Here is a 104,400-nt window from a genome sequence, read left to right as displayed (position 1 = left end):
ACCAACTGGTCTAGACCGTCAAGCACGGTCTAGTATCTGTAAATATCGTTTGCATGGTATGGTCCACGAGGGAGCGTACTCTCATTGAGTCATAATGTCTCCTCACAATCACTAATAAGACCACATAAACCTAACATCTCTCATTTGGCCTTTGAAGGCCTTACATTCTCTCTTCCTCAGTTTCTTTCATCTCCATCTATCTCTCCCAATTACAATCTCTCTCAATATATTAATCATGGCTTTCGTCATCTATCATTTCACAAAAGGACTCATAGAGGCAACACCTATTTCACTTTGTTGATCGGATCTCATCCCGAAAGTGGTCGTAGTTATTCTTTCATATTGCATCACGAATCATGGACCTGCTGTCACATAAGATCATCATGTATCATCATCGCATGGGTTCGTATCATCATGGGCTCAAAGGAGTTCTTCAAACAAGCTGCTTCTTTCTGTAGCCATACAACCAACGCCATACATCTAGGTTCCATGGGTGAACAACATCATAGTTTGTTGTTCCAACTGACCTGTCAAACACTAGGAACTCCCACTGAATATTTATAGTTTTATACGCTTAGAGTTATTATGGAATCGCGGCTGCCTTTTACATACATATCACTGTCATGTTGTCGCAAAAAATCCTCACTGTCTCACAACATACAGGTTGAAAGTGAAGTCGATTAATAAATTTCTTAATCTATATGGCCTCCTTGGTCGCCAAAATAGCCCGCCACGTATTTTGCCTTCAGGATGGAGTGTTTCTTGTGATTTTCAAGAAATTGTACTCCCTCCAAGCATGAACATATATCCAGATGTAGACTTCACATCATCTTGATCATTGAGATAGCTAGCATATGTATATCTGAATATCTAAGGAGCTAAACAAAACGTGGGACTGTAGCAGCTTCCACTCAATTATTGCACATACAATATATACATGCTCAACATTCTTATTCATATATCATGATATAGCATAGCAAGTCTCATGCAATAATTAATTCAATGCTCATTGGTTTTACAATATGCAAAACCTTTATAAACCACAAAAGGTTCTACCACACTAGTCATCTTGATAGTAAATTCATACAAATCAAGTTATCTAATTAACATAACATGTGTGAAAGAAGCCTAGCAAGAAGACCTTTCTACATCATTCTCTATGGTTCAAGCTCTTAGATAATCGAGGATTCTAAATAACTACAAACATGAGTCAAGGCATATGAGTATTTTCAAAACATACTCTTTCAAATTTGTCAGCACATATCACTCAATGTCCATATATTCCACACATATTCATAAAAACAATTAGCCAAAAAATAACCAAAGCATATAAAAAGTTACTGAAACTTTTTTCCCTATATGACCTTACCATGTAATGTGAGATAGATTTCATACCTCAAAACCATGCAGTATGGTACATGAGTTATCTTGATTCATTGCATTTACAATCATTTGGCGATGTTGGAAGAGCGTACAATTAATGTAGAATATATTGGTCTTCACTTTCACATGTCACGATGTGTCCATCTCTTCAGCACTTGGATTCTTCTTTGTATCACACCATGAAGAAAACATTTTCTTCATCCCATCATTTTAAATATCATAAATTTGATTCTCCCACTGATCTTCAGCTTTTATTTTCTACCTCCAAACCTCTCTATGTATCCTTTTATTTCAAAGAAACGAAGATGTTTTTATAGGGATTGTGTTTCTCCTTATTTCTGTTATTCCTAGATCGAACATTTTACATATATAGTGTCATATCTTGCCAACTCTGTATTACCTCTCTTTGAAGTTTTATTATAATAAACTATACGTAAGACAAACTATAAAACCCTTTTTAATGAGCCCTAAAAAGGTCCCCATTCCTGGGAATCTAAAGATGTTCATTAACATGCCACATCTTTTAATTTACTGCATAATAGAACATGAGCATCCCATGATAAAAATATGATATCTCTTAGATCATAAAGAGTTTCTCTCCGAATCCTTTTGAATAATGAAATAGACTTAAAAATATAAAATAGTGTTTAGTTTCATCCCTAAATCACATCATTTAGTGAGTCTACCTTTTAGTGACTTTTACATCACAATGCAATTTTTTTAGCAGAAAATCAAATTGAGCATCTCTCAATAAAAAAATTGTTTTTCTCAAACCTCAAAGAATTTCTTCCTGAAATCTCTTGTATTGAAAACTAGACTCAAAACCAAATTATAACATCATGGTGTGAATCTCAAATAATATATTCCTTCAGAGAAATAAATAAGATGACATACACATCACAAAATAACTCATACTGCAGAATTCTAAGATGAACATTGTCTAGTAAAATTGTATTTTCTCTCTACCCTTGTGAAGTTTTCATTTCAAACGAATTTTGTTCGAAAGTAAATACATAATGATAACACATATATTTCTATATGCCTCATATCACTCTGTTAAGTGGGCGTGATAATTATAGCTATTTAAATCTCAATGAAGAGCACACCATAATTGCAGAAAATTCAGGATGACCTCTCTTCAATCTAAAATTTTTATTCATCTCTTCCTATAGATATTTCTCTCAAATAAATTTCATAAAAAACTAGACTCAGAATGGAAGTCTAAAAACTTAATGTGAGCCATAAAACATTCTGTTAAGAATATAAATAAAATTTTGACTTCTAAGTCATGGAAATATTTTTTGTTGCAGAAAACAACACTTGCGCACCCTTCAATAAATTTATCATATCTTTCAAATCACAAAAAATTAATTCATGAGACTCTTTTTGTTTGAAATTAAACTCAATTTTATGCATCACAAAAAACTTTCAGCAAGAAATAAGGTCATATCATTGGTTGGAATAATCACAGAACTCAATTGACAGTTCCTGGATTTTGTAAGGTCAAAACTGGTACCCTTCATTCATGAGTCCATAACGCTCAATTCACTGAGGATCTCCCATTGAAATTTTGTAAGTAGATCCTACTCTCAGAGACACACAAAATCATTGAGTATGCAATAGAGAAATACATCATTATCTTCTTCATATAACTGCTCCAAAATAGCACAAAATACCGATTTTGCATAGTATCTTTCTCGAGGTGTTGAATATTTAAATAATTCTTAATCGATGTGTATTGCTTGGCCACAAAAATTATTTGCTTTCTCATATCTCATTTCTAAACTTGATCTCAACTCAGTAACGTGAAAAGATATCTAATGGCATATAATATCAACCTTGCTCTAATAGTAATAAAAGAAAGGCTAATGTGATCTTGGAGGGGACATTTTTTTTTTCTCACCCTTTTTCTTTTCTTCTCTTTTGGCAAAGATCACATACAAGTACCCTTATTACAACAACTCTTGCTTCAAAGAAAATAAAAACTTACAAATCCAAGATCTTAAAAACTTTGATGTCACTGAACCAATTTTCTTTAATCAAAGAAAATAACCATAAATTTTATGCTTGAGAATATAATGACTATACACTTAAAATATGCAAGAAAATAAAGAGGATGCCGGAGATTACCTCAATTAGGTTTATTGCACCTCACATCGAGTCACCACCATCCGATGGCATGGGATCGACGGTCTTCGTTCAATCTCAATCAGGAAAGCTAATTCGGCCAAGCTCTTCAATGGAACCCTTATGCTCTCACAAGAGCTTTAGGATCAATCCCCCCTTATGCTCTTACAAGAGCTTTAGGATCAATCCCCAAAATATTGCTTCAAAAAAAAAAAACTCATTCACTATTTTTCCCAACCCTAGGCTTAGATCAAGTTTGAGACAGAGATGTGGTTTATCTCTAAGCTTAAATCATATTAGAGAGATCTGGTTTATCTCTAGGTGGGGCATGCCCTTTTATTGGGCTAAGAGAGAGAAGAGGTATTTGCTAGAGAGGGATGAGAGAAGTAAAAGAGGCGTGCCCCTTATGAAGAGAGAGATGAGAGAGGTGGAGTGTGATTAGAGTGAAGGGAGATTACCTTTTTTTATAGAGAATCGGGTTAGGGTATCCATTGCTTGCCTCACAAGATTGAATCTGAATCGTCGATCAAGGGTGACTTGTGGGGTGAGAGATCTGAGCCATTCATTCCATAGATGAGCCATCAATATTACGGAATGTGCTGAACCATTATCCTCGTTCCTTTGACCATTATCGCATCAATAAAAATTAATCAATAAAATATTACGCTCTATCCAATATATATATATTCATAAGCCTTATAGGCCTTCTAAAATATTTTATTTAAATCTCTTAAAGATAATACATTTGATCAACTCAAACCAATTTGAGATAAACTATCAACAAATCCCATAAAGAGGTGGTGTGCCGCCCAATATAGGGACTCATGGGCCCCACCTTCAAGAATATGATGGGTTCACATGCACAATGAGCCTCCATAAAATTATATATATATTAAATAAATAAAAATTTAGAATATTATTTGAATCTTTAAATCATTAAAAATCAATATCTTTAATTTTATAAACCCATATATTATAAATAAAATATCCAGGGGTTTACAAAAATTCAAATAATAATTCTAAAATAATATATGTCATAAAAGAAATATAATTAAATTAATTTAATGGGAAAATTATCCATATGGTCAAGGTACTAAATCAATAATGGGGCACTCTACCTTCAACGGTAGACTATTGACCACACTTTCTTTATCATGCCGACCCAGCGTTGCCCATGACCTACAGTCTAAGCAAGGGCTCATTAGCGGGTCACTAAAGTCTGGTCGATGAGCCAAGGGGCCGCAATCTTAGTATGTAGATTTCAAGATCTCCTCTAGAGATGAGTCAAGGTTACCTAAACCTGATGCGACTGCAACTCTAAGTCGCATAGGGGTATCTCTCGCACATGCATACGCTTCACCCCTAAAAGGTGGCTTGCTTGTTTTCTCGAATGGTTTATCAATATGCAATCAAAATCTATCCTCTACAATGAAGAAAGATGAAGAGTATTTTAAATAATATCTTTTTTTGTATCTCCTCCATTGAAATCAATTCTCTACTTAGTTAACAGTTCTCAAAGAGTATTATGAATAATATCTTTTTTGTATCTATTCTCCATTGAAATCAATTCTCTACTTAGATAACAGTTCTCAAAAAAGAAATCAATTCTCTATCTACGTCTAGTTGCACTTTTTCTTGTTTTTTGACAATACATGTAGAGATCAGAGATCCATAGTCCACTTTTTCTTGTTTTTTTGACAATACATGGTCACGACTAGTTTCACTTCATACTAAGCTTCTAGTTGATCAGAGAGAGCTCATCACCATCCAATGAAGTCATTCATTCAAACAGACATATTCTGTTTCAAATCCAATGAAGAAAGGATGAAGAGTATTATAAATAATATCTTTTTTGCATCTCTTCTCCATCAAAATCTATTCTCTACAATGAAGAAAAGATGAAGAGTATTTTAAATAATATCTTTTTTTGTATCTCCTCCATTGAAATCAATTCTCTACTTAGTTAACAGTTCTCAAAGAGTATTATGAATAATATCTTTTTTGTATCTATTCTTGAAATCAATTCTCTACTTAGATAATAATTCTCAAAAAAGAAATCAATTCTCTATCTACGTCTAGTTGCACTTTTTCTTGTTTTTTGACAATACATGTAGAGATCAGAGATCCATAGTCCACTTTTTCTTGTTTTTTTGACAATACACGGTTACGACTAGTTTCACTTCATACTAAGCTTCTAGTTGATCAGAGAGAGAAAACAACTCATTGTGAATGTTGATGCTTTCTTATTACTCATTGTGATTTTTAATGCTCTTTCTCTCAAGAACGTAAATATGAGTTCTTCAGAATGAAAATTTTGAAGTGAGGTGCGGACGCAAATCGTAACAATCCATCGAGATGGCAGAGAAAGAACGTGCCCTTCTCACTGCTTGCCACCAAGCCTAGGGCTTTGGCAACTGAAACGGGGTTGCCGTTACTTAAAAGAGAATAAGTAGCTCTGTGGGTTTTATATAAAGAGAGGGGATGTAAAAAGGCAGGTGCTCAATGTGGGTGTGGCAGAAGGATTTCAGGGGAACTCAGAATCTCAAGAAGAGAGTGGTGGATAGAATATTCATGGGAACTCAGAGTCTAGAGAGAGGGGCTTAGGATGTGAGCTGGGGCCTCTCTCCCTGCTGGTTGGAAATGACCATGAAGTAAGCAGATTTGAGATTTAAAGAATTTGCAGAAAATGAACGTTGAGGACTCACGACTTGCATCATTTTAGAACCAGGCGATGACCCGTATAGCCCATCTTGATGGATGTCCATTGGCCCTGAACCGGTTCTGGGATGGCACGTCTTTCGTGGCCGTTTCCCCTTAATCCCCCCCCCCCCCCCCCACCCTCCCTTTACTGTTTCTTTCTTTCTATTTTTTTTTTAATTTTGTTTAATATTTTTCTTACAGTTCCCTTAAATCCCCACCCAAAAACTTATTTATTTTTAAATTTTTTGGATCACCGATCTAGACCCAATCTAGATCGCTGAGCCAATAATTTGACTCATATTTGTTCGTAAATAACTTGCCCCATCAATCGAGAGTTAAAACATATATATGTATATTTGGCCTTTTTACTTTAACTACGGAAAATTATTTCATGCGGGCTGGACCACATTTCTATAATATGCGGTCCCAAGGTATAAAACATCCATTTTAAAGATGACTACAAATATGTGGTCCATTTAAAAACAAATGAAACTAACGGTCCAATGTTTTCTTAATAGAATTATTATTTTAAAATTTTAAAATCTATTAATTTTTTCATATTTATGATCTCCATGTTAGCGATTTCAAAAATAGACTACATGGGCTCATAGAAACTGTGTACCTCTATTATTTCTAGAGCAATTTGAATCCTAGATATGATCAAAATGAGTTCCCCTCCAAAAATGAATCTAGACTATTCATTTTGTGAATTTCAAGATCTTAGCCTTTATTAACTCAAAATCATTTTTTATTTTTTAACGTTGTTCATCTAATGATAATAAAGCAATCCAAGAAAATTGGAAATGAAAATATCCTTCTAAGGCCTAGATCTAAGCATCTCACCAAAATGAACGGCCTATGTTAATTGGGCTAAAAAAATACTTTCTAGAATGTGTTTTCAATTTTTCTTTTTTTGTAATTGTTCATTAAAATGAAAAGAGTGTATGCTTCAAAATTTGGATCAAACAAATGGCCATAAAATGGTTTTTTAATGTTGTTGCATCATAATACTATGCAACGGTTGCATGAACTCATTGCTCTTCTTTCTAATATTGTATAAAAGCTTCTTAACAACATTTACAAAAAACATATCGATAACCCAGATTGGCCACCCTGAATATTGACATTAATTTTGATACATTACTTTTACAGAAGTTTTGATACATTACTTTTTGACATTAATTTTGATGCATTACTTTTACATAAGTTTTGATACTTAATTTGTGATTTTTAGTAAAGAAACGAGGGAGAAAGTGATTTTTGTACTTTGATACTAATTTTGTGGTACCATTTATAATTTTTGTGCTTGGTTCTTCTCTCAAACACACGATACACCTTCCATCTCTAACGTGCACACAAAAACACATTGGACAACTCTCTCATACATACATATACACATACAACTATACAAATAATCCCACACATAATATTTTTTAATTCAGAACGGTTTTCCAAAAATGTTTTGGGTAATTCAATGGGGATGACGAGCCCCTGCCTGTGGTAAATCAGTAGGGATTTGGCCATTACCCTTTGGTGAGAATAGAGTCAAAGACCTTACCATGGAGCTCGATGATACTACCGCCAAATAACAGTTTTCCAAATGGCCATCCAAGTCAACGATTTGAAAGAGGAAATATTTGTCAAAGTTAGGGGAACATGCCTAAATCCCATGCCCCTACTTAATGATAATAATCATCCCTTGAATCTTACTAGTTGATTTTCCATATATAAGAGCCGAATTTTATTGTTTCCCTTGTAGTCCCCAATCCTCGGCGAAATAACGAAAACTTGGCTCAATTTTATAGATATTTCATGAGGAAGAAGTTTATATAGAGCCAAGGCCCTGAACAATCAAATTAGAGACCACCTCAAAATTTTCATTAGAAGATGTTTTGATGCTCAAATATCCTCAAATTTATCATCTCGACATCAAGATGCACGGACATGAGAGAAAATGGATTTCAAGTTTTAGAAATAGTGCATCCTGTAACTTATTTTTGAATTGTCAGTTTTCAAGATTTTCAAGTTTTCATAGATCTGCTCGATCTACACTATTTTGAACCTTTTAATTTTATAATTAAAGATAAAAGAGTAATGATCTAATGCAACGGTTGTATCATATTAAAGATGAAAGAGCAATATATTTTAGGGAAAAGTTTATATAGAGCCTAGGCTCTAAACAATCAAATTAGTGCCTACCTCAAAAATTTCACTAAAAGAGGTTGTTTTGATGCCCAAATATCCTCAAATTGATCATCTCGACATAAAAATGGATGGACTTGAGAAAAAAAAAGATTTCAAGTTTGGAAATAGTGCATTTTGTAACGCATTTTTGGACCATCAATTTTTAAGTTATACAAGTTTTCATAGATTTCCTCATTTTTGAAGTTTTAAATTTTATAATTAAATATGAGTTTTGGAAATAGTGTATTTTGTAACGCATTTTTGGACCATCAATTTTTAAGTTATACAAGTTTTCATAGATTTCCTCATTTTTGAAGATTTAAATTTTATAATTAAAGATGAGTTTTGGACATAGTGCATTTTGTAACGCATTTTTGGACCATCAATTTTTAAGTTATACAAGTTTTCATAGATTTCTTCATTTTTGAAGTTTTAAATTTTATAATTAAAGATGAAATTATATTTTAAGGCTAGTCAAAGATTTCCAGTATTGAAACCACATTTCTTGACACTATTTGAAAGTGGGCTCTAATTTAATTGTTTAGAGCCCCGGTTTTATACAAACCGCACCCTATATTTTAAGGCTATCACAAAATATTTCCAGTATTGGAATAACATTTCTCGACACTATCTGAAGGTGTGCTTTACTTTGATTGTTTAGAGCCTCGACTCTGTACAAACCTTGATTGTTTAGAGCCTCGGCTCTGTACAAACCGCACCCCTTTCATAATAGAAACCCACTTGCATACATTGTTGGGTGCAAAAACATAAATTAAGAAGAAGAAAATAATCTCGCATCGAGGGAGAAGAAAAGTTACAGTAGAGTAAGGCCCTATATAAAATAAGGGCACAGTAGAGTAAGGCCCTATATAAAATAAGGGCTATGAGCATTATGGAATGGCGTGGTCTGCTTATTGTGGTTGTGGTGGGCCCTGTAAATATTCAAATAAATTTTGGAAGAATAGTAATAAAGAATAAAAAAAAAATAAAGAGGTGGGGTGGGCCAAATAATACTCGTTTTAAGAAGTCGGTCTAGACAATTTGTTACAAAATGCATTATTTTTAAACAAACAACTTGATATAAAATGATATTATTTTGTAACTTTGTAACATTATTTTTAAACTACTTATTACAAAATATATTATTTTGTAACTTAAAGTTCTTTTTTTCGAAACACTTTTTTCTATTGGATTTTTGAGGTGCATCTTAGTTCTATGAAGGTTGCAGCCTTGCATAAACATGGGTTATTTGAATGAAGATTAGTCAAGATTTTAAAAATGGGGCGGATTCAACCCAAGAGTTATCAAGACCGTCCCACTTCCTTTAAAATACTAAAAACCGGGCATTTCCTGACAAAACCGGTTCCTTTAAAATACTAAGAACTAGGCAGTTCCCAACAAAACCCACTGATTCTATCAGGAAACAAAACCATCATAACTTCCGAACTGTTTGGTTCCTATGAATTTTTTTTATGGGTGCGGTTTCTATAAGGCTGCAACCTTAAACAATCCAATTAAGACGCACCTCCAAATCTTATCATGACATATAATTTTGATGAGGATTATCTGAAAATCTATTTTCATATCTAATTATAAAATTTTAAACTCCAAAAATGGTTAAAACCAAGTAGATCTCTAAACATATGAAAATCTAAAATGGACGGTTCAGATAATGTGTTGCAAGATGTACTATTTTTGGGACTCAAAATCTCTTTTTTTTTCGTATTCATACATCTCGATGTCAAGATGATTAGGTAGAGGGTTTTTCAACAATAAAACAACGTTTTTCGATGGAGTTTTGAGGTGCATCTTTAATTCTACATTTTAAAGTTGCAACCTTATATAAACCTTTTCTTTTTTTATTTTCTATATTTTTTTAATTCTTTAGAGTTTTTTGCCCCACATGTTTTTGTGGATGGCCCCACACCCAACCCATAAAAAGGAGCAACCGCCAACTAAGTTGAGAAAACTGGCCCTTGCCCTTCTTTTGTAATTATTGGCCTCCCAAAACTTAAGCAGGATTAAGAAAGATTTTTGCTATCAAATGGGTGGAGGAATAATTGGCTCTATTTCTTCTGTCCAAACGGGACCATAATTTTCTTTTCCACAATAAAAGGTGGTGTGCGATGATCAAGTTAAAGAAGCATTTCAAGTGAGATTTCGTGGTCTCAAGTTTGAATGAATTTGTTATAGTGAATTCGCTACTACTACGGTTGCCCAAAATAGTGGATGTTGCACAATGGATCCTTCCCGTTTAAAGAAACGTGTGTTTTTTCGAGTTTAGTGATGGCTTCTTTCCAATCTTTTAAAATCCGAATTGGTCGGGCGAACTGGTCATTTGAAAACTAGTTCGGATCAGCGACCCACCCTATTTTTCGAGTGACCATAGGTTCATAAAGAAAAAAAAAATTGAAAAAAAAAAGTAAAAATAAAATAATAATGAAAGTATAAAGTGTGGGAACTGGATGATGTAGTGGGTCCGGATCACCCAGTGCCTAATAGGATAACTTATTCTTTGACATAAAATGATAAGCCAGCTTATATTGGACCAGTTACCAGTAGTTGCTGGGAGCTGGTTCGTCCTATTTCCCAAACCAGATCCCCAATCCAGATAGGCGGGTTTTCAAACCATGTCGTTCTTTTCGTGCTCCCTCTGTGCAGGTGATAATTGAGAATGAAATTGGCATGCATGTTGCCTAAAATCCTCATTTTGAGTATATAAAACATAGGGATATATGTCAAAATACTTTTCAACCATTTAACATATTTACCCTTTTTCCACCATTCGAACTCATAATTATGTGCATCTTGACAGGCATTTTGAAATTAAATCAAAACATATGGTTAAAATATTAAATAATCAATACCTTATGTATATTTAAATATATTTCCCTAAAATATATTTAAATAGGTTCTAGGAAACCTTCAATAGAATGATAGAATGAGAAGAAAAACAAGGTGTTTCCTAGTAATCACCATTCTCCTTCAACCTTATGTTGTCTAGAGTAGTGAATTTCTTCTTGAGAACTCTCATTACCTCCATTATGTATAGTGAATACTCCTTTGATGGGCAAAGAGGCAGGCACCCAGCAGATGATAAAACAAACGAAATTCCTATCCCCAAGAGGAAACACATGGAGGAGGAGAGAGATTGGGGAAGTAGGAAAGAAGGCATAAGATTTAGGTCTACCAGATGGGTGATTTCCTAGAGACCCAAGTAGAAAACAAATTTTTCTGATAATCTTTTTAAACCTAACACATGGTAAAATAATTTCAACGGTAATTTCCTTTTGTTAGGGAAATGATATTATGTCATCTTGTTATTATAATATAATGCACTTCTAGAAAACCATATGCAGAGCCCAATTACCTAAATTTGGAATCGTACCTATAAATATAGCTATTGTTTGCCATGTATTGCACGAAGCATGTTATGTTTTATTTTTATTTATTTTTGGTGAGAAAAGCATGTTGTGCTTTATATTTTAGAAGATTTCATGACTGAAATTCTGCACAAGTATGGCCATCACGACTAAATTGTTGGCCCAAAAATATTGGATCTTTAAGATTTTCGAAAGTAAATAGAGTTATATTAACATGCAAATTGAATTTTGAACTCAATCAGAAATATCCACAAACATATGACATGCAACTCTTATATAAATACCCATAAAAAGTTGTTGTAAATTATATGGAACTCAAGAGGATGTACAAATATCATTAACTTTGTTAGCCACTTAAGAATCTCAACCAAAAATCAATTGCAACAATTGCGAAAATCTTCTAAGCAATCCCAATAGAATTTTCAACAAGCATGTATCATAAAAAACTATCATAAATCATTCTAACAATTAAGAATCTCAACCAAAAATCAATTGCAACAATTGATAAAATCTTCTAAGCAATCCCAATAAAATTTCCAATAAGCATGTATCATAAAAAACCTATTATAAATCGTTACAACAATATAAGATAATGCTCAATACCTTTTCCCTCACTCATACAATATTTTTCAACCTTCTTGTAGTATTTCTAGATGCAAAAGATGAAAAAAAAAGTCAGAACAAACTCACCAAATTCATATGAATTTGCAGACGTAGTTTGATAGCTTTTCTAAAGAATGTGGTTGAAAATGAGATTTCCAGCAAATCTATCCACACATATGATGACTTTCTTTATCTCGCTAGTGTCCTCCGAAAAGCATCGGACACTCACACAGTGATACATACATCACCAAAAGAAATCTCTATCACATGAAAAGGTGAATAACCATCAATACATCGAATCATGCTATGATCCCATAAGGATCCTCAAACTGTCCAAACTAGCCATTGCAAAGTGGAAAACGATGTCTATACGACATGCCAACTAGAGGTCATGATCAGTGAGTCATGCCAAATACAACTGCCCAATTTGACCATCATAATGCGGATAACATAATCAAAAGACTACTAGTTGGAGGTCATGTTCAACTGTCTAGATATCCAAGCTAGCCATCATAGTGCGGAAACACAGAGTCAAAAGACTACTAGCTAGAAGTCATACTCAATGAGTCATGCCAAGTATAATTGTCCAGTCTAGTCTCACAATGTGGAAAACATAGTTAAACGACTGCTAGTTGGCGGTGATTCGTGATACTTATCTCTTCGAAATATTTTGCCACATACGAACCATTAAATATCTGAAGATATAACCTAACTACACTCGGAGGGCGCTTACACATGCCACACAGGCGTCATCGCCACAAATGCGGATATGTCACACAGACGTCATTACCACAAAGGTGGATATGCCACACAGGCATCATCGCCACAAAGGCGAATATGCCACAAAGGCAAAGGATAATCACATAACATTCTACATGCTCAACAGTTACGCCATTAAAACTATCATAGAAAGTAGAGATGCTTATTTCTTTTAGGATGAATAAATGCCAAAGGGAAAACAACATAACATTATAGAATTAGAAGAAGAAGAAATGAGACAACCTAGTGATTCCTGTGAGAACCCTAGCAATGTTAACCGTATTCCTATTATGGTAGAGCCTAGGAAAAGTACTAATAAAAATAAAAGACCTACTTACTTGGATGACTAAGTATAATGTAGAACTAGATGATGAATCCATAAGCTTTAAAGAGGCCATAAGTTCATTTGATGCATCCAATTGGATGGAGGCAATGCAAGATGAATATAACTCATTAATGAAGATTGGGACATGGACCTTAGTAGACCTATCAGAAGGCTGTAGAGCCATTAGTTGTAAATGGATCTATACTAAGAAACTGAATTCAGATGAAACAATTGATAGGTATAAAGCTTGACTGCTTGCTAGGGGTTTTACCCAAGTAGAAGGGGCAGATTATAAAGAAATTTTCTCCCCTGTTCCTAGAAAGTCATCCATTAGGATTATACTAGCAATAGCAAACTCTTATAACTTCGACATACATCAAATAGATGTAAAGACAACATTCTTCAATAGTGAATTAGAGGAAGAGATTTTTATGAGGCAACCCGAGGGATTCGAATTTAAAGAACAAGAAGGCAAAGTGTACAAGTTAAAGAAATCTCTTTATGGACTTAAAGAATCCTCAAGACCATGGTATTTAAAGTTCGATGAGGCACTAAAGAACTCCGGCTTTAGTGCTGACTATTGTGTATACATCTGAAATAGTGGGGGTAGTCATCTCATTTTAGTGTTATATGCAGATGACATTATCATTACAAGTGGTGATCCTAAGGTTATTAAAGATACCAAAGAGTAATTTTATCTTCACAATTTGTATGAAATACTTAAGAGAACTAGAGCAGGCTCTTGACATGCAAATTACAAGAGATAATAAGAGAAGATTACTAAAAATACTGAAAAAGTTTAGAATAGATGAATCTAAACCAATAGGAACCATATATGAGAAATAATGTAAACTATTCAAGGACATGTGTCCTAAGACTAATAAGGAAAACGCGATTATGGAAAAGATCCCTTATGCACAAGCAGTAGGATCATTAAACTATTTGATGAGCTACACATGCCTTGACATAGTATATGCAGTGGGGGTTGCTAGCCATTATATGAGTAACCCATAAACACTTCTTGAGCTCATGTGGATTACAATGTTCTTAGTGCACCTAGCTTGATTGACCAATTTTTTTGTTTGTAGTCTTTTCATGAAAGTGCATTATTTAATGCTATGTTTTCATGCATTGAATTATGTAATGGCTTTCATATTTTGGATCACTACTAGCCCGTGGTTCATGCTTTACCCCTCTTATCGTGTTGAAAACTATTAGCAATTAGCTATATTTGAGTACAAAAACTAGGAACAGGAAGTACACCCAAGATACATGAAGAGTGTTATTGGTCCATACTAAACAATGGATAATAGAGATGAACCACTCTTCTACTTCGGTCTGTCAGTGTTTGCTAGGGTAACAAAATGACTTGTCCCACTCTACATTCTTAGGTATGGATAGTGGAGATACCATATAGCATACTGCTAATATGATACAAGCACCACAGTACCCAATCTCATAATAAACAGATCTTACTCATCCGATCCCATAATAAAAAGATCTCACTCGTCCATAAAATGAAGTGTCGATATACTGCTAACAAAAGCTTCGTAAAAATGAGGGAAATTACATACGGACCGAATAAAAATTATAGGATTACACCTTGGTTTATATTTTATAAATTTTATGGTGAGGTCTTCTTTTTTTTTGTATTTTTTATTTTTCTCAATTTTACCCTTGTTTTTATGCTTCAACTACCGAACCACTTTGTTTTTTAATTTTTTTACCACTTATGGAACTGAGGGATAAAATATTGAACTGCCCTATTTTTTGGGGTGGTTAAATAATGGCAACTCAGACCACCCAACAGTCTAATATATTCTTCCTATGGAGCGTTATGATATTCCAATAATTAGACTAGTACACTTAAATCAAATAAAGAAAAGAGCCGAAGTATGAGCCATCTCATGTTTCAATTACTAGACGACCCCAAAATTGGGGTTCTAATATCTTATCCATCGGACCATCCCACAAATTCCAAAAGAGAGAGAGAGATTTGTATAAGATGCCCTTATACATTACAAGTAAGACGTGCATCTAAATTTTGCCAGTAGCTTCAGTGTCAAAAACCTTACGTTGTCTTGACAATCCATGATCAACCCTAATCATGAAATAAAATATAAAAAATGGTGCAGATCGAGCACATCTATAAATATTTGAAATTTTTGAAAATAGACCGTCCAGATAATTTGTTATAAAATATATATTTTTTAGGACTTGAAATTCTTTTTTTTTTCATTATATTCCTACATCTTAAAGTTCGGATGATCGATTAGAACGTTTTGGAACTTCGAAATACTCTTGGATTTTTTAGGTACATGAGGTTGCGACCTTGTATAATCTTTTTCCATGTATTATATATCATTAGCTATGATAATTGAATATCTTATTTGAATGAAGATTAGTTGTAAACCATCTTTTGTATTTTGGGAAGGTATACTATGATACATTTGTTAATGTAATAGTCATGATTTGAAAATCGCCAAGTCGGGGTTGAATTTGCCGAATCCGACCTGGGAATCATTTGGACCATCCTGGTTCCCTTAAAATATTGAGAACTGAATGGTTCTCGACAGTTGTTGCAAAGTCCTGGGCATCAAGACCATCACCATGACTGAGCGAGAAGTAGGGTTAGGAGGATGACATCTTATACTAACATGACTCAAACCAAGTGGTAGGCACCCGCCATTAGTAGCAAGATGGTGAAGAAAGGCCACAGGGAGAAGCCTATATAAATAAGGTAAGTGTCAAGAAAAAGAGAGTAGAAAGCCATTGATGGGGTAGATAAAGAAAGGTGGTTGAGAGAGATTTTGGTATAAAGGGAGAGTATAGAGGATAATTGGCGTAGAGAGATTATTTGGGATATGCTAGAGAGAGATTATTTGGGATAAAGCTAGGGAGAGAGAACGTATGGGGTCTTGGCTAAAAGAGAAGGCGATACTTGACTCTCAAACATGGTCGAGAGAACTAAATGACGCAATATTTTCCTAATGGAGAGATTGCATCCTACAATATCCAACCCATTGCTGAATTTTCTAATTTACTGACTTTGGGCCTTTATTTAAATATTTACACATACAGTTTTGAATTACCAAACAAGGTTTGTGTCTTTCAGTATTCAAAATTTTCTAAATTTGTTTACAATGCAATTTCCAAATAAAATTATCCCCAATCTAACACTACAAACTAATTAATTTAAAAGAGTAAAGGAATCGTGGGAGATCAGTCAAATTATGATCTACGGGTTGATCTACCCAGGTGTGCAGATCTTCCCTTGGACCATAGGTAGAACAAGAGAGGAAAATGTATATTGTGTGTAACAAGATAGGAAATTGCACATTATATAATTGTATTACTATTATATATGCAATGAAAGAGCCACCATAAGAAATAAATGTGGGGCACAATTATCTTCTCAAAAGTTCTGTTCTCTCTCTAGAATTCTTTATGGTATCAAAGCAATATCAATCCTCTCAACCCTCCACCTTGAGGCCGTTCCTCTCGAAAGTAAGTCTCTCTCTAGTTTCACCCTTGGTCGTCTTGAGTATTTCCAGTCTTCCATATTTATTAATTTCTAGCTTATTACTTGCATACAGTCTTTCGTATTTATCATCTCTACCTAACATCTTCTTTATCACCATTTCATATGAGATAGGCATTGAATCACCTCTTTCGTATTTTCACATTTCCGTCTTTATTATCTCTACCTATCTCCTAAACTTCGCCTTTCCTTAAACCTTCCTCACGGTCCATCTTAATACCCTTCACTTATATTCATTGTTATCAAAGACTTGCAAAGCAAGTCTTGATTACATGACTTTCAATCTCTTACAAAGCCTATCACCTTTTTTCTTACTCTACCTCTCTCTCTCCAGCAATATTTTGTTTTAATCTTTAGTTTTTTTTTTTTTTTTTCAAAACCCTATGACCTTGCATCTAACGTCCAAGTATCTCCCTTACCGTCCTCATCTCACGTCTCTTAACCTTCACATACAACCTAAATTCACTCTCTCATACCCTCTATCATCAACTACCTCTTATCCTAATGGATGGCTCATCCTCATCAAATAAGTATCCTTATACCTCCACCCTTAATATAGGAAATTTTGTGTCCATTACATTGACACAAAATAATTATCTATTATGGAAAATTCAAATGCTCTCCCTACACCAAGTCAAAAGATTTCATCTCCAGATGGTAAGAATGAAATCGAAAACCCATACTACAAATCATGGCTAAAGTCCGACCGGCTTCTTAAAGCTTGGATTATAACGACGTTATCAGAAGAGTATCTTCGCCTTATTGTTGGCCTCAGACTTATTGTTGGCCTCAGACTCTCAATGAAGAGTACACCATAATTGCAAAAAATTCGGGAAGACCTCTCTTCAATCTAAAATTTTTATTTATCTCTTCCTATAGATATTTCTCTCAAATAAATTTCATAAAAAACTAGACTCAGAATGGAAGTCTAAAAACTTAATGTGAGCCATAAAACATTCTGTTAAGAATATAAATAAAATTTTGACTTCTAAGTCATGGAAATATTTTTTGTTGCAGAAAACAACACTTGCGCACCCTTCAATAAATTTATCATATCTTTCAAATCACAAGGAATTTATTCATGAGACTCTTTTTGTTTGAAATTAAACTCAATTTTATGAGTCACAAAAAACTTTCAGCAAGAAATAAGGTCATATCATTGGTTGGAATAATCACAGAACTCAATTGACAGTTCCTGGATTTTGTAAGGTCAAAACTGGTACCCTTCATTCATGAGTCCATAACGCTCAATTCACAGGGGATCTCCCATTGAAATTTTGTAAGTAGATCCTACTCTCAGAGACACACAAAATCACTGAAGTATGCAATAGAGAAATACATCATTATCTTCTTCATATAACTGCTCCAAAATAGCACAAAATACCCATTCTGCATAGTGTCTTTCTCGAGGTGTTGAATATTTGAATAATTCTTAATCGATGTGTATTGCTTGGCCACAAAAATTATTTGCTTTCTCATATCTCATTTCTAAACTTGATCTCAACTCAGTAATGTGAAAAGATATCTAAGGGCATCTAATATCAACCTTGCTCTAATAGTAATAAAAGAAAGGCTAATGTGATCTTGGAGGGGACATTTTTTTTTTCTCACCCTTTTTCTTTTCTTCTCTTTTGGCAAAGATCACATACAAGTACCCTTATTACAACAACTCTTGCTTCAAAGAAAATAAAAACTTACAAATCCAAGATCTTAAAAACTTTGATGTCACTGAACCAATTTTCTTTAATCAAAGAAAATAACCATAAATTTTATGCTTGAGAATATAATGACTATACACTTAAAATATGCAAGAAACAAAAGAGGATGCCGGAGATTACCTCAATTAGGTTTATTACACCTCACATCGAGTCACCACCATCCGATGGCATGGGATCGACGGTCTTCGTTCAATCTCAATCATGAAAGCTAATTCGGCCAAGCTCTTCAATGGAACCCTTATGCTCTCACAAGAGCTTTAGGATCAATCCCCCCTTATGCTCTTACAAGAGCTTTAGGATCAATCCCCAAAATATTGCTTCAAAAAAAAACGCTCATTCACTATTTTTCCCAACCCTAGGCTTAGATCAAGTTTGAGACAGAGATGTGGTTTATCTCTAAGTTTAAATCATATTAGAGAGATATGGTTTATCTCTAGGTGGGGCATGCCCTTTTATTGGGCTAAGAGAGAGAAGAGGTATTTGCTAGAGAGGGATGAGAGAAGTAAAAGAGGCGTGCCCCTTATGAAGAGAGAGATGAGAGAGGTGGAGTGTGATTAGAGTGAAGGGAGATTACCTTTTTTTATAAAGAATCGGGTTAGGGTATCCATTGCTTGCCTCACAAGATTGAATCTGAATCGTCGATCAAGGGTGACTTGTGGGGTGAGAGATCTGAGCCATTCATTCCATAGATGAGTCATCAATATTACGGAATGTGCTGAACCATTATCCTCGTTCCTTTGACCATTATCGCATCAATAAAAATTAATCAATAAAATATTACGCTCTATCCAATATATATATATTCATAAGCCTTATAGGCCTTCTAAAATATTTTATTTAAATCTCTTAAAGATAATACAATTGATCAACTCAAACCAATTTGAGATAAACTATCAACAAATCCCATAAAGAGGTGGTGTGCCGCCCAATATAGGGACTCATGGGCCCCACCTTCAAGAATATGGTGGGTTCACATGCACAATGAGCCTCCATAAAATTATATATATATAAAAATAAAAAAAAAATTTAGAATATTATTTGAATCTTTAAATCATTAAAAATCAATATCTTTAATTTTATAAACCCATATATTATAAATAAAATATCCAGGTGTTTACAAAAATTCAAATAATAATTCTAAAATAATATATGTCATAAAAGAAATATAATTAAATTAATTTAATGGGAAAATTATCCATATGGTCAAGGTACTAAATCAATAATGGGGCACTCTACCTTCAACGGTAGACTATAGACCACACTTTCTTTATCATGCCGACCCAGCGTTGCTCATGACCTACAGTCTAAGCAAGGGCTCATTAGCGGGTCACTAAAGTCTGGTTGATGAGCCAAGGGGCCGCAATCTTAGTATGTGGATTTCAAGATCTCCTCTAGAGATGAGTCAAGGTTACCTAAACCTGATGCGACTGCAACTCTATGTCGCATAGGAGTATCTCTCGCACATGCATATGCTTCACCCCTAAAAGGTGGCTTGCTTGTTTTCCCGAATGGTTTATCAATATGCAAGCCGTGTGATGGTACATGAATGAGGCTTTGGCTCCCATCTCTGTATACCACCATCACACACAAGGGTCACACAGTCCCTCGGCTCACTCATCCAGGCATATACTCCTACCTCATCAAGGGATGGCTCATTAGAACTCTTTTCGATTAATTCTCTTATACCTAGGTAACATGGGTTTTTTCCAACCGACTGGCTTAGACCGTCAAGCACAGTCCGGTATCTGCAAACATTGTTTGTATGGTATGGTCCATGAAGGACCATACTCCCACTGAGTTTATGATGTCTCCTCACAATCACTCATAAGGCCTTTAAAGGCCACATAAGCCCAACAAGTTATAGAGGTGGCATACCGTCCGAGCTCGAGAACCTATCAGAGCTTGTGAGGTTAGATATGGCAAACTGCGCCCTCTCTGGTTTGATTCCACTAGAGCTTAGAAAGTTGCAGAAGCTCGACACCCTATTTTTGCAGGTTAATGGCCTTTTTTGGTCTGATTATGCTTGAGCTTGGAAGCTTGAAGAGCTGGAAATTCATGGATATGACCAATAACATGCTTGATGAACAAATCCTTGTGGAGTTTTCGGAGCTCAAGAACCTAACCCTATTGAATCTCTTCCAAAATTGGCTTCACGACTCAATTCCTGATTTTGTTGGGGATTTGCGTGAGCTCCAGATCCTTCAGTTGTGGGAGAACATTTTATAGGAAGTGTTCCTCAACAACTTGGAATGAATGGTAATCTCATTCTTTTGGATATCTCATCAAACTAGCTCATTAGTTCAATTCCACCTCACCTCAGCTTTGCTATGGTGGAAAGCTTACCACTCTCATAACCCTGAACAACTTCATGTTCGGTCCGATACCAGAGTCCCCTGGTGAATGTGTTTCTCTGGCTAGAATAGTCCCTTGGTGAATATGTTTCTCTCTCTAGAATTATAATGGGAATGTGTTTCTCTCTCTAAAATTATAATGGGAGAGAATTACTTTATTGTTTTGATCTTGAAAGGTTTTCTCTCTGTCCCAAATCTTATTCAAGTCGAACTCCAAGGTAATTATCTCACTAGAGATTTGTCATATTTAAATAGCACCTCTAAAAATTTATTACAAAGGGTTTGTCTTTTTAAGAATTGTTTGGGCCAGAAAAAAAGGGTCAAAGTAGGTAAAGTTGATCAAGATGGTTAGAATATTACATAGAATGTTTATGCCCCTAATATATATTTGAAACCTTGGGTCCATTGAGAAAAGAAACCTTAAATACAGGGTATAAAGATATTTTCCCTAAAATAAATGAGGCCCATATGTGAAGCAATGTGAGGCTTTATAGCTACACGTGCCAACAACCTACACTTACCATAAAATACATAATATTGCACCTACCCTTTCCATATACATTGATTATAATATACACCTTTCATACTAGCCTCGTAGACAACATACATTGTTGTTCACATATAGATGATGGACATAGCGGATTTTCATACATGAAATATTAAATTGATTTCAATTTACGATATACTAACAAATGGGATTCCAACTCCAAGTTTAAGTGCATGATAAAATTATCATTAGGAAAATTGTTTCATACAGGTTGGACCGCAATTTACAATATGCAGTCCCAAGGTATAAAGCATCCATCAAATCCATCTTAAAGATGGATGCAAAGTGGTGGTCCATCTAAAAACAATTGAAACTAATGGTCTAAATGTTTTCTTGATAAAACTATTATTTTTAATATTTTAAATTTATTTATTTTTTTATATTCATGTTCTTCAGATTAGAGATTACATGTCCTTAAAAATTAAGTCCAAAGCTCCATTTTAAAAATAGATTTTTAAGAGGTGACTCATTTCTACGTGGACTCGTTAAAAGTAGCGAGTTTGAGTGGGGCTACTATTTTTTAACCTCCTCATAGATCCAACTTTTGCTTTTCATCTCAACATTTTTTTATCATCAACGGGCATAAAAACTGTAATACTTTAGGCCCGATTTGGATGTCAAAAAAATAAATATTCACATTGAAAAAAAATGTTATTCTTTTTCCTCCTCAATTGAGAAACATTATCGTTTTATTTTATTATATTGGTAGATTTGTTTGGATGTCTATTAAAATATGAAAAGAAAATTTTATTTGCCAGATATGTCTGTTTGGATGCGTTGCAGTAAATTCCAAATTCATATTTTTTCTTTATTTTTCTCATTACATAAAAAAAAGTTTTGACCAGTGATCTCTATAGAGCAGTCGAAAATGGCAGAAAAATAACTCTAAATATGAAATTTAAAGAAATTGATAAGAAATCCCAAACCCAATTTACACAATTTAAGAACTTAATTATAGTGATTCATCTCTCTCTAGATCTGCAGTTTATTCCTATAAATGTACAAGACAGAGAGAATGAGAAGAACTTAGAAAGCAGGAGCAGGGAGAATTATTAGAGAGAGTAACTTGATGGATGGGAAAAAGAGGTGAGACATCCTTTACAAATCTTCCTCTGCAGATGTTTTGATGTTATAAAACATCTACCTTTGCATACTCAGAAAACCACTCCATTAAATTTAGATAGAGAAACTCTATGTTACATAAAAAAAGTCCACTCTTAAGACCCAAAGAATCACGGTTCCTAGATATATCGAGCCACCCTGAATTTCTAGCGAGAGTAAGAGAATGGAATCTAAGAGTACAACCGCTGTCCAACAACCCTGTCGACACGCCAGAGAGAGCTCTGTGAAAGTAGGGGTGCGGCTTTCTAGAGAGAAAATAATAAATTAGAAAAATAAAAATAACGGTCGGAAACTGGTTACACGATAAAACTCTTTGTTCAATCACCAATCATCTGTTTATAGAAAGGCATTTTCCTTTTAAATAAAACTTAAATAATAATAATAAAAGGGATTGTATACAATGAGACTATTTACCTTTGATACAAAGAGGTCACAATTACTTACAACCATAGGTTAGATGCGTCCCAAAATTTGAGATTTTTTTTTAAAGTTCGAGATTGGTTAATAGAATAAATGCAACCATCAAAGTTTATATCCTATGGTCAAGATTAATTGTGATCACCTTGTACCAAAGATAAATGGTCTCATTGTGTATTTTTCTATAATAAAAAAACCTCACAAAAAATAAACTCTCTTTCTCTCTCTCTCTCCAACAATTTTCTCTCTCCATCTATCACTCTAAACCTTAGGTAAAACCCATCAATTATAGAAAGCTCTTGTCCATCTCAATGCACTTCTTAGTCCATTTCTTTTTTTCTTTTCCCTTTTGTGATGGTTATCAACCCATTAACAAATAACAACCAACTATTATGCACTTTAAATCTCTATAACTAAAGTCTCTTAGGTACTACTATTTTACCCCTTAAGTATCTACCATTAAAAAGACAAGAATAATCATAAAGAAAACAAAAACACTCAACATATTTTCCAAAATTTATAAATTTAAAATTTTAAAATTTTAAAAATAAAAAAACCCTTTTTTTATTTGCATCATAAAAATACCTAAACTTCCGGTTTTGAGTATCGGAAGTTTGATGTACCACCTTTTTCATTTTTGCTTTTGTTGCCAAGTAAAAATTTTCGATTTTAAGAATTTTAAGCTTTATGGAAAAAAAAAATTGAGGCAAGACTTTTGGTGGTGAAGTTTTTTTTGCTCAAGTGAAAACGTCATATTTTGGTAATTATTTGGATTTTGAGAATTCGAAGTTTTTCTTTATTTTTTGAGAAGATTTTTTTAGAGGCAAAATTATTTTGACAATTAAACATTTCGGATTTTGATAATCCAAAGTTTGTATTTAGATGAATTTATTTTTTCAAGTGATTTTAAGAATCCAAAGTTTTTAATTTTTTTGAGTCATATAGAAATATTGTAAAAAGAAACTAAGTTGAAAACTTTGTATTCTCAAAATCCAAAGTTACCGCATTTTGAGAAAATTAAAATTTGCACAAATTAGGTATAAACGTAATATTTCTATCTTGTGGGTTATAAATGTAATATTTTTTGTTGGTATAAATGTAATATTTCTTGCAGGCGATTTTTGTAATACTGAAAACATCTTACTAGGGATTTTGGTAAGGGTGCGGTTTGTGTAGAGCCTATGCTATAAACAATCAAATTGGAGCTTACCTTCAAATAGTATTGAGAAATATGGTTTTAATATGAAAGATCTTTATGATAGCTTTAAAATATATTTTCATATTTATTTATAAAGTTTGAAGCTTAAAAAAATAGCATCGATCGATAGATTTATGAACACTTGAAAATTATAAAAATTGACGATAAAAAAAACCATTACAAAATATATTATTTTTAAAAGTTGAAATTCGTTTTTTTCTTAATTTTCATACATCTTGATGATGTTGAGATGATCAATTTGAAAATATTTGAGCATCAAAACATCTTTTAGCGAGAGTTTTGAGGTAGGCTCAAATATGATTGGTTAGAGCCTCGGCTCTATATAAACTTCGCCCTTTTGGTAATAGTGGAACCGTGGCCCGCTTTCGAACCCAATTCTCTTTCTTTTTTGAACGGACCTTTGAAACCCTATCTCTCTCTCGCGTTCCGCCCGTACCCGTTTTCTCATACGGCAAAACCCTCTTCAACGGCATTGTTCATCTTCCTCACTCGCGTTAAGAAAAAGGTGAACTGTTTTTACGAACCCCGATAACCCTAGTTCCTCTTTTGAGAAGCAGTTAGCAGAGTCCTCGTCCCCCATTGAGAAACAGTTCACAGAGAGCCCTCTCTACGCCCTCTCTCACACTGCTCACACGGATATTTACTAAGAGCTCGAAAAATCTATTGTTGGGGGAATCATCAGTAGGTCGAGCTCCATTGTTCCTGGGCTTTTTCGAGTCACCGACCTCCCACCCTCCACCCTCCATTAATAGGTTTTTTTATTTCTATATACCTAATTCTCTTGCTCGAAAAATTAGGGTTTCTCTGTGCGAAGATCTTCTAAGATCGTGTGATATTGGTTGTTATTCATTTTTTTAGTGGTAAAAATGCTCGATTTGGTTTATCATCTGTGGGAGAAATTCTAGGTTGCCCATAATATGGAATCATAGGGTTTCCTTATTTGTTTGTATTATTCCGTTTTTCTGTGTTTATTTGTTATTCATTTGATTTTGTGGGTTCCTTCTCCATGGTCCTGCTTTTTGTAAAAGTCCCAATTGTAAATTGTCTCTAGGGTTACATCTAACCTTCTTCCATCGATCCCTCTTCACTGCTCTTTCTCTCCCTCTCCCTCTCTCTACCAAGTTTCTTTCTCTCTCTACCAAGTTTCTTTCTCTCTCTACCAGCTTTAACATGTATAGTTCCCTTTCTTAGAGAAATTTCCTTGCCCAGTTCTCTTATTTCATCTCGTTCACTTGCTGCTCACTCGAGGTTGCCTGGTTAATTGCTCTTATCAGAGTTATGATGGAGGTGAATGGATTGCATTCTAGTGAAATTGAGCAAAACAATTGCTTTTCAGTAGGTGAAGGTCTTCGTATCCACAACAGTCTAACAGGCAATAAAGATCTCTTTGTTACTAGGGATGGATCGAAGTTAGGTGAGTGTTCTCGCTGCTAAAGTTCTTGCGGATATCGATTATTTCTCTTGATAATAGTTTTTAATTTATTTACAGGTATTACGTGGTTCAATTGTAACTTCTATCATGTTTTTCTATCAAAATTGAAAAATTAAATAGACTTCTCCCCCCTCCCTTTCCTTTTCATCTGTGTATGCATCAGTGTCTTCCAAAAAACGCTGGGGCACCTAGGCAGCCTGACATAAGGCCGCCGTAAGCGGGAATAAAATAAAAAGTTGTTTTAGGGTCATGCAAAAAAGTAAAAAATATATATAGAGACATATTTTATTCCATAATTCCATGCATTTCAAATTAAAAAATCAAACTTTGAAGTTTAAAGTTCAAACCATGAGGAATTAGAGTATTATACCAATCTAAAAACTAAAATTTTGCACTAACTTTCATTGGTCGATCGCCAAACTTCCACCTTGACATGTTTTTTAATATCAAAATATTCTAAAAAAAAATCTAATCTGAATGGGTGATTTTTATATTCATTTCTCGTAACTTTGAGAAACCAATCTAATTTTTTATCTCTCTAAATATACTCTAATGGGGTTTAGGTTTGTTTGAAATGAACTTAACCACCACTTTTTTTTTTTTTTCATTGTAACTTTTTGATCTTATAATTGGCCCTTGAGGCCACCCAGGCCCCTGGACCGTGCTACTCAATCCGCCTTTTGGAACAATGCTATGCATCGAACTTTGCTTGCCTTATTTCTTTTGATGAATGAATCTTGTTTTGTTGATTTTACTCATAAAAAAAATCTAAAAAAAAAGATATTGTGTCCTTGATAGTTTCTCTTATCTATTTTTCGTTAAAAAGATTCATCTTCTTGTTTAGTTTTTTTTTTTGTGGCTTAATTTTGTCTTTATTTTCCAGTGACATGGTATATTTGTGGCCCAACTGTCTATGATTCATCACACTTAGGGCATGCTAGAACTTATGTTACTTTTGACATCATTCGCCGAATTCTCGAGGTACATGGCTTGATTGTAGTTAACTTCTAGAGAGGTTTCACTAACCATGAAACATGCCATTTTTGATGGGTTTTAGTTTATTTGAAATTGTTAGTTTAGTCTTGCATTGTACTATGCTATTTCTATTAGTGTTCTAAAAGGCGGACAGCCCAGTGCCAAGCCTTGGATGACTGCCTAGGGCTTGCCCCTATCCAGGAGTGGAAATGCTCCTTGTTGAGGGGCATTTTTGGTTTTTTTTTTGAATTAAAAAGGGGATAAGGGTCGGTTTTAGGTTCATTTGAAACCTAAACCCCATTAGAGCAGCCTATTTAGAGAGAGAAAAGCCTCTAAAAAATTAGTTTCTGGGCGTCCGACTTTTCTTTCTAATGGGCCTATTTTACAGATTCCCCATTAGAACCTATTTTATACGGTACAACTTTTCTTTCTATTGGTCTACCTAGGTTCTGGGCGTTTGCCTAAGCGTTGGTCGGCCTGGCCCCCCCGGCCGCCTAGGCATCGCCCAACGCTTTTTGAAACATTGATTTTTATATAGTTTTTCTATATCAGATCTTACATAGCTTATTCTTTGACAGAGGTACTTTGACTATGGTGTGATCTATGTAATGAATGTGACCGATGTTGATGACAAAATTATAAACAAGGCTCGTCGGAATTATTTGTTGGAGAAGTATGTTTCTCAAACATATGAAGTACAGAAGGTTTGAGAGTTTGTTTCATTGAATTTTTGGCAATTAATATTGTTTAATTTGTGTATCATGCTTGATTTATTTATCATCATTGTGTTATATTAAAATTTGCAATGACAGAGCTGTTTAATTTTGCTTCTAATTATGCATTAGCATTCAAGACAACCTTCTCTCACTGTTGTGCTGATGTGATTGGTGTGCTTTTGTTTTCACAATAGGTCATTAGTGACTTGAGGGATGCATTCCAGGAGGAGAAATCATCACAAGACCAAAAGGTTGCTGGTTACTAAACACTTGCAAGAGATAACAATTGCAATTCATTATTATATTTTGGAGGACTTGGGTTATCTCATGTTAGCATATAGGTTGGAACATTATGACTTCATGTACAAATCCAATTCAATCATACCATGCTTCATTTGTTTTGTTAGAATTCCTTTGAGATACTTTGTTTCATATCATCATCATCATCATCCTGCTCGTCCTCCTCCAAGCCTTATCCGTACTATTTGGGATCAACTATCATGAAAAATGTGGCAAAGTTTTACCCTGGCTGCCCTACCTAACACAACCCTCCTCCTTTATCCGGGCTTGGGATTGGCTTGATCGGGTTGGGACGGGCCATGGTGGAGATAGTTTGTTTTATATAAGAGTATCAATGGTCAAAATAGGAATATACAAAGCTTGTTTTTTCTTCTTTAAATTCATGCTACAAAGTGTTTTTTTTGCCCGAGGGGCTTACATAGTTATGACTTGTAACCTTCATTTTTGTTTTGGGAGTTAGACCTACAACTTCTATGAACATTATTTCGTCAACAAAAGTTCTTAGTTGTTTTGACGATGCATTTGCTCTTATACTCTCCAAACATGCCTTCAAAACAGTTTTTTAATGTTCACTAGAGGTATCCTAGAAACATTATTATTGTATAGCCTCAAGGACTTGAGATCATTAATGTCTTGATGGACATTTTATTTCCTAATTAACCATTTTGCTTTTCTTTTTTATGTTTTAGTATTCTCTGTCAGTGTATTGGAACTCTCAATGTTGTATTTTCAAGATGTTAACATTCGCTTGCGGATGACATTGCGTAGCACTTTGGTGTGAAGCATAATGGAACACCTTTTTTTGTTTTGGAGCGGAAGGTACATGGCACACAAACAGAGGATAGCCTACTATTGCATCACTAAAGGTGTGCATTCGGTCAGGCAGGTGAGGAATCTTGGGGCTTTGGGAAGGATCTATGGGATAAGGAAATAGTATTCATAGAGTGGGTTCCTGTTAGTTTGGAGTCAATCTTTATTCTGCACATGTTTTGTAGCAGCTCATGGACAAGGGTACCCTCATCTGTGAAGAAGATTAATTTCATTTTTCATCTCTTTTCAATGGAAGAACCTAACCATAGAAAACCCTGAATTGCACAGGTGACTTTGCAACAATTCGTTGGAAAAATTGTGTCGTCCAAAGCGTCAGAAAGTCATCTATTAAACCCCGAATCTTTGATGGTAATGGCTTTATTGATCATAATATGAATTTCGAGGGTTTATAGGTTTTTCCTTCTATAATTCGGGAATTACAGTTTCAGCTCTTGAAATCTAGGGCCAATCTGGACATCTTTGGATGGAGGTTATCAAGCACAAATACTATTTTGGTGGTGACCTTTGGACCCCTGAATGCAAGACTAGAGGGCATATTTCAGGTTTTTGGAGGTCCGCCCTTCGAAGCCAGAACTCTTTCCTCGAACAAGTTCAATTCTGGCATAAGGAGGGGACAAGGGTCAAATTCTGGATTGATACCTTGTGTGGTCATGCCCCTTTTAAAGAGCAACACTCTAACCTTTTTCTTTTAGCCTTGGATGCTCTGGAGGTGCAAAAGAGGTATGACTGGTTGTCAACCAGTTCAAACTCCATAAATTATAAAGAGTCTAAGCACACGTCTTAACACTAGTTTTGTTGAGGATGACACAAACTCCCGAGGTGTTGTAGGCAGCTTGATGTATGCTATGGCAAACATAGTCTATTCAATTCAGTAGGCTTGATGAGCAGATTCTTGTGTAATCCAGATAGGTAGGCAGTTAAGCGGATATTGACGTACATCGCAGGTACACAGGACCTTTGTTTGTGCTACCAACGACAGGACAGGCGACTTATGCAGCCGTACCATTGGAGATGTAAAGAACAGGAGTACTATGGTTATTAATGTAAAAAAGAGTGAAGGTTATTGTCCAAGTGGGAGCGAAAATTTTAGCGCCTCTGGTTCTGCCAGGACCTGGACGCCTTTATTTAGGAGAGCCCTCTTTGACCATGAGCTCGAAGACTTTAATTCTCTGGCCGCAAGACTTCACACTGTTTTCCTTCATTTGGAGCTGATAGGATAATTTGGGCCCTCAAGCCTCGGGCAAATTCTTAGTCTCCTTTCTTTTGTACAATCATTTCCTACTCTAATCCCTTTGGCCCCAATTTAGCCTTAGCCTCAAAAGCTTGGAATCCCTTCATCCCACCTAGAATACAAGTGCTTGTATGGATTGCACTCCATGAGAGATTGCTAACAGTTGATCAGTTTAAAGAAGAGGAGTACAACTTCCCAACATGTGCGCTTTGTGTTTGGAGGATGAAGAATCTAATAAACATTTACTTCTCCATTGTGAGTTCTCTAGAGCAGAATGGAAAAGAATTTTGTAATTGTTTGAATGGGCACCCCAAGCTCAATCCTCCACTTGTTCCAAGCTAATCTCTTCACACCATGGCCCAAGATAGGTAGATTCCTAAGGAAAGCATCAATCTTAGCAACTATTTGGGTACTATGGATAGAGGGAAACAACAAAATTTTCAAGCTAGAGAGTTCCATGGCTGATCAGTTAGTGGAGAAAATAAAAAACCTAGTGGCTTTCTGGGCTACCAATCACAAGCTATTTAGGAGTTCCTCATTCACTGATTTCCACAGTAACTAGCCCGACCTAATGCAGTGAGCCCAACCAAGAATCTTGAGGGAATTTTTGTGGAGACCTCATGAATAGGGAGCTATTAAGCTCAACTTTGACAGTTGCTCCCTTGGCAACCCAGGACCGTGAGGTATAGGGGGTCTCTTTCGTGTAAGTGATGGCTGTAATTGTTGTCCTTCTCCCGACCTATTGAAGTAGCGGACACCACTCTTGCTAAGGCTCTTACCCTCTTGGAGGGCCTTCGCAAGTTTGTTCCTTCATGGAGTCACGATCTGGTAGTTGAAGGAGACACTAAGAATATCATCTCTTGGGCATCTAATCGCTCATTGTGGCGTTGGTGTCTCGACAACATTTTCGAACAGATATTGCATTTAACCAGGAGTTACAATATTGCTTGGTGCCACGCTTATAGAGAAGCCAATTTAGAGGCTAATTTTTTGGCAAAGGATGGGGCATGTTCCAACTCCCTTTTGGGGAGCTAGTTTTTGTGGCCACCTTATCTCCTCAAGCGCTCTGAATTGTCTATCCATTTTGTACATTTTTTTGACCCTTTTAGGCTTGTATAGAGTGATCCTTGTGGGTCACCATACATCTTGAATTTCTTGTAATCTTTTACTACTTAGTAATGCAATTACAGTGAATTTCTCTCAAAAAAAAAAAAACTAGGGCCTCTGCTTTAAATTCTTGCAGAGGATTAGTTCTTTAGACATTTGGACTAGGGCAAGAAATCTTTGGGGTGTTTTTTTCCCAATAATGTTTTTGAGGATCCTATTAATGGTCAGTTAGGGCTTTTAGTCAGTTAAATTACAGGAAGAAATTAACCAATTGCTTCTATATAATGTCTAGAAGTATCAAAACAATGATTAGTTATGGATATGAGTCCAACCCTCACAGGAAGAAGACGAATGATGATGGTGGGTTTTTGATTAATTTGAGGGCTTCTTTGAGAACATATTTGTCTGTGAGGCTGGACGATGCAATCATCGTTTTGTAAGAAAAAAGCTATTTGCTGCCTTGCCCAGTGTTTCAAAAAGTGCTAGGCAGCACCTAGGCGGTCGGGGGCGTCCAAGCCGCCCAATGCCTAGGCGGGCTCTCAGAACCTGGGCGGCCCAGTAGAAATCTTTTTCTTTTTTTTTTTTGGGTTTTTCTCTCTCTATATTAGGCTCTAATGGTTTTAGGTTTCAAATGAACCTAAAACCCATAATTTTGCACCTTTAGTATTAAAAAAATGATCCAGAAATACTTTCAACCAGGGCCATTTCCACCCTTAGGCTGCGGTTCAGGCGGACGCCTAGGTGGGTTCTCGGGCGCCTAGGGATATCCGCTTCTTTTGGGGGCCTAGGCCTAGGCATTGCGCCTAGGCCCCAAAAACCGCCTAGGTCGCTGCCCAGGTGCTGGGCGGTCCACTTTTTGAAACACTGGTCTTGCCCCTTATTTGCAAATGGACTGTTATTTCATGTTGGCATCTGCGCATGTTGCAAAACGGTTGAATTTCAAAATGCCCTCCAAAGGCTCAAGTGATGGTTTGAAAGGAATCCAAATGCACCCTCGGGGAGTCTTTCATGCTCTCGGGGAGTCTTTCATGCTTGATACAGAACCTGAGTGAAGGATGACTCACAAGCCTAACCTTAAGCCAAGGGATTGCTGTACACTTGTTATCCTAGGGGAATTAGACTGTCAGATCAAATGCAAGACCTCACCTCAAGCTCAGAATTTACCCTCATTAATCTGGTACTAGGGGTTAGGTTAGAAAAAGAAAATCTCGCATTGGGAGTGAGACTGAGTGTTAAGCTTGGAATGTGAGACTTGAAATCAACCTAGGCATTTACCCTCGTTTAGAACCTTGGCGGAAGTAGAGGATTAATCTTATGAACTCAAATCAGTGCTCAGTGGAGAGCACATAGAGATTGACCATGTGGAAAGGGTCCATGGTGGACAAGGTGCGAGCCTGCAATCAATCGAGGCAATGGATGGGTTGTGAACATGCAACCAATCTGTGAGCCTACTCTGACCATGATTATGATGATTTGGATGTTGGAAAACCGGACCAAAAGGTGATTGAAGCTTTCCTCTTTTTATAGATAATGTCCTAAACTTTTCATCACCTCAATGGTCATATGATTCCGTGATTTTAGTGAAGACTTACAAATAAAATTCTGAACAATTCGAAGAGTGACAATCTGGTCCTTTGTATGAGCAGTGCTACCTTACTTCATCTTTGTATGATCATGCTGCAATTTTCAGGACATGTGAGCCCTGTTTCAGGTAGAGGACTCTTAAACCCCTAATCTTCATTTGTGACGATCCAAATATGGTTCTTATCGCTTGTCATCTGTGGCTACCTTGTCTCGGATTCGTGAGGATGCTAGTGGATGGTTTATATCAATGGTTTAAAAACCGGATCGGTGACCCGGATCGGGCTTTTCAAAAACCGATCCGGATCGGCGAATCGGCGATCCGGATCGGAATCGGGTGAATCGGTCAGAATAAAGCTTCAAAAAAATCCGAAAAAATTATTAAAATTCATTATAAATATTGGTTTTTAGGAATTCAATAAAAAATGAGGGTACTCCATTAAGAATTTTCATGTTTTTGAATGAATATGCGAATATTGATATGTTCTTTCCCTGCATGAACCGCCATTCAGCATTTAATTTACAGTATTTCGTGCTCATCCCTACACTGTTGCTGTTGGGACTCGATATGTGAATAATATGGCTGGGATAGGGTGGCCTCAGAATCATCATCTCTCTCGTTTTCTCTTTGAATAATATGGATTAAAAAAAAAAAAAAAGAAATTTTCAAAAAAATCGATAATGGATTAAAAAAAAAATCACAAATTTTCAAAAAATTCTATCATGGATTACAAAAAAAAATTCGATCATGGATTAAACAGAAAAAATCACAAATTTTCAAAAAATTCAATCATGGATTACATAAAATTCGATCATGGATTACATAAAATTCGATCATGGATTACATAAAATTCGATCATGGATTACAAAAAAAAACAAACAAAAAAAACAAAAAATTCAATCGTGGATTACAAAAAAAGAAAAAATTAGTTCGATCATGGATTACAAAAAATTCAATCATGGATTACAAAAAACTCTATCATGGGTTACAAAAAAAGCAAAAAACAAAAAATTCAATCATGGATTAAAAAAAAACAAACAAACATTTCGATCATGGATTACAAAAAAAAAACAAACATTTCGATCATATATTACAAAACATTCGATCATGGATTACAAAAAATTCTATCATGGGTTACAAAAAAAAAAAAAAAACAAAAAAATCGATCATGGATTACAAGAAAAGAAAACAAACATTTCGATCATGGATTACAAAAAATTCTATTATGGGTTACAAAAAACCAAAAAATTCGATCATGGATTACAAAAAAATCTATCATGGATTACCACCAAAAAAAAAAAAAAAAAAAAAAAAAAAAATTCCGTACGGAATCGCTGTTTCACTGTTCGGACTCGCCGATTTCGTACAGTGAATCGGCAATTCACTGTACAAAATCGTCCGGTTCTCTCTAGAACCGGACGATTTCCGATTTTTGGGCGATCCGGTTCCTTTTTCACTATTTTCGAGTCGAACCGGGCGAGTTCGGTTCGACTCGGCGTTTTTTAAAACGTTGGTTTATATAATTGCAATTCTAGAAGCTAACTGTTAACTTTTTGAAAAAGTAAAATTTTGGAATGATATATACTAGTTCACCTGATGAGTTTTGAGAGAATCCATGCCATTATCACATATGGGGGTTGATTCTTTATATTCCGAGGCATAGTTGTGAAATGTAGCATGAAGGTCCTTGAAATGTTTGTGTCCGTTGGGTCTTGTTTGACTCTGTTGTGTTCCATTCAATGGCATTCCTATTAGTGTATATTAAATCTGAATTTGAAGACAAACTTGCATTTGCAATGCACTCAGCACTTGTTACAAATGAACACCTTCACTTAGCAAGGTTCTCAAATTTTGGTCATGTCTAGTTGCATAGATAAACATAGCTTGGGTGACTCAGTGATTTTAAACCTCGAGTGAGAAGGACCTTTAGACCCCATTTAGGATCAAACACGGTTGAAAATGTGACCTGGAATGAAGTTCAATGGGGCATTTGTTTAATGATATGATGAATTTCCTTCTTCTCACCTTTGCAGCTACTGGTTGGAACCCTACGACCTGTCTTTTGGACACTAATGACCGGAAACGCTGTTGACCATCTTCCTATGATGATGAATGATGCTTATGGAGATTTGGCTTTAGGTGTGCCTTGTTGCGTCATGCATTGGAGTCACAATTCAGGAGAAGCCTTGAGAAATGGAAAGCTTTAGATCCCAAACACTCTCTAATACTCATTGAATCTTTGGAGATGCCTTAGGAGTGCTTGTACGCCATATGCAGGGAATTAACCATTCTATCTCTTAGCGGCTCTCTGCAGACTGAGTAGTCTTCACTAGGGATTAGAGGCTTTAGTTCCTTCAATGCAATCCAGGGCTCTCCAGATTGGCAATCTCCCCGAATTCAACTAGTCATCGTAAAAATTAGTCTTTGACCAACTCACTTTCTCACCTCATTCCGAAAGAGTTTTTATAAACATTGAATGTAGGTATCTTTAGCCTTTTGGTCAACTCAAACTATAATAAATGGTTGTTATATTGGCATTGTGGCCTTGGGGATGAAAACTTATTATACGTGAGGGTAAGCTTATGAGCATGAATTGGGAGAATGGGGAGTTGGGATAGCTCATGAGCATAAATTGGGAGAATTGAGAGTTGGGATTTGCGGAATCCAATGAATGCATCTTTAATTTTCATTCGTATTCTTATTCTGCTATTTTTATGTCGTTTGAGCTTACTATCTTTTAGTGCTAGAATTGTCTGATTATCATTACTGCTCTTAGCTCATGAACAAAAAATGTTGTCCTTTCCATATGAATAATCCAGTGGGTATTATTATTCATTTGCCATGTGAATCATAGGTCCAAGGGTCACTCAAGGCGTATGAGGAGGCACCTTCTTCTCGAAGAAAAGATGAGTTATTGAAAGTAAGCTTAAGTCACATTATGTTAACTGTTCATGTACGTGATTCCTTAACTATCATGGTGTCTTCTGATGCAAACAGCCTCTCATATTTGGGCTGAATGCTTGTGGGATAATATTTCATTTATGATGCCATGGTTGGTGAACTTAATGACTAGTGACTTTCAAATATTTTATATTACCTATTAACTATGCTGAAGAAGGCAGTTTTGGCGGCCTAGGCAGGCCCCAGATACCCAGGTGGCCTAAAGTATTGGTTGTCTTTTTTTTTTTGGGGAGAGAGAGAGAGAGAGAGAGAGAGAGAGAGCATAAGGGTCTGTGTATGTGAGTACCTCACATCGAACACTTAGAGGTCATCTTGTTATATGTGAGATACCAACACTTCGAGGTCATCTACTTTTGTGTAGAGAGAGAGGCTTGCATCAAACACTTAGTGTCATCTTGTTTTCTTCTCCTATGTAGAGAGAGAGAGAGAGAGAGAGAGAGAGAGAGAGAGAGAGTCGTATCAAACGCTTGACAGTCTTCTTTGTCTTCTTGTTTTACGTGGAGAGAGATCGTATAGGATATGTGTGTATAAGAGAGAGAGAGGCCTTGCATTGAACACTTGGAAGTTGTCTTATTCTTTTTCTTGTTATATGTATATCGATGGAGAGCATATGGTTTTTTTGTGTGTGTGTGTGAGAGAGAGAGAGAGAGAGAGAGAGAGAGAGAGAGAGAGAGAGGCGCCTCGCATCAAAGCCCTTGGCCGAGGGCCTTTTTTTGTCCAAGGGCTGCATAGGTCCACCTAGGCGTAGGGTGCCTAGGCGGCACCCCAGTACCAAGCTGAATACGCCTTGCTTAGGCCCTATTCGGTTCGTCCATTGGCTATTAAATGTATAATTAATTGCCATGTTCAAACTTCTTCTATTAAATGCAGATTGAACTATTAATATTGTGACATTTTGCTGTGTGTTGAATTACATGCTTTCACATTGATGACATGTTGAATACAAACCAAAGATGGTCTGGATGTTAATGGAATGTCCAAATAAGCAAACCTAGGCACTGTTGCTTTTTTCTTGAGGTACCATAGCTTTGGCGCATGGTGATACTGAAATGGTGAAGTTGTTTGTGATTGTTTATTTTTCTTTTGAAGTTTGCAAATAGATTTATTGCAATTTATTTTCTTTTATTGTTTCTCATGTGACATTCCATTATTCTGGATCTAAATTTGTTGTATTTCTGATTGGCATACCAATTATGAAACCTATTGCTATCCGCTGAATATGTCATTTTTACATATTGACAACATGTTGCATGGAAACCTAAGATGTCTGAGATGGTCTGAAAATGTCCGAAGAAGAAACATTCTTCTTGTGACATGTGAAGTTGTATGTAATGATTTATTTATGAGCTTGTTAAGCCGTTTTATTTTTTCTAGGCATTTCTCTTGTGTCATTTTATTAATGCCTGGTGAAAGAAGACCTGGACCCCACTTCTCTTGGTCAGGTAAACTAAATTGGATAGACTAGTTGTCATGTCTTCTAGTGAGTAAACATGCAAATCTCCTGTTAATTCTCAAAAAGAAAAAAACCTGGAGATTTCCTTTTATGTAAAAAAAACTAAAGTTGGAATCAAAGTCTTCACCAGCATTTATTGAGTGTGTAAATGTGTGTGCCTTCGTGTGATTGTTAAGATGTGACCAAACCAGTTTCTAGAATGGTACGGTGAAGATTAAGGGTTCATTCATGCTGCACTAACCATGGTTTGATGTTTTTGGGGCTGCAATTTTTAAGTGAGGAACCATTTTTGCATGAGTGGTCCCTGTCGGCGCCACTTTAGACCCCAAGTGGAAGTGGAGCACTTAAAAAACATTAATTTTTTTCTAGTAAAAACTGGAAACTCCATTTTCATCGTACTTGCAAGTGTCGGATTTTGTTAGAATGTTAACGGCACATAGATCAAAACATAAGAATGATGACTCCTACTAGGCTTTTAGTGTGTGTGCGCACACAACATGTGTTTGTGCATTAAGTGGATGATGCAGTTCTCACAGTTGCGGAAATTGTTAGCCCCTCACTGGTGAGTTCTGCATTAACTTAGGGGAAATAGGCCATGGGGACAGGAGAGGAAATAGGGTACCATCTTGCATAGAAAAAGGGGTGATCTAGTTATATCCTAAGGGAGCTGCTCGGAGGCATTAAAGTAATTAGGAGATACTTATCCAAAAAAAGTGCTCTTCGGTAGGGCTAGTAAAGGAGGCTCATGGACGATCTTATCAATGCAACGATAAATCATCAAAATTCAGGGGATATGGATATGTGGAAGGGTATCATCCTGATTCTTGACTTGGTTGAAGTACCGCAAGAACCTCTCTCAACTTCGATGCTGGGGGACCCATTCTTTTCTTATAGGATTCTTAGTCTTTGTTAGAAAAAGAGGAAACTTATATGAGCATTTGTTAAGGATTGAAAATTTTAATGGTTGGGTGTCCTTTACCCTTGTCCTTGGCTTTTACATGAATGTGTTAACTTCAAGAAGCAGATAGGTCTCTACAATGCTAGAGAACTGAAAAGAAAATGAACACATTATCATTCCAGGAGTGTTCATCTTTTATATGCAATAATGAATAAAAAATTATTAAAATACTGCTGAGAAGGAGAATTGCCTAAACTATCCTTGAACAATATACAATATGAATAAGAGTATCCTGTACTCTTTAACACTGCCCGATCTTTGGATGGATGAATATTGAGAGTTTTCTCAAGATAAATCTGAACCGCAGGGTGGTGCGCAACTTAGTGAATTAGTCGGCAAGCTCGAGTGGTGAGAAATGTTTCTATGTGGCCCCAACAACATATAAGTTATATGTGACCCCATTTCTTAGCCGGATCTGAATCAAATGGCTACGATTGTTCATACCCCAATGTCACGCCAAAAACTGTTTTAGTTTTCATTTTTTTCTATAAAATATTTGTGGATGAAATTTTGGGAGTCCCATCATAAAATTAGGGCGACCTGGGAAAAATAAAAAATAAATATTTTATGTAAAACTAAATGACCAAAAATGCCCCTGCAATTTTCAGGGGTATTCTGGTAATTATTCATCTCCAAAAATATTTTATTATTATGTTTATCATGTGCGCCCCTCTCCGATCTATGCATGTTCCAAATTTTGCTTTAAATGATTTATAAAATAAAAATTAAAAATAAAAAACTCTGAGCCGTTTGATCAAGATTTGATGGTTAAAAGCCAATTTGTGACATTGTGACTCAAGCCATCTTAGTCATCTACTTAGATTTGATGGCTGAAACTAGGGGTCACATATGCTATGTATGTGGGTAAGGTCACTTATAAAGCGTTCTTGATGAAATATGAGGCAACATGAGAGTGCTAGACTAAGTGATGCCAAATAAAGTAGCAGTTGAGCTTAATATGCTTAGCGTGATCGTGATGGACCAGATTGCTGGCAATGGACCTGGACAGACTTGGTCCTAGCCCGGCCCTGGTCCCTGTGGGGCAGGTTCGAGCCTTGTCTGGCCCTATAGGGCGTTTCAGAACATTTGCATTTGATTTTGAACCCTTTTTCATGTGAATTTTGATGCGAAAGACATTAAGCCATGTGAGGTTACTGAGGGAAAATTGGTGGGAAAACCACAAATAACCAAATATTCTTGTGAAACCATAATCCCTCTGAATATGCGCAGGCAGTGCCCCTTTGGAAGGGTGGGGTTGGGATAATTACATTCTTAAGGGCTAAATGGAAATTTCACACTCTGAAAAGAAGCGATATGCGAATAGCCCAAGATAGTGTTCCTAGGTGGTAGGAGGAAATCCATTCTACGTGATATAAGAGTGACTTTTTAAAAGGGTGCCATTATGGGGGCTGAAGAGAACTTCATTCTCTTTGATGAGATTCACGATGTTTTGAATGTGCCTGCAAAGTGTGAGAAGAGGATGGGCTCTCAAATTTCTAATCATCTCCTCTGATGTCTAATCATAATAATGTCTCCTTCAAGAAATTTGTGAAAACCAATGATTCCTCTGTATATGGGCAAAGAAGGAAATCCATCATTTTAAGTAATACCTTTTGGAATAGTTTTACTTCTGTAAGCGTTAAAAGGAAATTTCACACTCTGAAAAGATGGTAAGGTGGTAAGGACAAATTCACCCGGGGAAGAGTAGCAGCTTTAAAAAAGGTGTCATTGAAGGGCTGTAGAGAACTTTGCGCTCTTTGGTGAGAGTTACAATATTTCTCAATTTCTTTGCGTAAGTGTGTGAAGACCTCTTTGATGTCTAGCCATAATGATGTCTTTGGCCATGGTTTCTTAGAATAAGATTGAGAAAAGTTCTTCCATGGGTGGAAGATCGAAAATTGGATATTGTTTTTTGTAGGGAGCTGATTGGTTTCTTTGAATAGGAAAAAAAAGTGTAGTTTTGCGGTCTTGGATAATGTTGAGTATAATGCTTCTACCTTCACCACATATCTGATCTTCTGAGGCCACTGCTTCATGATACAGGGATTCTGGATCTGATGACATGTTTAAATCTCTTGCCTTGTTTTCATGAATGCATTTAGTTGATTGAGTTGGAATGGTGGTCTGGTTCTTTGTCAGGAAAGTGTTGTTACTGTGGATATGAGGAAAATATATGTGGAGACAAAGGGTCAACTATGAAACATCTTCATTCTAATTTTGTTTATTTATTTACTGGTAAAAAAAATAGCTATCAGAAATCTTTGGTCAGGTGGTTGGCTAGAGTTGTCTGGCCAGTTGGGCATGGCTGTCATCAATGCACCAAATTTTGGTGGACTGCTGTGGGGAAGGCCTATGGTTGATTTTTTTCTCATATACCATCTTTTTGTTGTGTTTTTTTTTTTGGGGGTGGGGGTGTCTTCTTTAAATGCTTTAGATCGTTACCATCTCATATACCATTTATTTTTTTTGGGGACTGACATGTTTGCCAAGTTTGTGCCCCCCCCTCCTTCCTAAAAGGGCGAGGTTGGGGGTTAAGGTTTCTTGAGCAAGGGTTAATGGTGTCTTGTGAATTGGATTCTGAAGCTATCACTACTTGTTTAGTTTTTGACTTGGGAGATCAGCATGTGGAGAAAATGGGAGAGTGCTTCCTTCTTTGGGAATATGTGCCTTAAATTTTATGTGGAGAGAATGGAGAAGTCTTGATAGTTGAGGGTTGTGGTTCTCATTTGAAATTAATGAAAGATTAAACCATTTCAGGATAGTTGAGGAAAGGCCTCCACGTATAATATGAGATTAAGTGCTGAAGAGAATGGGTTGGCGAATGAGAAGGGAGAATGGAAAGGAAGTGGGAAAAGAGATGGGAAAGACATCAATGAATGTTACAGGAAATTGAGGAGTAATATGAACTTTAGACTGGGGGAGATTTGAAATTATAGTCGGGATTCTTAATCCTTTAATCATAGTCTAAGATCCAGCGGAGAAAAATAATATGATGAATCTTAGCGAACTATTCTTAATTTGTTGCCGAGTTAATCTGTGCTTTGTGTATTCATAGTAATTTAGCAAGATTATAACATATTAACATCAGTATATTATTGTAATTGTAGTTGTAAGATGGTATTGACTTTTTCTTGAAGGTCTAAATGCAACGAAGAAGCTGTAATTAGATGTTACCATCTTAATTGATTGGATAAATGTTCAATGTTAGGATGGTATGAGAAGTAACATTGAGTAAATCTACAAAATCATGGATAGTGTTTTTATTAATTTTATGATAAACGAATTTTTTTTGCAAAGTTCTTCCGCAATGGCTTGGAGTGCATCCAGGTATGTTAGGGAGGAAGATGACTCAATTGAACCCTAATACACAAGTTAACTGGTTTTATAGACATTCGCTTTCTTGCGTTCTGGGTTTTGCCCAAAAATATTTAAATAAATATGCTCATGTCAAAATTCTCCTGACTTTGAAAAACTAGGTACTTTCTTGAAATGTCGGGAAAGGTCAGCGAGTCAATCTTTAGCTTGCCATTCTTCTATTACTTGCCTTTTGCTGACAGTTAATAAAAATTGGATGAATATGGTGTCTCAAGAAAAGCTGCCCATGTTGTTTATTATTTATTTATTAGTACGTCACACTTTTTGTTATTTATTGTTTGCCATTATGCTTTTAGATTTTGGAATATAATCTTCTCCTTTTGTCGTACTATAATTAGATAATATTGGACCGGATAGGCATTGATTACTTGGAAGAATTGAATGAAATTTGCTTCTTAGCTTTTGAGAATTTGGTCGTATTGTGCTAGTTGAAGGCAATTTTTATTGCTATCTATCCTTTTCCTTTTGACTGATGCAGTTACTTTTTGTTCTGTTTCTTCCATGGATCTGCCTTGTGATGCTGTCTACTTTTTAATTAATCTGAAAATGAAGTGATTCAAAATCTTAAAATTTCTGTGGTGTTAGTCATTCTTTCCCTTAGGTCTTGTTTAGGCTTTGGGGATGCTAAGGCAATGCTCATCTACTAATGTCATGTTTGCATAGTGACCTAAATGCATGCCACCATGATTATCACTTCGTTCTTTGTTATGATACCCATTTTTCATAGCTGCACATTTTTTTAAATTATCTACAGAAAATTAAGGAGGAGCAAAGCAAGCATCAGAAGATTTGTGATTTAGAGGTTTTGTATAAGGGGAGGGAAGCACAGGCTTGTTCTCTCACCAATAAAGCAGGAGGTGAGTTACTGTTATCTGATGGCATAAGTGATGTTCTTGCGTCTTATTTGGACAGAAAGGAAGGTGCATCCGTGACTGACCTGGCTATTTATCGAGCACATGCCGCTAAGTATGTTTTTCCTTCCATGTGTCTTTGTCCATAATACTAAGTATATAGAACACATTCTCTTAATTAATAGTTTTGTATCAAGCATGTGAATGATGTGTTTTCATCTGTAGTTGACTAGTTGTAAATCATGAATATTTATTTTTTCAACGAGTTGTTGGCTACTTGATTCTTTGTAGCCATTTACACTTCTCTTAGATCGTGTTCTTGGTTACTAGTTTTTCTGAAACAGTAATAGATGGACAATGCTGTTTGCAATGTTGGCTGGAATGTGTTTTTATATGTCGTCATTCCTATGGTCCTCTTGTATTGCAATCCTCCGCTTCGGCATTTATAGAAGCTGGGCACATGGATGACATCGGTTCCTCGTGATTCTTGGGAGGCTGAAGATTCTTATGTTAATTTGTATAAATCAAAATGATTGTTTTTGTACTATGCTGTATCTCACTCGCAATTGAGTTTCTTGAAGGCATGATGAATGTCTATTTAAGGCAGCCTAGAAGACATCTATTTTGTTCTGGAAACCCATGTTTAATTTAGGGATCATTTTATTATTATTATTATTTTTGGTTGGGGGGGGGGTTGAAATCTAAAGCTGACACAATCTGTTCATCACAGTAATAATATCAAAAGCATCTCTCACAATCTGTGTATGGGATTGTACTTGTGATTTTTATGTAATTTGATTCATTAATATGCTTCTGCTTGAACTCTCTTAGATAGTGTTTTCTTGTTGCGTTCAGATATGAGGAGGAATTTTGGGAAGATATGCAGAGTCTTGATGTCGAGCCACCAATGTTCCTAACTCGTGTGACAGAGTAAGATTATGGCTCCATTTGTGCCTATGAGTATGTCTGTTATGGTTCTAATCACAGAACATATTCCTTTTCTCCTTTATTTATTTCTTACTGTTTCTATGAAAGCAGTGTTCCTGTATATTGATGGTTGGTTCATCTATCATTATTGGTCTGTACTCTAAAGCATTGCTTCTATTTGTGCTCCATCTTTTCTGGAGCAACATTACTTAGATATTGAGCTGGAACATTCATGAAGAGATATCCTTATGTAGTTACACATGTTTTTAATTTACTATGACTTTTCTCTGCTACCCATTATATTTGATATCATCTCTACAGGTACATGGATGTCATCAAAGACTATGTACAACGGATAGTGGATCGTGGGTTTGCCTATGAAGCCAATGGAAGCATTTATTTTGACACCAAGGCCTTTCAGTAAGTCCATATTTGCAATACGAACTGATACGTTGTTAACTATTTCAAGTTATTTTCTTTTCCTTTGTGATGAACTTGGCTTCATTCATGTAGTGGAAAAAAGGCCCGCAATGTTGTTTTGTTAGCAACTTTCTTATGAGAGGATATGAATTATTGCTTAAACTGTGGAGTGATCCCCGAGCCTTATTTTGTTTCAGTTATTGCTAATTTAATGCTTTGTGTCAAAATACTTCCTTTATGTTACATTAAAAAAAAAAAAAAAACTTCATGTATGTTTAGTATACAAGTATATGTGATATTTTAGCATTCTCTTTCATTTAGGGAAGCAGGGCATAAATATGGCAAACTTAACCCTTCGGCAGTTGGCAGCCAAGAACTAGCATCTGAAAGTGAATCAAATTTTGATAGTGGAGAGAAAAAAAATAGCTGTGACTTCGCCCTTTGGAAGGTTCTCATTCTTTTGCACTATCTGTGTTCTTTTCTGTTCACGCTTTTCTAATATCTCGAAGGATGCATATGTAAGTGAATACGTTATTTAACAGGCAAGCAAGGATGGTGAACCGTTTTGGGAGTCGCCCTGGGGAAAGGGTCGTCCTGGATGGCATATTGAGTGTTCAGCCATGGCCAGTAATGTGATTGGGAACTACATGGACATACATTCTGGTGGAGTGTAAGTGCTGATGTTTAGGCCTTCACCTACCTTCCGTCCATATTTTATTTTAAATTCTATTCCAAATTTGGATAACATTGATCAGCTTCTTGATTTCTGGTTGATCGATCTGTTAATCGTATTGGCTGACATGAACTTACCTTTTTCGTGGTTAGGTTCTTAACCATGCATTAGAATTTGTGATTGCTAAATTAGGATCCTGAAACACTTCAATCAATTGTAGTTTTGTTGCATTCTCTCTGTGCGAGTAGACTTGAAGGTTTTTCTCTCTTCGCTGACATGAACATACCTTTTTCTTGCTTAGGTTCTTAATCATGCATTAGAATTTGTGATTGCTATTTAGTGAATATTTCAAATATGGGCTTCTTGAGATGACAAACATACCCATTGTCATGCATTGCAAAATATCATCGTTACCTTTTCTAATGACAAAAATGTCCTTATTCATTTTATAGAGAGAGGATTAAGAAAGGGGCAACTAGAGTAATTTTAGCTCTTCACACCCCTTTCTATTTGTAACATAGAAGATTTCACGAGGTGTTAGTGTTACTGTTAGAAAAACCCAAGATTTAAATATAGTGGTATATATGAAACTTTCAGGGGTATTTTGGTCATTTTTATTTTATTGGGAATATTGTTTTTATATTTTTACATGTGCGAGTTTAATAGAGTATTGGACGCCCCAAATTTGGTGTCAAAATATTTTATAGAAAAAAATTAAAAATAAAATAGTGTAGAGACATGTCATTGTAATTGGGGCCTTCTTAGCCCTCCATTCAGAATGGACGGTTGGATTTGGGGAAGTATATAAGTTTTATGTTGTAGAGGAAGCATAGAAAGCTTGCCCCTATGTAATTGTTCTTGGGGCCCTGAACTTTAACTAGATGGAGATTAGTCTTGTATAATTTATTTTTCGATCCCATCAGCTCTTACTCTAGCTCCAACAGACCTATGCTACAGTGTAAGCATAGATTTTCAAGTCATCCTAAGAATTTTTGGCACCAGAATTACATCTTATGATAAAGTTAGATGTGCGCCCTAATTTGATTGTTTAAGGTTGCAACTTTATGCAACCACACCCTTTTTTATTACCTGGATGAAGTGAATATGTGCCAAATCTAAGGTTTCTACAAAACCCTTAGCTCCAACAGACCTATGCTAACACTTTAAGCTCATGGGCTTTATATTATAATGTTTCTCTGTAAATCTTAAGTATTATGGTAGAGCTGACCAACATCTTGATGGAGGGTTGGAATTTTTAAAGAGGTTACTAAAATTGGATCCTTGTTGAGATTTGCATGATGATAGAGAGAGAAAGGAAGGTGAGATGTCTCACCATGGCTGAGCAGTTCAGTGATGAGATCATTGTAGTACTCCAAACCCTTGGGGTTGACGATGCCTCTTCCATCTGCCATTCTGACACCAACTTTTTATTGCATGGGCTTTCTGTTTTCTTTATGCTAAATGCCAAGGAGCGCGGGTAAGTAGTCTTGATGCTTTTCGTTAGTGTGACAAATCAAACTTGCAAGCGCTTTTATATCATTGCATGCATGAAGATCATGGTCTATATTAAGATTGATTCTCCTTGTGTTGAGGTTTATACTTCCAGGAGTGGCTAATACACAAAGCTTGGCAGGCTAATAATGAGGCTGAGGGGTTGGCTCATGAGTCATGAGGGAGTGTGGTGTTCTTCTTCCCTATACACTATTGATATTCAATTGGGGAATGGTTTCCTGCATTTAACCCTCTTAACCACCTTGGCTGCCACTCACTGCCATTCCCCCTCTTTACAACCTCCCTACCAACTTCCAACTTCAAGATTGGTAGTTTTCAACTTTTCTTGACAATCCATCTGAAAATGTGCTCTCTACAAAAGGTATAAAAAATTATGTTTGAACCTCTGCCTGAGGTTTGGGCTCCCATAGGGCCTATGCCTCAGAACACTTGAAGCGTATAGATTTTATGCCTTGGGATGAGGTTTACACTTCAGGAAAAGGTTATTATGTCTTGCTGTGGTTCAATTTGTCCTCACTTATGTGGATTTTTATTTTTATTTTTTCTTTCGTTTCAGGTGTGTGTTGATGTTGGATTGTGCTTCTTTAAACTATGTTGTAAAATTAAGGAAGCACATTAAGTAAATTTTGCGGTGTCTTGGGAATAAAGATTAGCTCTCTGACTGCAGGAGTATTTGTGCATTTTATGTCTTTGCAATGCCTAGGAGAATATTTTTTGTGCTGGTTTGTGGTCCTTACAAAAATATATTCTAATTATTTATATAACTAAGGACGATTTTGCATCGCCTGTATAAGTAGGTGCTTCGTGCTGCCTTATTCCAAATGGGGAAACGCAGCTATTTAGAGTTTTAACCCATCCGTAATAAATCCCATATTTGCGTAGAAATGGTACTAGTTTGCTGTAGCAATTAGTGCCATCTCTGGCCTCTCTTACTATTGGGTGAAATTCTACCATGTTGGTGACCTATACGCATTCCAAACAGGCCCTAAATGTATGTGGTGTCCTTGCAAAACAGTTTTAAGTCCCATGATGACAACAGTTTTATGAGGATTTTTGGCTATTGGTTTAGAGAATCTTGCTTGTGAATGCTTTGTTCTCTTGGCATTGCCTTGTTAGTCTAGTGCCAGATTTCAATGGTTATCTTCATCATGTTAACAAATATGTACCTTTGCCTTTCTTGTTGTACTTTCTTTTTTCTTTCTTCTTCTTTGGTTTTTTTTTTTGGATAGTTAACTGTCATTCATTGCTGTAGTAATGTATTCATCAAGTTGTGCAGATCGTACAAACAAACTGAGACATAATTCTAGTGGCAGGAAAAGAGATGTGATCACGAAAACTGGCATTGTTGACTAAAGGGAGATTGAAATCTACTGGTTCCTAACAAAATGTGAAACAAGAGATATTAATCCCTTTCGATATGCATCCAATTCATACTTCTATGGGAAGTTGGTATCCTAAGGCCTCGTTTGGTTCCTTGGAAACGGGACTCCTGAGAAAATGTGTATCCTGGAATTGGTATCTCCTGGAATTAGTATTTCCTAGAAGATGGGTGTATGCTGTTTGGATAGCATTTGGCAAAGACCTCGAAGATGCATCTTCACTGTTTGGATTGCTTGGAAGATGTATCTATAGGAAATTCAAAAATTTCATTGTATCATTATTTTTAAAAAATAACCATTGTCAATGTTGTGATTATTGTACTTAAGAATTGTTTAGGTCCTTCTTTGCAATGTTTGTCCACGTAAGAAATAAATGGTGGCATTTCAAAATTGGCAAGTTTATCTTCTAATATCTAACAACAGCCAAAATTTGAGGCAAAAATCGAAGCTTCTTTTTTTCAAGAATTCGTAATATAATATCCATACTTGAGAATGTGAGATTCCTTCATTCCAACATTACATTTCACAAAACATGTGCATTCATTATAATAATTAAATAAGAGTATGATGTTGTTTTCTCTCAAAAAAAGTAGTATAATGTTGTTATTATAATAATTATATTATAAATTAAATAATAATATAATATTGTTATTATAATAATTATCATAATTATCATCATCATCCGAGCCTTATCCCAATTACTTGGGTCGGCTAATTATAATAATTATATAATATATTCTATTGCTATTAATATGATATTATAATATTCAAAATATATTATAAATATTTAGTAGTAATATACCATGATATTTATATATTAAGATAATAACATAGTATTATAAAATAATTTTAATGTTCACTATTTCAATAATAAATATTTTAAATAATAATAATAGTAACAACAACCACAATAACAATAGTAGTAGTAATATTTAATAGTAACAATAATAACATTAGGGTCTATGCGTTTAACTTTTGAATTCCAGGAAATGTCAATTCCACCTATTTAGGTGGAATTGACATTTCTTGAAATTTGGCTTAAAATGAGGATACAGGACGCCTTGCGGTGTCAATTCCATCTTTAGAAGGAACCAAACAGGTCACTTTGGGCTGTTTCCATGGAAATGATACTCCCGGAGTCCCCTGGGGAGTCCCATTTCCAAGGAACCTCAAAAAGTAGAATACATTCCGGAAAGGACCACCTTCTAGAAAAACGAGGAGAACCATCGACCAACAAAAGAAAAAGGAATATCCTCAACATACAAATGTATTGAAAAGATAGTAGAGCTTGATAGGAGCACCAAGTCGGAGTGACGACGGGAAACATGCTCTAAGGGAGTAGTATATAAAAGTGAATCTTTTCTTATGGTTTGGGATGTAGAGAGATGAATATGGATGGAGTAAGAGGCTTATGGAAGGAGGATAGCTTTGGCGGTTTGTTGGCTTGACAGATATGGTGAAACTTATCGGGCTTCACACTCTCATCCCAAGAGATCCCAGAGACAATGGTAGAAACAAATGGTTTTTTTTGTTTTTTTTTGGGAGCCCGGGGAGAGGGGGGGGGGGGGGGGGTGTTTGGAGACTGCTACTTATTTGAAAACTACTTGAGGATGTATTTTGATTGAGTACCAACATAAAGAAGAACGAGAACACTGCAGAGTTTTAGAATTTCAAGGTGTTATTTAGTATGATAAAGTTATTTTGGTCGGTCGAAGTTAGCAGGATCCTTTAAGACCAGTGCTTGTAGAGTTGAGACTTGCTTTGGTGACTTTAAGGATGCTCCATCTTACAAGAGAGCCTGAGAGACCAAGATCGCATTCTTGTTTGCCTAATCAAAATCGAACCTCAATCAATATGTAACAAATGTAGATGTTTTAATTGTGTACATGTAGGTAGAATGAAAGAAGGTTGATATCGCGACACGAATTTCCAAAAATGGAGGAGAACAAATATGTATTATCTGGCATTACAGAAGTGGGTAAGAACAAGTAAGTCAAATACATTATCCTCTGAAGTCAATATTACTCTCAAGAAGCTTGAAATCATTGATGAGGAACTTAGCACCCACTTTGATAGAGGTGCTGGAGAACATTGCCAAAGAGTAGCATTTATTTATTTATTTTTATTTGTTTATATTGAGAAAAAAGTATCACTTTGTTGTTGTAGGTAATATATTGTTCAAGCTGTAGTTGTTGGAAACACCGGTAATTCCGAATCATTTTAGGACAAAATCATAGGTGCCCAGATGATTCTTAGTTGGAATCGTCATCTGTACAATGCATATCTCATGCAATGGGATTCCTACCCTTTGGAATTCACGCTCTGATCCAGAAGGAATCCTACCTTGTTGGAATCGATGTACCATCAACTTGGAATTGAGATTCCTAACTTACGGGAATCACACACCAAACCACTTGGAACCAGGCAAGAAATTATTAAGAAACGATTTCTAAAGTATCTGTAAGTAAGAATTCCTTAGTATTGGAATGATGTTTTTTGAATTTGGAATAATGTCTTTGACAACCGTCTCCTCATATTGGATTGATGTATTCAGTATCCTTATCACAGTTCTCCACATGTATTAGAAACATGGTTGACTCTTGACTACCCTTAAGTAAGTGCTATCCTCGAGTTTTTAGATTGAAGAAAGAAAATAAAATTACTTTATTTATTAATAATGTATTTTAAAAAATGACATATTAAATGATGAAACTAGCGACAAACCCTAGTTTTCAGATACACGCGTTGATTAATATTTTTCAAATGATGTTAAAAAATTCCAAGCATTCCACAATATTTTGAGAATCATTTTGATGTTGTGGATCTAGATTCCAGATAACTCTTATCGCTTTTCCTAAAAGTCGAAAGCAAGGTCCATATTAATTGAATCATGGTCTTCTGCACTTATGAATCGCAAAATTTATTGAGGTAGAATCTACATTGCAAAGACATCAGAACGAGATTCAAGAAATGTGGACTCTAATTCTTAATTTCTAAATCAGGATATGTGGTGATTCCTTCATGGAAATGAGGAATCACGATTCTAGTTTGAAATTTCTACCTAGGGTGGACGATTCTGGGTACTATGGATCAAACCATCCAACTAAAGCATAAATAATAAAAAGATGTGTCCCCAATTCATCCATTTGTGAGCCTCCTTGTCACATACAAGATAGATGCTAATGTGTAAATGAAATGAAGGCAAGAAACATTATTTTTATTTGAGATGAGTGCTAGTGGCTTTTGGATTGGTGTGTCTATCCACAAGTTCTGCCAAAATAGTCTTAATATGTTTGTCGCATGTCTCCTCAACCTTAAGCATGCAGCTGGAAGGACTTTTTTTAGTATATCAGATGTGCCTGCGAGTATTTTCTAATCACAAAATATATGTTCCTAGCTAGTCAAGTCCAAAGATTCTCTAAATCTTTTCTGAAGATTTCCCCTAGTACAATCTTTAACTAATTTAGAAATAAATGGGCGTCCCACCTTTGTGGGGCGTAGGGCCCATGTGGTCTCCTCACGTGTGGGGCGGGGCCTTGGCCCTGCATGTGGGTCCCCCAATGCCCTTACAAATTTCTAAAATATGAGGACTACCTTTTCTAGGGATTTTATGCATGAAATAATTTTTAAAATTTCTGAAAAATAGTTAAAAATCACAAGAGCATAAATAAAGTTGAAAACACTGTTTCTGACGTTCTTAAAAATCGAAAATACTCATAAATAACTATAGAATTGGATTGGTAGTGCTCATTATTAAAAAAAACGGACCTCTCGGCGCCTAGGCGGTCCAGAGATGCACCCATGCCTAAGCAACCAAACTGGCCGGTGGTCCCTGGGCAGCCACCTAGGCGGTACGAAACCTGCTTAGGCAACACGGAACCTGCCTAGGCGGCCGCCCAGCGCCCAGCCCTGGACGGCTGCCCAAGGCCTGCGCCCGCCCAGAGGCGGAAAAGTATTTTTTTTTGTTCTTTTTTCTCAAGATATAAAAGTTTAGAACGATGAGTTTTAGGTTCATTTGAAACCTGAACCCACAAGAAACCATTTCAGAGAGAAAGAAACCTCCAAAAAAGTACATTTCATTGGATCGAATCGTCGAAGTGTTTCTCAAAGTTTGGTGTTCGAGCAACCAAAGTAAGTGCATTTTTTAGGTTGCTTGTTTTTTTTTGAGATGTCTTCTTCAGGAGTTAGTCGGAATGGAGATCCGGGTTGGAAATATGGATACAACTTGAATCCAAATGACAAAATTTGCGTCAGATGAAATTTTTGTGAAAAAGATACAAAAGGAGGTATAAACCGGTTTAAGAAACATCTTGCCGGTATTAAGGGGGATGTTGCCCCTTGTAAAAATGTTCCTGAAGCTATCAGAGAGGAGATTAAGCAATTTACAAGTTATGTAAAACAAAAACAAGAACAAAATCCTTATCATAGATCTATTTCTGCTACTCCTAGAAAAAGTGATCCGGGTCGGAAGTATGGGTACAACCCAAAACCAAATGATAAAAATTATATAAGGTGTAATTTTTGTGAAAAAGATACCAATGTAGGTATTAGCCGATTCAAAAAACACCTTGCTAGTGTTAGAGGTAATGTTGCTTCTTGTACAAAGGTTCCTGAAGCAGTTCGGGATAAGCTTAGACATCTTTTGAATTTTGAAGAACCAGGAAAGGATGAAAATAAACCTTGTTCTATGGAAGTATCTTCTCCAGGTTCTAGACTGAGTGGTGATCTGGGTTAGAAGTATGGTTATGACTCGAATCCAAGTGATAAAAATCGTATTAAATATAATTATTATGGAAATGATACTAATGGGGGCATTTACCAGTTTAAAAAACACCTTGTCGGTATTAAGGGGGATGTTGCCCCTTGTAAAAATATTCATGAGGTTACAAAGGAGGAAATTATACAACATTTGAGTTCAGAGAAGCACAAAGAAAATGGTAGAGCAGCCAACACTCCTAGGGCCTCATCTCCACAGGCTAGTAAGAGGAAGGTAGAAGAAGAGGAGGAGGAAGGGGCAGATTCAGAAGAAACAGAGGAGAACGAGCGTTATATTGAAGAGGGAGATGACTTTGATGATGATGCCCTCGACTCTGATGCATAGGATGAGGCTTGCCCTATTGATATTCCTTCTGATGATGTTGATGATGACGACGACGACTGAAGACTCTTGCATCTTGGTGCTGAGTGTTGAGTGTTGAGTCTGTTGACTGTTGTGTTGAGTCATAAGTGTTGACTTTTGTTATCCTGCATATTTTCTAAATTTCGGTTGTGTTGAGTGTTGACTTTTATATCCTAGCTACACTTGTATGGTTTTACAGTTTACTGTTTTAACGATATGGATTATCAAAATTCTTTTCTTAATGTCTATCTTTTTTTTTTTTCAACTTGGAATATGGTATTATATTGGTAATTTGGTATGGTGTTTACTTTTTTTCAAATTTCAACTGGCATCTGGTCAGATTCTGGGCCCCCGCCTAGGCCGCTTAGGCGCTGGGTGGCCTGGACTCCCTAGGCCGCCTAGGACTCGCCTAGCGCTTTTTGATACACTGGTAGTGTTGGGTCAAGAAAAGTGATTCTCATGGCACTCCAATCGTGCTAGAATTTATGATCCACAACTATATTCTCAAACCAACTCAACGGGACCCATGGCCCACTGTCATGTGGGTGGCTCATGATAGGCCTGTGAAAGCTAACTAATAAATAGTGGAACTACTGTCCTAGTATGTGGATTACAAATTACACCTTAAGAGAAAATCCGATGCACATATCACTATAGTACAAGGGGGACTCTCTCTATGCACATGCACACGTTTCCCTCTACAAGATTGCTTCCTATAGTGTGTCTATCGTATATATATGCCGTGTAGGGGTTTGCTGAGGATTTGATACTTGCTCTGACAAGCCCACAACCACATACCGGAATCTGAGTGGTTTCTTGGCCTACAAACATCATCCCTGGGTATCTCCGACCTCAACAAGGGATGACCTTTTAGAAAACCCTCAACATTAGTGCTTATGCCTGGGGGAAAGGGTTTTGGACATGACCTAAGCCATAGACCACCCAAGCCTAGGTCAGTCAATCAACATACAGTCCCATTAAAGTGTATAATTCACTGTATTTATTATTTTTTGCATGTTCTCATGGGCTTTAAAGGCCACAAACCCTAACAGTTGGATCTCATGAACTGTTACCATTTTGCTATGAAGAGTAGTGGTATAGCCCAATAAAAGTACATTTAGCTTATAAGTTGTGACTATTTATGGAACACTTCATCTACTGTTTGTTCTCATTGATAAGCTATGGAGATGAATTCTTCCTTCATTTGACCAAGTAATGGTGGGGATACAGTTTATCTTCTTGTCTTTTATTGATAGTAGACATTGGGAGATTGCACGTAGTGGACAAGTAGTATAATGCATGTAGTATGATGGTATATATTTCACCAAAAGTGCAGCCTTTATTGTTTTTAAAAACCAAAATATTGGAAAATCTAGGTAAGGATTATGCCATGAGTTCCAATTAATGGAGAGTATGCATTTGACTTGTTGTATCCAACACCACTGACCTGAAACTTCTTTATGAATGTCCACCATATCAACTATAGCATTTAATTGCCTATGAGTCTTTTCTCTTGTCAAGAAGCGTTACTTAGCACTACATTTTGTATTTAATCTATCCTTTTGTGGGCAGCACTCTTGGATGATCTCCATTCAACCAACTTGGTCTTTGGTAATTGATTGATCTCATTACACCCATGGTCATCTTGTCCTCCATTGGGCTGAAGTCTACAATTCTGGATCTTCTTCTTAGACCTTCAGCCTTCTAGGCCTCTGCTTTTCCCTTATTTTGTTGTTGTCCTTGGTAGAAATTAGATTAAGGACACCCTCCTGATACAGTTCTGGCCATGCTAAACAGTTGGTTTCTTCCTTGGCTATTGTAGTTCCTATCCAATAAATAATCTTTGGATTTGACCTTGCTAGGGCATCGCACATGGGGCCTGTGCAGTGTCTTCTGAATATCTTTCCTTCTGTATGACCACCAGAAATCGTACCAGCCCTTTAACATCCTAATCTTACCTTCACTGTGCCTCTACAGATGCACTAAATTGCTGCCACCCATATGCTCTGGCCCTGCCAATGATTGCATATACGCTCCTTCCACTTCAGCCCAAATGTCTTCAATGGATTCAAAGGTGGAACCATCTAGCATGATAGGGTATCTCATAAACATTAATCCAATTTGATGATTTTTGGGCTGAATTGTTAGTGGGGAGCTTCAACTTTTTCAACACTAATGAAGCTTGAACCATGTTTCTCAAACACACTCTTCATAACCCTTTGGATCCTAGATGGGATGGTATTGAAGCAACATGTGCCAGTGTTATGGGTACAGACAACCATTGTAATGGTAGTGTTCCACACTTGGGATGCATAGACACTACTAATAAGGGGGTTATCGCTCAGGTAAGATGGCAGTGAACATCCAAACAGAGCTTGACTCTCCATTGCTCATCTGTGATACTTCTTCACAAATCCGAACGAACTGACTTCCTTGTTATGTCTGGGTGGGCCACCTCCTTCCTAATTGCCTCTTGGGTCCCAGCCATCGTACTTCAATGGATGTAGCTATCATCATTCTTTGTTTTTTATTTTTCTTGTTTTTCCCCTTTTGTGATTGGATGGGGTTATTTTGGATGTTAGTTTGTGGAAGAGATTTTGTGGAATAATGTCTTAGTTTTCTTTGTTCAATATCTTGAGCTTTCTGTCCACAAGAGTTATGCAAACATGGCATGTTTAATTTGACTTATGATCTTGGGGTACAATTGGACATGATTTATGACAACATCATTTCTTTGGGCTTAAATAAAACACTTGTATGAGCATAACTTTTTAAAAGCATGGAAAACACTGATATTTTTTTCTATTGTTTGAGACTCATTTTTTTGAATGCCATATAACGTATTTGTTCTGATACATTTGGTCTTGCAGTGATTTGCAGTTTCCTCATCATGATAATGAATTGGCACAAGCTGAGGCATACTATGGCTGCTTCCAGGTATGCATATAGATTTTTCATGGAATTTCATGATGTATTCTTTTTGGATTAAGTTTCGTGGAATACCTGATGTTTTTCTATCCTAGATCCATTTTGGTTTCTGGTATTTCCTGGTCAACCTTATTTTGTTTTTCTTAATATTCATCCTCATGTGGTGCTTGACAGGTTGGTGCTTTAATATTTCAATTTGTTGCACCATATCTAACTCAATATGTAGTGCTGTACAGTAAATTTTGTAGCAGGGTAAAATTTTTTTTTATTAGCTGGAAGTGTTGTGGCTATTTAACTTAAACGAAACTTGGAACTTTATTTGGATAGCAGAATGTGAAGTTTGACAGTTGGCCTTTAGTTCCTTAGACTTGATTTGACTGCAGAGAATAGACATCAAGCAAATATTTTGCAATACGAATTCACTTAATTGAATGAAGAGATTTGAAGACTCTCATATGGATAGTTGTTGTGTGGTGTTAACTTCAGTAATACTGACCTAGTCAATTGTTGAATTTCCAGATATTGTCATTTTTCTTTGATTTCTCACTACATAATAGACATAGTCACTTCAAATGTTTATGGCCATTTTGGCAACAACCGGCATGTACCGATAGAAAATGTTCTGCACTTTTGAGAATAGCTCTGGATGAAAATTTTAATTAGTTATTTATTTTTTAATATCTGCATCTCACTCATGAAAAAGTGCCTTTTTAGTAGGTTGATATGCATGAAATGGAGGTCCAAAAGGCTTTCTCAGGAGACATTTTTTTTCCCCTGTTGATCACATGCTGTGCTGTTCCTAAAACTCAACAAAGACATGTTTTGGAGGCTATTTGACAGTGGTCCTTATTAAATGCCGACGATATATATTATGTAACTCAGGACAGTCATTGGTATCCTTGACCTTTACCTACACCCAGTATTTCCAGTTGAGGAACATCTAAGTGAAATGAACATGAGTGGCATAGAGAATCATTGTCCTAGAGTACTAGGACTGATGTTAATACCACACAACAACTTCTGGACTCATGGTTTTATAGGTTTCTGTAGTTAATGGATTCATACATCAAATATTTTCTTTAATTTGGTTCTTTATACACCAAGGCTAAAGCGGATCCGTCGATACTTCATGTTCTCTCTAAAGATCTCTATGTTAAGACTCTCATATGCTATGCACATGAGGGTCGTTCTCATGGCATTCTGATTCCAACGTTCCTGATAGTTGGCTTTCTTAGGAAACAGCTTTTGTTGCCTTTTGCACCAAGATATCTTAAAATCATTTCCCAAAGTTAAAAATTTCTTTTGCCCACCAGAGTTGACTTCAAACATGTTGCTTAAAGGCGACCGAAATATCAAGCCCACTAAACTTAATGGATTTGATACTACTTGTTGCAGTAGGATTGTCGGGTTCTCTAAATTGCAAGAACAAACATCAACAATCTGGTTTAAGTAACCTGTGAACTAAGACTATAGTTGTGTGCAATCATTCTGGATGAAAATAATGAATCATTCTGGATGGTTTATCACAATTGTGTGATTACATTTAGGGTGAAGCAGCTGGAACCTTTGATCAGTTTACCAGTGTGGAAGAAGTTTACAGATTGTTTTCTTTTTATAATGAGAAGTCACAAACTAATGGGGATCAAATAACTCAGACATAAAGCTGTTGGAGTGTGTAGAATAACATATTTGGCCTTTTTATGATTCTGCCATTCCAAATAGAGTTCTGAACTCTCTACTTGATCTTATTTGTGGAAGTCATTTTCATGAAAACAAAATTCCTGGATATGAAAATCATGGTCGTGTTGCATCATATGTGTTTTGTGCCGGTTTACGTCTCTAATCTTGGAATTCTAATTGCTATTCTGAATGTAGTGATTTCTTGCCAATTATTCTCTTACTCATGGCAAAAGTTTTATTGGTGAATTCCAGTACCTTACATATCATTTGCTGTATATGTAATGTGTTAGTTTTCGTGCATACTTAACACCCATATCTTGAAGCTGTCAAAGAAACATATGGTGTTTGATAAACAGTGTTTCAAAAAGCGCTAGGTGGCCATGGGAGTCCAGGCCACCTAGCGCCTAGGCGGGCGCTCAGAACTTGGGTGGCCCAGGTTTTGGCCCTTGATAGAGGGCCTCATAGTGTGACTAAGGGTATGGCCATAATCCCAGTTAAAAAAAAAAGATAGAAGCGAGAAGAGAATTTTGATAATCCATAAGACCATAATCCATATTTTCATACAATGCTAAAACAGTAAAACCATATAAGCATACACTGTTAGTTTGATACACTGTAGACTGTACACACAAAAGTTAGATAGGAGAACGAGAAACTAAAAGTAAGAAAAAGAAAGTACACAGAAATTAAGAAAATATACAATCTAGGATACCATAGTCAACACTCAACACAACAGTCAACAGTCAACACTTAACACTCAACACTCAACACCAAGAGTCTTCGCTGTTCAGTCATCATCATCATCATCATTAGAAGGAATATGATAAGCTTTATCATATGCATCAGAATCGAGGCCATCATCATCAGAGTCATCTCCCTCTTCAATATAAAGCTCGTTGTCCTCTGTTTCTTTTGAATCTGCCTCTTCCTCCTCCTCTTCTTCTACCTCTATCTTACTAGTATGTGCAGATGAGGTCCTAGGAGTCTTGGCTGCTTTACACTTTTTTATCTTTTTGTGCTTCTCTGAACTCAAATATTGTACAATTTTCTCCCTGGTAGTCTCAGGAACATTTTTCACGGGGAAACGTCCCCCTTAATACTGTAAATGCCCCCATTAGTATCTTTTCCACAATAATTATATTTAATACTATTTTTGTCATTCGGATTCGGGTTATAACCATACTTCCAACTCGGATCACCTCTTCTAGAAGAACCTGGAGAAGATATTTCTACAGAACGAGGCTCATTTTCATCATTTTCTGGTTCTTTTAAATTCATAAGTTGTCTAATCTCATTCTGAAGAGCTTCAGGAACCTTTTACAGGAAGCAACATTCCCTTTAATACCGGCAAGATGTTTCTTGAATCAGTTAGTACCCCTATTGGTATCTTTTCACAAAAATTACACCTTATACAATTTGTATCGTTTGGTTTTGGGTTATAACCATACTTCCAACCCGGATCACTTATTCTAGAAGTAGTAGAAATAGACCTATTCAAATGACAAGGATTTTGTTCCTGTTTTTGTTTTACAAAACTTATATATTGCTTAATCTCCTCTTTGATACCTTCAGGAACATTTTTTTAAGGGGCAACATCTCCCTTAATACCGCCGAGATGTTTCTTAAACCGGTTTATGCCTCTTTTCAAATCTTTTTCACAAAAATTGTATCTAATGCAATTTTTGCCATTGGGAATCGAGTTATATCCATATTTTCAACCCGGATCTCCACTTCAACTAGATCCTGAAGAAGACATCTCAAAATAAAACAAGTAATCTAAAAAATAAATTTTTGCACTTACTTTGATTGCTCGAACTCCAAACTCCCACCTCTGAGATGTTTTCTGGTGCTAGAATAATAAAAAACACCCTCTAATAGGATTATAAAACTCCAAAACTAAATCAAATCTACCTGGGTGATGTTTGGATCCGTTTTTCATAACTTTCAGAAACACTTCGATCCAATGGAAGCCACAAAATTTAGTTTTCTGGAGGTTTCTCTCTTTAAAATGGGTTCTTGTGGGTTTAGGTTTGAAATGAACCCAATACTCATCCTTCAAACCCTTTATACTTAAAAAAAAATCAATCTAACGAAAAAAAAATTTCCGCCCCTAGGCAGGGTGCAAGCCTTATGTGACTGCTGGGCGCCTGCCTAGGTGGGTTCCGTACTGCCGACTGTCGCCTAGTTTGGCCGCCTAGGCCTGGGCGATGCGCCCAGGCCTTCTGGACCGCCTAGGCGCTGGGTGGTCCGCTTTTTTGAACACTGTTGATAAAATGTATGGTATACGTCTTTATAAGGATGGGCTCTAGGGTCACTGATTAACAAGAACTATTGTTTGCTATGGAGAACAAGAAATTACTATTGCTTGGCTGATTTCAGGTTAACTGATTGACTCCATAGAATAGGATAACTCAAAAAGATCTGCTTCTTGAAGGGGAATACTCAAGCAGTATTTGTACCAGAGCTATGTAATTTATTTCTTCTCTGTTAGGCACACAAAATTGGATTTGAGTTATGATAATCCTTTTATCCATATGATGTTAGTTCTAATATTACAGTGATATGATAATTAGAATGAACTTACAGTGTCCATCATTTATTACTGTCAAGGATTACCATATATTCATCTTTCACATTACCAATATAATAATTGACTTTATGGTAAAGTTGGCAATGTTTTTTTTTTCCTCAGTGGGTAAATTATTTCATGCATTCTGGGCATCTGGCAATAGATGGCCTCAAGATGTCAAAGTCTCTGAAGAACTTCATCACAATTCGTGAGGTATTATTGGATCTTTTTTTGATATAAGATTTATGGTCTTTATGATTGGTGTTTGGTATGCATTTGCATCCCATGAGCGATTTTGCTCGTGTTTGGAATTTAGGTTTTGATGTTGCTTATTGCTTGTTTTGCTCTGCCATTCGTTTCACTGAAATGTATATATATTTTTGTCTAATGTAATGGAAATAATATTTTTTTTGGATATTGGGGCATCTAGGTATTACGAAAATATTCTGCTCGGAGCATCAGGTTTCTCTTTGTCAATCACCCATGGGATAAGGTCAGTCATTGTTGCTTTTGACTTATGATCATTTTTTTTCCTATTTATAGCATGTGTTGGCTTATTCTTTTATTATACTCCATTCTGTTCATTATTCAGATGGATGAGTTTTCCTTTTAGTCCAAATTGTCTGTTCACTTTTTGGTTTCTTTGTACTTTTCCTGCTTATTAGTGAGATTATGCGATGAGAATGCTTTGTTGTAGGTTTCATTGTTCTTGAAGCTAATGTACTGATTTTATTTGGTGTAATATGCAGCATTTTCCATACCTAACATAGCAGGAAATGGTTTCTTACATTTTGATTGAACTAAATTTTCTGATATTCTATGACTCTCTTTCCAAGGAAATGCATTTTCAGTTACTTTTGAGAATTTACTTTATTTATCTAATGATAATCTTGTCAGATTTTCCTAGAAAATACCCCTCCAATACTTTTTGAGAATTTATTTAATTTTTTGTTTTTGGTTGTTCAATTAAAATTCGTAGAAAGGAAAATGAAAATGTGTACTTTTTTGACATTCTCAAGTGCAAAAATCTTTTTGGATGTTATGGCAATTATCATTACTTACATTCATACTCATAAAATGAATTGCCTTTCACTATTAAACACATTCTCAAAAATTACTTTTTCAACAAAGTTTTTCAAATTGAGGAGCTATTTTTAGCAATCTTAAAAATCAAGTAGCTACCTTTTTGTGAATTCTGGAAATGCCCCTTGTCAGACAGAATGACAACAGATGTCTCAATGGTATTCACTTAGAACTCACAAACAATGTTTCTCAAATATTTCTAGATTGAGACAAACAATGTTTCTCGAATATTTCCCATGGAGAGAAGATTATTTTCTTATTAAATTTGTGCTTCCTAAAGGTCGAGTAGATTCATTTCAACTTTCACAAACTAGAAAATATATTAATTTATGTGTTCTACGCTAAGAAAAAGCATATTGTATGCCTTTAGTGGAGGATGTGGCACTGTGAACTGACCTATGGATGATCCGTTGTACTTTATGGTTCTAGCACCCCTGTCACTTGGGTTACTACACTTTTTGGGAACCTGAGGTAGTAAGCCAGTCTTAAAGCGAGATCCGATGAGTCTCTACGGCCATCACCAACTATTGACTTGCAGGAAAAGTGACATCCATGTATTGTGAGGAGAGAGGCTAACCATTTGTGCAGTAAATATTTGCAAAAGCATGAAAGAGAATACTGTGAATCTCCTAGTCAAGAGTCTTGAAAAAGTACATTTTAAAATGGTAAATTGATGCACATTCCCAAAAAAAAAGAAAAAAAAATGGTAAATAGATGCCTTTAAATATTCCCTACGCTACACCTACATGGTGGGTAACATTGTTCAATAAAATACAACCTGTATTGTGTTTTTCATATTTTGGTTCATGAAGAGTATATATTGTTTTACCTTTTACATTTTTTTTGATAATGTTAACATTGTATTACTATACCAAGAAGGAGTACAAAAGATTGAGGAGAGAGAGAGCCGAGCATACCCTCGAGACGGGTATCTCGGTAAAAAATTAAGCTATAACCCCTATACAAACTATATACTTTTGGAGAGACTGTATACAAAAAATGGGCTTATAGGCACACCCTTTTACAAGAAGTCACAAAATAAATTTTGAGTCCTAGAGACCTCTATGGTCCAATGCTAAAAAGGAGATGGACCATTCATTGTCTTCCATGTCTGTTCGTCTCCTCGCCTCATCTTTAGCTAGAAGGTCGGCTAGTTCGTTCGACGTCCGCCACGTATGCCTCCATCAGACGTTGATATCCCTGCATAGGTGGTTAATCTCATCAAATATCCTAGATAGGTACCAAGGAGGATCGATAATGCTTGCTGCCCAACTTAAAATGTTTTTAGCGTATCCTTCCACCACTAAGGATTGACCCTAAGATGGGTAAAAAAATTGTGGGCCCTTAAGAAGAGCCAATGCTTCGGCAAGTTGTGAGTCTCCATAGCCGACATATTTAGAAAATGTCGTGAGAACATTGCCGTTGTGGTCTCTGAAGACTCTCCCTACTCCTGAATGACCCGGATTCCCCAATGAACAGCCATCAAAATTTAACTTTATCGCATTTTCTGGAGGGGGCATCCAGTTGTGAGCTCTCTGTAGCTTTCTAGGCTGGAGTCTAATAGTGTTGTCCCATTGGCTGAGGAAAGAGGTCATAGGGATCCCTTTAAAGGCTCCATGGGTGGGGCCCCAAAAAACTACCAAAGCTGTAACCTTGTGGAGCAGCCCAGAGACTTCATTTCTATGGCCTCGAATGATCGTCTCGTTCCTTTCAAACCATAAGACCCATACTGTAGCAGCAATAGTTGCCCTCCACAAAGTTCTTCCTGTTAAGGGCCAAGGACCACCTGAATAATGATGTAGTAAATCTTTTACCGAAGGTGGGAGGACTCAATTAAGATTGAAAAGCTTCAAGATCAAAGTCCAAAGGTCCAAAGCTATATTGCAGTGAAGGAAGAGGTGGAGATTGGACTCCTCCTCTTGTAGACACATTACACATCTGTTTGGAAGTGGCTGACCCCGTTTTTGAAGCTGGTCCATCGTGAGGGCCCGCTGGCAGCCAGCTATCCAATTAAATGACTTTACTTTTGGAGGGGCGATTGTGTTCCAGACTTTGTAAAGAGGGGAGATGGGATTTAGACGGAAGGTAGGAAGCTGGATAAGTAGCTTATAGAAAGAGGCTACCGAGATGGGGCTGGAGTCTATACCAACGAGTCATTCCCTGATGGAGGTAAGAAAACAGAATGTAGAGCAGCCGAGAGGGTGGTGAACGCTAATGTCTCCTGTTCATTAAGATTCCTTCAAAAAATGGGATTCAAGTTCTTCGCCCCCCTGCTAAAACCATTTCTTCTTCAATTGTCGACTCTTTGTTGAAGACAATTTTGAAAAAGGGCTGGAAATTGGTCCCTTAGGGGAGCATGTCCAATCCACAGGTCTGACCAAAAGCGAACTCTGTGGCCTTGTTTTGGGTGGAATCGAAGCACCTTCTTGAATTGAGCAAAGGAGGATGCTACTGATCTCCAAACTCCTGAACCGTTGCTTCGTGCTAGCCTCCCGGGCACCCACTTGTGGTCTGGGATGATATATTTGTTCCGAAAAACTTGTACCCAGAAAGAGTTTGGCTGGGTGGCTAAGCTCTACCACCACTTTCCCAACAAGACCAAGTTATGCTTTCTTAGGTCTCTGATTCCTAGACCACCTTGGACTTTGGGCAGTCGGACTCTATCCCAAGATATTAGGTGATATCTCGATTTTTCAGCTTGGCCAGACCATAGAAAGTTCCTCATAAGTTGGTCCAACCTTTTGGCCACAGAGGCTGGCATATGGAATATGGACATTAGGTAAATGGGGGAGTTAGCCAGAGTAGCCTTAACCAAAGTAGAGCGACCGGTCAGAGGTAAGAACCTTCCTTTCCAGCTGTTGGTATGGACTCCATCAGGGAATGACTTTGAAACCAGTGGCATTTTCAAAGCATTTGAGGAAAATCTGAGGTTCTCTATTTGAAGAGTGTCCGCATCTAAGAAGACTAAGGATCATCTGTGTATGGAAGATGTGATTCCAAAGGTCCATGTGAACTGCAGCGGAAAGCCGAGAGCAGACCTTCTTGGTAGAGACGAGAGAGAGACCTGCTAAAAATTTCATCAACCATTGTAAAGAGAAAGCGAGATAGCGGGTCCCCTTGACGGAGCCCTCTCGATGCAGCAAAGAAGCCTTTGGGACTTCCATTAATAAGGACCGAGAAATGGGGATTGGAAATACAACCATGTATCCATTTTCTCCATCGAGGTCCAAAGTTTATTCTCGCCATCGTCTCATCTAGTAATGACCAGTCAACATGATCATATGCTTTTTCCCAGTCGATTTTGAAAATCAATCCTGGTTTCTTGGATAGGTGCCTAGAGTGGATGCACTCATGGGCTACTAGTACACCATCCAGTATTAACCTGTCTTTGATGAAGGCAAATTGAGATAGTGAGATGATGAAAGGAAGTACTTGCTTGAGTCTAGAAGCCAAGACCTTGGCAAGAATTTTGTATGTTGAGTTAAGCAAACTATTAGGGCGGAAGTCCTTGAGCTCTTCAACACCTTCTTTTTTGGGGACAAGGGCTAAGAAGGTAGCATTGATAGCTATATTGACGATCCCCTTATGATAGAATTCCTCAAAGAAACTCCTAATATTAGGTAGGAAGATTCCTAGGAATGATTTGAAAGGGGCCATAGGAAAGCCATCTGGCCCCGGAGCTTTGTCTTTGGCTAATTGATCAATGGCCTTTGATATTTCTTCTACTGTAAAAGGTCCTTCCAACTTGTTGGACCAATGACCGGGAACAATAAGGAAATCTAAGGTGGTCATCCTTGGCTTGAGGCCCACAAGGGCAGTATAGACTGATCTGAAGTAATTAAGGATAGCCCCTTCAATATCATGTGGCTGAGTTAGAAACCTATTATCCACTTTAATGGTAGATATCAAATTATCTCTGCTTCTACAGTTGGCTATCCGATGGAAAAAAGCTGTGTTTTGGTCCCCTGCTTTTAACCATTTGACCTAGAATCTTTGGTACCAAAACGGCTCTTCTTTCATAAGTGTAGGGAGGTAATCTGTCTTTGCTTAGGTTCTAAGCTGTGCTTCAGTAGCTGAGAGGGGTCTGGCTTCTTCGATATTATCTAGGTCTTGGATATAGTTGAGCAGGGAGCTTTTCAATTGAATAAAATTTTCGGGCCGAGACTGCCTCCAGCTTTTCAAAGACTTTTTGAGTAGCTGGATATTGGTTTGTAACTTATAACCCTCTCTTACTCGAGACTTGGGAGGAGAAAGAATTCCACCAACTAGGAATCAGGGTCAAAAGGGAATGCTCTTCCAACCACGCCAATTCAAACCGAAAAGGTTTGGCCCCCAACTGATCGAAGTATCAAGAAGAATGGGGCAATGATCAGAGGTAGGTTTTGGCAGGGTAATTGCGTGTGAATAAGGAAACAAAACTTCCCGATCTAGAGACAGAAGGAATCTATCCAGTTTAGCCAGAGTGGGTTGAGCAGAGTGGTTGGACCAGGTGAAAGCATTCCCATGAATTGGTATGTCTACTAGCTCTTGTCGGGATATAAAGTCAGAGAAATCCAAAATTCCTTGGGAAATATTGGAATTGTGGTTCCTTTCATGGGTCCATCTGGTGATGTTGAAATCACCACCCAGGCACCATGCAGAATGTGGTAGGGTTGCTACACTGTCCAATTCAGACCAAAGACGGGGGCAAATGGAGACTGAAATTTGGACCGTATATGGCAGAGAACTTTAACAGTACACCATCAATAGACTTGGAGAGAAGGACAATGACTGAGAAATCTCCTAAGTTGGCCGAAACAAGGTCAAACACTGTTGGGTTCCAAATAACTGATATGCCACCAGAAGCCCTTGTTGCCGATAAAGAAACCCATTGACACGACCTTCTGCCTCACACACTGTGCATGGACTGCAGGGTTGCCTTTGTCTGTTTCGTCTCGGTCAAGGCCAAGATAGTTGGGGAAACTTTTACAGAGGTCTCGCACCGAGTCCCTCTTGGACTTTTGTCCCAACCCTCTAATATTCCAGGAAAGAATCTTCATTAAGGATGGAAGGAGGCAGGGGAAGGGGCAGTCCTAGGCAACCGCCTGAGAGAAGGGGGGGATTGGTTAGTGGAGGGAAGAGACTCGACTTCAGTAGTAGGTTTGTTGTAAGTAATTGAGGAAAAGAGGTTAAGCAATTCACGTTGGCCTGTGAAATTCACCTTAAACCTGCTTTGGGCGTCCGCTTGCAAAAACCGGTGTGTCGGGCCTTCGGGTCCAGTATATTTGAAACCCTCCTTCATCCTGTCAGTATCTCGAGAGCTATCTTTCCCACCTGTACTCTCTTCGTTGCCTTCAACCAAACAGGAAGAAGAGGCTGCTAGGGTTAAGGACTCAGGGGGTAGCACAAGGGGATTGGCAGAGCTGGACTGTTGACCAGGGGATACAGAAGTATACAGGTTCGACGACAAGGAGAAAGGACCACCTGGACTAAGTTCAATCAATAGTGGCTCAGGGAAATCAGGAACAAGGTTATCTAGGGGAGTTTCAGAAAAAGGAGGGGGGGGGGGGGGGGGTCTCAGGTGGGGCTTTAGGTTGAGATGAAGACCATAAAGTGATAGGGGGAGGAGCCGAGCTGAGAACTGGAAGGGGTTGAAAGGCAGGCCACGAGGGGGGAGGGTGAAAAAAAAAAAGGGTAGTGAAAAGGGTAAGGTTATGGACCATTGTGGACAAAATGGGTACGATAGTAGTCAAAAGGGAGAAGGACCGTAGTTACTGGATAATGTTATTTTAAGGGAGAAGGACCGTAGTTACTCTTAAAGGGGTAGGACTTTTACATTTTTGCTTTCTCAGTTGGATAATGTTATTTTAATAGAAATAGTTGACCAAATTCTAGAGGATAAAGGACGTTCTAGAGAAGTGACTATTTGTGTCTTTCCTTTGTGGCATTCAGGCGTCATATTCTCCTCCATTTGGTAAGGCACATCTATTGCTGTATTGTAATCAAGCCTTGAACTTGCTTCATCTGAATAATGGTCAGGAGCATGAAAACTAAAATATTTCTGAAATTTTCATTGATGTGGGGTGTCATTTGCAAGCTGGACCTAGTTTATGTGGACATTCTTGTGAGAGGCTGGCATAGGTGATACAAGTCACATTTTATTCCCTATAGCTTCCTAACCTTGAATATGCCTACTTTGAAATTTTATTGGAAGAAACTAGACTCAAAACCACAGGAGAAAAATACATCTCTAACCTGGAAAAGTTGCAACTACATGATGTGCGTCAAATATAGTCAAATCTAGATCAACACACTAGAATTTACCTAAGGTCACCTCCTCGGACTTCATACACCCCATCTCATCTCCTCGGATCAATGGCTCATCAACCAGAACGCTAATCTCTCTGATTTTGGGTGAGTTACAGAGTTTAGCAGTTTCAGCTTGTAGGTTTTCTTCTCTCTACTTAGATCTTTGAAATAAGGCGATTACACAAAACTGTTAACTTTAGTTTGAACACACCACTTCTTTCTCTCTTTCGAACTTTGACAATCCTAAAAGCCATTAGAAAAGGTTATTCCTTACTGATTTAGGTGAAGAGCGAGGCTTGAAGTCGGAGGGTTATGCCCTTGTCTTTGCTCTACTTGAATCTTATGTATACAAGGAGACTAAGAAGACAACAATTTTGGCTTGTCTCCACTCACCTTACCTTTCTCTCTTGGTTCCTTCCCCCAAAATGATCTACTCCTCTCTATCTAACTCCAAAGTACGTGGCTGATTTTAATTCTCCCCATAGTTATTGGGAATCTTTCAGGGAGGGGGTGCTCCCACTCTGGAAGCTTGATCTGCGCTTCGAGACAAGATCTCGATTATGAGTGTTTTCTAGGTTAGGGATCTCAATCTGGAAAAATGAGGCAGTAGATCCCATTTTAATGGGATCCATATCCCTATGCCCAAAATCATGGTTCCATGAGTAACTGGAACCGCGATTTGACCAACTTAGATTTGAGTATCTTGTATTTTGGGACCTAGTTTTACCAGCACATTTTCAGGTTTGTATACAATGGAGTGTGGATCTCCAATTTTTTATGACCTACGAACTTTCACAAGGCCCTGATTTCCTATATATTTTTACGATGTCAACTTTATATGCATTGTGAATCATGGCAGAGAGAGAAGGAAGAAGATAGAAAAGGTGGTCGAATTGCGGTTGTAATTGGGGAATGAGGTTGCGATCAATAGGCTTAACTTCCTTGGGGCTAGTTCACTAAGTTCTATCCACGTCCCAAAGGACTTTTAACACTTGAGTTTGGCCTCCCAAATTGAGCCACTCATGGGGTTGCCTTTTGGAAATGTGAGTTCTCTCTCATCACTATATCCTTGAGCTCCTGTTTACCTTTGATGAAGGGGAGCTGTTGAGAATTATATATGGCACCGTCTCTCCTTTTTTTCCCAAAGGTAAGCTTATCTATTGCAACATTTCTTTGTTGAAAACAATGTATCACAACATTCTTAAATATAATCATCAATTGATAGTCAATGGAGAATTGTCTAATTCAATTGATTGGTGCCAAAAAATGAGGTCGTGTGCGTACATAGGCAGACCAATGTAGGTAGGTGTGCAATCTTTGTAATAGACCCACATGCGTATTTTTCTTGAAGTGAAACTTGCTTAAATAATTGTTCAATGGAATTCACTCCCGAACTAGAATACCATGGGTAAGTGATCTTTGGGAGCCTATTCTCATTCAGTTTAGCATTCGCGCCTGGGAAGTTATTCAACGCGGTTGCGTAATGTTAGGGATGTCGATCCCTTTACCTCACGATGTGCAGTGCTTGTTCCCTCAACTACGGATCTTCGAGCTTCCCTCTCTCCCCTGTTCATGTTTCCTATCTCGAAGCTCTTCTTGCTCCGGTTCCTGCTAACTATGGTTTTCCCCACATGAAGCCCCAATTTTTTTACGGGAGAGCTCGTACATAAATTACATCTGTCAAAAATAGGTCGTGGATTCATTTTTATAGGGCAATAGGGGGATAGAAAGGAAAATATATAAAATAGCTTTCATAGTTCTATCAGGAGATTGGTGGTGCGAAAAGGCTGATATCAGCCATCCATCCCTCACCCAACCATAAAAATCCACTTATGTAATCAAATTGGGATTTTTCAAATATATTTTATGGCAAAAATTTTAATTTTATTTAATAACATGTTAAACTGTTTTGGAATTAGGTTTCCTTTAGAATTCTAATTAAGGGCTCCACACCCTCTTCCATGGGTCCCGTGCAGCCCTTTTTCCCCCTTTCTTTTGACATATTTTCGCCCATGAAAACATGCCATGTGGCACCCTAAGAAAGTGGGGATGAGTATAAAAATGATCTTATTGTCTCAATTAAGAAGAATGATCATTTTTCTAAGGTGAAATGATCATTTTTATTCCCTTTTATCCCCACCATTACTTAGGGTGAAATTTCAATTAAGAAGAATAAAAATGATCTTATTGTCTCAATTAAGAAGAATAAAAATGATCTTATTGTCTCTAATTAATCACAAACTCCAACGATTCTATTTTTTATATTCTCTCAGTATTAAGTGAATCTAGTTTTGCCTAGGGCACTGTCTATTTGCTTTTCCGACCTAATTTTTATTGGAAAGATCTTGATAGGATTTGATGCTTGTCACTTTCTATTTGTCTGCATTGGTAGACAGTTTATAGTTTCTTTAGAACTTCTGCGTAAGGAAATGCGATGTGCCTTTTGATGGATATGTGTAGTTTTATCTTTGGTTTGGTTGCAAAGTTGCATTTTTTAGCCCATTATTTGGTTCTAATTGGTATTTTAGTTTCTGCTGCTTGCAGCCGATGAACTTTCATGAATCTGTCATGAGTGCAGCAATCTCTATGGAGAAAAAGTTTGACAATTTTTTCATGAGTGTGAAAGATGTTATACGTAAGATGGTAAGCAAAACTTTTTTCTGGTTAAATGCTTAATGAGTTTGCCCTTCATTTGTTTATACTTCTGATCTTCATGGATTTAGACTGTTATTTTGCCTATTTTTTCATATATTTTCTTTAGGGTTGGCTTGAGATTGAGAGTAGGTCAGCTGATGAGTACTTTTTTTGGTTAGGATTAGGCTTGGCTTGAGATTGAGAGTAGCGTTTGGCATGGGTGGATGGGTTGTTTCATGGAGCACGATGATGCAGCCTAAACTGATATTTTCCTTTTTTTAAGAGGCACAATCACTTTAGATCTGCTTGAGCTATGAAGAAAAGGGAAGTTGGAGAGGGAACATAGAAACACGTGAAACAGGGATGGAATCCACCCTAGAGATCACTTCCCAAAAGAAAATGGAGAGGGAGTGCTGGGCTGTCCCTTCTTCCTGCTGTCTTTTATTCAAGTTCAAGCAGAGTGCAATACTAGCCCTTAGATTTACATCCCATCTTTTAATCTATGCCCTTGAATATAAATAAAAGGCGAAAGTACTAAAATGCCGTTACAATTTAAGTTACTTATAAAAGAACCAAATCAATACTAATTGTTACACATAACCCTTTTTGTTAGCTCCCTTTACTAGGATAGGCCAAACAATGTCCAACACTCATTTGCTGGCCACTTTCTTCCTCGCGTATTGCTTCTCTCTCTCTCTCTCTCTCTCTCTCTCTTTTCTTCAAGTACTCATCAACTACTGTCTTCTTAAGAAAGGACATTTGTAAGATACTCTTGCATGGGATTCCTTTGGTGTCTTTGATGATGGATGTCTCCTGCAGGATGCAGACGGGAGAAATTATATAATGCGTATGAAACATTGTCAAAAATGGGCTAAAGAAGAGAAAGAACTTCTTTGTGCCTTGGTGAATGCAAAAAATCAGGTATTTAAAATGTTGTTTCTTCTTAAGAAGTTAGTTCGGTAATTGATGCTTGGAGAACTATTTTGACTGTCGTTTGTAGTAACCATGAGATAATCCTACAGGTTGGAAAATGCCTCAGGGATAATTTTGATACTCCAGGTGCGCTGCAGGCTCTACTGAGTCTAACTGGAGCTGTGAAATCACATATAGACAAAGTGGTATGATGGTATAATCCTTGTTATTAAATGTGAATCACTTATATGCTAATATAAATGCAACTTATGGATAGTTCTTAATGAAAGTGGTGGTCATAAGAAATGATATCAAGCGATTTTTACTGTGACCTCGACCAACCAATTGATTGCCTTTTATGATGAAGTCCTCTTTTTGCCTATATAATGTGGTATAAAAATTCCACTGTATTGATGAATTTGTTGTGAAAACTGTTCATCTTTAGCCTTGTAGGCTTTTGCAAATGGCATGTCTCGGAATCTTGATCCACTGTAAGCATCTTGTTGGCATCCAATTTATTGTGAATTTCATTTCAATTTGAAGCAAGCATTATGGCCCAACCGTTCTTGATCTCTATGATAAGAGTTTATGCGTTTTAGGTTAAATATTCAAAACTTTCGTGTCCTTTCCCAGGCTGGCTGAGTCACTTTGATCAAAGTAACTCTGGCCAATGCCCTGGTCTACCTCATGTCTTTGTTCCAAATGCCAAGCTCAGTGGCAAATCGGCTTGATCAACTTATGAGAAATTTTTTCTAGTCGAGCCCGGCAGAGAGAACTATCACTTAATCTCATGGGAAAAAGTATGTTTTCCCAAACAGCAAGGGGGTTTAGGGATCAGGATCCCAAGCATAACCTTGCCCTTTTAGGCAAATGGTTGTGGCATTTAGCAACTCAGACTGATTCCCTTTGGGCCCAGGTCCTACACCGTAAATATAAGATCTCCGAAGGTACTTGGGTGCCAGAGAAGAGACCTTTCAGCAAGGCCTCAGGAGCGTGGAGGTCCTTCACCTCATCCCTCTCACTGTTCAGATATTTTATCAAATTTCATCCAAGAGAGGGAACAAGAGTGCTCTTTTGGTCAGATCTCTGGCTCGGACACACTCCCTTAAGGGATCTCTACCCCTCCCTTTACTCTATTGTCTCTAACAAAGATTCCACTATCGTGGAGGAAATGGCAGTAGTGGGAGGTAGTCAGGTAGAAGAGTGTGGAACCCCTCCTTCAGAAGAAACCTCTTTGATGAGGAAACAATCACTCTCTCTCTTTCGGCTGCAATACATAATTCGTTCATTTCAACACAAGGGAGGGATTTGTTGGTATGGTCTCTTGCATCCTCTGGTATTTTCTCGATGGCTTCATTCTACAAAAGACTTATCCAACCTCCCACTTTCCCTCTTAACCCCCCTTCTGTACTATCCAAGGTTTGGTCCACATTAGCAGCTTACAGTGGATCAGCTTCAAAAGAAAGGGATCCCTATTCCCAACAAATGTGTTATGTGCACGTGCGAGGAAGAATCAAACCCTCTTCTCTTCATCCATTGTAACATGGCTCATGATCTCTAGGGTCAAATGTTGCAGTTGTTCGGGGTCCAATGGGTAACGCCTTTGACAGTCAAGGATATCTTATCTTTGGACCCTGCGTCACACTGGCCGAAGATTGGACGAATCCTTTGGAAGGCTGCTGTGGCGGCCATTGTTTGGGTTATCTGGAAAGAGAGAAACTCTAGGATATTCAATGGCACTACTGTCCAAGGTCCAACTCTTTTCCACAGGGTTACATCCCTAGTAATATTTTGGGCATCCAACCAGCGAATCTTTTCAGGGTTCTCAGCAAATACTTTCCTAAGCCAGTGGGACAACATCCTGAATCACCGTCCATGGAAGGTGCAAAAATCTCACAACTGGCAACCACCCCTAGAAGGAGTTATAAAGCGTAACTTTGATGGTTGCTCTGTGGGGAACCTAGGTCATGCAGGAGCGGGAGGGTCTTTAGAGACCACCATCACACAAATTTACTTACCTTTTTCGAGTATCTTGGCTTTTAAGATTCTCAGTATGTTGAAGCAATGGCCCTCCTCGTGGGCATTAAAAGCTTCAATCACTCTTGGGAGCAATACCTTATAGTGGAGGGAGACACGAGTAATATTATATCATGGGCAATCGGAGAAATGTGGCGGCCAAAATCATATCAGCTCCATAAATGGACTGAAAATCTACTAGCTGATGTTTTTACCAAGTCAGTTGGTCAAGGCCGCCTTTGAACCATCATACGCAAGTTGGACATCCATGACATACATGAACCAACTTGCGGGGGACTATAGAGGGATTGTGTATTTTTTATATATGCACTAAGTAGTTCCAAGGATGCATGTGAGATTTTCACTTTCTATAGTCTGTTTTTGTCATTATGGGACTGATCTGTCCTTTGTAATTTCTGTAGGACAAAGTTGTAGTTTGTAACTTATTATGCCATAAAACACAACACCTAGGCCAAGCTTTTGTCCTCTAATTCGGTTTCCTTTCCCGCACACACTGTGTGATCCTCTTTCTCTCATTCTCAACTTGCCTTCTCTTCCTTTCTCTCTTATATTTGTCTCTTTGGATATAAAATTGGAATGATATAGAGAAGTAATGCATGGCTCTTGCACAAGGATGACATGCTTTTCCTCCTCTCACTAGCAATCATTGTTTCCTTTCTCTTGTAGAGATCTAAACCCACAAACTTTGCACTTATTATGTGTTTCTTCCCTCTTTCTCTCTCTTTCTTAACTCTCTCTTTTTTGGTTTCTTTTTGTGTCTCACTTCACCTCTTTTGCAGCGCTTTGTATCTTCTTATGCATTCATTTTTTTGTCTTCATGTGAAAGAAAACCTTGTTTGTGACCTATTTAACAAGTTACATGTTTCAATTTGTTAAAATACTTTTGGCATTTGAGCTTCATATTGTTTTGTATTCAATTGGGTGAAATGTTGTTCTATTGTAGAGTAAAGATGAATTAGTACCTGAGCGAATCATGGAAGCGGCGAACTATGTAACATTTATCCTTTCGGTATTTGGTAATATTCTGTCTGTAGTATTAAATTTCTCTTGTAGAATGAATTAATATTCCCAGATTGCAATTTTTGCTATTTAATTTTACTTTACTTGCTACAAAAAGATGTGTCATTTGAGCAATTGGCGATTTGTGAACCTTTGAATCATAGACATGGATAAATTGTTTCGCCATAATTTTAGTGTTTCTTCATCATGATAATTATTAGCATCACGGTAATATGCAGAAAATCCCATTTACTTTTGAAATTTTAAAATATTTCCTTCTATTTTATATTTTATGCTCAAATCCCAATTTTTGAAAGCATATATTCTATTTTAACTTTAATGGTCTCCTATCTATTGGCTTCAACTAGAGGAGCGACTGGTTGGTTCACCAAACCCTGGCCTAGCGTCACACATTTCCGAACCTGTGCCCTTATCCCAACTCATCCCGGAATTGTGTTATTGGAGCTGAGCCAGGAATGGCCGAATTGAGTGGACACCCACAAGGCATAGCTAGCTTGCTTGCTGGTATACCGGGTGGTTTCTCTTGGAATTCCACACTTGTCAGCAAAGGAGGCTAATGATCTTGCAGTGGAAAATTCAATCTGGCTCCACCTCTCTCTACTTAAGCCCTCGAGCTTCTCCTAAGCTAAGTGCTGACATGTCGGGCTGGCCTTCCTCTAAGGATGTTACACGTCTCTCTAGAGGGTTGAGAATGCGCTCGACTCATTCATGATGTGATTCCTAGCTCAGGTTTGGGGCATGCATACTTCTCACCATCATGTACTTGCAAAAAAATACAAAACATTAATTTGAAATAAGTAATGATCAAAATACCCTTTGGTTGTCATATTTTAATGAACTATTTTTTATATATATTTTTTACGTGTGCTGATGGTGAGACATTTGGATAAAATTTGAGTTGAATCTGATGAGTAGAATTAACATACAATATGTGCTCTCGAAAAGTGGGACTTAAGCATGAAGTTCAAAACAAAAGGCGTTATTCTTAAATGTCGATATTAGAATTTGACTTTTCCATAAATTTTACTTATTATTATTATTATTATTATTATTATCATTATTTCCACATGGAATGTTGGCCACATGGAGTATTGGAATTCTAACATGTAAGAGTATAGAGTTAGTGGATACACTGAGGCGAAAGAGAGTTAACATGACATACCTGCTAGAGACTAAGTTGAATGGGGCAGAAGCTAAGAAAATTGATGATATAAACTTTGGTATAGGTAAAGATAATAATAGAAATGGTGTAGGCATAATAATAATAGATGAAGATTTAAAGGATAAAATGGTTGATGTCAAGAGAGTAGGTGATAGCTCCTATTTATGAAATTTGTGTTGGGGAAGGAGATAATTAATGTAATTAGTGCTTATGCACCACAGGTAGAACTAGATGATAAAATTAAGAAACAATTCTTGGAGGACAGAGATGAACTAGTCCAAGGAATACCAAATGGAGAGAGGTCTTTTTAAGGAGGGGACTTAAATGTTCATGTAGGAAAAGATAGTAGAGTTAACAATTTAAAAAAAAAGGATGGGACTTAAATGGTCATGTAGGAAAAGATAGTAGAGGATATGATAAGGTATATGGGTTTTGGGGAAAGAAATGAGATGGGTGATACTATTGTGGATTTTGTTATGGCTTACTAGCTAGCAATAACAAACACCTACTTTTAAAAGTGAGATGAACATTTAATAACTTATAAAAGTGGATCACACAAAAGCCTGATAGAATTCTTTCTAGTTAAGGCTTGACCATCATGTAAAGGCAGTAAGGTTATCCTAGGAGAGAGTTTGACCATGCAACATGGGCTTGTGGTGATGGATGACTGCATAAAGTGATGGAAGAGAAGTGAAATTAATAGATGTCCAAGAACTAGGTGGTGTAATTTAAGAAGAGAGAAAATAGAAATATTTAGGAATAAATTGGTAAAAGAAGGAAAATCGAATTTCGAGCACGAAGTTAATGTTATGTGAAGTGAGATGGACTATTATATCAAGAAAGTGGCAAAAGAAGTCTTAAGGAATCTATAGGGAAAATAAATTTCGATAAGGAAACGTGGTGGTTAGTGCTTAGATTCAAAAGTCTATTAACGAAAAACGATCATGTTATAAAGCTTGACAATGTGATAGAAATGATTAAAACTTAAAAGAATATAAAAACTGCTAAGAAAAATACTTAAATAATAGTAAGTTTAAACTTAAGGTATATGATGATCTATACAATAAAATGGGAACAAGAGGTGAAAAAGATTTCTACAAACTAGTAAAAATGAGAGAAAAGAAGTGTATAGATATAGATTATATTAAATCCATTAAGAGTAGAGATCAGAGGGTGCTGATGAAGGATGATGAGGTCAACAAAAGGTGGCAAATTTGTTTTCAAAAGGTAATAAATGACAAACACTTGGGAAGCACAACATTAGGAGAAACCTTTGACATAAATGAGGTCAAAAGTCATAGATACATTCATAGGATTAGGATATCTGAAGTGAAAGAAGCTTTGAGAAAGATGAAGGTAGGAAAGACTTTAGGATCAGATGGTATCCCGATAGAGGTTTGGAAGTGCATTGGGAGAGATTGGCATATTCTTGCTGCCAAGTTCTTCAACAGGATGTTGAGAACAAAGAAAATACCAGACAAATGGAGAAAAATGTCCGTCGTACCTTTTTACAAGAACAATGGAGACATACAGAATTGTATGAACTATCGAGAGATCAAACTTATTAGTTACTCCATGAAGCTGTGGGAGAGAGTGATCGAGCAATGACTAAGACATGAAACAGGTGTATCAGAAAATCAGTTGGGCTTTATGCCAGGGACGTTAACAATTGAGTCTATTTTCCTACTTAGGCAATTGATTGAGAAGTTTATGGAGAAGGGGAGAGACCTCCACATGGTCTTTATTGATTTATAAAAACCATATGATAGGGTACTTAGAGAGCTAATTTGGTGGGTGATGGAAAAGAAAGGAGTCTCTAGAGGATATATTGACATGGTGAGAGATATGTACAAGGGAGTGCTAACTAGTGTGAGGACGACTAGTGGAGAGACAAGTGAGTTTTTAGTGACAATAGGTCTACAGTAAGGGTTAGCGTTGAACCCATATTTCTTTGTTTTGGTTATGAATGGGTTAACTATGTATCTACAAGATGAGGTATCATGGTGCATGTTGTTCGCATATGGCATAGTTTTGTTTGATAAGACTATAGGCCGCGTCAACGGAAATTTAGAACTTTGGAGGGATGCATTAGAATCTAAAGTTTTTAAAATTAGCTAGACTAAGATAGAATATATTAAATACAAGTATAATAATAATAATGCAAGTTTAGTAATAATAGGAGTAGAAATGAGGAAGTAGTTAAGATTGATGACCAAGAAATACCTAAAAGAGATTATTTTAGATATCTTGGATCGATGATTCAGGAGAATGGTGAGATTGAGGATGATGCCGCGCATAAAATTAGAGCTGAGTGGGCGAAGTGGAGATGTGCATCTGAAGTTTTATGTGATCGCCGCATACTAATGAAACTAGGGGGGAAGTTTTATAGGACGGTTGTAAGATCAACCATGGTTTATGGGACAAAATGTTGAGCAGCTAAGAAACAACATATCAGTGTTTCAAAAAGCGCTAGGTGGCCCTTAGGGGGCCATGGGGGTTCAAGCTGCTTAGCGCCTAGGCGGGCGTCCAGAACTTGGGTGGCCCAATCGAAAAAAATAAAAATAAAAATAAAATTTAGACCGTAATCCCTGTATTTTGATAATCCATAACACCATAATCCATATTTTTCATTCAATGCTAAAACAAAAAAACCATACAAGCATACACTAGTAGACTCTACACACAAAAGTTAGATAGTAAAACTAGAAACTAGAAAGTAGAAACTAAAAATAAGAAAAAGAAAATATACAGAAATTCAGAAAATATACAGATACAATGGTCAACACTCAACACAACACTCAACACTCAACACCAAGAGTTTTCAGTCATCATCATCATCATCAGAAGGAATAGGGTCAGCTTCATCATATGCATCAGAATCGAGGTGATCATCATCAGAGGCATCTCCCTCTTCAATATAACCCTCCTCTGTTTCCTTTGTATCTGTCTCTTTCTCCTCTTCTTCTACCTCCCTCTTACTAGTATGTGCAGATGAGGCCCTTGGAGTCTTGGCTGCTCTACCCTTTTCTATCTTTTTGTGCTTCCTTGAACTCAAATATTGTATAATTTCCTCCCTAGTAGCCTCAGAAATATTTTTACACGGGGAAACATCCCCCTTAATACCGGCAATGTGTTTTTTAAACCGGTGACCCCATTAGTATGCTTTCCACAATAATTACATTTAATGTGATTTTTATCATTCGGATTCGAGTTATAACTATACTTCCAACCTGGATCACCACTTTTAGAAGAACCTAGAGAAGATATTTTTGTAGAACAAGGCTCATTTTCATCATTTTCTGGTTCTTTTAAATTTAGAAGTTGTCTAATCTCATCCCGGATAGCTTCAAGAGCCTTTTTACAAGAGGCAACATTCCCTTTAATATCAGCAAGGTCTTTCTTGAATCGGATAATACCCCTATTGTTATATTTTTCACAAAACTTACACCTTATACAATTTTTATTTTGGGTTATAACTGTACTTCCAACTTGGATCACTTCTTTTAGAAGTAGCAGAAATAGATCTATTCAAATGACAAGGATTTTGTTCCTGTTTTTATTTTATGAAACTCATATATTACTTAATCTCCTCTCTGATAGCTTCACGAACATTTTTAGAAGAGGCAACATCCCCCTTAATACTGACAATATGCTTCTTAAACCGATTTATTCCCCCTTTCGTATCTTTTTCACAAATATTGCATCTAATCCAATTTTTGTCATTTGGATTCACGTTATATCCATATTTCCAACCCGGATCTCCACTTTGACTAGATCCGGAAGAATACATCTCAAAATAAAACAAGCAATTTAAAAAATAAATTTTTGCACTTACTTTGATTGCTAGAACTCCAAACTCCCACCTCTGAGATGTTTTCTAGTGCTAAAATAATAAAAAACACCCTCTAATAGGATTATAAATCACCAAAACTAAATCAAATCTACTTGGGTGATGTTTGGATCCGTTCTCCGTGACTTTGAGAAGCACTTCGATCCAATGAAAGCCACAAAATTTAGTTTTCTTGAGGTTTCTTTCTCTCTAAAATAGGTTATTGTGGGTTTAGGTTTGAAATGAACCTAAAACCCATCCTTCAAACCTTTTATATTTCAGAAAAAAAACCAATACAACTTAAAAAAAAAAAAATTCCGCCCTTGGGCGGGGCGCAGGCCAGGGTCGGCCGCCCACTTTGGCCGCTTAGGTGCTGGGCGGTCCGCTTTTTGAATCAATGCAACATATCCATTGGATGAGTGTAGCTGAGATGAGGATATTGAGATGGATGAGTGGCAAGACCAAAAAGGATGGAATTCAGAATGAATACATACGAGGGAACTTAGGGGTGGCTCCAATAGGCGATAAGATGAGGGAAAGTAGACTTAAGTAGTTGGTTATGTGCAATGTAGACTTAATACAACACTGGTTAAGTAGGGCAAATTCGTTCAAGTTGAAGGCTCTAAAAGGGAATTGGGAAAGCTCAAAAAGACATGGATAGAGAAGAGATATGGTGACTTATGGTCTTACTGAGGGCACGACCCTTGATAGAGTAGAATGGCTGAATGGGATTCATGTAGACCCCAAATAGTGGGATATGGCTCGGATGATATGATGACGTTGATTATTATTGTTATTATTATTATTATTGTTATTATTAGTATTGTTATTATTATTATATACATTTTAGGCCAACAACTAGAACTTGTTTGATAATTTAGTTTTTTTCATGTACGACGACAAATGTGAGTGATTGATGTTTAGAATTATTACACACCATATTCTGAGATGCATTTCTAATAAGATTTTCCAGTCCCTTTTCTTTTATAATGTATTTTGAAGAGTAGTATCCTGCTATATGCCTTGTTAGTTTTTGAAATTTCAGAGAAAACGTACAGGTGTTGGGAATATCATTGATATGCAACTTTATCCCGGACTATTATTGCTTGTAGAAACACTTACATGCTTGGTAAAATCCATTCCTACTGATTGAGCTGAGAATGTGAACTTTAATGGCTTCTTGAATAAAAATTGCTTCAGGACTGTTGGGATTTTCAGTCATGGTTTTTTAATGTTTTTGTTCTTGTTTGAAGTAGTTAGTTTCTTGATTCATGTGATACTCAATATTTCTTTCACGTGTACTTCTGTATGGTATTTTAGAATGCCAATATCTTGACTCTTTGAGGAAGAGATTTTATCTTGCCACATTTTGAACAGATATAGTGCGCATTCAATTGTAATCTAATTGTTGCACTCATGTTTCTTCTTGATGGATTATTTCTTTATCCTATGTTTACTGTTATTATGTATGTGATCGTTTTTATTTATTACATTGCAGGATTATCTTCAACTTATGGGAGTGAAACTACCCTTGGCTCTGAGAGTGTTGAAGCCTTGGTGGTGAGTTTGGTGTTATTCAATGTTATATCGTGTGTAATATTTATGCTGCTTTGTTGCATTGTCCTATAGCAGTCTCCAAGTAAAATATCTTGAATTTTGTAATTTTTTTTCTTTTCTTAATGTGTCTAGAAGTTGTTCCTTTACAAAGATTTCAAGATGGACTGCGGTGGGAACTTTGTATAAAGTGAGGTGTAAATCTCTAATGACTGGGTGGTTTGCAGTAAAAGTTCATAAGTGGAAGGGTATGAGTACTTAGATTGTGCAGTTATCCAATGTAATTCTTGTATTTTGTAAAAAATATTTTGACAATTGCTTGTAAAAAATGTTCTGACAATTTCTTGTCAAAAATATCAATCAACATAAATTTTCTGTCTTACCCTGAATGAGGGTATGCTGAGGAAAACCTTCCTCAGGACGAAAATTGTCAGACTCCTTGGTCCTTAAGGGAGACAAGAAGCCTAAAAAGAGGTCTGTACAGACCAGGCGAAAGGGAAAATGCAATAACCATCCCAAGGCCTTATTCACCTAATAATATTGAAATATCCTTCAACAGAGTACAAACTATGTTCTGGAATTTCACCTTGAATTGGTATATGATTGAATAAGATACGATTGTCAAATATCCACATTTCAAGGACAGTGAACCATGCATTGATGTTTGAGATGAATATGTTTTTGACATGGCTCCTAGTGGGCTTTAACATTGGGCAGGACTCTTTCCATGTAGGATGGACATGCTGATGGGTTGCTAATGGTATTCATGTTCTTATATCATGTTATTATATGAACTCCGAAATGATGAGAACATAAGTGTATGCGTGTCCAATTTTTGGACACCCATGCCCATAGTCTAGACATGTATATTCATAGTTTTGAAAGCAAATACCTAAATACTGGGTATAGATCTGAAGTTTGGATGTGTTCTAAATTCGGAACACGATATCCAACATTTGAGCAGACATGTTCTTGCGGCACACTAAGTGTTACTCTTAGAGGGCATGTTGACACATGGGTCTGTCCTAAGGTGTTGACACCTAGAAGTTGGGATCTCTCATCGTAGGTGGCCCCCTCTTTGGAATCTTGCATGGAGCTTCCATGTTTCGGGAAAGGGATCTTGGTTTTTTAGTTTTGGGAGATCTATCCCCACTGTGAGGGAAAATAACGACCAAACTGATGACTTTTTTTTATTTTATTTTATTGCCAACTAGCAATGCAACTTCACTTGCAATATGGTTGTGTTGCTTGTTAGCTATAAATAACGAGATTCCTACGTGAAAAGATTACCTATAGTTCTAGACACTTTAAGATAGGGAGCATGATCCCCAAAAGGTTGGGAGTTAGATCTCTAATATTTGGGGTTCTTGATTTATAATATGGGATTATATGCATATAATACTATCTATATTTTGATTAAGGAAGTCACAACTAATGCTAAGCATCAATGTCAAATCGGACAGCTTAAAGTAAGTCACGGAGTTCAAAAAAAATTTCTTTGAACTTTGAGCTTGATCAATTGCACACTGTCAGCCTTTGATTTCAAAATCTAACTGCCAGAAATGGCTGTGACCTCCTTATACATAAGATAAATGGTCTTATTGTGTATATTTCCTTCTAATAAATGCATAGTACGGATGCTGCTCCCAAACATAAGGATCTTATAGCCTTTTGTGATCCCTTGCTCCCGATCCTAACAACCATGTTTGGCATGCTAAAAAAGTACTAGACAAGTGTCCAAGTGACCTTGATCCTTATGCAAGAAATCAACTATATTTTAATAAACTTAAAAAGCTTGTGCGTGCCTTAAACAAGTATGGGTGGTCCTGTTATGTCGTTAAGCATGTCCAACAAGTCATGATGTTTTAAGACAAGGGATGATGCATTCATAAATGATTTATGGACAAGGGATTGTAATAAAACTAGTTAAGCTTGAGGAAAAATCTGAATGAGGTCATGAAGCAATCTTTTGAGATGCATGTCCTGGACAATATGACCCAAATATGCTTTTGGGAATTAGAGAATTGCAGCATATCCATGCACAAAATTTTTGAGATACTAGATAAACATGCAAATTGAAGCAACATTAGCAAGCATAACAAAAATATCTCTCTTTTACTCCAAAACATCCCACATTTGACTGATGCCTTGCCCTTTAGCTCTCACCTTAGAGTGCCTTGGAGAGCCTCCTCGAGACACGACAATCGGATGTGTATCCTTCTTTACAGTGGACTCTGAGGAGATTCAGAGGATAGATAGAGGGAAACATCGATGAAATTTTCTTTGTCATGCCTTTTCATATGATCGTCTTGCCAGCGATGTCAGTGAGATCTTCTGAAGCATGGCTAAAGGTAAAGGCTTCAGAAGCTCAAAAATCTCTCCTGTGATATTAAGTTATAACTCTTTGAGAGACCTGAAACCTTGGCTTCTACCTCTCATGCCTCAAGTTCTTCCTGCTCAGAGGAATATATTCGCAGGTGCTCCAAAGCACCATCAAAACCCCTAATCTACCCCCCAAACTAAAATCCTTATTTGGCATGTGATAGGCCCGGAAGACACCACCAAGAAAAACACTGTCCATGGTTTTACGCACATGGACCTCCTTGATCTCCTTGCTCTGATGGAAACCAAGCTTGAATCCTCAAATCCTTCTTTAGTACATCAAATCTGGGGCAGACGACCTTGACAATGGGAAGCCCACCCACCCATGGGGGACTTGGGCTTGGGCAGGATCTCAGTCATTTGGGACCCAGCAAGGCTTGCTGATTTTTTTGCCTCTTGCACCTTACACTGTTTTTCTATTTCTATTAAACCTTTCAGACAATTTCATTGGGAAATTCACTGGGGTATACGGACCCAACAGACCGAACCTCAGAGAAGTGTTCTAGGCTGAACGTAACTCTGTTGCTCCCACTACTCCCCTTCCCTGGTGCTTAGGCAGTGATTTTGTCACTGGGTGGACTTTCTAGAAGAACAGGTATGATACAGCCAGTGTGACTAGATTTTTTGACTTAGTTTTCAGAAAAAACCTTATTGACATCGTCCTCAATGGAGTCTCCTATACTGAGTCCAAGCTCTCTATCAGTCCCACCCTTTCCAAGCTTGATAGATTCCCTATTCCCTTGATTGGGAAGGCAATGTCCAGGAGTTTCATTCTAGAAATTTTACAGAAACGAACATGAAACCATACCCCATCTTCTTAGTCACTGAACCTGTCCTCAGTGGCTAAAGACCATTCAAACAAGATGATGCAACTCGAGGACAATGAGCTCCATCAACTTATTCCCCTGTGGAGGGCCATTTCTAGAGTGTAAGGGTTGGCTGGTTTAGGCTGTCGAGAAAGCTTTAACGTCTTTAGGTCAAGCAGAAACTATGGAGTAAACCATGATGATTTCCTAGAAAGAAAAACAAATAAATAAAAGATGGCCTTCTCCAGGAGATCAGTGTGCCCGACCTGGTAGAAGAACCTATAGATCTGCTTCCTGAAGAATGTGGAGGAGGCTAGAGGCCAAATTAGAATTGCATAAGTCCTTAAGCAAGAGATCTCTTATCAAAGATCTAGTATAAAATGGCTTATGGTAGGTGATGTGAACAGGACATTCTTCCATATGACAGGAAACTGTGGTATATCCAATGCAATATTTATTTCAAAGATGGTGATAGAATCTTTGGTGAGCCTCCTGAAGTAATCAGGGTTATAAGTCAATAGTTTCAAAGCCTTTTTGCTGTCACATCCCGTAAGGCCGAGTATCCATACTGTGAAATTCGAGACCTTACCTAGGCACAGCCAGAGTTTTAATGTCCGTCCAATGAATCAGAGATCTGAAGAGTGGCTGTCCTGTGCCTTGACAAGGCTCCAAACCTGGATGGGTTTTGGGAGACGGTAGCCCAAAATGTCCTTGTATTCTTCTTGGGATACCATCATATGGTAAATTCACAGGGGGTTGAATTCCACATTCATATCCTTGGTTCCTGAACTAGAAGTTGCAGCAGAACTGAGACTTTGACTGATCAATCTTGTAAATATCTCGTACAAGATCCTTTCCAAAGTATAGGATTCTTGCTTCCACTAGATGGTGAGCCATGTCATTTCTCTAACCAAAGAAGCTTCTTTCTGGATCTCCATATCCTGGATGCAGCCATGATAGCACATGAATGCTTCCATGCTAGAAAACGGTTGAGAGGCCTCTGTGCCCCTGTCCCCTTTCTTGTTTGGTATTATAGGATCTCTTATGTCGAATCTATCTCAAACCCATACATTAGGAATTTTGTTAAGGCTTTCAACACCAGAAGGTGGGCCAGCCTATTTCACCTACAGTATGTTGTTGACACCTTCGTATTTTGTGATGCCAGCCTCCATCGTGTTGATAAATTTATGGCTGTTTCTCAGGTTCTTCAAAGTGTCCACAGATCTTAAGATAAACCTGGCAAAACCCATACTCCTAGGTTTTTGTATCTGGCCCAATCCCAAATAATTTCTGACCAAATGTTGGGTTGGACTGAGTCATTATCTAATGAGTGCCTAGGCATCCCCCTATACTTAGGCAAACAAAGAAATGCACTATGGGATGGTGTGGCCAAAGCGATTTAGTGAAGATTAGCGCCATAGAAATCCAATCCTATTATCCAATATCCTGGTGTTTTAGACGTCTCTTTAGGATGCTATTTATACATCCCTAGCAGGCAAGAGAACTTGATGGGAGATCTCTGGTTAGGACCGGGAGGGGCACATAAATTTCACCCATTAAGTAGGGATGCTGTTTGCAAACCTGATTGGTTGGCATCGGGAAACTTAAAGACTGCAACAATTCCCTTCTTGGTAAGTAGTGGTGGGGAATTTTAGACAACTTTTGGGCAGACAACTTATTGTTGCCCATGAGTTTTTGAATTTTAGATTTAGAACAGAGAAGCTGGGGAATATATCTAACTTGGATTTGGCAGAATCCTATTATCATGTGCGGGAATTTCCCTTCCCTTATACAAGTTAGTTAGGATGAGCTTTTCTACATTTATTACATTTTTCTTCATCATGATTATGGACTGTTTAGGGTTACTTACGATGATGATAATAGGTGTTCTCAAAGTTAGATCCTATGTTCTTGAGGTTTTGATTTACAGATCCGGCATTGCCTTTGCTTTTTGTAATTAAGGCAGTGTTTTCAATAAGCTTCTTGGAAGTGCACTTCATTTGGGTTTGTCTTAAGTGTGGTACAGAGATCATATCTGTCATTTTTCTAGGCCATAACTGTTGTTGAGTCTTCGTCCAGGTTTTAAGATTATTTTCATCATGGTTTGAGAAAATTATGTTCAGAAATTGAGTCTATAGAAATAAAAAACTTGGGTTCAATGGTCTGAGATGGAAGTGTGGGTTTTGTTAAAGTGATACATGGCTTCTTGGTACAGTCTTAACTACTTTTTTACTTTTAGCTTTCGTGGTGGATATGCTCAAACACCATTATTGAAAACTGATCCTCAACAAGGTCTGAGGCAGATTTTCTTGCTGGAAGTCTAGTGTGGTATCTTGGGATTGGAGTTGACCATGATCAATTATAACAAGTAGTCTGGTCGTCGAACTGAAAAAATGGCTGTTCTGATCTAATTTTGTAGAAGTTAATTTCTTCTTTGGCCATGGTACTTGTTGGGGTTATGTTGGCTATTTAAAGGCCTTATGAGAGCGTGTATTGAAATTATTATAGTGGCATGGCAACTCTAGTGGGAGTGTGGTCCACATTGGACTGTGAGGCATTGCTAATGCCAGGACTCACTTGAGCTTTGACTGGCTATGTCTCAATGTGAGGTCTAAAAACTAGTAGCCCTGGGCATTGTGAGCACAACCAATAAGGGTTTCGATATGGGGCTACCCCTTGATGAGGTCAGAGTCATGCCTAGGGCAGTTGGCCAGGGGAACTGGATGTGACTCTTATGTGTGATGGTTGGCTTGAGAGGACAAGGGCCTAAATCCTCATCATTACCACATGACATGTATACTAGATAGCTGTCTAGGAAGCGATCCTTTTGGATAAGGGTGTGTTTTGTGTACATGTGCTGAAGAGATGACTCCTGCAATACTGGACTGGGTGTGTTGGAAGGACCCATGGAGTGTCGTGCTACAATGGGGCTTGGATTTGTCCTCAGGGAGGGACGTGTAATCCATGGAGTAGGATAGTGTCTCATTCATTTAATTGGCTGACATCGATAGTCCAATCATGAACCCCTGCAAAGGGCTATGGGCGATGTGAATTATTGGTCTAGTTTGAAAAGATGAAGTGAGGTACGGTCTATAGAAAGGATGGAGTCCTCATTATATTTGTTGTAATCCTAACTCTATGGATCCAATTCCCATCGTTTTGGATATGTTTGAATGTTTTAATTATTTTTTAGATAATTAAATTGCATTTTTAGACTTCTCAGGGTATTTTATTTTATTGAAAAATAATTTTTGAATAAGGAAAAATCAATTGTCTGGTTTTATTTTAATCAGAGAGAAATAAAATATTTGATGACATTATAAAATTTATTTTAATATCTGTGAATTATATTTAATATATTGGGGACCATTAGGATTCATTGGGCCCACCAATTATTGGGGCGTGGGGCCCACATGGCCACCCATAGTGTGGTTTGCCCCACCTTTTTTTTGTCTCTTTCCTATTTTATGCCTTGTGTCATAAGGCATGCAATTGATTGGAATATTGAAGGAGTTGGTGTAGAGATTTTGATTGATTTCAAAAGGGAAAAATGTAAGATATTTATTAATTTGATTTAGTATTTTCTCTACATAATATTTGATAGGAATATAATTATGGAAATTGAGGGATAATGGTTCCACCTCATTTCTTTTAATCATGATGGTTAATCTAAGGAATGAATGGATGAGACCTCTTCACACCACAGGTTTGATGATCAAAGGTCAAGATTAAGTATCATAACGATGGCAAAGCCCTAACCCTAGAAACCCTAGCCTTTATATTATATAAACTAGCTATGGGGGCCACATTCTCTACACACTTCATATCTCTCTCTCTCTGAGCCAAGGGTTGGCACAACCCTCTCTAATCTCTCTTGATTTATCTCTCTATGATTAGGGTTTAGAAAAGAAAAGAAACCTAAAGGGTGGCACGCCCAAGCCACAAAGCCTAGCCAATAGGTACTAGCCTTATGCTCATGAATTGAGGCTTGATCTAGTTTTATCCCATATCATACTCTTTACCGGTTTTGCCTAGGCTTCTCAAGTTGTGAGACAAATTTTGAACTTAGATCCCCTGCGCCATTGGTGGAGGAGACCCGGTGTGGGGTGTACGAAGTCCTTAGGGGTAACATGAGGCAAGGTAAGTGGTATTTTCTTGTTTCATGCATTCTTGATATAATTGCATCTTTTATGTAATTTTCAGAATCATGTTATGAACGTATTTTTTGGTTTGATGGAAAGTAAGTGATTGTCTTTGGCATTCTTTTGTTTTTTTCTTGGCTCATATATTGTATTAAGACAAGTGATCCTGGTGGTAATACATAAGAAAAATAATAATTTTTTTTTAATCGGTATTGACTTGCCTGGTCACATAGTCCTACTTTCGGTATTCCCATGCCATGAATTGTGGATATAGGAGAATCTTATTAAAGAAGTTACTAGCGGGACCCTACTTGATGATGACACCCTAAAACTGGAGCACTGGCAAGGGATTGTGTTCTGTTGTGATTGGTATAATTTCTTTGATGTCATCGATTTGCTTATATCAAATTGCTTTCTCAATGTTCTAGTGCTTTGGATATGAAATTCTATTATGTAGCAGATATCTAGGCCAACGACCATTTTCTGATGATTGTTTGAGAGCTTATGGACTTTATGCTGCCATAAGTGGAAAACTGTTAATGTCATTTCCTTTCATGAAAAGGATCATTTATGAATGATAGGGAACTTCTGATTCAAAATAAAATAACAATCCTCATTGCAACTGTGTTTCTGTATTACTGTTTTGTTTTGTTATGGAGATGTGTGAACTAAGGTCAATGGCTCTTGGCAGACGCCTTTCATAGATGCAGCATCTTCTCTTAGAGATGAAGTGAGAACTGCAGCTCGAGAGGGTCCTACCAAGGTACAAGCCAAAATATGCCATATTCATTTAGTATTCATGTAAATGTACCTTAATAATTTCCAGTCGTGGCTTGATCTGGGCATATCTGCAGGAAAAATTGATGCAAATTTGTGATAAATTTCGAGATTATACGATGGTTGACTTAGGAGTCAGAGTAGAAGATGCTGCTTCTAGTTCTGCTTGGGGACTGTGCCCTGCAGAAACCTTGCGGATTGAGAGAGACGAGAAACTACAAAAAGCAAAGGAGGCCACCATCCAGAGCTTGCTTTCTAAGATAGACAACAAGGTAACTTCTGAAGTTCTTACTAATTTGAAGATTATTGGGTTGCTTGAAAGATTTGGTTTTTGTTGGTTTATTTGACCTTTTGTTAAATATTTGTAGTTGATGACTGCTTTTAATGATTGATCTGATAACTGTCTTCTTTGTAACAGAGAGGGGCATTACAGTGTTTAGTTGGTATGTGTGTGAGACAATTCTGAATTTGGTCATATTTTTCGTAAAGTGTCATTTTGAAAAGATATTTGGGCTTGCCTGTTTCTTTGGTATTTAGTTTCTTTTGGAAATTAGCTTTTGCCAAATAATTATATAAAGAGTTACAAACATCGGTGGAGTCGAGATTTTGTTTTTTTCTGTTTTTATACTGTTAACATTGTATTGATGGAAAGGATGTACGATTTACAAAACCCCGTCAAGGGGGAAGCACCATCAAGCAGTGGGTAAAAGAGAGAAAAACAAACGAACTTAAACAAAGCTAGTCCAGAACTAGTGCAAAACACTTAAAGCACCGAGTACAATAAAAGAACTTCAAGTCCTATTTAAAGGAGCTCCGTGTTTAGCCAGGGTGTCGGCTACTTGGTTGGCCTTCCTCCAAGTATGAGTCCAAGAGACCTGCATAAGCCTGCAAATTGCGAAAATTTTGTCAAAGAGGGCAAAAGCCTCCATGGAGGTGTGGCCTCGTGAGAGGCCCAAGAAATAACATTCCTCGAGTCTCCCTCAATCACCAGAGATGCATTGCAAGCATGATTGAAATTTTTTTGACCTCAAATAGAGCTCAAGCTTCTGCGGTAATGGAGTCTGAGATTCTGATGGGGAAGGTGAAGGAGAAAATAGAGGTTTCCTCCATCTTCCTAAAAATGGCCCTTATACCCGACGGGCTAGGGTTGCCAAGGGAGCAACCATCGAAATTTAGCTTGACACTCCCATTACTTGGGGGTCTCCAAAGGGAGGAGCGAGAAATGCGCTTGGGATGATGGTGAAGGATCGAAGCCCAATTTGGAAGGAACACCGATGCAGGATAGGACTTGAACCGACTATGGTTGATCGCCCAAAAACTACCCAGGATAATATGGATTCCTTGACCCTTGGCACGAAAGAATAAAGCACTCTAAAAATCCTATTATTCCGCTCTTTCCACAACAGCCAAAGTGTGGCCAAGACTATTGCCACCCACAGCATAATGCCTGGACCAGGGGAGGAATGCCATTTTGCTGGAAAAGACTAGGGATGGAGATTTTGTTATGCCACATATAAATGCTGCTATGTAGTTTCTGTTTCCTTCCTTTGAAGAATAATATATTTAATTTAAAATGATCGCCGTATAGCAATGAAACGGAACGGGAAGTTTTATAGGACAACTATAAACCAGCCATGCTTTATAACACGAAATGTTGGGCAGTTAAGAAAGAATATATCTATAGAATGATTGTAGCTGAGATGAGGATGTTGAGATGGATAGATGGGAAGACAAGAAAGGATAGAGTTTGGAATGGATACATTTGGGAGAATTTAGTGGTGGCTCCAATAGTCGATAAGATGAGAAAAAGTAGACTTTGGTGGGCTGGCCATGTGCAACATCGACTTAGAACAACACCGGGTAAGAGGGGCGATTTGGTTCAAGTAGAATGATCTAAAAGGGCAAGGGAAAGACCCAAACGGATATGGATAGAAGTGGTGAGAAGAGATATGGTGACTTATGGTCTGACTGAGGGTACGGCCCTTGATAGAGTGGAATGGTGGAATAGGATTGTTGTATCTGACCCCAAATAATTGGGACAAGGTTCGGATGATGATGATGATGCATGTTCTTGTGGGCTGTAAGGGGAGCAGAGATACTAGGTAGTAGAAGTCTCTATGTGATTGGGCGTCTGAAACACTGAGGATTGATGGGCACTTCTTGATGATTTGTCCCTTGCCACACTGTGGGATGGGGTCTAGAAGGTATTGTCTGCTGGGGTATCTTCTTCCGGAGGCCGTTGGGGATATACCAATGAAGGGGCATGACCAATAGGGTGTCGAGGGGGCTGATGAGGTGTCAGCTGGCACATAACATGTAGGAGCGGCTTGTGGCAGACAATGGGTGGCCGCTTTCACGCAGGTGGTGTGGGGAGACTACAAGGCCACAGTCAGGTTTGTGGCTGGTGTTGGATGGGGGGTGGGTGAAGGCGACGTGACATGGGGGAGTGGGGGAGGGAGGGGAAGGGGGGGGGGGGGGGGGACAGGTGCGAAGAGGGAGAGGATCTATGTATTGTTGTCATTGGATTTTGTTCTGGCCGAACGGATGACTCACCATGATCAGCTAAGGGCACCAACAGAGGGTGAGATGAAGCGCACACCAGGGGAGGATATCACAGATTGATGGCTGGTTGATCAGTGCTTGGGCCATTGGACCATAAATATTGATCAAGGTGGAGGGCCGACAATGAGGGGTAATTTCCGTGTGAAAATTTGAATCTGTTTGAATTCAAAGTTGTTTGGGAGGAGGTTCCAAGCTGGCTTTGGGTGGTGCCACACAGGCTTTCGTCCACTGGGGTTGGCCTAATCTGTTTCTTTGGGTTCCACCTCTTTAGAGGCTGAATTTTTCCATTCTTCTGCTCCAGCATTGTTTCGGGCCATGTTGGTGCGATTACTTGATCTTTTTCTCGTGGAAATTATTCACCAGCCATCCAATAGGGTTTCATCTCAATTTGAATCCTGTGCAGCCTCACTGGGATTGATAGTTGGGGGGTGGAAGAACTCTAGTGGTGAGCTTGAAAGGCAGTGAGGTGTCACTTGGAGTGTGTCTCGGGGGAGGAGGGCTCATATGTCGGCCTCAAAGATATAGTGGCAAAGGTGAAGCAGCATTTAGCTTGGAGTCGGGCCAGGGCCAGGGTGGGCTTGAAAGATGGTGGGTATCACTTTGGAGGGTGTCTCAGGGGGAGGGGGGCTGATATGTGGGCCTCAGAGATATTGTGGTGCAGGTGAAGCAGCACTCAGCTTGGAGTCAGGCCAGGGTGTGGAGATTATCATATGAACTGGATGTTGTGAATTCAGGCATAGAAGGACCAATCTAGCTCGATGAAGCCTCTGCAAAGATCGCCCATGGTTTTGGGGGGTAAGGGTGTAGGGGTTTGGGGGCAGTTGGTATTGATCTGAAAAATGTCAAGCCATGGATGACTTGCCAGTGTGTTGAAGAAGCTGAAGGGCAAGAACCCCACCATCCCTCCCAGGGAGAGAGGAAGGGGGCTCAGGTGAGGGTCTCTTTGGGGCTGGGCATGTGGAACACTGGTGCGGGAGGTAAAGAAAGATATGAAGAAAAATGAAATACAAGAAAATTTAGCAATCAAAAAAAGAAAAGAAAAATAAGAGTTGTGACACCTCATTGCACATTCAGCATCATCAGTACACAAATCTCTCTTTTGCGTCCCCTCTACTTCCCGTCCTTTCCTTTTATATCTATTTGTGACTCATGTATATATTCTGTATGTATGCCCTCTTATGTATATTCTGACTCTCATTGAGATGTTACTTTCAAAAAAGAGTGTTGTGATATCTTTGAGACAGCTAATGCCTATAGTTACTAGAATATCTCGAACTTTCTAAGTTCTTGCACCAGAGAACGTGATTTTTGTCGAAATGGGAGTAGTACATGGATGAACAAAATGAACAGGAGAATGCCTCTTAAGAATTGGTCATGGTATTTTAATTTTTAATTTATTTTGATGAGTTGCCATGCATTGAAATTAGGTGATGTATACATCTACTGACACCCAAAAGTGAAGAGTGATGGGGGTCATACTACACAACTGTCTACATGAATGAAACAAAAGGTTTCCTACATATTTACTTGCAGATATTCTCTTTGTCATTGTCCAATTTGTTGAGCAAATTGTCTTTGACTGATTACCAAAGAGAATAGCAAATCACTAATTGATATTTCAAAAGAAGAGTAACTAAGGGACATCTAAGAAACTGCATCAGTTTATTAGGTTTTCAAAATATGTGGCATGTTTTGCAGACAATATTGAAAGAAATACCTTAATACTAATTTTCCCTGTATCTGGACTCATCAAAAAATTATTCGAATATCTATTAGTGTGAATGTTAAGCCTATAGGAGGTTACTATCACTTAACGTATAGAGGTTATTTCTCTGTAGCGTATGAATGTCGCCTTGTTTTTTTTTTCCTTTTTATGAATTGGGATATTTCTTTGCATTTGGTCTGCCACTATTTCATTGTTTTGTTAAAGGGTGTGGTTTGCATAAGGTTTCAACCTTAAACAATCCAATTAAGGTGCACCTCTAAATTTTATCATAAAGGTAATTTTCATATAAATTTTTTTTAGGATGGCTTGAGAATCTATTTTCATCTCTAATTATAAACTTTTAAATTCTAAAAATGGTTCAAATCAAGTGGATCTATAAACACATAAAAATCTTGAGAATGGACGGTCCAGATAATGTGTTGCAAGATACACTATTTCGAGGATTCGAAATCTTTTTTTCTTTTCTTATTTATACATCTCGATGTCGAGATGATCAGAGGGATTTCCAACATCCAAACAACCTTTTATGATGGATTTTTTCGGTGCATCTTTAATTCTAAATTTTAAGGTTGCAACCTTATTTAAACTTTTTCCTTCGTTAAATGATTTAAAAGAACTGTTTGATGAGCATTAGTTTTTTATGACACCTTGCAACAATTGTGCAGCATTTGATTTCATCTTCTTTGTTATTTGTATTGTGAAAATCAATGGAGATTAATAACAACACAATATACCGTATTCTTCAAGGTCGTCAATTTTGTATGGTATTCATTCAGTAGTTTTGCAGACAAGAGATATTGAAAAGCTTCAGCAACCTGAAGTAACAGCCAAGGAGTTTTTTGCGAATCTAACAGCCAAATACAATGGCTATGACGAGCGGGGATTTCCAACTCAGGATGCTGATGGAAAGCCTTTGTCAAAGAAGGCCCAAAAGGTGCATTGTTTCTAACCTTTTCCTATAAATGATTGCAAATATCATCACTTACAAGAAGGAAGCATCCCACAATATGTAAATATTCTTCTGGATTTTTCTAGGAATGGCCTAAAATAAGCAGATTATGCATATTTTCTCTTATGCGGAAAGGTGGGTAACTCCCTAATTTTCTGTTAATCGACTTTCTTCTTTCAGGATGCTGAGAAACTATTTGAGAAGAAAAAAAAGGAACAAGAGAAGTATGAGAAAATGTTGGCTGCTGACCCTTCGCTTGTAGAGAAACTCCAATCGGAGGTTCAGGCCCTAAGAAAACAATTGGAAAGTTTTGAGAACTGATTCCTTTCAACATGTCTGAAGCCAATTCCAATTCATGATGATAACTACTAACATATTTATGCTTTTTGGATGCGGTACTGTATATTATTTCTGCACAAGTGCATATCCATGCACCAGCAGTGCTTGAGCTATAACACCATAATTTTAAATTGAATATCTATACTATGAGGACTATTTTAATTATACAGGGAAGATCGGAGCATTGAGTACCAAATTTACTCACTTCTTGTCCTTCCCAAATTCATCTGGACAAAGCTTAATAGAATTGCATTTACTTGAAATGTAATGCCAATCTTATTAAAGTAAACAGGATGGCAAAGTTTCTCCTTAATTTTGGCCCATGTAACCCGTGTGCTGGAAAGACACTGGCCTGTGAAAGAGGGACAAATGATGAAAGCTTGAATAGAAAAGGCTGATGATGATTGTAGCTGAGCAAAGTTTTGTCCTGGGGTTGTGTTGGCTTCTTCAAATCTGGAAAATTTAAGTGGAAGTAATATTGTACCAGAACCCTCTTGGTATAGGAGGTATGTATTAACTATTTTTATAAACGTAGAAAAGGAGCGTGTGTACCAAACTGCGAGATTTACTGCCTCACGTCAACGTGACGAACAGTGTTCAACTTCAAAACCCTAGAGAGCGCCTGTGAGAGAGAGAGAGAGAGAGAGCTTTGCGCATTCTCAGTGAGACCTTGATAGGTCCGCATGGAAACGTGAAGGCCGTCACTTATTTTCTGGGCAGTGCAATTAAGAAGGGCTGGCAATGGGTTGGGCTGTATGTTCAAAGTTTGTATTTTTGTCTATTCGGGTTTTAAAGAATTCAGTTTGTTTAATTTTTCAGAATACACGTTTTACATTTCAAGTGATTTGGATTTGTAAAAAAATAAATAAAGTTAAAAAAAAGATAATGATTGTGGTATCAGATTGGTTTAAGTTTAAATGATTTTTATATATAGGGAAATGTTTATATAGAGCTTTGCTTCTAAACAACAAAATTAGAGCTTATCTCAAAACTTTAACTAGAAGAGGTTGTTTTGAAGCTGATACATCTTGACATCAAGATGTATGGATATGAAAGAGAAATGGATTTCAACCTTTGAAAATAGTGTCTCGTAATGTATATTTGAACAGTCAATTTTCACGATTTTCAAGTTTTTATAGATTAGGTTGATCTTTACTATTTTTGAAGCTTTAAATTTGTTAACTAAAGATGAAAATATAATTTAGGGCTATCACATTTCTTTCCAGTATTGAAAAAATATTTCTCGACACCAATTAAAGGTAGGCTCTAATTTGATTGTTTAGAGCTTAAGCTCTATACAAACCACACCCATATGTATATATATATATATATATATATATATATATATATATATAGACTAATATTAATACTTTTATCTTATGACCTTTATCTTAAAAGCATGAACAAAGCATAAGTATAATTAACTAATTGTTGGAGAATTCCTATATAAGAAAAGAATAAGAATATTATGAAGACAGCAGAGATTACGTATATATCTAAGATAATCCAATGAGTATGGATTGAATTTCGAATTTTAATATTGACTACTAATTTAAATTGCATTAGAGTAGTTAGATCATAAATCACAGATAGATCATAAAACTCATAAATAGACTCATAGATTAAAAAACACTTACTGTTTACACATACAATAACTGAAGAAGATATTCCATTCGTAACGACAGTAAGAGGGAAGAGAAGGGATATTACAATCACACATCTAAAATTAAAGAGTAATAAAGGTTACTAACTGTATGTCGTTTACACATGACTATTTATGAAAGCAAACCTATTGTATAGAAATTTACAGTAGTATAAAGAAAGAAGAAATGGAAAGAGAAAGGAGAGAGATGAGTCAGAGGAGTGATGAAGAAGAGGGATGAAGAAGGTCTTCTCGTATGGCTTCTTTGAAATTCGACCTGCCTCTTCCTTCAGCAGAGCTGGGGTTTTTATAGATGGAGTAGGGCTTCGATGGCCACCAAATGGACAAAGATGATAGAAGATGCTTTGGCGATAAGGCGTGATGTGGACGCAAGATGCTTTGGCGATAAGGCGTGACGGTGATGAAGATGTGGACGCTGGCTGGCAAATACTTTGTAGATAAGGAGTGTCGGTGATGACGACGTGGACGCTTTCTTATTCGCAGATGAAGGTTTTGATGTGTCTCTTTATTCGCCGACGAAGGATCTGATGTGACTAATATTTAGTCACATCAAAAACGGAATCGTTTTACTGTGCTTGGGGTCTTTTTCTTAACATGTGGCGAACGCTCAGGTAATGAAATACTATGCAAGGGAATCTTTTACTGTAGTTGGGGTCTTGTCAACTAAAAGAAATATGCTTTTGGGTCATTTCAAACGAAAGTAAAGATGAAGATGAGGTCATATCAACTTTAACTCATATCGGATATGGTTGAGGTTTCTATTTTCTGATGAGCCGGGTCTTTGGGTGGGTATCAGTTTTCGGGTTTTTGGCTAAATTCTCCGAGGAGAGGATTACCAGACTGGAAAGTGTCTTATGATGTTGTAGGTACAATAGAAGGGTTGGCAAATATTGCAAAGGGTTGTTTTTCTATATCTGCGAGTGTAACATGGGGATGAGCTTGTTTCATTTGTTGAATATATGAGGAAAATGTATTCAGTTTAACAATATTATTATCAGGAGTATTATGACCGATCTCTGAGGAAGGAGGAATCCTCTTAAGTGAAAGAGATTGTGGGTCAGTGCTAAATATATCCCACCACTTGATTTTTATATTTTTCCCCAGACGATGAATGTATTCAAAGTTATTAGAAGTATTTTAATTAATAGCATATTCCCATTTGACAATCCATGAGATTTGATACATGGCCATGAAGTAAAGATGATAGTCGATTTGGTCAGAACAAGTATTATGCTCACTGAATTTATGTTGGAAAGTTTGAAAGGAATCAGGTAGTATTAGGGTAGAAGATCCCCAAATAAAGAACCAATGACGGAACCAATTGGGAAATCTCTCAAGTATAGGCATTTTAAATTGAATATACCATGAGTGAGAATTATTTGGATTTTGGTAAAAGAAGACTTTATGCCAAGCTTCAAGATATTGTGCATATCGATAATATTTATATTGATGTTCTGTAATTTATAATTTTTTTCCTCGCGTGGGGTTATTACCTCAATCTTCATATGTCAAGAACTTTTTGATTTGTAACTTGGAGTAGGCATATACATTCGTATTGCCTGGGAAGAAGTGGATAGTTGAAACTGAACCTGTTTCTATTAAAACAGACTCATACCATTATCTAATTTTGATGTCATTAAGAGGGCTTAAATGGTTTTGGAGATACAGGGGGGCTAATTTATTTGGGTTGATATGAACATGTTTGTCATCAATGATAATATCAAAAATAAAAGTATTGTCAATATATACTGACTTGGTAGAAGTGGAGGACGATTTATATGGGATTTGGGCTGGAGAAACAGCAGGACTGGATGATGTATTATGTTGTGGACTTTGGATAAAATATTCGGGTACATTGATAGATCTTAATGGAGACATGAGTTGTATTGGTAAAAACGGTTGGCTGAGCACTGGGAGCTCAGATGGATGTAAAGGAACTAAGTCCATAGAGGTTTTTCCTTTATATTTTTGAGATGTATTGGGATGCATATTCTTATTTTTATGAAAAAGTTGCAATCCGTAAGGGAGTGGCTCTTCAGGTGGAAGAGGTGGTAATGTACGGCCCCCCATGCAAAAATTCACGGGTAAGAAAATCTGGTGAAGAGTTAGAAGCACCGTGAAGATGTTCAATGGAGAAATCAAAAGCAGATAAAATGGCTTGCCAGAGGGCAAAGATTTGTTTTGAAACGAGATTGTGGACATCCTTTTGTAGGATATCTTTGGCAGCTTTGCAATCAGTTCGAATAAGAAAGTGTTGATTAAGAATATCATTTTGAAGTTTAGTAACACAATCAATAATGGCAAGTAATTCTTTTTTTGACAGTAGAATAATTTTTTTGTGTGGGATTCCATGCTTTGGAAGTAAGGCGAATAAGTTGTTCTTTAGATTCTTTGGTTTGTTTTAAGATACAGCCTAATCCTATATCAGAAGCATCACATTCAATGATTTAAAGGCACTTGGGTCAAGTAAAGTTAAACAGGGCAATTCTTTAGCTTTTAGCTTAAGTCGTTTAACTGCAATAGTATGAAGATCCGTCCATGGTGGAGGATTCTTTTTGAGTCTATCATATAAAGGTTTTGCATCAATAGCAAGATTTTTGTAAAAATCACTAATATAATTTAAACATCCTAAAAATCTTTGAAGTTCGGTTTTGTCTAAGATTTTATCAGGGAATTTATCAGCAAATAAAATAGATCTATCAATGGGAATGATAGTGCATTGATTAATATTATGTCCTAAAAATCTTATTTTCTTTTGAAATAAATTGATCTTTTTAGCGGAAACAACTAAGCCAGCATGTTTCACTGTATTGATAAAAGTGTTAAGATGTTTAAAATGTTGATCTATTGAATCAGAGAATATCAATGCATCATCAATGTAGACTATCATAAGTTTATGATAAGGATTGAATACATCATTCATTATTTTTTGAAATTCAGATGGAGCATTTTTAAGACCAAAAGGTATGACATTCCATTCAAATTGGCCGAATGGTACATTAAATACTGTTTTGTATTTATCCTCTTTTTTAATTTATATTTGCCAGAACCCCGACTTCATATCAAATTTAGAAAAGATGACTGCATTTACAAGTCTGTCTAATAAATCTTTTTTATTAGGAATTGGATATCTAATCCATCGTAGAACTTTATTAAAAGGTTTATAATTAATAACTAAGCGAGGAACTCCTCTTTCTTTTTCAGCATTTTTATTTACATAAAAAGCTGAACAACTCCAAGGAGATTGACTAGGTCTTATGAGTTTTTTCTGTACTAGATCTTCTATTTCTGTTTTACATGTTTGTAATAAGTCAGCATTCATTTGAATTGGTCTAGCCTTTGTTGGTATTTTCTTTTCATCAAAATCAGGCTCATAGGGTAAACTAATAATATGTTGTTTCCGATTCCAAAATGCATTAGGTAAATCATTACATATTTCTTTTTCAATTAATGTTCTAAGGAACTGTATTTTTTGTATTAATTCAGAGGTTTGTAATTTTTTACATATTATTTTATGTTTGATTTCTGTTTGTAAAGAGCATAGAAAATGTTCTTTTTGTTTTATAATTGTTTTGACGGTATTGATTTCTTTAATTTTAGGTTTATCTAAGAATTCAAATTGGATTGTAGTACCGTGTATATGTGTTTCTATTCCTGTATGAGTAATTGTCATGGGATAAAGTAAAGTCAGAAAAGGTACCCCAATGATAACAGCCTGACTTAATCCTTTAACCATGATAAAAGGGGTTGGAAAACAATGTCCATTCTTGCAGGTCATGGCATTTGATAATTTATATTTAATATATCGTCGACTACCATCAGTCGTGTTTAAAATTTGGGTTGTTTTATCAAAATATTTAGTAGGTACTAATCCTTCATTGAGACAATTTAAATTTGCTCCAGAGTCTCTTAAGGCTAAAGATTGGAAGTCATACTAATTATTGATTACAATTTTGATTAATACAAACCATTTTTGAGTAATCACTTTATTAAGTATATTTACAGATGTAGTATCGTCTTCCTTTATTTTGACTCCTGAATATTCAGGTGTATTTTTAAAAGTATGGACTAAATTATCAAATTCAATATCATCATTTTCAATTGACGTTTCTGAAGCGTTATTTTGTAACTCTAGTATTTGTATCCTATGTTTTAATTGAGATACTTCATTTTTAATATTATTGACCTCTGTTTTGAAGTCAGCAATAGTGGGTTCTTTATGAATAGCTTCATGTTGGCTGATTCTTTTCATTATAGTAGAGAAATTATATTCATCTGGAGGTTTGATCAAAGTAATTGGTTTAGGTTTTTCTTTCGTTAAATTAATAAATTGTGTGATAACTTGCCTTTTATCATCAGGATCCGATATTTTTTCTATCAGATTGAGAATAAAATTATATTCTTTTGTCAAGGTATGAAGACTATGAGTTGGAATTTTACCAGAACAAGCTGGAGTTTTACCAAAGCATTGTTCGCATGGATCATTATCAGATTCATCTGATGTGTTTGACCAAATAAGATTTTCATCTTGTATATTTCCTAGTAATGACATATCACTACTGGCTTGAGAATCTGTATCAGAACTAGTAGAGTAATTATATATTTGTACTAAGTCAAATAGATTATTTCTTATGGATTCATCTAATATAAGAGTTTCAATTTTCTTTTTGACTTTACATTAGCTTTTATAATGACCAATTTTTCCACACTTATAGCAGACAGGTAATTTTCTTTTGCCATTTTTTCTCAAGGCAGAATATTTAGGAGCAAATCGCTTGATAAATTTATCTCTTTTCTCTCTATGTTTATATTTCTTAGAATGATATTTTTCTTTTTGTTTAGATCTATGTATTTTTTTGTGAGATTTATGAATTTTATCTTTTTTTATATGATAGCCAAATTGTTCACAAAAATCGCCTAATTCTTTTCTACCAGTGATTTTTTGTTTATCAAGTTGTTTCTTTAATTTCATATCTGTGCATAATGCTAATCCTTCAGCACATATTTCAGCAGATAATTCTCCTAACGTATATTTAGAATAATTTATTATACCACCATTTTTATTTTTAAGACGTTCTTTTACTTTTTCAGCGAATAAATAAGGTAATCCAGCTATGAATTTTTCTTTGTAGTGTTCAAGCTGGCTATCTTCCCTTAATAATAAACGGGAAAAGAATACATCTTTATACCATTTATAATGGGATAGAGTCGGACATCTTAAATTAGATAAAAGATCTTCGGATCTAGATGCTAAGACAATGGTATTTCCTATAAAATGGAGAGTAATAGTATAAATTAGTGTATTGACTGCATCACTTTCGGTATAAAGGACATCTTGGTTTTGTTCATTTTTGGCAGTCCATTGTCTTGTATTATTTAATATTTATTTTTTAATAGATTATGGGAGATGGAAATCCCACCATCCACGTAACCATCCTGTAAAACCATTGATTATGGCTTTTGTTATTTCTTGATCATGGGTTCCTACCATTTTGCATGCAGAGGCATACATGGTCATATGTCTCATAGTATCTAAGATTTGATGTTAAAAAATTCCATCTATATTCCAGTTTACTAAAGTTCTTCCTGAATAGGAAGAAGTATTGGATATGAAAGCTTCTTCAAATTGGATATCAACAAGTGTTGGTCTTCTATGATATGGTAGGGCTGTTGCAAGTTTCCAATTTTTGGAATATGTAATTCTTTGGATTTCATCTGTATGTGGGCTAGGTGTCATAAATTGAGTAAATGCTTGTTCTCTATTTTCAATTGTATCATCCATAGATTCATCAAATTCTTCCTGAAGCATTAAGGTTTCATGTTCAGGAACCTTCTCTTTGGCTTTATTTGTAATATCAAGTTTTGCTAATTTTGATATTAATTGATCCATTAACGTTTTATTATCATCTCCGATAAGAAAATTTTTTTTATTTAACTCAGGAGGAGGTTTAAATAGTAACTGTTTTGGTACAGAAATGGATGGAGCTGGGGATAAAAGATTTTCAATTCGTACTGTTCGTTTGCCTAATGTTTGTAAGTAAAGATTTGTATAATTATTTTGATCAATTATATGAGGAAGTAAGTCAAATCGTGTGACATCTGAAGTAGTTATAGTTTATATGGGGTTGCTGTTGTTTCATATACAACTATTTGAGTAGAACTACTTGATTCCTCAGTATCTTTTTCTGAAGGTTGTTTACTAACGCCTTTAATGGTTAGACTTTGTTCTGGAGGATGTATACAAGTAATTTCTTTGCCATTAGTAGAATTAAATTTTTTAAATTGGGATTCAAGAGTATTTACTTCAAAATCAGATATTTTAATATTTTTATCACTACAGATTTTTCTGAACCAATCAAAGAAATATATTGCTGTTTTCTCCTTTTTAATAAATGTATTAAACTTCTTATGGTATAATTCTACTAATCTAGGTTAAAAAGTATTAAGATACCAATGCCGAATATTTTTGTTTTCCTCAGATAAATAATCATTTGTAATATGAGTTTTATTTATTTTTTCTTCTTTTTGAAGAGTTAATAGATGAAATTTTGATTCATCAGGTTCATCTTGGGCTGGTTTATATTGAGGAATAATAACATTTTCAGATGTTCTTAGTAGTCTTTGAATTTGTGGTTCAAATGTTTGACTATTTCGAGATATAGGTCTTTGTTCGGATGTCACTGGTCTTTGAGGAGATCTGTTATAAATGGTAACATAACTTCGAGCTGGTTCTATTTTAATTGGTTTAGAAGAGATATTTGAATGATCTTGAGTTAAATAATTTCGATCATTTGTAAATTGTATTTTTATATTACCATCATTATGTTCAATTATCCTATCTGGAATACTTTGAACATGACATTGTGAAGGTTGATGATCATTATGTATTGACCATGATTGTGGTAGAACTATTTCTGACCATGATATAGTTTTGGGAACAATAGTATTAGATTTTTCTATATTTGTTTGAAATAATATAGTTTGTCCTCTCGTATCTACTTGAAGTACATTAGGACATAAAGTAGTCATAACTTTATAATAAAGTCGATATATTATGGCAATATTTTGAGATCCTATTCCCATATCAAATCCTTGTACTTTCAAGTTTAAAGATAAAACATTTAAAATATTAGGATCTGTTAAAGATACAAAATATTTAGGAAAACAATTAAAATATATTGGTCCACTACACAGACTGGATTCCACCATTCCAAGTAGTGAATCAGAAAACCTATTATGCCTTGTATCTCTTAGGCATACAAGGACAGAATTGTTAAGTCCTAATCGTGTTAATGGTTTAACTGCTATTTGTATTAAGCCAATATGTAAATATTTATAATTCTTATTTTTATGTTCTTGTAATATTTTATTTGATAAGAGTTGAAAGTCTTCCTAGTTCGTGGTAACAAACAAAGTCTGTTCTACAGTTTTTATAGCATAACCTATTTTTAAATTGAATGTTCTTTTTTTATAAATATTAGAGATAGGTACTTTTGGTATATTCCAATTCTGTATTTGGTTTTCAATATCATTTATAATCACTTCTTCTTTATTCTTAATTCTTAGAGTATTACTAGTTTGTCCAACAGCTTTATCAGTAAGATTTCTAATAAAATTTTCTATTATTAGGTTGCGGATAAGTGTTATCTGGACAGTCCTCCTTGACTACCTCTTATGTCAGTTTCGATCTCAGCGGCTCTCTTGGCTTAAACGGTCTTTAGATTGGGTGTCTGAGCGTCTCTAACCTCAACTCTCGGACCAACTTTTTTTAATGGATAATTTTCTTAGATTTTCTATGATGAAGTTGTTTGTCAAACTAATGATTCTCTAACAGGTAAGAACAATGAACAAGTGTGAACTGGTATGGCATTGATACCATAAACGCGCCAAGATCAACCAGTTGAGATTAATGACTAATATTAATACCTTTATCTTACTTTACGACCTTTAGCTTACTACATTTATCTTAAAAACATGAACAAAGCATAATTATTATTAACTAATTGTTGGAGAATTCCTATATAAGAATATTATGAAGACAACAGAGATTACATATATATCTAAGATAATCCAAGAAGTATGGATTGAATTCCGAATTTTAATACCGACTACTAATTTAAATTGCATTAGAGCTGATAGATCATAAATCACAGATAGATCATAAAACTCATAAACAGACTCATAGATTAAAAAACACTCACTGTTTACACAAACATTAACTGAAGAAGATATTCCATTCGTAAGGACAGTAAGAGGGAAGAGAAGGGATATTACAATCACACATCTAAAATTACAGAGTAATGGAGGTTACCAACTGTATGTCGCTTACACATGACTGTTTATGAAAGCAAACCTATTGTATAGAAATTTACAGTAGTATAAAGAAAGAAGAAATGGAAAGAGGAAGGAGAGAGAGATGACTCAGAGGAGTGATGAAGAAGAGGGATGAAGAAGGTCTTCTTGTATGGCTTCCTTGAAATTCGACTTGCCTCTTCCTTCAGTAGAGCCGGGGTTTTTATAGATGGAGTAGGGCTTCGATGACCTCCAAGTGGACGAAGATGATAGAAGATGCTTTGGCGATCAGGCGTGACGTGGACGCAAGATGCTTTGGCGATAAGGCGTGATGGTGATGAAGATGTGGACACTGGCTGACAGATACTTTGTAGATAAGGAGTGTCGGTGATGACGACGTGGACGCTTTCTTATTCGCAGATGAAGGTTTTGATGTGACGATTTATTCGACGACGAAGGATCCGATGTGACTAATATTTAGTCAAATCAGAAACGGAATCGTTTTATTGTGCTTGGGGTCTTTTTCTCAACATGTGGCGAACGCTCAGGTAATGAAACACTATGCAAGGGAATCTTTTATTGTAGTTGGGGCCTTGTCAACTAAAAAAAATATGCTTTTGGGTCATAACAAACGAAAGTAAAGATGAATATCAGGTCATATCAACTTTAAGTCATATCGGATATGGTTGAGGTTTTTATTTTCTGATTAGCCGGGTCTTTGGGGGGTTATCAGTTTTCTGGTTTTTGGCTAAATTTTTCAAGGAGAGGATTACCAGACTGAACAGTCCCTTCTGATGTTGTAGGTACAATAGAAGGGTTGACAAAGAATGCAAAGAGTTGTTTTTCTATATCTGCGAGTGTAGCATGGGGATGAGCTTGTTTCAT

The 104,400-nt window shown here is 36.8% G+C and overlaps 1 protein-coding gene and 1 non-coding gene across 19 annotated transcripts; both read left to right on the top strand.

The window, feature by feature from the left end:
• The first annotated feature begins 24,733 nt into the window (after positions 1-24,733).
• On the top strand, positions 24,734-93,756 carry LOC18438052 (uncharacterized). Of its 18 annotated transcripts, none has more exons than XR_016057700.1 (24): positions 24,871-25,064; positions 25,654-25,793; positions 26,695-26,792; positions 27,365-27,490; positions 27,697-27,753; positions 35,408-35,473; positions 42,055-42,266; positions 43,007-43,081; positions 43,400-43,498; positions 43,820-43,946; positions 44,041-44,168; positions 55,052-55,118; positions 59,482-59,571; positions 59,789-59,851; positions 69,274-69,372; positions 70,183-70,284; positions 70,386-70,481; positions 73,256-73,328; positions 79,382-79,452; positions 79,822-79,883; positions 87,899-87,970; positions 88,062-88,256; positions 93,060-93,206; positions 93,402-93,756. XR_016057700.1 is itself a non-coding variant. In XM_011626565.3 (23 exons), exons 2-23 carry the CDS (start codon positions 25,658-25,660, stop codon positions 93,540-93,542), a joined length of 2,331 nt encoding a protein of 776 aa, XP_011624867.1. In that variant the 5' UTR covers positions 24,734-24,884; positions 25,654-25,657; the 3' UTR covers positions 93,543-93,756. The 18 variants fall into 18 exon arrangements, 14 of the variants coding, with proteins under 14 accessions (XP_011624867.1, XP_088725788.1, XP_088725794.1 ...); XR_016057699.1 differs by having other exon boundaries at positions 24,871-25,131; XR_016057702.1 differs by having other exon boundaries at positions 24,871-25,131; positions 27,697-27,843.
• Positions 72,858-72,960, top strand: LOC148781557 (U6 spliceosomal RNA). Its single transcript, XR_016058665.1, has one exon. It is a non-coding gene; the product is annotated as a U6 spliceosomal RNA (small nuclear RNA).
• Positions 93,757-104,400: the final 10,644 nt, after the last annotated feature.

Source organism: Amborella trichopoda, chromosome 6 (genome assembly GCF_054954075.1).
Source record: "Amborella trichopoda isolate Santa Cruz 75 chromosome 6, AtrichopodaSantaCruz75HAP2 v2.0, whole genome shotgun sequence".
NCBI lineage: Eukaryota > Viridiplantae > Streptophyta > Magnoliopsida > Amborellales > Amborellaceae > Amborella > Amborella trichopoda.
This window is presented reverse-complemented; position numbering and strand designations above follow the sequence as displayed.

Excerpts from the sequence above, each read along its gene's own strand:
- LOC18438052 (XM_011626565.3), top strand. The coding sequence starts at position 25,658 with ATGATGGAGGTGAATGGATTGCATTCTAGTGAAATTGAGCAAAACAAT. Across the intron at positions 73,329-79,821 it reads ATTTATCCTTTCGGTATTTG|GATTATCTTCAACTTATGGG; the intron begins GTAATATTCTGT and ends ATTACATTGCAG. Across the intron at positions 87,971-88,061 it reads CTCGAGAGGGTCCTACCAAG|GAAAAATTGATGCAAATTTG; the intron begins GTACAAGCCAAA and ends GCATATCTGCAG.